The 124602-nt window shown below is 38.1% G+C and overlaps 4 protein-coding genes and 1 long non-coding RNA gene across 7 annotated transcripts; all 5 read right to left on the bottom strand.

The window, feature by feature from the left end:
- Nucleotides 1-3129: 3129 nt before the first annotated feature.
- On the bottom strand, nt 3130-61801 carry LOC121656683 (protein MTSS 1-like). 2 transcript variants are annotated; one of them, XM_042011802.1, is made up of 15 exons: nt 61377-61801; nt 50677-50738; nt 47347-47420; nt 19023-19107; nt 17877-17968; nt 17643-17717; nt 17388-17399; nt 13010-13167; nt 12797-12904; nt 11341-11438; nt 10104-10323; nt 7213-7473; nt 6470-6637; nt 6193-6349; nt 3130-5555 (listed from the first exon to the last, which is right to left on the bottom strand). In XM_042011802.1, exons 1-15 carry the CDS (start codon nt 61446-61448, stop codon nt 4915-4917), a joined length of 2283 nt encoding a protein of 760 aa, XP_041867736.1. In that variant the 5' UTR covers nt 61449-61801; the 3' UTR covers nt 3130-4914. The 2 variants fall into 2 exon arrangements, with proteins under 2 accessions (XP_041867736.1, XP_041867737.1); XM_042011803.1 differs by lacking the exon at nt 7213-7473.
- A 9773-nt stretch (nt 61802-71574) lies between these two features.
- LOC121656375 lies at nt 71575-72966 on the bottom strand. The gene is made up of 3 exons (XM_042011424.1): nt 72895-72966; nt 71748-72802; nt 71575-71622 (listed from the first exon to the last, which is right to left on the bottom strand). Exons 1-2 carry the CDS (start codon nt 72964-72966, stop codon nt 71750-71752), a joined length of 1125 nt encoding a protein of 374 aa, XP_041867358.1. The 3' UTR covers nt 71575-71622; nt 71748-71749.
- Nucleotides 72967-72983: 17 nt separating this feature from the next.
- On the bottom strand, nt 72984-73340 carry LOC121656723. Its single transcript, XR_006013441.1, has 3 exons — nt 73249-73340; nt 73133-73173; nt 72984-73056 (listed from the first exon to the last, which is right to left on the bottom strand). It is a non-coding gene; the product is annotated as an uncharacterized LOC121656723 (long non-coding RNA).
- A 1211-nt stretch (nt 73341-74551) lies between these two features.
- On the bottom strand, nt 74552-81053 carry LOC121656688 (secretagogin-like). Its single transcript, XM_042011809.1, has 11 exons — nt 80838-81053; nt 80075-80145; nt 79517-79612; nt 79073-79162; nt 78612-78668; nt 78167-78244; nt 78026-78081; nt 76757-76802; nt 76605-76664; nt 76279-76347; nt 74552-75310 (listed from the first exon to the last, which is right to left on the bottom strand). Exons 1-11 carry the CDS (start codon nt 80893-80895, stop codon nt 75185-75187), a joined length of 807 nt encoding a protein of 268 aa, XP_041867743.1. The 5' UTR covers nt 80896-81053; the 3' UTR covers nt 74552-75184.
- A 58-nt stretch (nt 81054-81111) lies between these two features.
- LOC121656679 (F-actin-uncapping protein LRRC16A) lies at nt 81112-117893 on the bottom strand. Of its 2 annotated transcripts, XM_042011796.1 has the most exons (38): nt 117449-117893; nt 112871-112968; nt 108300-108350; nt 98150-98209; nt 97623-97744; nt 97124-97221; nt 96953-97023; nt 96376-96449; nt 96105-96180; nt 95661-95749; nt 95412-95506; nt 94977-95063; nt 94767-94870; nt 94033-94110; nt 93825-93901; nt 93624-93728; nt 93361-93430; nt 93142-93223; nt 92943-93042; nt 92779-92833; nt 92435-92607; nt 91770-91838; nt 91600-91693; nt 91409-91507; nt 91163-91291; nt 90880-91002; nt 90594-90769; nt 89091-89178; nt 88841-89002; nt 88621-88687; nt 87607-87857; nt 87315-87430; nt 86532-87060; nt 86212-86254; nt 85911-86090; nt 85647-85766; nt 84570-84725; nt 81112-83226 (listed from the first exon to the last, which is right to left on the bottom strand). In XM_042011796.1, the coding sequence occupies exons 1-38, from the start codon at nt 117486-117488 to the stop codon at nt 83102-83104; spliced, it is 4332 nt and encodes a 1443-aa protein (XP_041867730.1). In that variant the 5' UTR covers nt 117489-117893; the 3' UTR covers nt 81112-83101. The 2 variants fall into 2 exon arrangements, with proteins under 2 accessions (XP_041867730.1, XP_041867731.1); XM_042011797.1 differs by lacking the exons at nt 98150-98209; nt 108300-108350; nt 112871-112968; nt 117449-117893 and having other exon boundaries at nt 97124-97225; nt 97623-97679.
- Nucleotides 117894-124602: the final 6709 nt, after the last annotated feature.

Here is a 124602-nt window from a genome sequence, read left to right as displayed (position 1 = left end):
AAGTAGATTCGTATATATATTTATAAATCAGAAATTAAGTTTAGGGTTTTTTTTTTCCCCCCACATGGGGAATTATTGTTTCTGTTTGTATGTGTAACGCTGACTGGTTTGAGATGACGACGAGCTCACTTGCATACAAAAACTGCATCTGTCAGGATTTGTAGCATTTTAATTAGACTACAGTCAGAGTAGTTCAATCCTGCCTTTTATAGTACTGCTGAAGCAATTAATTTTGGAATTTAAAAACATAACCTGAATTCATTATTTTATGTTGTAAGTAGTTCTTAAATGACATTTTAAAATGAAAGTGTTTTGTTTTTTCTTCTACTTTTTTCATACTGCTGTTAGCTTTTGTTTGCGTTCTAAAGCAATACTGAGACTAAAAATAATAAAGCCTTACAATAGCCAAAATAAAAAAGAAAAGTCATCAAGCAGGAGGAAGAAAATTAAAAGCAGCATCTGTCTAAATTCCCGAACACCAGCTCTTCATTCTTTCACTTCTGGATGTTTCTCTCCAAGTTAGGTCAATAAGATTTAAGATTAAAAGCTGCAAAAAATCCACAAGCGTTGTATTGTCAGACACACCCAGTGTGACTAAGATACCCTTCATTAGACAGTTTTGGACTGGTCAACTACAAGATCACCAGACAAGTGTCTTAAGATCCGTATGCAGGACTCTTCTACCACGTTTCACCTTTAAATGCCATCATTTAGTAAATGGAAAACTGTAGGGATGCACCAGTACCTGTTTTGGCTGATACCGATGTGAGTGCTAATAAATCTCATTGCAGTTCTCTGGTGAGAAGCGTGGACCAGAATGTCAGATGTGACGCTTATTGTATGGGTCATTCTGCAGCCATCCTGTAAATATATGGCTTGACAACTGTCAGAATCCTCAAATATACGGAGGGTAAAGTGGTTTTTGGTGGGCGTTGTTCACAGCCAGCACAAGGCACCTATATGCCCAAAATCAGCTTCTCTCCCTGAGATAATGCCAAATTCAGATCTTAAAAATAGCACCAGTAAGGCCATTTAAAACGCACTTTGTCCCGCTTCTGTTTCTTATGCCTCCACCTCTAACCTGTAAGTCTAAGATCAAGTTCTTACTATTTAGTGTGTTTGTGTGCGAGAGGAAGTGGTTGCAATAAGAGACCATTTGAGACAAATTGGTAGCATTTATCTGGGAAGTAGACACAGGAAAACATCAGAGGAGCACCTAAAGTAATAATATACAAAAATTAAGTCAGGTCATTATTTAGCATATACTGTAAAAAATTTGGCAACTTGTTTCAAACTAAAGACCAAACGTTAAAGGGTAAGGAGACACTGACAGCTCATTGACAGAAATAGCTTCTAAACACAGAGTACAGGACAAGTGATTCGTTTTTCTTATCCAACTTGAATAAATATCTCAGATTACATATAATCAGAAATAACTGACTCAATTGAGCAGATTATTTTAATCAGAAATAGATGTAACGCCTAATACTCACTTGTCTAATTCTCAGTGTGTTAGCCTCACTCACAAAATGCACAGTTAGTCGTCACAGGCTCAAAAACATTCAGCTTCATACGCTTGGTATCGCATCAGCTGCGCAACAGTTTGAAAACCTGCAGTGGAAAATGAACACAGATGTAAAAGAGACAGGCTTCAGTCATCATACAGGGTGTCAAACTGCAGTCACATAAAGTGTGAAACATCTGTGATCCCCGCAGGGAATCTGATTACATGATCTAAAATGTCTTCTGGTCCTTTAGAGTCAGACCATCTTGGGACATTTGTTCCAGTTGGGGGACAAAAAAAAAACATGCATATTGTATGTATATATGTGTTTTTATTCATATATATATATGTAGGTATTGTATGCTCTGACAGAAAATTTAGAAATGTAAAAGCAACAACTTTATAATCTTAAACAGAATAAATTATTGTGAGAAAACACAACGGTATAATTCGGTCGCACGGGGAAGGTGGTGTGTATTTCAGCTTGTTAATTACTTGCTAATATAGACTAACTCATAAGGTTATTTAAGTTATATTGAAGATGCTCAAACTACATTTGTGTGTATTTGTTGCAGTTAATGTTAGTATGCAGCAGCATCTGATTATAATTGTTCACTGTAACTGCTCGGTCCCAGATATCAACCTCCTGTAGTGCCATTATGGAGATCCATGTAAAAGATACTCGGACAGGATTCACACACATGAATCCTTAACCCTTTACCAGACAAAGAACCATATTTGGTCATTGCATTGGACGTAAAAAAAAAAAAAATACCTCTGCATGTTACGCCATGAAATCAACCAAGTAACAGAGTTTTAAAGTCTTGATATATCCTCAAGTATCACAATAACACTCTTATCTTTGGTTCAAATTTTAAATTCCCAAGTATTTCAGTGAGTGTCTGATGAAGGGTGAACAGTCTACAGCTGGAATCTCGTGATATTTCACTATCAAAACAAAAAAAATTACCAGCAATAAAATTCTCAATGGTAAAGCCTGATAAATCAATTGTACTCAAATCTATACTAAAAACTCAAGTTAAAAATATGTTTTAAAGCTGAGATGAAGCTAAAAATAAGTTAAAAAGTGCCATTTGTTTTTTTGTTAACTCATATTTCTGAAAATAAGTCAAACATTTCCTGATATTAAAAAAATAAAACAAACACCATGTTTTATTTACTAAAGGACCTTCGGCCATTCACTTTCCAAAAAAGGATAAACTATTATGGACTCCATCTAATTATACTTCGCAATAACATTTAGCAAGTATGTCGAACTTATGTGGTCATTATGTTTTTTTCCCCTGAAATTTATTTTTGATATGCGTTTCACTGTAATTGTGGAAACTTTTTTTACGCCATATTGCCTCCTGCTGATTCATTCATAATTTACTTTTCACCAGCAGTAGCCTTACCATGATGCTTTTAAAAGGCCAACTACTGTAGATACATATGCAGGCTGAAATACAGTCAAACAGTGGATGTATAGCATTGGAATGGTATTGGAAAATCTTTTAGACCTATTGTTCTTAGCTAATGAGACATGGATCTCCAACATGGGTACTTGAGGATACACTGCACCAAAATCCTCTTTTTTTTTAATTGGGCAGTTCAAATAAAGCAAGATAAACTCCACATCAGATTCTTTACACTTCTTTTCCTCTGCACGTTATTGTACTTTTGTGGCTTCTGTATTTTAATCCCAGTTGTGATTGAGAGTGACTTGGATAAGTTATTAGAGCTTATTATTGGAGCTTATTTTAACTTGGACTTGTCAGTCATTTTTTAAATATAATTCTCCAGTTCTCTTGACATGTTGCGACCAACAAATGGCCCTTGACTAAATCTTTCAATTCTTTAAATTCTCAAAGAACTCTTATATTGTAGTGAATAATCTATCATTTAACTGAGTGATTTGCATGTCCATTCAGCAAGTGAGTTACTCAGGGCACCATTCAGCTATTAATACTGATTTTAACTAAACAGATTGCAGATAAAAATAAATATTGTTGAGTGTATTTTGATTGAATGTCATTAGAAAAAATTTACAACTATGTTCCGTATAACCAGATTATATTACATGGACCAGATACTTTGATCCAAACTTACATTTTGTGTTTAAACTCTGGTTACTGTAGCAGACTGTTCCAAAACTAAGCACTGACTCAGTGGTAGCTTGACTAAAATAAAGTTCACAACTGTTTACTTCAGTGTCAGCTAAATCAGCACACAGGCTTGACTACAACACACCGACACACTAATCCACAACTCCATTTACTACAGATGGTAGTAACACGGTAACTGTAGTAACAGCCTCATCTAGTGCTATGGGCTTAAACTGTATGCTAACACATACTGCACAGTTGCTTCTTTTTAAACTTTGCTCTAAAATTATACTTAATAGTCACAATTGGGTTTTTTCAAAGTGCTTGACAGAAATTAATGCTAAAAAAATCCCATAATCAAACCTAAATTTTATATATATATTAAAAAAATCCTAACAATATCTTTAAATTTCCAGTTTACAGAATCGTTGACATGATTGTACAGCTCAACAACCACCAGCTGGGTATTGCAGGCTTTATTTGCTTGTGGATTTCATTTAAAAGACTAAAATGATTGTTTATACAGGGGAAAACTAAAAACATGCAGTTCTATCTATTTTCTGAATACAAAAAACAAAAAAAACATGATTATTCTCTCCTATATGCTGCTCTACATATATAAATATTTTCTCTCAAAAACATTTATTACATTAAAAGAAGAAATAATTGTAGTTGGATTAACATGTTACATCCTGCACATGATTTATGACACATTAAGTGAAAATGGGAGACTATGTGGATGTAAATTGAGTGTATGGCAAATCTACAAACATGAACAAAAAATAAAAAATGATTTGATCTTACTCACTCCTTCCACTTAACTGTAATCTATAGTCAATTCTATTAAAGCCTTCGTTTCTACTAGTCTGACCTCCACCCCCACTGAGCCCACTTAGTCAATAATATCTTTCCCTTTCTTTTACAAACGGAAGTTTCCCAGAAGAAATGAACTTGGGTCAGTGCTCCCTGTAGTAAGCTCATACAGGATTTTTTTCTTTTGCCTTTATATTAGTTTAGATTTCCAGATTGTGTACATGTGATATGTAACATCCAAAGCCAACTTTATTTGCACCTAAATGAAATGCTTTATCATTAAATGATAATCAAAAGGTCACAAACTGATCCTGGATTAGTCTCTGGGCAACTTCCACCTATTTTGGCACTCTTCAAAGCCGTAACTCCTGTCCACATTTCTTTTCTCAGCAGTAACCATTTTGTGTCCTTTCAGCTAAATATTCAGTTGGGGACAAAAAAAGAAGTGGGACAAAAAAAGAAGTGGGTGAAGTCAAACCAACCCTGGTGGTATCAGTGAACGATCGGTGCTGATCGGTCATTGGTCATCGTCTTCTTGAGCTTGACGCCTCGACGAATAGCCACCAGAAAGTCCTCTACCTCGCTATATTCTGTCTCCTCCAGAAGCTCAGGGAGAGGTCGACGCTCCCATTCTGACATCCGACCGCTCGGCTGTGGAGGCGGTGTCGGAGGATCGGACCCTTCATCTAGATGCTGGGTCTCCCAGGCGACAGACTTTGGGGAAAAAGGCCCACTGCTGCCAGGAGACAAAGGGGATGTTGAGGGGCTAAGAGGGGTCCGTAGTACGTTACCATCATCTGCTCTGCTGGGGAAGCCAGGATAGTCAGGCACAGTGGGGGTCTTGACTGGGATCATGGGGGGTTTGATGGGGATGGGGCCTAAGCTGAGACCCCCAGAGGGTCGCCTTAAATTTGGTTTGGAGGATGGTGTTCGTCGAATAGTAGCAACGCCCGGGGTGATGATGGCGTTAGAGGGCAGGCCAGTAGTGGAAGTGGGACGTTTAGACTGAAACATGCGGCGATAGGACTGACTGTCACTGTTCCTCTGGATGGTGGAGGACTTATCAAAGTCTGCCTGCTGCTGGTGCTCTCCCTCCTGATCTGCACCCACGGAGTAGTAGTCGCAGTCTGACACTGTGGAGAACAAAAATTCCGATTAAAACAACACATCCACACAGAATTAGAATTAACCTGATTTCACTGACGCATTAGATTTAATAACACATCGAAGGTACCAAGATATTTTATAAAATTGAAGTAATCCCCAAAGAAGGGCTCTACATTTTCTTCTGAATATCCACTGTGGTATTTTCTTTACCTTCATCCTGGAAGTTTGCTTCCTATTAGGACAACTACCATTTCTACTGTGGTGGTAGAAATAGTTTTTTTTTTTTCTTTATTTAGTTTCATTTTACAGCCAGGTCGATGGCTCAGTGTACCAACTCTACAAAAGTTGTACCTTGAAATCTCATTACACAGAATTAATTTTACCTCAGCTGCATGTTGAAACATTTCTAATGTGAATTTTTTTACTCACTCCAGTGTTTTTTTTAGGTTTGAGTAAAATGCCTTATAACAAAAAGTAGCTTTAGGTAAGTTTTTATTCCCTTTTGTCTGTTGCTTTGGTTGCCTCTTGATGATTTCTAGAGCCAGCTGTTGCGACAGATGATGAGGATATGCTTCTCTGCAAATGGTGTCTGTGTGATTCAGCAGATGCATTTCCATGATTTAGTTTTCAAATGAATTTGCTTGTAAATAAGTGCGTGTTCACCTTGTGAGGAGATGGTATCCTCTGAGCAGCAGGGTGTGTTAGTCTGGCTGCTGTAGCCGCTGGAGCCCTGCAGCGAGTCCCTGCAGGAGCCATGGATGTCCAGCTTGAGACCTCTGGCCAGTGCTCTGGCCAGCTCCTCATGGGTTTCCTTGTCCACCTGGTAGTATCAGCACACAGACATATTTGTGTTTGGGATTTTGCAGCCATCAAGTAAACTAACTGCCATTCATCAGATTACTTTTGCTGGTCAATGTGAGATGCTTTGACAGCATCTTACCTTAGGAGATATCATAGAGGTGTGTCCTTTGACCCCCTGTAGGTCCTCCTCTGGTGTGGTGCCACCAGTGCCCTGGTGGCTGCTGGGATCGGTAATCTCTTTCTTGTCCTTGCTCCTCCTCAGTGTGTTGATTATGGGCTGGTCATACGGGCCGGGTTTAGCCCAGTCCTACAGCGGAAGACATCACCCAAAACAACAAACCGTGCTATTTAAACTCATGTTTGTGTTTTTGCAATATTCAAACAGAAGAACTGTAAATTTAAACATTTAATAAAGAAAACAATGAAATACAAAATTTATGTATCAAGAAGCTTTAAAAAGGCGCAACTGCACAGATTAATGTGAATTTTGCAGAGAAGAAAAAAAAGCCAAAATCCAGCTATTTTTAATAAACCCAATCAGCAGCAGGAAATGAGCATATTTTTGTTCTCATCTTGAGGCTGTAGCCTGAAAAGATTTGTAAAGCTTCCATGGCAATTAACTAAGACAAAACATTAATCCAAAGTAGAATCTTAATTTTCTCCTGCATGGCTTGTGAATAAATAACCTTGATGCCAAAGATCACACACCTCTCAAAACCTGATTTTTTAAAAGGCTGCAGCTCTAATCTGAACCACAGCCAAAGGAGCGAAAGTGCTGCAAGAACAAGTCGCATGACATCAAATCAAAACAAAGGAGCAAAGATAAAAGGAGGATCATTTGAAAGAAAAGTGGAAGACATCAGGGAGAAATGTAGATCAAACCTTCCAGGATGGGACTCTGGATGATGGGATCATTCCGAGCCCCGAAGGGCTGAGAAGCGGGAACTCTCCTGATTGGCCAAAGTCTGACCGAGACCACGGCCATGTGGGGGAAACGGACGAATAGGAGGGCGAGGAGATGGGAGAGGTGGCGGTGGAGGAAGATGAGTAGGTGAAGTATGAAGGGTGGAGGTGGGTGTCCTGGGCTTGAAGCACTACTCCGTGCAGAAAGAGGGCACCGTGATGGTCAAAGCCGTTTGACAACTGAAGGTGAGCGAATGAAGCAGAAAAACAAGTGGAAAAATTAAAGATGATTTATGACCTGATGTGAAAACAAGACGCAGGTAGATGGAGTGCTACATGTAGCAGGAGTCTTCATCTCCAGTAGCTGCATTAGCTCAAATTTGTTAAGATTTACAACTTAATAAATCTACAAATCTCAGCATAATTCATATATTAACTTTGATGATTTGAAGCTCCATGTAGCACAAAGTGTGATGATGATTCGGCTGGCCCAAAAACCTAATATTTGTGTTTTAGTATGCGTTTGTTCACCTGTTGTACACCAGAGATGGGCTCAGGGTGAGAGGGTGAGGAAGATGAGGAAGCCTCCTCATTGACAAACAGGACAAAGCAGAGAAGCACCACTGCAGCAGAGCCATGCAGAGCAAACAGAGAACATCACGAAAACAAAGAGCCAAGGAAACAAGACATTTCAGTGAAGGCTAGTGATCACAAAGCCAAAGAATCAGTGCAACAAAGAAATATAAAGACAGCATTTAAATGAAACTGAAGCTGATTCAGCAGATTGCAAAGCTGGGTTTGATTAATGGACGGCATCAACAACATCACTGTCTCTTTAGAAGTAAGAAAACAAAATTACTGTAGCTAAATGTTAATGTTATAGTAAAAAAAAAAAAAACATTCTCTATATTTTAATATGTTTTGGCATATTTCATGACTTTAAAAAGGTATATCAATGATGGACTTAAGCTCCCTCTTTTGGTTTAAATTAAGATTCAAGGACTATGGCTAAAGACAGTCATGAAAAGGGTTCTAATTAACTTCCACCAAGGAGCCAAATGGGGGTTAAAATTTATTTTGGCTGGTATAAATGAAAACGTATAGGCCAGTTAGGCAGGTGATGAATGACTAAATAATTTCAGTTATTTGTCCTGGCAGTGCTGTCACTACATTTCCCATGAGCACCCTACTGCATCATTCATCTCTTGTTTGTCTGAACAAAGTGCAGCTAAATGAGAAGCGAAATTTAAGCAACGTAAATTACGTGTAGAATGAAAATAACTTTTATATTTTCTACCAGAAGGTATAAAGTTACAAAGATGTAAACTGGACTATTTTAAAAAAATTAATTTGTCCCTATTTTATATCAAATTTCACATAATTTTTAAAAGTCTGGACACATGGATTGTGCATTCTCTCTTTTAGGGGGTCATGCATTTTGTGTGATGTTCCAATTTTATCCCAGTCGGTATGGTGCAATATATTTCTGATTTCTGCTGTGTGGCTGATGCTTGTATGTAGATTTACAGGGTTTATAATTGTGTGGTATGATCCTGTATTCAAAGCAGCTGATTTATCAGCACTTGCGTCCAAGACAAACTGCCCTTTGGGACAATAAAGTATTGAATTGTAAAACAAATGGGGCAGTGGTTGGATAATTTTAAAGAGCGGGGCAAGTTGGAAGGGATGAAAAAGGGTAGGGAAGAATGTCGAGGACGAAAGAGCAGGTGAGAGAAAGAAAGAGAGCATTTAATACGAAATGGCTTTCGTGTCATGAGTCGCTGGTGCTGAACCAAGAAAATAATTGTAATGTTTTATAAAAACTGCAACATCTACACAGAAGCAGGGAAAAAATAAAACCATTTTCCTGAAAGGGAAAAATAATTGCAGGATGGTTTAAGACAGATTTGTCTAGTAACTTTAGGATAATACCAACTTCTCTGGCTGGTGATGAAAAAGTTCATTTAGAGCCCTGTTCATGAAGGTAAAAATAAGAAATTACAACTTATCCATATAAAGTGAAGTTGAATTGTAGAGCTGCAACATTTTTTTATTAAATGACCTAAGTTTTGCTTTCAACTCTTTCATTATGAAAATGGGCTGTTTTTTTCTTTACCTTATTTCCAAACAGTGAACCCTTGTATAAAGTTAAATAATCTTCCAGTAAATGCACGAGTTCAACCTTTATTGCCTTTAGAAAAGAGCTAAAAAATGTCTCAAAACCAACCAAATGTGTCAACATAGGTGAAGTTAAATGTATATAATGTATTGTACGTCTGTTGTCGTGTATGTATTTTTTTTCACTTTTTATTTGTAGTTTTTCACATTTCAAAATAGAACAATCGATGAGACAAGAGTAGTAATATAAAGGTACAGAATGAAGGTCCTAATAATGAAAGTAAATGTGTAAATTAGTGAAGAAAAAAATGCACATATAAATATACACATGCATACACATACACATGTATGTATGCATGTGTGTGTGTATTGTAAATGCTATTTGTTACTGTTTTTAAATGTTTGAGGACTATGGCTGGAAAGTAGCTTCTAGCTAAATCTGCCATATTTACACAATGTCATGAAAATGTACAAATTTCTTTTAGATGTTTAAATGAAAATGAATCAATACATTTATAGTTGCAGTTCTGTTTTCCTTGTGTCCCCGCTTTGCCCATGAACCACAGCTTAGGAAACCATCTGACTGCTTCTGACTCAGCAAACACACACAGATGAGCTGTTGCTTAAAGCTAATGAACACACAGCATTATAGCAACAAGGGAGCACCCACAGACCTCACACTGAGACAGGGAAACACTTAAAAATTAGGCAGACGGTTTACTGTCAGTAACTAAACATTCAACTTCAGTTACCTGCAAGTTTTCCGGGGGCATTGGTGAGGGGGATTTGGACTGGAAGGCGTCCTGTGAAATGAAGCCAGAATCATGGGAGGAGACTGACGAAAGGCGAGCAGGTGTCTGCTGGGGCAGCACTGAAGAGGACGAGGAGGAGGCCCGGTAACGGAAATGGGAGGGGGAGTGGCAGTGTGATCCGCTGGAGCGAGAGTCGCTGCTGTTCACACTGTTCAGACTGCTGTAGAACAGATGAGAGAACGGGATGGATAAACCTCTATGGCATAAAAACTCTACAGAGAAGTAGGGTTAGACTAAAGACTAAAGTTTCATAGTTTCAGCTTAAATTTATCTGATGTTAAATATGTAAAACTGAAAGTTTCAGACCAATATGAGAGAAAATTTGAAGGTCAGCACAAGTAGTCATCTATGCAGAGAATAAAAGACACACATCAGTTTTATTCAGGAACTATTTTAGTTTAATACTTTTAGAAGCAGCCACCATGTCTTCCAAGTCTGTAACCCAAGCAGATCCATACCAAGTGATGCCAGACCACAATGAACTTTGCAAGAATCTTTTTGTGTGATCTGGGTAAACACACCGACCCTTTCTTTGCGTTCTTACATCAAGACTAAATAGATTTTAGCACTCAGAGACTTGAAGTTGAAATGCAGTCTGATGGAAAGTAGTGCAAGGAAAATATGATTATAACGCCTGGTATGCTTGTTTTTTAACTGAACTGATGCTTGACAGAACTAAGATTCCCTGTTAGTTGTAAACCACCAGGGGGCAGCAGAAAACGGCTGATTTGCTGAGTCTGCTGCAGCCAATATTACATTTACATGATTTATAAACTGTCAAAATAGAAAAGTCAGTGACCTGAGTGGACAACAGGTGTGATTATGTCCCCCAGTTAAAAAAAATAAATAAAAAATTATATGTTTTCAAAACAATTTCCTGACCAGACTGTGATATTCCATAAACTTCAATAAAAATTATTTTGTATATAAATACAGACAAAAAAAATGACAAATTCAGAAGAAATTCAAAGGGATGCAGAATGATTTAAATGAAGAAATGGACCGGATAGAAAAAAATATAAATAAAAAAAAAAAAAGATATGTAAAAGCAAAATTATCATAATTGGATTAAATAAAATTATTCTGAGAAACTTTTAGAAAACCAAATTTGGGTGCTTTTTACGCATTCATGCTCAGGCCGTTTCATAATCTGCAAGCTGAAGCCGCTGGAACCAACCTGCACATGCTGGACTTCCTGGATACTGTAGTGCTGGGTGACGAGGGCGGAGTCTGGTATGACCAGGTGCACTCTGAGCCCTTCAGGTCTACAATAACCTGCAGAGAAATAAACACAGAGTAGTCTATAGCAAAAAAAAAAGGACAAGGCAAGAGTTCTGTCTGCAGGCAAGAGTAAAAATCTCATTTACAGGTGTGGTAACTTAAGCTGTGAGATCAGCAGGTTGTCCTGGAGTTTTGTGGTGGAGCGGGCTGAGCCTGCGGGTGATGTTCTTAATTTACCAGTTTATCATTATGAACATTTTTTTCGCTCTCAGGTGCTCAGATAGTGTAGATATTTGATCGAGATGCATCCTAGAAACCGTTTAAGAGCTGCGAAGGAGATCAGGGTTTCTCTGCTACTTCATGCAAGGAAATTTAAAACCAGTTTTACACTTAAACTAAATAAAGAGACTAAAACTAGTTGGGGATTTTACATGAAGGAATTATAAATAAAGTATACAAACTTACAGGTCATTTAAATAAAGAAAAAGGATGAGTAAGCTGACATCTACACTTTAATTTTTTTTTTTTTAACACTGCCTGGTGTTACTGAAATATGGAAAGTAAAATACTCAGCAAATGACATACAAATGTCCAATATTTCCCACATTTCCTAAGTTAATGCTTTTAAAAAGTGATGGTTGCACTTGTGGAGATTTGTTTTAATAGACCGAAAGAAAGGGAGAAAAACTAGATGAGTACAACCTGAACCACTAAACGATATTTATCCTTAGCAGGCAGAAATTGTGTCAGAACGGGTAAAAGAAGGACCATCTGCTTGTTGGCTTGCATATCTGTAAAGCGAAGCAGATTGGGCTGCTTGTCGGAGGCAAAAATTCAATTTTTTTTGTCAGTCAATGAACAATCTTTCAGAGCCAAAATAGGACCTTCCAGCTGGATTCGTTCTTTAAAGAGTCCAGAACTGAAACATCTCACATAAAAACCTTCTTTTTGTAGAAGTTAAAACCAGAAAACGAATTATTATAACATCATCTGCCAGTAGATAAATTGATAAATTCATTTTGTCTTGCACATAGGTATCAGATACATTTTTATAAGTTGATGTATTCAGAACAAAGTTTGTTAAATCCTCTTCATGAAACTTGAGAGAAAAGTGAACAAGTCTGCCAAAAAAACAGAGTCCTGATTTGCATCTTGCCCAGAAGATTAGCTGCCAGAGTTTTTGCTGTGGAATGAAGTGGCTCTTTAATGTCTGACCTCCTCATAGTCATGCAAACAGGAAGTCTCTGGTAGGTTGGCCTGGTTAAAGGAGCTCTGGGAATCGCTGCACTAGTTTAACTGTATCAGAGTCAGAGCAAGTCAGAGCATTGATGTAAACTCATTTCATATCAAAAGTAATTTGGTGATGGTGTGGTGCAGTATTATAAACAATATTAACAGTCGGAAAGCTCAACCTGCTCGCTGGAGGCGGGCAGCTTGTGTGGGTCCATGGTCAGAGCCTTCAAGTCATCTGTCAGAGTCTGTAGGTGAGTTATCTCTCCCAGCATGGACATCTCCTCGTCCTGACACACACAAACATCATCAGGATTCAAAGTCTACAACACAGACAGTTTACTGAAACCTGATATTTGGTTTGGATGTGTAAACAGTCTGGATGCGGCACTGACCACAACAGGCCGCAGCATGGACACGAAGCAGCAGAAACGACTCCTCTCCTCCACCAGCGCCTTCCTCACCGCCTGCTTCTCCGTCTCCTCCAGCAGCAGGTACTTATCGCTGACGTCCTGCATGGCGCTGTCCAGCTGAGGCTGCAGATCTCCACGGCCTGAACACACAAACACACACACTCATGTTCAATTGAAGTAAGATTCAAGATTATTCTGTAGAGATGTCTAGAACCAGGTTGCAACCAGCAGTTCATGTAATAACTGATCAGTAAGCTGACTGCTTCTTTCACAAAGTACTTCAATGACGTGCATCAGTGTCCAAGACGACACTCAGATAAAAAACCCCAAAATAAATATCTTACAAAAACGCCAGAATGAAAGTTTTTTGTGATATAAACCTAAATAAGATGAAATTTATCTTTGAAATGTTAAGAATTTAAAATAAAAATAACTTCCATCTAATGGTGGCTGTTTCAATCAGATGTCAGTGTACAAACTCATTGTGCGGTATAAAAGAAATTTAACTTAGCTCATTCATCATAATTAAGATCTATAAACTCCTGTTACTATGAAAAACATAAAGGGATATTAAAAGGAGGCAGACAGCTTCAGGCAAGCCACAAACAGATTATCAGCTAACAGTAAGATCCAGTTTCACCAGCATAAAAAACAGTCTGTTCTGAGGCGGTAAGCATTAGATTGCCTGAAAACAATAGTTAGAGCCTCCCACAAACCATTGAACCACATTAAAGAGTGCAACAAGTTGAGTAACGACAATAAGTCGAGCGGTTCTGCTGGCATTTGATTAAAACACATTACTACATGGGAATTAATAAACTTATTTAACTTGTAAAATAAGCCACATCTAAAATAAAATGGCTTTTGTGAACTGAGATTTCATTAAAGGCCTCCGTTATTAGAGTTTAAATACATTTATACTGAGCATTTCCATGACTAAAGGCCATCGCTTGGATGAGGATCATGTTTAACATCCATTCACGAAGATTTAGTACAAAGATTTTTGGGATACACTCTGCTGTGATTACATCAAGTTTATTTGCATGTCCAGACCTCACTGACCCGTCTACAGAAGCCTCTGCAGACGTGCTATCAACATTTCAATCTGGGATGAGTTCATGTCCTCCACGTTGTCCTCAAAAATTCCTGCCCAACAATGACACTTGATCCACTGGTTTAAGTTTTTTTTTGTTTTGTTTTCTTTCTGCTCAGGCTGCTCTGTGATTCAGTCAGCTGTGGTATTGAGCAGACGCTAAAAAAAAAAACATTTATTTTGGGCTTGAACCGAAGCTTCCTTCTGTATCTATCCCAAGTTGTCTAGAGGGCATCCTGACCAGATCTCCGAATCATTTTAGCTGGCTCCTTTTATTGAGGAAGATTCCTGAAGATTCCTTTAGGGTTAGCCTGGACACCATTTATAGTAGGCTCATTTATTCGAAATTTATACTTGATAAAAAAAAAAAAAAAAAAAAACAAATTAGTCTCTTTTTTAATGCGTTTTCAGTAAGTCTCTGAGCTGAAAGCTACAGGCAGTGTAGAGAAGTCAGAAAGCATTAAGATGCAGACCCAAAAGAAATTCTGTTTTGTGAAACATCAGATTTAATCCACCAATTTCATTATAATCTGTCAATTGTTGCTTTTATTTATTTTTTTGCTCTTGAAGTTCTTTGGGCTTCAGTTTTTCCCCTTTTAAGATGATTGTTTAGCAATCTCATCTTCTGAATTTGAGAGACGACATAAACATGCAATTAAAGTTCTTCATCCCTCCGCTGGGACACAAGGCTGGCTTCTGTGGTTGGGCTGATAGATGGGAGACAGCTCCATCTCTTGCTGAGTCTTTCCAAACAGACGCTTCAGTGATAAAGAGAGGAATACTGGTTTCTAGAGCCGGGAATGTAATTCCTGGTTTCCCACAGAATTCAAGCAACATGATGCCTGTTTTGTTAGTGTAACTTTCCCTTTATTTTTCTCCCCATTTCTTTTCTTTAACATCACATTTGCTCTTTATGGACTAAAGCAAAAGATAAAGACACATTATTCAGAAATCTAAGCTACTCATGGCGGCATCTGTGGAGATGGTCTTGCAGGATCAATGTTTTTTACACAAAAAAACACCACACTACTTTAGACCCTCTGTAGTGTCTTTTTTTTAAAATTGTATCAACAATTTAACACATCTCGAATGCAGAAAGCCAACTTCATAATGGCATATTTTTCAGGTAGGTGGGATAGTTCCTCAATCCTTCTATCATATTAACTTGATCTCCTCGATTTCTTCCCTCCCTGTCCCAACTCCTTCTCTTTCCATTATTTTCCCTCTTGAACCCTCTGTCATTTTCTCTTATGACTTTCAAACCCATGCAAACGGAGTTTCCTCTCATTTATAAATAACAATCTGGAAGGACCTGGAAACCGAAGCAACTCGACCACATCTGAGGTTCCTCTCAGGTCAAACCAAAGCCCTGTTTACTTTGCTCTTCAGGCTCAATTCAAAGCTGGAAGCCACAGAGTCCTTTTGTTGACAGCAACAAAAAGCTTTTGACTCCAGTCTTAATAAGATCCATATTAGTCATGATTCACACTGGAAGTATTTTGTTTTTGGTCTTTGTTTTAAATTCTGGAAGATTAAGAGGGGTATCCCTGCCCTGACAGCATTCGATTGTTCCACTATATTAAAACCACACATAAAACAGTATGAACCAACACTGTCTTAAGCACCAGAATGGCTGAACAATGACTGAGTAGTAGCAAAAGCTCATACGACTGAGTTCAGATATCTGGGCACAGATCCCAAAGTGGGTCTTTAAGCAACCATTAGTGATTTGTTTTTTCTGATTCAGTAGGTAACAAAAATTTGATGTTAGTGGTTGTTAACTTAGTGTCTAGGAAGCCAAGCAAGGTTTAGTCAAACATGACATTCATCCTATAATTCTACAGCAAACCTAGGGAGACATCATGGTTTCCTAGACACCAACATAGCAGCCACACTCAGGGTGGACTGGAGGTACCTTAGGGGGAATGGTTCTGCTGTCTATGGTGGAGTCTGGAGGAAGCATTTGAAATAAAGTTAAGTATAAGAAGCTGGTAAGCAATGCTACAGTGCAACAGTTGGGGATCCCATCCTCTTCATTTGAGTCACCTGATTGATTGTGTCTAATGTCAAAAGACCTGAAATACCCAATGAACATCAAGTTACTTTACTATGTGTCTCAGCTGCACCATAAGGTCTGGGTCAAAACTATCAGATACACGAGGAAGACATAGATTTCTGTGAAGCTGTGGGGTTATCAGACAGGAATGAAAGGTAGAGCAACGCATCAGCTACACAGTAGTGATCCAAGATGCCAAACAAACCTAAGGACATAGTGTACATTGCAAAGAGAAAGATCTCTAGCACACAGCCTTGTAGAGCCCCTGTGGAAAACGTGATGGGGTGCAGACATTTGGTATTGCTGGGACACTTTGAAAGACCACCCAGCTAAGCAGGATCCAAACCAAGAATATGCTTTGTCTGAGGTGATCATCTCAGAGAGTAGCCAGGTCAAAAGCTGAGGAGAGATCTTGGAAGATGAAAAGGAAGGATTAAGCTGGATCTGCCGCTGTCTGTAGAGCTTCTGTCACAGAGATCGGAGACAGAGTGTCCATTGAATTTCTTTGGCGTGTCAACTCTAAAAGCAAGACTGATGGTTGGGCAGGGTGTCTGAGAACCATTTGAAAACCGCCTTAAGGAATGGAAAAAGAAACTATCAGAAATAAGCAAATGTTTCTGAAGGCCTTTTGTGAAAAGGAGTTGCATCTAAATGCAATAGAAACAAATCCATCGCAAATCACTTGCTGGTGTGTCAGTGTGTTCAGACGTATGATATCCTGCCCTACCATGTTTTGTTGTGATTGGTGTCACATTGTGTTCCATGGCTTGTTTTATTGAACAAGCCATGGAATGTTTTCTTTGAAGACTCCAGTTTGGTGTGATTGGTGTTTGTTGTGTTCAAGCTCTGAGTTTTGTGAGTCACACAAAAACATCTAAAGAGCATGAGAACATTTCTTAGCTGACCAAAATGAGCTGGATGGGATCTTTAAAAACAAATGTTCGACAGAGCTGTGTTTCAGGATTTAGTGTGTTATTCTGTTGATACATTTACAATTTTCTCACATTCTCTTGTTTTATTATTTGCTAAATGAGCCAGTTAGAAATCCTGGTTGTGTAATTGGCATTTTAAAAACACCAGCAGGCCAAAGACGAGGGATCTTACTGAAGCAGGGACATTAAAGATGAAGTGATATCACGGAAAACATCAATGATCTGAGCTGTCCCAAAGTTTTTCTTTAATTAGATGTGTGGGTTTCGAGTGAAACTTACCAAAAACATCAGCTGACCAAAGAGGAGCATGATGGGACACCATAAGGAGAGAAGGAACCAAGAAAGGAGAGAAGAATATTAGCTTTTATATAATCATATTTCCTCACCTTTAACTGTGTCATTTAATTGTATTTTACCATGAAAACCCCTAAATCCTTGTTTGGTAGCAACAGATAGCTGCCACTCAGCAGCACTGCATTAATTACCAGAACGTAACTACAGTACATTAACAAACAAAGCGTAGAGAAAATAAACCTTTCTTGGCTTTTTTCTGCAGCTTCAGAGTATCTGATGATCTCTTTTTGATCTCCTGACGGGCTTTCTTATACTCTGCGGAGGAACACACAGATATACACAGCTACATAAATACAGAAGCAGACAAATGGATTTATTTTAAACATGTAAAAATGAATATTGTCATATTTACACATGGAATGTATGCAAATCCATAAAAATTCATATTGGTGTGTGATTCTGTGTGTATGAAACCTTTGGCATGGTCTTTGTCCAGAGTGTTGGCCACTCTCTTCCACTCCTCCATCTGCTCCTGTAGAGGGTTGATCAGACAGTCCAGAAACACCCTGGAAACACAAGCATGCTGTTAAATCTGTACTTTAGGTCCCGTTTATGTAATGTTTAGTTTGGGGTTAATATGCAGTACTGTCATGAAAAGAGAATAAATCATTTTTATGTTAAAAAAAAAAAATGAAGAAGAAGAAGCTTTAACTCATTGCCTGGCACCAAACTTTTATACTGGAGGACAAGGATCCAAGCTAACAGCTAACAAAAAAAGTTTCCTCCCATCATATTTTCCTTAGCATTTTTCTTCGACCTGGTTGAGAAAAAAAGTTTTGGAGGTCCAGAAGAAGTGGTACGAGATCATTTGAAAAGATGACAGTACTGCACAGAGAATCCGACCTCATACTAAGCTGTAAATTGTTATCAATTTGTTTCAGGCTTCTATACACAAAAGCAGCCTAATAAGTTGTATTAAATATTTATTCAATATTAAGGCTGGCAAAAAAAAAGGAAATAAAAACACATGAAAGTGTTTTAGCATCGCTTTAGCTTGAAGGCTGCAACGATGTACTAAGATCACAGTCAGGAATGGACAGTATGGTGCCTATACGTCCCATCTGGCATGACGATCCCCACAGAGAAGCGGGAGGATGACACTAGGTTGAAGGTCATCTGGGACTCCTTACTTAGACGTAGGAAATTAATTTGTATATTGATGTTGATGCATCTGTGCTCACAGCCACTTTTTATCTTCCTGCTGTTACATTTCATTCAGCAACTCAGCTGTAGATCTCGTCTTCCCATTTAAACCTGACCGATCTCTTGCTTGCATACTGGGGGACTTAATAGACACATTGAGAGGAAATGAAGATGAGAAAGGAAGGAGTCTGTTCAAGCGAAGAAAATGAGACAGAGTGCAGAGGCGAGCTCTTTAAGGATGTTAGAAAGTATGGACAGAATGACAAGGTTAGTAAAAAGATGTCTTCACAGAAGGAGGGTAAGGGAGATGTGTAGTGAAAGTCATCAGGGGAATCAAACTGGGGGAAAGAGGGGAAGATGAAAGAAGAGCAGGAAAATGATGCTACACCTGTTCATCACATACACAATTCTACTCACATGGAAAACTGACGGAGTTTGGCTTCAATACTGCGATGTCTCATGCACATCCTGGTGAGGGCTGAACCGATGTCCCTGGTTCCACCTGACAAACACACAATACGTCATTCAGATCTAGAAAGTATATGAGCAGAAGTTTCGATATAATCTCTCCTCTTAAATTAAAAACACATTTACAGTATGTACACATTTACTTGTTAATACAAGCAATACACATAGAGCCATTTCCAGAATGAGTTCAGCTTTACTTTCTGACAAACATCATACAGATGAAACATGTCTTTGTTTTTAATGCATGCATAATGAACTCAAGCTTTACAAATGATGAGGCTACAACTTAAAAATATTTACAAGATTTTAGCCCTGCTTTTCACCTTGTATTCGTCAACAACCGGGTGAGTAAAACAGGTTGAATATCCCGGGTTGTTTTCTTTTTTTTTGTTGGTTTTTACTGATTAGAAGCACTATGTCTCCACAGATGGATGTAAACTTTACCATGATAAGTGTTCATTAAATTCATGGAAAACTGAATTTGAATTTCTTGATAAATTTACTCAAATTCACAAAATAATAATAATAATTTAAATTGAAATAAAACTTTCTTGATTTTGCAATATAAATAAAGTAAAACAACTTGAAACACACAAAAAATACACCAACAGGAAATAGAAAAAAAATGAAAGAAAGAAAAGGTGGTGAGGCACCAGTAAGCTGCATGTATAACCTCTACTCAGCACGGCTTTGTTGCAGCTGCAGCTCTTGCTCTGCTTGATTTAAGTATGTCTAGCATCAATGTTGCTTTAACAATTTCCTGTTTGTTTTATTAACTCAAATACACAGAAAACCTTTTATAGACGCTTCAAAATTGTGCACAATATGTAAGGAAAAGGGGAGAGTTTTCACGGCTAATGGTTCCAACACTTCTGAGAAGTTGTAACAGCTCCGTGGATTTAGTTCTTCACACTGCGTTCTACCACTCCATGTAATCCCACAATGACTCCATGATACTGGGATCAGGACTTTGTATTTGGGCCAGACCATCTGTTGCAGGACCCATTGGTCTTCTAGTGCTTGAGGGTGTTTTTTGGAGTTTTGGATGAATCAGGCACCTACTTAATTGTATTATAGGACAAATATGCATCTAACCATCTACAACACTCAGCAGTCAGAGCATAAGAAGCACTCATATATATATAGATATATAACAGCATCATTCTCAGCAGCTCTGGAGCTGTAAAAAGTTTTGCTCAAGGACACTCCAGCAGGGTGGACTGCTGCAGAACTGATTCTCAGTGCAGCAGAAGCTCCACAGGCACCTGCATGAGCCAGATGGTCATCCTCGCTCTTCCCCAGACAGGACACTCCCTCCTGGGGAAAAGTTCACCCGATCTCAGCCTGTCAACTTGGAGATCCAACAACACCACCTCCAGCATTTTAAAAACATGCTGCTTGCCGTCCTGCTTGTGAGGAACATAGATAAACACTCTTACGCTTTGGCATCACCTTCATCCACACTCCACAACTACAGAGATAAAAACACAATAAAACATTAACTATTTTTCTTTCCATCTTACATTTTAATTAGTTTTTTCTAGTTATAATCAGCATCTCACATCTTTTTTTCTCTTAATATAAATAAATGTATTCTAAAAGTTACTCTAATACACATACGTGTGTGTCGGCTGGGGTGGGTGGGGTGATGAGCACTGCAATGCACCACTGACTCCTCTCTCTCCTCTGCTTGTCCCTCTTCATCTTTCTTCCACCCTCTTCGTCTCCTCCCTGTGACACTTCTGTCACACCCAGCCTCTCTGTTTCTTTTCAGCCTTTTTAAGCAGTGACTGGGAATTATTCTGCCTCGGAGCACAAAATGACTAGAATTTAAGTATAAGGTTACTGTTGTTAACACAGCAGAGATGGTTGTTGATTCGAGAAATTTACAACCAGCTGCTGAGATTTTAAAACCGTTTACTGACTTGTCATGCACTAAGGCTGAGAGCTGCTACTGATTTATTTAATGCATCTCTTTAAGCAATACTTTATAACTTTCCTACCTTAAAACTCTTCTGATTAGTTTTAATAGCATATTGACATTCATTATGCACATTCCTGGAGCCCTCACTGTCCTGCAGCATCCTGAGGCTGAGAGTCCAGCTGGGTTCCAGCTTGGAGCATCACATGAGAGCAAAAAGTTGCTTTATACTGTAGCACTCCGCACATGCTAGCAACTGGATATCAACACATTTGCTGTTTAGAACGTGAACAATGGCTGATGCAGCAAAGAAACATGAGAGGACATTACCAGAGGAAGCGAAAGAGAAAGTGACTGAGTATGAGACATGAGTTATCATCGGACTGACTTTCACTGACTGGTGAGATCTCAGGGAAGAGGTGTAACGCAAGATGGATGCTGAGTTAGAGTTTGTTTGGGGGCATCAAAAGCAAAGAACAAAAGTGCTGCTTTAAACTTTCTTAAATTGTCTTAAATTGATTTCATTAGGTTTATTTCAGTTTCAGGTTTTTTGGGGGGTGGATGTGAAAGAAATTAACTTACGGCTTGATCTGCCACAACTATCTGTTATGATTGTGGCTTATTTTCATGTAAAATGAGCCAAAGTTAGCTAACTTGTTAGACTTTTCCACTTCCTGTTCCTTGAAAACAGCATATCACTTTTATGACAATTGAATATAAAGTTTTCTAAAAGTGTTGCTAAACACAGACAAACTCAGTTCCACAATAACAGATGAAACTGTAACCCAGGGATGCCAAACTCTGGTTCTTAGGAGCCCCTGCCCTGCAGCAACGCTCCTGATTGAAATGAATGGGTGACTGTGCAGAGCTTAACAAGCTGTTAGGTCCATTTCATTAGAATCAGGTGTGTTGGAACAGTGAAGCATCTAAAACCTGCAGGACAGTGGCCCTTGAGGACCAGAGTTTTATATCCCTGCTTTAACCTCTCACATTATTTTCCTTTCAAACCCATAGTTTAGGGTTTTAGTGGATTGTTATACATTCATGAGTTTTATCAGGCTTTTTGAACTCATTAGGAATGTGTTAAACCTTCCATGGGCCACTCAAAGTCTGTGCGTGATCAAAGATCACTGTCCAGATTTTATTCATCGATACAGGAGCATCCTATACTTTGGTTAGGGAACATAAACAAGCTTAACATTCCCACAAGCTTTTGCTGTAGTTTAGGTTCAAAATTAATTAGCAAATCCCATCATCTTAAACACAGTAAACAAACTGTAATTTCCATCAGATCTCAGCTGCCTGTGTAGCTGTAAACTCTTAATCCTCACTCTACCAGACAGATGGCATGGATTAATAAGGTAGTTTCATCTTCAGATGTTATGGCTTTCCCTGAGAAGTTGGACCCATGTTGTCCCAGAAAAAGTAAAGGGATAACTATTTTTTTTTTTTTTTTTTCTTTAAGACTTTTTGGTGCTATGTTAAGGGAGTTCATGGACATCAGGAGCTCCATCAATAATTAACCCATGTTTGTGGTCATTGTTTCAGTGCAACACTTTTAGTCCTCTCCCCTTCCCCCACATGTCCTCCTTCACATCTTTCATCATCACTCACCATCTCTCTTCAGACATCCTCTGTCAGTGCCCCCCCCCCCCCCCCATCCAACATTTCCTACATTAAAGATTAGCTTCACCCTGCACCTCATCCTTTTCCTGCCAACTCTCACCCTCAAACAAGGTGTTATCTCTTTTCTTCTCACCTCGTCTCCTCCTATCAGCCCATCAGTAAGTTGGGCAGTGGCAGCGAACTGCAGACAAACTGCAGATTTCAGAAAATCATTATAATGGTTTGTGTGGTTTGATGTTTTTGATTTCATAGTGGCAAAAAACCCTACTCTGTAGGAAAGAAAGAATCACAGCTGAGGAGCTCACATCCAAATGAGTTTGGTTTGGAGGGCCTGTGTGATTCAATCATGAACAGTTAACTCGTAGAACCAAAAAAAATAAAAATAAAAATATGATGAAAATTTCACTGAGTAACCGAAGCTATTAAAATAAATTGTTTTAACAGATTTGTGTGATTCAAACTTTTGGCCTCAGAACTGGTTGGGCACATTTCCACAGAAGCTTAAAATCCACATCTCTCTACTATTTTGACCTAATTTTACTACGTATCCTGCAGCTTTCAGAGCCACAACAGTTCAAGGCTGTACCATTAATTCTATACATCAATCATCTTGTTTATCATCCACAATATTCCTATAATTCACTTTTATACCATATGGCCTGAATGTACCAAAACCTTGAGCAAAGATGTGATCCAGTTCAGCACTAAGGCAATCCCCCTGTTCCAAGAAACTCGCTGAAACTGATATTTCAGCAAATTGTCCCCTTTAATGTTTAAAATAGCTGAACTCTTCAAACACCAAACGCACTGGTGAGACAAGTAGGCTGAACTTCTGGCCTGCAGTCAGTAAATAAAGTCCTGTCAGCTGCAGCCGATCGACCCGACTGTGGTCCTCTCACGCTGGCTCTGTACGCGAGCGACTCGGCTGACCCAATTCAGTGGGACAGAGCAGCATCTCTGTCTGCAGGCGGGACGGCCCCCCGAGGCTCCACAGCCGCTCATTAACACGCAAGCCCCATTCAATCCTTTAAAAGTAACTACTGGTCAGGACGTGAGGAGTTCAAAGACCAACTAGGTGTAGAAAAAGAGAGGCAGTTTGGAGCTGAAGCAGGGAAACAAACTAAACTAGTTATATATACAAGCTAAAGAGTTTTTAAATGTTATCTGAACTTCGACATTTCAGAACATCTTAGCCTGTTAGGGAAACATTATGGGTATGTAGACCTCCGTCTAAATTTCTGAACTTAAAGATGACTGCAACCAAACTAAAATGAACTATCAAAAACAAAACAGAAATATACCAAAAACATAGAATAAGACATGGAGGATGCACATAAACTTGTGTGATGTAAACAAACATACAAAGAAGAAGATGGTAGAGAATAGAGCTGAAAAGAAGACGTTTCTGTGAATGTTTTTTGGTTTGTTTTAAAGATTTAGCTGTAAAAGTCATATCATGGTCAGCAGCGTCTGCAGACTGAATTCAACACTGTAATCTGCTGTTGTTGTAGAGCAGGGGTCGCCAGCTCCGTTTCTCATGGGCTACTGTCCTGCAGGTTTTAGATGTTTCCTACTACAACACACCTCTGCACAAGCCTGTTAATGACCCAGTGATTTGAGTCAAGTGTGTCGCATCAGGGTAGAATCCAAAACCTGCAGGACAGTAGCTCACGAGGACCGGAGTTGGAGACCCCTGTTGTCGAGTTTTCAGGCTCCCAAAACTATAAAAATGCCAAAACAATAAAAAACTTAAGCAAATATACTGAAAATTGTCTCTGTGTGGACAAGATTAAAAATATCTCAGCAGCGTTTGATGCCAGCCTGTAAAAAATAAAGTAAATCTACTGATATAAAAACATACGGAGGCTTGGTTTCCATCTCTATCTGCCAAAATAATCCAACTCTTTTTACGTCCATTTTCAACAATATGAACCCAGTTGACACAAATTCCTGAATGCCTCTTTTTTTCTCTCTTTTCAGATAATTCATGTACCATCCAAACACCCACCACTCTGTTTAATAAAACCTTTAGTTAGAACTACTAGTGATGGCCCTGTATGCTACACCTAGTTTATTCATTACAAACCACAAAATGGAAACATGTTTAAAGCACAGTTTCTTTTATGTATACATCTAAAAAAATGTGTCAGGTTTGCTTGACAACTGGATCAAAACACAGCATCTGACTCCCCTCCAATCTAACTTTTTTCCCTCTGTTCTTATTTTTACTTTACTTTGTACATCTGTGGAGCAGATTTAGCAAGAAACAGAAGTCAAAACATCTGCATCTTGTGCCTCTAATGATTTACACAATCGGTGCAACTTTAAAATCATCAATGAAAACACATTTTAATTCAGCTCATCAATACAAGCAAATGTACAAATGTTTATTTACCTAAAAAGCTGTATTGATACCATACTATGAGTTTGCATGTGTATTAATGTAGTCAAATGTTGTTAGGTATAGTAGAAAATAGATTAGTGCAGTTACTCACATTGTACAAGTACAGCTCAGAGGTACTTTCAGATAAACATTTGAAACTTCACATAAAACACACTGTTAAAGATTATCTTTCTAAATTATAAAAAATATATCTTGGAGCAGATGTTAATGAAGTGTGACTTTTAATAGTGTTTTGTAACTTTACTGAATTTAATCTCAATACTTTTGTTTATAATCTCTTCTTAACCCATTCATCTCTATATGTTCAGGAGTCTTTTGGATTTTTTTTAAAACATAAGCATCACAGGGGTTTTGGTCAATTTACAGCAGAGATGAAGCAGTTATGAACTTTCTGTGAAGTTTCTTATGTGGCAGACACAATCCAGCAGACCGTGAGTGGATGTAACCTTAATTTCAAATACGCACAAGTTTCCTGACCGGTTTTCCAGAGACGGCAGCCGTGCTGGCGAGTGGATGGTTTGGTGTGTCAGCGTGGGGTTGCAGTGAACAGTAGGTGACCTGGAATCTAAGACGGGAATTTAAACCGGTCTCCCTCCATCCGACTGGGATGTGAACTCGGCCATCACATTCCCAAAGGAGCTGCTCCACACGGAGACTGGTGGAACTGGGCTGAGGAAGTGGAGCAGCTGAAGCTGCATGCAGACACACACACTGCAGCCCAGCAGGGCAGGCAGTTAATCACCGTCCTGTACAATCAGACTATATTTCTTGTCTTTTGCTATAGGGAAGTTACAGCTAGAGTTATTTTTGAGAACTAGAGCATGAGGAAGGAAAAAGACAAGAACAGAGGACAAAAGGAAGGATCTTAGAGAGAAAGGAGGGAAGTGAACAGCATGGTTTTCCTTGTCTTACTATCTATCTGTTAGTAATGATAACAGTGTCTACCACTATGCTGACTGCTCAGTTTTTTTTCTCATGTTTGGTAATCAAGACAAGTCATTAATGTTTTTTGCATTTAAGTTTTTCTGTCACACTAAACATCTTAACAGATGTTTGATGCTAAAAATGTTTGTTGTAATCAGAGCATTTATCTGTCTGCCTTATCAAACAGTGTGTTATACGACACCATGAGAGAAATAAACATTAAATGGAAGGAAAAAATGCAATTACTTTGTCATTAGAAAGGACAGTACTCAAATAAAAATATATAAAAAATAGATTTGGGGGCCAAAAACAGAATTTTTTAATAAAATATATTTTTTTAAAGTTTAATTTCTAGAAGAAAATTAAACCTTCTCTTTTTAAACTATTTGTCCTATTAAAAAAAATAGATTTTAGTTTTATTTGAGCAATTTGTAGGATGTTATGACATCTAGTGGTGAACTTGCAGATTGCATCCAGTTGTGTATGAATATAAATTTAATATGATTCTACAACAATGAAACTACTATATTCAGGCTTGTTGCACAAATAACAGATTTTAATATTGACCCAGTTTTCACTTTGTTTTATTATGATTTCACTTCTCTTTCCAGTCTGTTTTACTTTTCTTTTACTTGCTTCTTTTTTAGGTTTAGACATGTCAGTTGTGTAGTTAGGTTTAGTTGTTAGAAACAAGTTAGGAAAAAATAGCTCATCTTAAAATAAACTCTCATGACATCTGTTACATACTGGGAATCTTTCTTTTCTCAAATATTAAAAAGGTGATGAGTACTAACGCACCAATTTGGTGAACACAAAAAGGACACCTTCACCGAAATACATAACATACATAAAAATAACACCGGGTACAGAACAAACAAATGTTCAGTTTAAGTACATCAACACTTTTACTTTGTACTAGTTTCACAATAAATCAAGATTTATAACTTACAACTTAAACATTTACAGGAAGAAAAGACGTGTTTATCATAGTGACTCTTCATTATTAATGTAATGAATCGCTGCATGATCTTAGTGGAAAGTGGAAAACTATGTCCTGCAGACCATAGAGGAGAGGGACCATCCAGCTTGTTATCAGTGGATAGTTCAAAATCCAGTATCCTGCAAATCCTGCATGGGCAACTTCCACATCTGTGAAACTCCATCAATGCTGAAAAATACATCACGGTTTTAGAGTAACATCTGCTCCCATCCAGACGTCTCTTTCAGGGAAGACTTTGCACATTTCAGCAACACAATGCTAAACCACATCCTGCATCCATCCCAACAGCATGGATTTACAGGAGAAGAGTCCGGCTGCTGAGCTGGCCTGCCTGCAGTCCAGATTTTTCACTAATATAAAACATTCATGAAAGTACCATGAAAGCAAAAAACCCAGCAACCAAGATCCAGGACTGTAGAGCAGCTAAATTCCTGTGTCAGACAAAATGTATCTCCTAAAACTCTAGCAACTTACTTCCCAGATGTTTACAGAGAGTTGCTAAAAGAAGAGGGGATAGCATTAACCAGGTTAACCCATAAAATCAAAGACCTTGATATCTAAATGACAAATTCTAATAATTTTAAACTCAACATATTCCACTTGCTACCTGTCATTGACACAGCTACAAAATAAGTTGTTTCGTCATGTAGGACAAGACACACAAGACAAAACTTATGTTTTTTGATGTCAGCAGCTGCAGAGGGCCTTGCTTAACAGCCGCCACGAGAAACCAATCAGGTGACAGCCATCATTAGAAACAGCACATAGTGTTGCCCCTTGGTTGCATCAGTCAGCATCTCCCTCTCTCCATATAGCCAAGGTCACTTTACAACTTAAACGCATCTCACATGTCAACAAGCAGCAGAAGTCTGCCGCTGCCGTCAGTCTCTTTAATGTCGAGGCACGACATACCAACTTCCAGCCAATTAGCAAAGTCTCAGAGAGGTCACATTGACCTGTGCTGGAGAGACAACAAAAGGTAAGAAACTCAAGGTCAGAATTTTCCATTGCACCACATTTAACAAGCAATGCTTCATCTTTTAGCTTTTAAAGATATAACAAGAATCTCCCGTAACTAGGCTACAGTGCATGCATGAAGGGAGAATTTGAAGGAGTAAACGGAATTCCTCGCAGCTCAGCCAGGGGTGATGAGGGTCATTCAGTCCTGGAATACCACACACCAAACCAGGGAGGGGAGCAGGCCAAGGGTGCCTGTGAGTGAAGGCCGCAGTCTTAAGATGCCTTCTGCAGGAGTGTGTGTGTATGTGTGGGTGATGGTTTACAGTAGAGTCCTGGGATTTTTTGGATGTTTGTCCTGAAAATATCCACCCTCTCCGATTACGTCCCGTCGTTGGACTGATGTATCAGTTTGCTGCTGTCGGAGTTTTACTATCATTTATCAAATGCTAAGTGTTGCTGCAACTGTCACGACACCAGCAGCAGCATTTTATGGCTACCAGTTTAAAAAGTCATCTGAGCAGGTATTTGTGAATAAGCATTTACTTTTGTACCAGTCTGATTCCCATGGATGAGCCTTACATTTTCCAACATGTCTGCTGCCTTGTTGCTGTTATAAGCAGGGGGTGGAACAGGGATGTCATGGACAGGGATAACTGTCAATCATCGGCAGTGAGGCAGCTGCTGTTCTGTCAGCTGCTCTGACCTCCGGGAGTTTCTACAGAACCTAAAGGACTTCTATTACTACAGAAAACCATGCACTCATCTTTGCTTTAAATCACTGTTATCAGAGTATTATGAGAATTCATTTGATTTTGTGAAAATAACTTAAATGTTTTGAGAGTATAATCACTTACTTGTAACATGAAATCATTCTGTGAGACATCCTTCATTAAAAGCTAAAAACACATTTTTAAATTAAGTAGTTTTTCTCTTTTACGAAGCTTTCATTACCACAAACAACCTAATTAATTAAAAAATGATGCTGTGTTGGCTACAAGACTCTCATACTAGCCAGATTATTTTTTTTCAAAGTAAACGTAAACCTCTGGGAGCCTACGGAAGTTCCTGGAAAGCCATTTGAGGAAACGGGTTTAAAGCCAAGCTGTTATTTCACAGCTGAACTCAACTTTCATGCAAATTCTGTTGAATCATGAGAGCTATTCTATTGTCATTTTGTTAGCTTGTTTTAATTAGTATTTAATACTTAATTTATTCAAACTGAAAGCCCATTAAAAGACTGATGTACATATCATACAGGACTGGAGTAAACCTCACTAATCTACACACAGATACTGTACATAGCCATGACAATAAAAAGAAGGCATTATACTGTATCTGACAGGCTCTGCTGGAAAACAGATTAATAAGCATGATATTCTCAGATAATTAGCTGTCTAGCCAGGTAGCTTTGTCAATTAGTTACTAGTGAAGAAGCACTACCGGCTAGGAAGTGGTGACTACCACACCCTCCCTCTCATCTAAATATGGTCATCTCTGCCTCTAAAAGACTTAATATAACAGCCAAATGCTAAATTAATGAATTACATGCTTTAATTAAACATAGAAACAAATACTACAGCCATTTTTACACTCGTCAAAAATAAATAAATACATAAAATTAAAAAACCAATAACACCTGCTAAGATCTGAGCATATGTCTCGAGCCTCATGTTAAATGACTCCTATAACTTGGCAAAATAATTACTGACTTCAGCTCTGATCAGTACAGCTGAGAACAAAACACAGAAACATGTTTACTAGCTCACTCTCAGTCCGTTTGAGTGGTTCTGATGTTTGGGATCCAGGGAACATGATAATGTCAGAAATCTTGGTTGGACACAGTCTGTTAGTGACAGTGTGTCTTTCCAACATGTCATACCTTCATTGGGAGGTAGTTATAGTTAGGTCTTATTAACTAGTTTTAAATTCACTGTAGCCCCTAGATTATTGGGGATAAACATTCTACCACTTTCAATGGGAAAGGATTCAATTGTTTAATTGTTTTAGTGGGTACACTGGCATTTGAAAGGTCTGTTTGAACACTATACTTTAAGAGAAAGAACTACGTAAGACTTTATAAACATATTCTAAGATGTATCTCTGTAGTTCTTGTTGGATTCATATAGTCCATTATCTTCATTGAGAGGATGACAGTATGAATATAAGACTAAATTATCTTCATAAACAATCAAGATGATTCAGAAAGATCACCTTCTTATGAGCAGACAAATGTCTCATATTCAAGCATTTAAATCTCTCACAAAAGGTTTTATTTTTTAATTATTTTTATGATTTAATGTGGCAGAAATTCAGAGTTAGCAGGATAAATTTAGTTTTAACCACTGGGTTAGCTTGTTAAAATGTCAAACCAGCCCCAGAATACACGATGATCAAAATCCAAAGATGATAAATCAGCTGTTAGAACATCCAATACCCATCATCCAGCTGCAAATCTGCATTTAATGATGCAACACAAAACCTAAAGCTAAATGTTAAGAAAGGCATTTTAACTTGACTGAAAATGTCTTCATATAAACTGTCCCAAACCTTCACATCAAGAAAAATGCTGCACATTCACAAAACAGCAACCCTTTGTCACATCCCCCTACGTGTTTTTATTAACCTTTACATACACAGCTAAATATTTATCGGCCTCAGTGGACGAATATTTGGAGATATTCATGGAAGAACATGAACACTTCAGAGATTTTTCCTCCTCTGCCAGCTGAGAAAACAGAGTGAAAACCCAACAGCTCAGCAGACGGCTAACACAGACCAACCACCCAGCCATCAGCCCTTTCACACATATTCTGCTGTTACTCCCTTTCACACACTGTTTGTAACACTGACCACACACACACGGGAGATGATTGAACATAAGATCTGGCTGATATCAAATGCCTTTTAATCCCAAGATTTTAAAACAACATCCGACACCATGGTCCCCAGCTTTGACAAATTTCAGCCAACACATACACACCCTCTATCTTTGAACCGAGACAAACACAAAGTAAAGTGAGCGTTTCATTTGTTTGACGCAAGCTGCTGCCAATCCCCTGAGCGAAACCACAGCTCCTATTTCGCTGCTAATCTGTAGTCTGAAAGAGCTGGCTAACTGACTGTGTACACTCAATGTGCTCTGAGTGCAAGTGGGCTTTTAGTGGGAGAAATGAGTGAATGCTAAAAGATGCTAATGGTGCAAAAGTTAGCCTTGGTGCAGAGTCTCTCTGATTCACTATATAGAAACAACACACTGGATTTATAATAACGTGAAGGAAAAAATGTCTGCAAACACTTGTTGAATCCTTAGATCATCTTTCTATTGCCTTAAAGTGTGCAGAATGAAATTGAACAGGCAAACAGGTTAAATAAAAACACACAGATTGTGGGATTGTCTGTGGGATGATTTAGCCATCAGACGTCCTCTTGGTGTGCAAAGCATTGTAGAGTCATGTTGATCCTTAAAAGGTGCAGGATTACGGCAGCCTATCAGATGACATGATGATGCTGCTAGTGTTAATGATGTGTTTTAATATTTTCCTGGTTTAATGCAGGTTGTTGCTCATAGTTTTATTAATCATATTACTATTATAATATCATATTTTGTTAACCTGTTGTCTAATTATTCTGGGCATGCCCGGCTCTAGCCCCGAACATTTCACATCAAGCCCCGAATGTTTTTTCATCCCAGAAGGAATAAGTTTACTTTCTCTCAGCCGCCTTATGACATTAAAGAAGATGGTAGTTTTGTAATTTCCTGGCTTATGTGAATGCAACACAGGTACAATATGACCAATCACAGAGGAATTTTATGGAAGCGGGGAATCCTCCGTGTTGGCTAACAGCCCGGCATTTTATGCCTAATCTGAACTCTGGTGTTATTTCGAGCGGCCATTATTAGTGGTCAAAAATAGACATCAGACAGTTTTTTTATTTAGAGGAGAGAGACAACTCTTCAGTTGTGGTTGCTGCCAATGGGCAGCAAGACTCTGGCCAACACACGAAACAGGTAAACCACAAATAATTTAAACCCTGTATGTCTTAAAATTAAATGAACATTAGGCAGATCATTCGTGACAGTACGTGATACTTCGAAGGTTAAGCTAGCTGTACTAAACCGTTAGCCTTGCCCTTTTCTGTTCTACACATTTGCATTAAATCCAGTGGTGAAGTCTACGTATTTCGCTGGTATACCCGCTGCTGTGACTGTGTGTGTGTGCGCGAGCGCAAACACGCGTTTGTGTTGTAGTAGTAGTTCATGATCTCACCTTTGTGTGGGTGTATACTTTATGTATTAATGAGGTTGGTGGTTCTTGTATGTGTGTGTTGCTCCAGGACAGGCGTGTTCGAGACTGGGAAGGAAAAATCAGAGTATACCACTAGTTTAAACTAAGCTATACTACTGAAAAAGTAGTAATGGTAAAGACGGAAAACAGCAATGAAAGAAGGAAAACAAATGATGAAGCCTGTAGGGAAAGAAGGAAGAGACAGATGAGATGATAGAGAGGTAGTAAATACTTCAGCATGATCTTTATTCTGAAAATTGCAAGTGACTGAAAACAGTTCAAGTTCATCCTTTTCTTGCAGAAGATGTGCACTAAAGAGCAGGTTGTGGAGATAAACAGCAGATGTCTGGAAAAATAAAAGTTTAATATTGATTTTAGAGATCTTGTTTACATAGTTACATAAGTACATATCAAAGCACATATTACAGTATTTGCTTTTAAGCAAGGTGACACAATGCTCAAGAAAGCTTAAATAAAAAGCGTTTTTTACTGTGTTGGTTTATTGAGATTTCTTTACGAGGGTGTGGGCTCAACCCCTTATGTTCCCAGGTCCAGGAAACGCCCCTGGTTTGTTCATTTAATTGTAGCTTAAAGCAACACTACGCAGCCTTCCTGGATATCAACACATTGGCTGTTTTAGACGCACCATGTCTGATTCCGAAAAAACTGGAGGACATTATCAGAGAAAGCAAATAAAAGAAAGAGAGAAAGTTACACAGCAAGTGTCAACATGGATTGACTTTTACTGTCTGGATAAAGTCGGAGAAGAGAAAGGCTGCAAGGCAGAAGCTGAATTATCTTTCATTAGGTGGTGCCAAAGTGCAAAAATCTCCCGAAGTTCAGTCGTGCAGCTTTAAAGGTGCACATGTGCTAAATTACAGTCATGTACAGCAAATGATCCTGTGTGTTCTATTAGTACTGAACTGCATGGGAGGTCTGTGTTAACAGTGGTGATTTAGTCAGTGCACACAGGTGTGTGTGGGTTCTTTGTGTGTGTGTATGTGTTCATGTTGCTACAACCTAAAGCCTGTTCAGGCAGATATCTTTCTTCTGTGATTGGCTGTAGTCTTAAGGCAGAGACACTTTGATCCTCCCATCCCTCCCTGGAGATGGGAGACACACTCACACCTCTGTCATTTTCTGCCAGCATGTAAATCATCAGTACTCTGCATGCCCTCCAGTCAGACGTCCCAGAGCGCTTAGATTGCCCGAAGTCTTCTCACCTCTCCCTGACAGGCATGTAGTTGGTGAAGAAGATGAGGGAGTTCAGGGCAGGTGGTTCAGCACAAGGTGCCAGGGGTTGTTGTTGCCAAAGCTCAAGAAGAATAATTGATGAGTTATAACGAAATGTTATGCTTTAAAAACAAGCAGCTACATGACCAGCAGTTTACTGTAAATTTAAATAATGTGGGAGAAGAGAGTGTAGTAGCCAATATAAATGCACAACAAGTCAGTGCAGTCTAACTGTCTGGCTATAATTAACTTTCTTTCACAGCAGTTACTGGATTTAGTGTTAAAATGAAAAACATTACAGGAGCTTTGTGCACATGTAAGCATAATATGTATTCACTCAGGGAGGATGAAGTGAGGGTTGTCTGAAAACGAGAGTGAAGCAGGTACATGGAGCTCATCTGTGCAGCATGACTGTGTAGCAGTGAATTATTTAACAGCCGTTCAACCTTTACAAACAGCTATGAGCGCCTGCTGGTAACCTTCACCACTTCTGTGACCAGGATCTCCATTTTTAAATTCTAAAAATAAAAAATAAAAAACATCAATTTTTCAACAGGTAACTTGTTGAAATATGATACGTTTGATGCTTACTGAGTATTATAACCCTACAGTTTTTATAGTGGAGAAGCAAATGAAGGAACACTCTTTCATTCATTTATTTCTCCACAGAGACACACCCAAGTCCAAGTCTGCAGCAGGAGCACTTAAGTATTCTTTCTGATGATCCTTCAGACAGGAGGAGACTCATTACTAATTAGAGGGAGTTTGTGCAGTGGGTGAAAAGAACACATGCAGCCTCACCTGCTGGATGCCCCTGGTTAATAATTCAAACACACCCTCTAGCTGACTCAGTCATACAGCAGGTATGACTGTATTCCCCTACAGCTGTATGTACAGACCAGTAAAGATTATTTCTTTTTTAAATCTAGGTTTGCTCATTCAGCAGGCAGCGAAGGGTACTGATATTTGTTAAGGATTTATTTTTCTTTCTAACACCAAGTTACTGTTTTCATCATGATTTTTGCTCTCGTTTGAGGCAAAGCCACGATGGGCTCAAGTGCACATGTACATCAACATCAAGAGCATTAAAAGGAGTAAGAATTTGTATTTCCGCAGGGGTTTAATTAAGTTGAGATAGAAGAAGTGAGACACCAGTTACAGCATTTGAACTAAAATGAAATTATGCACAAGACATTAATTAGAGGGTACTGATTATTAATAAGACAAAAATTAAAAAATAAATCATTTTCCCTAGGATTAGTCATTTACATTTCTTGTAAAATCCTATACAAGTGGAGGATTAGGCATCATCCCTTTCTACAAGTTCATGCACCACTCTTAACTTAATGAAAACTAAACTCCTGAGCTGTGCACGAGCAAATGATCCTCCTGAAAAGCTCTCACTGGAAAGTTTTCTTATCAAAGCACCTCCTCTGGTTGCTTGCTAAATATCACTAGTTCATTCATGTGCAGTGTGGTCATCTGTAATCATGCCTCAAACTCTATTCGTGCATGTGTGCATCACCTTATGCATGACGTCAAACAGTGCAGCTGCTGCTGTTGCCGTGGTGATACCATGCCACAATGAAGCCCTTTAAAACCGCACGCTGCTGCTCCTACAGCTGCCAGTTATTCGCTTCTCCTCTCGCATTAAAAAACATGAGATGAGCCACACCTGGGGCCCGGTTTTGTTACATCGACCTGTGATCGGATTTCACATTCAGTCATTATTTAAGCAGAAATACAAATTCAGACACTCACAGATGACCTGCTGCATGTTTAATCTCAGAGAGCTGTTTAATGCACTGAGTGTTGCTCAGAAAACCTTTAGACTCTTGAATCCACAACAGTTAACAGCAAACCAAGTTATCCCAAAGCGTTACTATTGCAGTGTTATTACTGGTCATAATTATTCATAATAAAACCAGTTTCTTGTCTTAGCCATGAATTTCATGGTTACATGTAAGTAGACTTTGATAGTTGAAGCATTGTGCTATAATATTTCTTCTGCACGTTATGGCAAGTAAACTGACATTAAGGCTTATCTCTGATTCTGATCACGCTTCAAACTTTGCGGCAGTTGTGGCATTAGACTTGGCCTCACGTCCTATAGGATTTGGTTTTCACTGCATAACATAAGCCAGCAACCTAACTGGACAAAATTTGGGTCCTGACTGGAGCTTTAGTTCTGTAATGATCTTGAAAGTGACTGTGGCCAAAAAAGGCCACATGTAGTTCAAAGGTACTCGCTTGACTTTGATCAGCTCTTTGAAAAATATGCAAATAGTGTTTGAACTACTCTGCAGTGTTTTCACTTCCAGCAACCTCTCCCTTCTGATTCTTTTTCAACAGATGAAAAGTTTGTGCACTGGATATCTGCAGAGTTACCGCAACCTTTCCTTTAAACTGAACCGCTTTCCCTAAAACTACAACCTATCCACAAGCTCAGTGTTAGTAGGTGTTTCCGTACCAGGGGTATTTCATTCTTTATGTACTAATTTTAATATTTAATGAGAATGAAAAAATGTTTCTAGAAAAAGGCTCTGCTGGATCATCATTCACATAGAACAGAACTAGTCATTTAGTGCTCTACAATTACCTCGTCTTAGGTACTCTCTACTGACATCAGATGACAAACTATCTCAAGGTAAGAAAAGATATTAAATGGATGAGAAGTAATGCAAAGTTCAATCACTTGAAGCGGGATTTTTTTCATTTTAATAACCTCACTGTCATCAGGTAGACTTATAGCAGCAGTGCCATATAAATACAGACATTACTTTTGTAAGTAGTGGCATCTCATGGCCCATATTTTTGAACATTTCACCTCAGTGCTGCAGAAATCTCAGAGTGAAAGACATATGATCTCATCTGATGTGATGGAGATTTTGGAGCTGGAAAAGAGAAACAGTTAGTTTGGTTTTATGGTAACATAAACCCCTCCAACTCAGTTCAGCTGAAGGTGCTGTCATCATCCCCTGTAATATAACTCCTGTGAGGTCTGTTGATTAAACAGGGATCCTGGTACAGCTTAGATTTTCTCTTGAGTCATTTAATAGTTTGATGCCTTAGAGGCGGTGATGAAATGAATCACTCAAACTACATGTTGGTAAAAATAACAATTACTAATAGTAATTATACTACATAATTATATTGAGATGTGACTTCACACTGCTGATAACAGGAAGGTGTAAAAAAAACTCAGCTTTTTAAGAGTACATTATGTGTTCTGCTACTTAAACATGATTTTAAAACAAAAAAAAAACAAAAAAAAAATCTGAAATTTCCTGTTACTTTAATCGGAATTTTATTGGAAAGCGCCATAAATATTGGAACAGATCATGGTCAAAAGAAATAAGTTAAATTTACCTCCATATTTCTCAATAACTACTGTGCAGGGTCTAATTTAGTTTTTTGTTGAATACATATATTAACATGCAAATAAATAAAATTAAAATTGCATAACTCAGTCATGGAAAGATTTAATCAGATTAAAAACGAAAAACAAATTGCAATGAGTAAACTTGTAAAACTTGAATTCACTGCAAAATCACCAACCTGAACTGATCTCAGCAGCATGATGATAAAGCCACTACAAACTCTTAGGTTACGTTCAGACATCTGACATTTTCTTACCATGTTATTAATTTAAGGAAAATTTGCTCTGAGGTAAAATATTGTATATGATTTTTTTTATAGTTTTCATCTGTTTTTGTACTATGTATACTTTTATATTCAAAAGTAAATGTACCTCATGTGCCTTCATGAGACAAGAACCTCAGATAACATTATTCACATTAACATTTGAGCATATGAGAACTTGACAAATAAAATATGAACTGGGTGAAAGTGCAAATTAACTCTGATGTATGCATTCATTTTTAATTTCTCAGACATTTGGGGTCTTGTACCCGATTAATTTTTAACTAAAGGGGGCTTAATTTAATCTGTGATTAGTCTGGGTGTTACGGCATGAGAAGAAATAATAAATAAATTTAATAAAGTAAATTTCCATGTCATCATCAGACAGTTATAACATCTGACTTCTACTGTTTGCTTTTAAAAACAAACTTTTTTTTTTTATAGTTTTGTTTGCAATTAATTCTACAAAAAATATAAAAAATGTAGATGACATTGTTCATATAATAGCTGCATTTATGGTGCAAATTGGACAAATTTCCTCCTTGTAAGTTATTTGAGTCTTGTTTCTGTTTAGATAAACCAAAAAGTTCCCATGGGATGTTGTGGTATTTAGATTTACAGCTAAATCTATTAACATCATCAGAATGAAAAATAGTTCAAAATAGTTAAACCACAGCAGAAGAAAGGGGAGCAAATACTGGAAAACATGAAATTGTAAACTATAACATAAATAGTGTCACAGGCCTGCAGAAATTAAAAAAAAAATATTAAAACATAATTTAATTAAGTAAGTAAGGTGTTTAACTCCAGTCACAAGCGTTCTGTTGCAGGAGATGTATAACCTGATAAACCAAAAGGAAGTGTGAAAGCAACTCAGCTGTAGTAACAAATGCTACAGAGATTTTATTTTATTTTTTTTTTAGGGGAGACTGTCAGGAAACATTGACAGACTGAAAAAACAGACGTAGTTCTAAAGATGTGTCATCATGCACATCAGTAAGAGAATAATTTATGACCAGTGAGTTCAAATTATTTTCATTTTGCTTAAAATTGGGCTTATGGCTAACGATGTTTAACATTAGATTTCTGTAACTTCTTCTCTGCAGCTCAGAATAGCCTCACACAGCTCCAACCGGAGACTTGCTTTCACAAACTTTTTTATCCGACTACATGTAAAAAAACTCATATATGCGAAATCTGTGGAGGTTCCAATTCTGCGTGTGAAATACTGAGCATGCATCGTTCTGTGTCTGAACACTGAATCTATATCTGCCCTTGAAGAAAATGTTTAAAAGAATGAAAGGTGGCATGTGTACACTGCAGATATGACATCACTCACCTGCACCTGAGATGATATCATTAAACAAGGAGATGCCAAAGAAGGCCATCTGTGAGCTGCTGAGGATTCAACCCAAGAAAAGCACACAAAACAAACCCTGCAGATACTGACTGCTGCAGCATCCACAGGGATTCACTTTGTCAAAGACCACAACACACTGTTCCAAACCAGAGCAGACACCATGACTGCTTAAAAATCTTGGCTTAAAAATGACTATATTCATATACAATTTACTACCATTTTATCTAAAAAACTCAAGTTTATGTATTTGTTTACTCATGTTGCCTAGCCTGATCATATGTTAATGTGCTTCTGAAAAGGTCAAACTGATTACTTTAGACAGCCCTGGTTGTTGTACTAAAGCAGCAGAATCAAACAAATGAAGCTGCAAACAGAAGTAAAAACTAAAATGTTTCTTTTAAAAAGAAATGGATGAATGTAGGATGAGGTTTTCGATTTTTCAGCACTAAAATGCATTTATGGTCAAACAGGTTACAACAACACAGAACTCAAACAGACAACAAAGCAAACTGCCACAGCTCTGGTGAAAACAGGATTTCACACATGTATCTTTCCACAGAAAACGGCTGCTGTTAGTTTAAGATATTACATGTTGAAACTTGAAGAAATTTCTCAGCATGTTGCTAAATTTTTCATTTTCCTTTCTGACTGATGCTAAATGCCATTTCACTGTACCAACTACGTTCAGTGAAAAAGTTGGATGAAATATGAGTGCATCTTTAGACCACGGCATTTTTCCACATATGGCCTCTTTTCTAATCACAAACAGATCCAGGCCAGATAGAGAAACAATCTTTTCAGTTTGAAGAACTTGACCAGAACATAGACTCTCAATTCAACCCCACCTAACATCAACAGGGGGAAGTGAAACTCTCACTACCAGCCAGAAGGTATCTGCCAACATCAGTGTTGGACCTCACTACTGTGGCTAAATGGGAGCAAATCCCAGCAGCCTGATTCAACATCTGGTGGAAAGACCGGAGCCAGAGGAGTGCAGGCTGTAAAAGTATCTGCTCTGAAGTGAGATCAGAGGTATTTGAAGATGACTGGTTCAGGCTCATGATGCCGTAGCGGTAACTCTAGAAGATGCTGGTACTTGTCCTCTTTGTGAGACGGATATCAGCTCAGGAGCTGCAGCTCAGAGGGACCAACAGTAGTTTTTATGATGGCCAGATTCTATCAGCTCCACATGAAGCAGCTCTGCTCACACAGCCCTGCCAAAACCACCAACATGTGCTGGGAATGTTTGAACCCAAGAACAACATCTTGCATTTAATGTCCCGTCTTGCTCTCAAGCTCCTTCAGTTTTTACAGCTGACAATGAAGCTGCTCATGGAAATTTTAACAGCACAAAAATGGAATTCGCTTTTGTTCCTTGCAGCTTTTGAGGCAAACAAAATAGGGAAAATACAAAAAAAATAGACTTGTATAAAATGACAGGATTTAAATATATGCAAGCCTAAAGGTGGCCTAAAGATTCTTTTTTTTATTTTAAATCAACAAACTTGTTTATCACCATAAAAGCAAAAATCAAAGAGACTTGTTCCCATTAGTCGAGGAGTCCTAGAGATCGTCTGCCTTACAACACAAAGAGCAACAAAAAACAGCTGCCAAAACTAACGCTTTTTTGGCCAAAACGAACAGTTTTTTGGCAGCTGATGGTCAAATTCTTGATGCTGAATTTCCCCAAAAGCATATTAAACCAGACCAGTATCATTTTCTAAAATCCTGCCTCAGGCTGAGTTGTTAGAAAAAGTTTCCTCTAATGACCTTCGGTCTGCTTAATTTCATTCCACTTCATAACCTTCTATGTATCATTCCTTAACCTCCTCTTTTTCTGTCAGCACCTCCTCTTTTCCTCTACTCTTCTTCCTGCTATGAGCTATCCCTTCCTTCGGCGCCTTTTTTTTCCTCCTCTCTTTCTTTCCCTTCCATTTCCTCCTATGAGTCATCTCCATGCCTTTTCTTCCTCTACTTAGCGCTTCTATTCATCCTTTTTTTGGTCATTTAATAATCCCTTCCTTTGTCACAAATTTAATTTTCCTCTTCGTTCTTCTGTCTCATCACATTTTTCCTCCTCTCACTTCGTGTCAGATATCCTGCCGTTTCCCTCCCCTCTTCTGTCCTTCCTCCTCTTCAGTGTGACCCAGTTACCAGGTGTTGACATACTGACGTTACATGTCAAAAGGACACTGCTCACCAGCCCCTTTAAGGACAAAAACCTCTCTAGGCAGCAGGTTGCTACAGCAACTACAGACACACACACATACACACTCACTAATATAGACAGGCACATACAGGAGGACACCCGCTGCATCTTATCTACATGTTTGTGTCTCTGAGTGTTGCACACCTGTCAGAGATGCACTTCATCCCATAACTCTGATGGAAACTAACATGCGAGTGTCATGTGTGAGTTATTGTACAAGTCACAGCTGCAGTCCCACCAGGTGGAAGGTGGGATTTGTAAATCACTTTCAATGTGTCAGAAGATTTAACAGCAAGAAGTCACATTGAGATATGAAGGTAAGAAGAGGTTGGTCTTATTTGGATATTTTGATTTGCTTTTCAAAGAAATCTTAGAAGCCAGGTCATTAAAACACAATCAAAATGTCCCTAACCACTGATTACCCAAGCATTATTATGAGCTAACAATTTCTTTCACAATACTCGAGCCAAATAAACCCAAGCTTCATTTATGCTCCATTTACGTTAGTAAGCTGGGATGTCCATTTCAAAAGTCAAACATCACTGCCCACATACTCCTCATGCATGCTTTACATCGGCATGGTTATTAGGTAAAACATCCACTAGTGCAGCCTTTCTCACAAACGCCAACGCATGTTATCTTTAGGGGGGATCGTGGCTCAGAAAGTTGACAACCACTGCCCTAGAGGGAAGTGCAGATTTCAGAGTCCAGGTTCAAGTTCTTCTTCATTCCTTTCGCCGGTTGCACATAAACTATACTGCACAACACTGACCCCATAATTTTCCAGTGGTACTGCTAGGTTTGGTTATGCATCTGCAAGCTCTGACAATAGACTGAAATATGAACTGAATGAAAGCAGATGATGGACAGTAGACTCCATCTATATGCATATCTAACAGCATATGAGTCAATATGCCATATCATACAGTACTAGTTATTATGATTGCCTCTTGTATTCTGTGTTTGTTTGAAGAGTTGTTTTTTATGTTCTCAAAAATAATTTCACCATCTGCAATATGCAGACAACCTCTAGGAAGGGAACCTATTTGGCCAGGTGCGAGGTCTGAGGATTGACTCTGTTAAAAAAAAAAAATTACATAAAAAGCTTCCAAAACAAGACGCAGCACGCTCATTTTAGGGCCCTAACATAAAATCTAGGTTACTGCTCTTGTCAAATTTTTCTACCATGGTCTCAAAATTTATCAAATGCAAACCTCATCTATTGTTGCCATGGTTATAGTCATGGTTACAAACTTCATGTTCAGCAACTCTATTGGGTCTGAGTTATTTAACGATAACAAGTCTAATATACAGAAAGTAATGTAAACAGTTAAGTTCACAGTGGAGATGGTTGTCTACGCAAATGTGAGGTTATAAAACAAGTAGTCTCTCAGCCTTGTCTCATTTCTGGCCATGCTGCAACCTCTCCTCCTTGCTTGACACACACGGAGACCATCAAAGAAGCAGTGCAATGGATGGAAAATTCAAAGGAGATGAAAGATAACCTTTTGCTAGAGATGACAACTACACATGTTGGTGCAATAAAACCCTAACAAGTATTTAACCAGTGGGTTATTATTGCACTGTGCTGCACCTCTAGTTTTAACAATTTATCACTTAATTTGGTGATGCATTTTATAAAAATCCAGCTCTCGAACGGACTAACGGTGTACCTGAAGTCATTGGTATAAAACATTTTGCATGTGTAATATTACAGATATTACCTGCTGTTGTCTTGGTTTGACCATGAGATGTGATTTTTTAAGTACAAATAAAAAAAAACAGACAGTCCTCCAAAATAAAACTAGCTCACTAATTTTAATTTAGTAAATTAAAACGATTCTGGTAGAGCCCCCTAGAGTGGCGAAGGTTAAGAGCCTCTTTCACCAACCTCCAGAGAAAACACTGAAAAATAATTCATTCTGCTAATGGACTAATCCTCCCAATAAATTAATGCAAATATCCCAACATTTATAAGGATATTATATAGCTATTATAGCTACCTATAATAAATCCAATACGCCCATTTATTTTGTTCCAGTAATCATGCATAGAATAAACAGGTACATTAGCAAAGCAAGCACTTCTGACAGACAGATGGAGGTACTGTTTCCGTTGCTCAGATTGAATTCTGCAGTGATTTCCATCCTTGTTGCCATGAGCACCGGCAGCAGTCTGGACATGACAGCCAACTGCCTCACTCCCCTCCTCCTGCATCCATCCTTTTTCACCATTCCTCTCTCCCCAATCACCATCTGCCCTCCATGTTTGCCCTCCACCTCATATTCTTCCATTTTGCTTTTAAATTTTCAAATACCCATCATCATAATTTTCCTTAATTTCAGTTTTCCTCCTCGGCAACCTTTCTTTCCTGCCTCTCACTTTTTATCTTTCCTCCATCATTCCACAGTATATCTCTCCATACCTCTAAAAATGTGACATATAACATCACATGAACAGATGGGGGTACAATATCTTGAGCTTAATAATTCAGACCTAGCTCACTAACCACCTGTGAACAAGATGAAAGCTCATCAGACAATAGTTTCATCCATGATTAAAATGTCTATTAGGCTCCATCTTATCAGCAATGTTTGCATAAATTATACGCTTATTTAAATTACCAATTAAAAATGAATAAATATTAATTGCAGTAGGGATTTCTTTCTACTCACATTAGCTTAAAATAAAGCAAAACCAAAATGCAGAGATTAAAGGTAATCCTTATGACTGACAGTAAATGCACAGACTTTGTGAGCAGCAGGGCTAAAAAAATTGGAGTTGAAATGCCAATAAACTACCAAATTACCAAGCACTGGTATATGCCATTAGCGTCTGTGCTAAAAATGGGAGCTTTATACTTACTTGCAGACACAAAGAGTGAAACAACTTAACATCGAAAAAAAAAACAAAAAACATAAAAAGATAAAAGGGATGGGGGAAAAACTTAAGAGTGCTGTTCTTTGAACAATCACACAAGGGAACGTTGTCTAGATAAAATGTAGACAGTAGGCTTTATTGGCGCATAAAGACGGGAAACAGTCGCAAAAATCTGGTAACTGGTACAGTGAATTCTTATGGCTGATGTTTAATAATAACACTGGGACACATATTGGTCAGTGCACAACATACACAAACCATTTTATTAACCATCCTGTCGTGTTTGTGCCTTAACCTGCACTTTAATGCTCCCGGTCAAATTTCACAGATTTGTTTTAACTCAAATTAAAACAAAAACCATTAATTATAATAAATTTTTTATTTAACACTTTTTAGCTATGAACAATGTCTCAAATAGTTAACATGAATAACTGCAATAAAAACTTAAACAGGCACAAAAAATATATTCTAAAATGAACATGTAATGTAAAAAATGTGTGTGCGTGTTCTTGTGTGTGTTTGTCTGCATGTGAATTAATGCACATGAGCGGCATTTGACACTCAGGTCAGAGTGGGCCTTGTAAACATAGGCACCACATTTGCAACATTTCCGGCTTGTTTGGTTGCCTCTGGGGGCACAGAGCTCACAGCGCTTCCTTTTCTGCTAGAATCAACAAACCCATGTAGACTTGAGGTCTTTCAGGTCTAATTCTCTCCAGGTGTCCCCAAACACACACTTCCCCTCCAGGTTTGTCCTCTCCAGTATAATCCCCTCAATAGACTCTGGTAAAAAGAGCTGGAAGCTGGACTAGATATCATCAACACGAGATGTTGCATACCGTGTTGGCCCTGGTGTCATCTTTATTATGTTTCCCACTCTTGCCCTACTTCCTCTGTCTAGCATTGTTTTTCTTTTTCCTGCAATTAAAATAAGATTTTCTAAACTTCTTAGAGATTTAGTTTTTATTGTGTAAATGTGAGTACAGCTTCTAGTAAACACTGTGCCTCACATAGTTGATGTGTCCCCTCTCACTGATGCTTAGTGATTGTGTTTACAACAATGTCTAACAATTAAACAAGTTTATTAAATAAGGTCATTGTGATTTATATTTATGAAAGAAGACAACAGACATACTTTATAGATATACTGGAGATGTTGTGTGAAAGACAAAGTCTGGGGTTGTAAGATGTGGCTGGCTTAACAAACCTCTAATTATCCAAACAGTTGTTAAAAGAAGCCAATAATTTAAACACACTACTCAGGTGTAACAACCACTTACACACACACAGACGCACACACACACACACACACACACAAAAGTCTGTTATAGAGCGTTTGCAACCCAGAAACCTAGAATCATCAAGACACTGACTGATTGTTTCCTCGGCTACTGTTGTCATTGTGATAGCAAGTCGCCTCGACAGGAAGTTGGCCTACATACAGTACTGTAAAACACACACACACACACACACACACACACACACACACACACACACACACACACACACACACACACACACACACACACACAGAGTAAACCTTTACAAAGTACAGAATCCTTGATAAACGGAAATTTATCAAAAAAAAAAAACAAAAAACAAACTGTAAACATCACAGCTTCCTCTCCTTCTAATCAATCCAGCGAGTGCCCTGTATCGACTGTTTCTGTCTGGTGATCAGAATGACAGCTGCCTGTGATCATTTGTCAATAACTGAAAAGTACAAATTGACAGAATGTGAAATTGCTTCACAAAACACAGCAGAGACCTTCTTATGTTTGTGTGACTGAGAAAGAATAAACACAAAGCCTCAGAAATGTTCTCATGGAGACTCTGCTGTCATTTTATTTGCATGGTTTGCATTTTTTTTTTCGTGGTCTGCTTTTCTTCAGGTGTGAAAAACGGTGGCAAAAACTAGGAGAAAGGCTTCAACATCCCCACCAAACCGTTAGGTACATACTACAAGGCTGTGGGGGATGCTACGATGATTAAAGAATAACACTCCAGATCTAGAACAAGACGTAGCGCATGCGCACATAATAACATATCTGCTTGCTCCCATTGTTGATGGTACAGCAGTGAAGCACTGTGTGCTAAAGCTGTACACAAGCCAGGACTGTGTGGAGCAGCCCATAACACAGCCGGTCACCAACGACATTATTGTTTTTGTGTTTGGCGCATGTCCATCACACTGACGTCATATCCTCCACTTGTGCGGTTACGCTGTCCTCACAATACCACAGACTAGAGGTTTCAAACCGAGCCACCTTGGTACCTGGTTTCAGACATGAAGGTTTCATGAAGGCTCATCCCTGGCTTCGTGGGGATGAAAGAATGGATTGCTAAAATACTTTTGCGGTTTCACTGCAATTTGGCGTCATGAGGACGGCCCCTTAGACGGCTACGTTTCTGACACAAATCCCTATAAGTAACACCCAGCAGATCACAGTAATAATAATGACGTCTAAGACACAGTATAGAGTTTAACACTACTTGTATGTAGATCATTTTCCAACCAAATGGTTTGCAGTTGATCCAATTCATTTAAAACAGTTTAAGCTATATGAAGCATAAAAACAAGCATCTCTTTCTAAATTATAAGGCAGACAAAACAGACACACACACATATATATATATATATATATATATATATATATATATATATATATATATATATATATATATTGTTTTCTGTATAAATATTTCAAATTTATTATAAAATAATTTCTACTGCGTGTTAGTGCTTTAAGTCAATCCAAAATATTATGACACCAAAAAATGATGATTAAAACAAACTAAAGTTTTCTTTTTTTCCCCCGAAATATCTTAAATACAGGATCTAAAAGGTTTTGTCAGACAGAAGCAAAAAGAGTTTTCACCTGAACTCATTTGTGCAAGTTTACCCACTAACATTTATGTTTATTTACTAAAACCTGACAGTGTGCCAGGTGTCAGCTGTATGCAGGCTGGCAACAAAAACACTGTGTGTGGGAGTATTTTGTCTGTTGAGGTCAGCAGAAATTCCTGTTATTCTTCTCCAGTCTAGCTCTTTTCATTCCTCCTCCTGGACATGCAGCAGATTCAACTCTGGGATTTTTTTTCTCTCCTTATCATTGAGGCTCTTAGTGGTCTTGCAGCAGCCCGCTTGTGTGTGTGTGTGTGTATATATATATATATATATATATATATATATATATATATATATATATATATATATATATATATATATATATATATATATATATATATGCACTGCATATATATAAAAATATTATATTGTATAACTTGTTTGCCTTCATGTTTTTATTTATTTTTTGCTTCATGCATATTAAAATATAACATCTTTAGTATCATATTTACTTTTCTAAATGTCTTGTCATGGTTTAAAATGTGCTAAACACATATTCCAAAAGAAAAAAAATCCCACTCACAACCTTTGTGACAGGATTTCACTTAAGTAAAGGAGATCAAATAAAAATCATCCAACTGTTATGTATTTCAGATCAATCTAACTAAAATAATCACACAGGAATCAAATGCAGCCAAGTAAACAAAAGTTAAAACCACAAAACTGAAAGTTGCACAGAAAACTAATGAGCTCGTCTCTGCTTTCAGCAAACATTTAGATCATTATTAAAAACTTTGATTTCCACTAAAAAGAGGAATAGAGGAAAAATCTTAAACACAGAGCAGACAAACTAACAACTGGTCTATTTAGACCAGTGATGCAAGGCAGTCTGGGAATGGTCTGTAAAACACTGAAGCCAGAGTGTTGGACATTAAACAGTTTTAAAAAAATTAAAACAAAAAACAGATATTGTCTCTTACCTCGGCTGTTGGTTGCCAGATCAGCCACCTTCTGAAAGGCGTCCAGGAAGGCTGCTACCGCGACAACCGTTGTCCTGCGAGACGCAACAAAAAAAGCATTATGGAAAAATCTACATAAATAAATAAAAAAAAACTATCAAGTTGGGGCTGCAAATTCTAATTTTGCATTTGAAACATTTTGCAAAAAATTTTCAAGCATCTGTTAGTCAATTCTTTAAGTTGTAAATCATCAGTTGTCTGGTAGACTTAAGATATTGATCCAAAAATGTGTCATGTTATGAAACTTGGCTGTCGGTTATGGAACTGACAGGTGTGTGAAATTTGCAGAAATGGTCTTTGTGCAGATGCAGCATGAGGAGGAAGAGAGGGAAGAGGAGAAGGAGGGATGCTGCCTGTGTTTGTAATCAACTCTGACCTCTGCTGACTTCCAGCACACTGCAGAATCTCCATCTCACTGATAATAACTTTATGGTGTCACCATTCATCTCTGCCAGCCACAGAAGGTTAATTAATTTGTGAATGTGGGTGGGAGTTACTGCAGGGGCAGGTGTCGGTGGGTGGTTAATGGCTGAAAGGTGTGAGAGTGCATGCGCATGTGGTGGCATTTCCCATGACGCAGTGAGGTTTAAGTGTATGTTTTTACAGTTTATGTGTGTGCATCTGCTAGCTGGCAACCTTCAGCTATGTTTGTCCATCTGTGTGGGACGTGGCGACAGAACAGGAGGTGAGCCTGACATTTAAACACTTAATGAAGCAGACAGATTGGATTTTCATGAGCTCAGGTTATATACACTTTCAGAACCTGATGCATTGCATCCTGGGAAGAAAAAAATAATCAGTTTGCATGTAACCATAAAGGGACAAAATGTCAAATTTTGACAATTTTTTGAGCAACATCATAAACAGCAATCTCAAGTTTATAGAGTTTTTTTAAAATCTTGTGCTCAAAGTTGGAACATGATTGTTTCCTGCAACAGCAGCTCATGTGATAGGTTTGAGAATTATGTGCTAGCAACACAAAAAGATAAAAGATGTTTTTATATGTGGGAAATGCTAAAATCAATGCATTGTAAAAAAATATGAAATTCTACAGCTTCTCACTCTCACTTTATCTATTATCTTACATAAGCGGTGCATATTTTGTCTTAGCGAAACGGCTGAAGAAAGGACAAAAAAATCAAATAGGTCATTTAATTTTCAGTATTTTTATAGATGCAACATCTTTCTGTGATTTAACTGATTATCATGTAGCAGCACCTGAGCCTTGATTTGGGTGTACTGTCAATCACCTTGCACACCGTTGGGAAGTCAAGTACACAGGACAAGGGAAGTGTGAATGATGCAGTACACGGTTTACTTGTGTGCATGAAATCACTCAATAATAATTGCCTGCAAAGATCTTTGAAAAGTCAGAAATCATGTACTGATTAAATCTGTAATACAAAAATCAATCGCTCGTTGTTTAGTGAATCCAACAGAGAACATGCTTCTCTGGAAGCATTCATTTACTGCCATACACTCTCCCACTGCTGCAGTCAAGATACAGTTTGGAGATTTTTTTTTATGAGGCTGATGGGCTCTTTTGTGAAACATACCTTTTTTTTAATTAACTTCCTTATGTGTAAAGTCTGTGTAAAGAGAAAACAAATACTTATTTTTAATTAATTAAGAATAAAATTTAAATGTGCTTGGGTTTGTATAAGGTTTTAAGATCAATCAATCAATATAACCTAAGTGTTGATTCAATTGGCAGTCCACAGGCCAGAACTGGCCCATCAGTCAATTTAAACCAGCCCACCACCCATTTACTCAGAAATTGTAAATTAATAATTTAATAGTGCATTCTAGACTATAAGCGTGCCACTTTGCAACATTTTGTTAAGTTACAGGTATGCTTCACTCATTTTGATGATAAAAAGGTTAAAAAAATGTCTGAAATAACGCTTAATCATGGGTAAATTTGATGACTGCATCTTATCATCATGCTTCTCTTAAGATTATAGTTGGTTTACAGCCAACTATGGATGAAAATCCAACATTTAATCAACATCAATAAAGACAGCTTTCAATTTAATTTCAGTGTTAGGCATCAACTTAGATTTAACACATACAAATGAGGTTTCAATCTGATTGTGCTGTCTGTTGGCATGGTTACACATGTGCATCCACAACAGCCCTTCTGATCTGAATCCTTGTGTGTTTGCTTGGAAAGTCTGCTTCATTTGGGGAGGTGTCAATGTGCAAACAATCTCTGATCCGGATCAAAGCAAACTGTGGTCCACCTACAAACGTTGGTCTTGGTCCACTTCAAGTGAACCAAATGCAGGAAGCGTATTGATCAAAATATGGTCAACTCAAGGCCACTAGGATCTGATGCAGCTCCATGTTAAGCTGTTATCTACTAGAAACCAAAGTTGTCCAGCATTAATCAAAAGATAAATGAGTTTTCTTACGTTTTATGTGTTTTGTCTTCTCTTTCAGTAATTCTTGGTGTTGTGCTGCCTCTGGGGGGGAACGCGTTATTGTAGCTGCCACACTATGTTTATATGACTAAAACTGAAAGATGGCAGAAATTTGAACTGAATCGAGTGGATTTGTAAAACCGGGGACGCTGCGGGTATGAAACCTGGATTAGGCACTGTGTAACATGAATAATTAAATCGCTCCCTTTGCAAATTGCTAATTGGAACATTTCAAATGGCAAATTTAATTTAAAATCAATTTGTTGTTCAGCCCTGCCTTCCACCCCTGTGCTTTCCACAAATGAAGGCAGCAGTTAGACGACAAACATGATAATGATAATAAATGTGATCCGCCATTTTGCTTCCACAATTACTTCCATGGAGTAAAGTCCTCCCACTTTGGTTGTGGTTGAACACAGGTCAGTTTGCAAGAAAGCACCAAGGTTCCGAGACACAACAACCAGAACACTGTCTGTCTGAAAGCACTGTATGAAAACATCTTTCTATAGTAAAGCAGACAGAAGCATAATAGCTGTTTCATACAAGCTTGATCTTGATTGGTGAAAGTCAAAACTGTAACTGGAAATTTAATGGATAAGCAGAACTTTTAAAACATTGCACTTTGTGAACATGTGAAATCATTCATTTTATTTATTCAACAGGGACACCACATATTAAGAAACAAAGATAAAAATCAGTGTAAATATGCCAGGGTTAGCCAAAAGGCTCATTTTTACCCGTAGTCCCTGGCTAGATGTTACAAGGCTACCTGGTAACTGATAAAACATTATAAAACCACACTATGAACACACACACGCACAGAATAACTAAAAGGGTAAAAAAAAAATTGAATGAATGAATGTGTTACCTAAGTTGTGACTGTAGTTTGCTGGCTTTATTGATGAAGTCGTCCCAGACGGGGTAACTGCCCTGAAAACAAAGAAAAATATATATGAATTCACATCAATTCAGCTTCTTTCCAACAGCCCATCATTTTTAGCACTGAATTTACAAATGCGGAATTATAATATATTAAAACATTTTGCTTCACTTTAAAAAATTTGACAGAAGTTTTATGACCAAAACAACAACAACAAGTTAAAATTTTTAATTTATCATTATTAATTTAGGTCAGTGTCACAAGAACAGCTCAATGCTCGGTCCATCACATTATATCCAATTTCATTATATATGTATTTTTCTGCAGCCAGTCAAAGTGGCAAACACTTTTGGTTGTCCACCTCCTCTATCGAAACCGACATTAGATATTCTTAACTACAACACAGGAAAAACTGCCTCAGATGGAAAGAAACACACATTTTAAACACTTCAGTTACACCGACAGTAAAGAGACAAATCAATAAAGCCAATCCATACACCCCACCCACTACAGCCTGTCCAGAGGAGGCCAAACCCACACGCACATGTCCACTGACTAATATGAAACAGACATGTGGACTGAGAAGCCAAACACTGCAGTGCGGTGCTGCAGAGTGTGTGTTCACAGAAGCTGCAAGGAAAGAAACATTGTGACACTGCAGGCAAACACACAAAAAACCAGGGTATCCTCTAATGTCAGCAGGAGACTCCTAATGCTGTCGTATTGGGTGGGGCTTTTTCTTTTCCTTTATCTGCAGCAAAATATCTGGGGTATCTTCATACACAGGACTTTGTGAGTAAGCATTTTAACTCAAATCTAAAATCTTAAAGTTTTCTAACTGATAATGTTGTAAAAAGGCCCAGAGTTGCCTCGTTTTTAATGGTTTTGGTTTATTAATCAACTCTCATTAGTTGCTTGCTCATCCCCATCAGAGCTTATTTAAATAAAAGCATGGTTTGTTCACATTATGTGACACAGTGATATTGTGACTTTGATACCATCGCTATAGAATAAACTGGTTCTGTACGTTTTTTTTTCCTGTCAGCTTGAGTATAGTCTTCGCCAAATTGAAAGCATCCCATAGTCTGATGTTTTGATTGTTAATGATGCAGTGTGGGATGCTGCCTCTTTCATCAACTAATGGAGAAGAGACCTGATATGTAACCCTGGCAACACACTGAATTTGTAATGGACTGCTTATGCTCGACTTGTCGGTCATTGTGCCAGCAAATAGTGACGTCAGCACAGCTTCATACACATTTATGCTGCAGGTGAGCTGCACTAGACTTATTAGAATAAAACCTCAAGCTACACTACTGCTACCATGTTTAATACATCTGAAACTGTGCCATACATAACTGCAACCCCTGCAAGTTTTCATTTTGTCATAGAAATTCATATCAAGCAAACAAAGATGAAGCATCATATTGAATGAAATGGTAGTTTGGAGCAGCTGAACATATTGATGTGGTTAAAAAGAAAACAAAAGGCAACTGTTTACTGTTAACCATTTTCCTCTTGTTCGTTTGTCTGAGCTACTGAGGGGAAATTAGCTTTGTGCTGCAGCTAATTGTTGTGGATATAACCACAGAGGAGGAAAGTTTGAACAGCTGCCTCTCATATTCCTCTGAACAGCTGATCATATGTCAAATTAACACAGTGCTGTTGTGTCCATATGTCTGTCTGTTAGTGTAATTGCTGCAGTTCACATATGTCCTGCACTGAAAGGGACACAACAGTGTTTTTAAACCAAACCTGACCATATTTCTAAATAAAAAATACAAAGGTGGGGTAACTTGCAACACCTCTTTGCAGCCACATTAATGGGAAGAAGTAAATATATAAAATGGGATCAAGTATAACCTTTTGGATTTTTATGTCGTACAGACACCTATAGAGAGAATTCTGCCCTCCAACCCTTTCCGTTTTTTTTTTATCTATTTTACCCATTTACTCATCCATTTACTTACTTTTTAATTGGACACTAGCACAGTGCACAACAGGTTACACAAATCCGAAAGTCTAATGACTGACTAAAACGACAAAATATACAAATATGCAGTGGAATGAAAAGCACAAATAAAAGCATTAAACAAAAATACTGGTTTAACTAGTGATTCTAGGTTGGCCATAGTCTCAGTGAGTGACAGCATTTGTTCAGCTTTAACACAGTAATCATTCAAATCAAACTGTTACATCATCATATTAGCTTAAAACAGCAGCATTAATGAGCAGAAGGGCCTCATTTTACACACTGTGGTCACTCCTTACAGCCAATCTGTTTAGGAAGCCCAGTTGTGCCCATTTCCTCCATAACAGCAGATTTGATGTAAAGCCCCCTTCTCTGCACTCAGTGGGCGTTGCCCGGTTTCCTCAGCGTCATCGTCAGCACAGTTCCCCTCTAACGGCGCAGCTGAGCGGGGTGTGTTCAACCTCCTATTTCTGAGATGCCCGGCGTCATTGCCTGGCTACCGTTGCTATGGTAACACCACTGCTGCAGAGGGGCTTTACACAGAGAAAGATTTGTGAGGAGAGAAGGGTCTCACGTGTGTCCAAGCACACACATCCTGTTTGTGTCATGCATTTGCTTTCTTTTTTTGTTCAGTCTCCATTTTAATATTCAGTTTTCATTTTAGTTTGTCTTTTTTTTTTTGTTTTTGCCCCATTTGGATTTTTTTCCCTTGATGGTCTGTGCTTTCCCACACACCATTATTCTATTTTTCAAATGCATTGACATTTCTTCCTCCAGCTCTTAAAAAGTCATTCATCAAGTCCTCTCTATTACACTGCACATATGTATATAAATAGCCACATCTCATTACATCCTCTCTCTTAGTCCCCTTTTCTCTAACGCACACATGCACACCAAGGCGAGGGCAGGGATGCTGAATCTATCACTCACTGAGGACATAAATTGTCACCGTGGCAACAACCGGAGGCAACAACAGCAGCCTGCTGATCTACTTGATCAGCTTGTTTGGTATCACTAGGGCTGCACAATTCAGAAAAAAATGTGAATCACAATTTTTTTGTTCAGAATTGAGATCATGATTCTCTGGCATGATTTTTTAACAAAATGTTTTTATGCACTGAACTTTAACAAAAACAAAAAACAAAAAAAAACACTGTAACAAGGTGAGGTCCAGACTGGTTCAATGTTTATTAAAAACCTTTTTAAAAATTACCTAATTGCACACATTGAACCTGGAACTAACAGAGCCTGTTAGTTGTTGCCTATAAAACAACAATAATCATTAAATAAATCAAAAAAGTCTGTTCAGATCTGTTGTATTTATTTCTTATGGCTCTAAATGCAGTTTTCCCCCAGATTAATTTCAATTGAAAACATTTTTACAGGCTTTCCTCATTAAATAAAAAAAATCATCAAATGCCGTTATAGCAAGAGAAGACATACAAAAAACTGCACTGATCACTTTTCTACAGGTATATATTACATATATAAATATAATACACACGCAGACACATACATATATAAATGCACTGTAGAAGATTCGGTCCGGTTATTAACATCTGTCTTTGTTTCTTGCTTTGTACGTGATTAATGTGACTGTAGAGATTTGTGGTGCTGCCTTGTGGTGCTGCAACCAGGGCAAAACACACCTTACTATGCAACTTACACTGTTTGGCATCATCTAGCTTAAATCCAACATACTTCCACACCGCTGCCGAATGCAAACATTTTTTGGATACGAATTTAGTTCGAGTGAGAGGGTGACTCGCCACTACCGTTTGGGTTTTCGTCGCTATGCATTTGAACCTCCTTCCCACAGACTTTCCTCCGCTATCACTCTCACTCACGCTTTCCAATCACTCGACTGCAGGCGTCTTCCTCCACTGAATCATGTGTTGTAATGGCGCTTTACCATTGGTTGAGGGAGGAGGCAATGGCTGTGCTGCGTCTGGGGATGCTTGAAAAAATCCGGGAGGAAATTAGGAGAGTTTGTGATACAGCTCGAGATATAAAATGCTTTAGATTTGCTGTGCATAGAAATGAGATCACATGTATGTGTGAATCGAGATTGCGATTTTTTTTAAACGATTTATCGTGCAGCCCTAGGTATCACATCACATCAAATCTCCCAAAATGTTACTTTTTGTTCTTTATTTTAACTTGTTTCCAGGAGTCTTAAAAAGCAAAAATCAGAAATGACTGAATTTATGCAGCAGTTGAAGCCTTGATGACCACCTTGCTATCCTCATTTGTACATAAACTAGTGACAATGATTGGGCACCATGTTGGTGAGAATGTTTGGATTTGTCAGATGAAGGACAAAAACAGGAAGATGACTCAGTAAATGTGGTGGCACTGACGTAATAGAAAAAGAAATCCTGAAATCTTACATTTATTGTCTTTCTAGCACAACTGTCTATTAACAATTGTTTTATATTTACTTATTTTCATTCATATGTGATGTTTTGGAAACAAAGAATACATAGCTTGTGTAGATGAGCATCCCACTTAAATAACAAGCCCAGTAACAAGAAGTCAGTACTGGATTTCTCTTTAAATCCCTACATCTCAATCTTTTATCAGATAACAGAATCATCTGAGCTGCAGCAACAAATAGATTAAAAGATTCAAAATAGGCAAGGAGTCAATGCAAACACCACAAAAATAAACTAAACAAGTGACCGATTTGGCTGGGGTACCAAAGTCAATACAGCAGCTCTGACCGTGTGGTTTCCATGACGATCCTGATGTTGTTGGCCCCATTTCAGCAGCAGCCCATTCAAAAGGAGACCAGGATAATTTTAGCTCCAAGGCCATTAAGACTTCAAGATAACACACATTTACTATTCAGTATATGCGTTTAATGCCATTAACTTAAACTACGAATACACAAACATAAACACTTTCACACACAAAGAAGAATCACAGTAAAACCTTAAACTGTGATTTGATGTTTGGATGCAATACATGTTATTTTAGGGGTATAGGAAGTGAAAGTTTTGGTACCACACTCTTGTGTTCTAGTATTGCACATGTCTGGAAAAGTGTCCCTCAACTTAGATACATAACTTTTTTAATGCAGGAGTAACAAAACCTTTGTATCAAAAGACATTTTATTCACACTAAATTACAGATATATTCATTTTTAGTTCAACTATCCCAAATTTATTTGCAGTGGAGATAACAAATCTCAGTCTAAGGAGTCAAAAACAGCAGCACAAACCCTTTCAAACATGTTGAATATTGCAGAAAGTTAGGGTCTACATCCACTTTACATCATTTCTTTTTAAACTGTCTGTCAGACTTAAGTGATTTGAAAATATTTTGGACCATAAATAATATTAAGATATTACCCTACAGTCTTCCATACAATTGACATAACCATGAGGAGTGCATGTACTATTAGCAACATTACTCCTGCATTAAGAAATATACTCAAATGTCAAACTTTAGCTTCTGAAAAAATAAAGTGCACCCAGCTCTGCAGCTCTTTAGCTTCTTGTAGCTCATAGTTTTAAAGGCAGATGCAGAGCTCAGTGTAAAGCCACCCACAGTATAAGATGATGAACCAGTTTCTCCTCCAGGGAAAAACATGCAGATCGGTTCCACTTAAATGGATCAACAGTAATGTGTCTGCTTCAATTTAACCAGCACAGTGATGTGTGGATGATTAACTGCACTCTGCCAAACACAGTCACTTTTCTACAGAACATAAACCCATTTAGATGTGCATAAACTGAGCCAGTTAGTCTCCAACCTGCAGAGGAAACGTATATTTTGAAGTGAGAAAACAAGTGAAGCGAAAAGAGGCAACGCTTAATATCTCATGCACTCGATTTAATCAAAATCAGGGTAGGAGGTCAGTCTCATAGGAGAGCAGGTATATGATGCTTTAAACAGAGGAAAAAAAATATATATAGGCTGATGGACTACAATATCTTTTATAGCACTTCTGGGGACTGTAAACATCTTATATTACTGCTTATCTAAGTGGTCTATTAATTAAATGAGAGCATGCTGTAGGGCCAAAAACCCACTTTCATTAATAATAATAATAATAATAATAATAATAATAATAATTACTGTTTAGTTTAAAAGGATCAATAATTGTTCCACCCTTTAAAATTTCTGTCTTCAGATGACTTGTCCAACCAACTGAACACAAACATTTAATTTACTGTCATTAAAAACAAAACAAACAAAAAAAAAAAAAAATTCACATTTGAAGAAAGTTGCAAGCAATTATTTTCATTTCCTTAAAACACTGACATTGCAAATGATAAGTGCACTAACTAGAATTATGCTTACAAAAAGCCACATTCTGCACTAAATGGTAGCCAGAAATCCACCTTTTGTAGAGATGGAGTGAAAGTGTGTTCTGCGGCCACTGTGAAAGATTTCTTTTTAGTTGTCTCAGTGGTGTTTCCATTATTTTGAATTTGCATAAGAAAGATGTGAATTATAAAAGGTGAACTGAAAACAATAGTGTCCACTAATATAAGATTAAAATGACGAGTCATCAGCTCAATATGTGGACATTATGAGCAAATAACCAGCCAAGTTCCTGCAGTACATCATATAATCAACTTGAATGTGGACTTTGACAAGGCATTTTCTTTTATTTTGCACAATAACTTGCACTGGCAGGCATTTACTCCCCAGCACATAAAATACCACAATCAGCTATTAGCTGTTTTTTAACCACGCTTTTACTTTAAATCTTTACTGGCCTATTTTCCTGCTGTACTTGAAAAAAAATGAATGGAAAATACTCATCTTCAGAGGAAATGATCAAAGTTTTTATAAGAAATTTATTCTAAAAAATAAATTAATAACAATTTTAAGAAGAGGCTTAGTTTTCCTTTAATTAAACAAAAGTGTGCCAGAATCAGTGACAAAAGGAGGCAACACAAACATATTGCAGAAGCATCTAAGAGACAATTAGTAGCAGCCGCATCCTCCACAGTGACACAGCAACCTTCTCCACCTACACATTAACACCAGTGGGTGGAACTCTGCATCCGACTGTCTGGCGGTCTAAAACATCAGACGCTTTCATGTTAGCCCTAACTTTATTCTAGACGAATCTGTCTGTAATTCTTAATTAAAACGGGAGCTCAGTGATGTGTTTTATAATTTAACAACAATCAGAACATACCTGCTTCTACCACCTGTACTGTAACTATGTCTTTCAGGTTGTAAAAGATGGTAAACGGATCAAAGACCCACATGTGGCCTGTCACATGGGTCTGTATTTTATCATCAGTTAATTTCAGAAATCTTGGACAAAATTACAGAGTATTATGAGCACATGGAGGAGGGCTTCACCTCACTAAGAGCAGCAGAGATCAGAGGTTAGCATGAGCAATGGAAGCAAATATGTCTGCTGTGATGTTAAATCCATAAAAGATGAGCTGAGTTCAGCTGAAAAATCAAACTGGACACATGAATTCTAAACAAAACTACTGGAAAGTATTATCAATCAGGTTAGTCTGTCAATATAACTAAAAATTACACTGATAGATCATTTAATTAGGCACACTATTCAACTGGTTGTTAATACAAATATCTAATCAGTCATTCACACAGACATGATCAAGACGACTTGCTGAAGTTAAAAATCGAGCATCATAACTGGGTTTAAGGGGGATTTAAGTGACATTGAACACTGCATGGTTGTTGGTGCCAGATGAGCTTGTCTGAGTATTTCAGAAACGGACACAAACATTTCTGAACACCATCTTTTAATGCACAAACCATCAAACTTTGAAGCAGATGCTAGATCAAAAGCAGGAGACCACACCAGTCGTCTCTCCTGTCAGCCAACAAAAAGAACCTAAATTCACACAAGCCTGTAAAAAAAATGGAAAATAGAAGATTGGAAAAATTTCAGATGGTGGAGTCAGAATTTGCCAAAACACGATGAAAGCAGGGATTCATCCTGCCTTGGATCCACAGCTCAGGCTGGTGGTGGTGTAATGGTGTGGGGGATATTTCCTTGACACACTTTGGGCCCTTTAGCATCAACTGAGCATCATTCTACCCCCACAGCCTACCCGAGCATTGCTTCTGATCATGTCCATCCCTTTATCCCACAGTGTAGCATCTTCTGATGGCTACTTCCAGGATAACGCCCCATGTCTCAAAGCTCAGATCATCTCCAACTGCTTTCTTGAACATGACAATGAGTTCACTGTATCCCAATAGCCTCTAGCCACAAGATCTCCGTACCTTTGGGATGTGGAACGGGAGATTCTCATCATGGATGTGCACCTGACAAATCTGTTTCAACTGTGTGATGCTGTCAGGTCAATATGGAGAAAAATCTGAGGAGTGTTTCCAACACTTTGATGAATCTGTGCCACCAAGATTTAAGGCAAAAAGTAAGGCATACTTAATAAAGTGGCAGGTGAGTGTGAAGAGGCATCCCCCAAACACTATCACTATCCTTATAACAATTTCTCAGGAACAATACTGGAACAAACCTGTGATGGATAGATTATCCTTTAGGTGATCAATGGAAATTTTCCAGGTACCACAACAATGTGAGGTGTTTAAATAATATGCAGAATAGAAATACAGAGCAGATGGTTGTACATCACAAAAACTATCGTCAAGGCTTTTTTAGCTAGAGGAAATTCTACTTGAGAACAAAGAAAATAGGAGCACTGAAGATGAGGATATGGATATGGAGGTGAAGAAACAAGATAACCTGAAGAGTAAAAAGGAAATTAAATTAAAGATGAGGAAAGAGTAAAACAAGGAAATGACAATGGGAGTGGTCAGCAGAGACAGAAATGTGAGGAAGAGAAAACAAAGATAAATTTAAAGAAAGCAAAAATAAGAAACAAGTCAGAGGAAAGATAGAAAAAAAAGAAGAAATGGATACCTCACAGACCTCCAACACCTACACCTGTTAGAAAACCACCTGTCTGTTATTATGTCACCATGGAAACAGGTGTGTGGTTGCATGGCACCCCTTACCTCAGAACAAACACTTTTGTTTTTAACTTTGTAAGAAGCTGGAGTCACACGAGGTCTGAACATTAAACGCTCCTCTCCTCGGAGCCAAACTGAATCCTGAACTCTCACCTGCTCGTCACAAACTTTATAGTCAAAACACACTTTCAAGGTTTGATGCTTTTCTCCATGTAAACCCTTTTTAGATCCTTGATATTGAAGCAGATCATCAGTGAGTCATAAAAACATCAAAACCAACACATGAAAACTACAATGCAGGACAACAGTCTTTTCTTCTGATGATTGTTGGATGACAACTCTTCTAAGTCTGTGTTGATGTGCATCAATGACCTTGCACAAGTTTTAAGATTATGTAAAGAGACCAGTCCATATTTCACAAGTACATGTCGATTCTGAAGGATCCAGCCTCTGATTCGCTCTCATACACCACTTGGCTTGTGCAAATACTGATTCATATTAATATATCAAAAGGCTAACTATGCTTTACTAATGCAGCCTGTTACTACGGTCAAATCACCAACAGAAACCACCATGAACAGACCATTAACAAGCCTCTTGTTTTGGCAACATAAGTTAATTCTTAACGGTTTACATCACTTCAACAAGCGCCAGCTTATTAGCCAAGAAAACAGCTGTTTTCTTTTACTCTCACACAGGTTTATACCAATTTCTCACCTACAGCTGTTCATTGATGGCTGTTATTCAGGCTTTTTAGTTCGTTTATAACAGTGAACATCACATCAAACTACATGTTCACCTCATTTGTTGGTCTGTATTTAAGACATTGCAAATGGCAGCAGAGTACAAAGCTGATGGACATGCAAAAGGTATTTTTCAGAAAGAAAATGTGCAGAAATGTGGCCCTTAAACACCAGAAACCAATATGTTCCATTTATAGTATCTAAATTGTTGCTTCTGTTGTTCTCTAAAGTAAACAAATGTTTGACCAAATGGAAAATGGTGATCACAATTAATCAAAGCATTAAGTAGGGATAGTCTCCTTCCTTGTTTAACCTAATTTAAAACTGACATATTCAGCAAAAGGAGCAATTAGCTTAACTTAAGGAAGTCTAATATGTTTGGAAAGAAAAATGTATCACTAATTAGCCTGTTTTAAAAATAGCTGCTGATTAATTTTTCATGTGTTCAACTGATTCATCTCCATGTTCCTTATGATCTTTCTACTCCTGAAGAATCCCACTTGCATGGTTATTTGAGTGCAAGACATTTGGCTAAACAATCATTTATATGCACACAAGATCTTGTTCTCGTGTATCTTTTCAAAACTCCTTTTCAAAGTCCATCCTGCATCAAAAACAGTCTTTTTCTCTCTCTCTCAGGGCTGACACTGATCAGATTGCACTTAATTGCGTTTTTATCTCCTGCAGGGTCACAGCAACTGTCTTTTACCTATACACTGACTAGTGAGCTGTCACTGTGTTTGGTTAATATGATGAGGATGGTTTGACTTGACATTGTAAGGAGGAGAAGATCCAGCCCTTCAGATCCCGAACCACACACAACCCACTCCTCCCCCTCCAGGATAATTAGCTAATTAATTATGTGGCTTGCAAACCTCCATTAAAGCGACAGGCGGATTTATTGCGTGTCTTCCTGGTTTTTGTGCACCAGTGTTTGAAGGATCAGTTGTTGGCGACTTGCCTTTAATATTTCATGAGTTAAACAGAGATTTAAATCACAAATCAGGTGGAGTAACAATGTTCCTTCATGTTACCTTCATGTCTCCAATGACAGTCTGGAAAAGCCCCCCCAGTGCGCTGCACTCCCTCTCCATCACCGTCTCCATCTTCAGCTGTGCGAACGGAAATTGCAAACGCTCTCACTCGAAGCTTTTGTAGTCCATAAATGAAAATCGGAAGGAAACAAACAAATTGCAGAGAAGTAGTGTTTGGCTGTTGATGAGAGGGCTCAGATTTGCGCTGCAGGGTTCCCCCGGCTGTTGGAGAGCAAAACGCGGACGGAAGGCGCAACAGAGCCGGTTAGTTTCCACTCAGAGCCGCTAAATCCCATGTCTGCACAAGGAGAGGCATGTTGGAGCGGAAAGGAGAGTGACAGCAAATATCTGCACGACGCTGCCGGAGAGGCTCAACTTTCCACACCGAGCTGCGCCTCTGGCACCACTGAAGGGGACCCGGTACGGGAGCGTGTCTCTGGGAGCGGGAGCGCGCGTTGCCGTGGCCACGCCTTCAAAAGTGGAAGGTTTTTTTTTTTTTTGTTTGTTCTTCTTCTTCTTAATGGAAAAACACGAGGGTAGTCTAAATGATGGTAATGAGAAATTATAGAAGACAACAAAAATGAATTAAAGCATAATCCATTTGTCCAAATACAGCGTAAAAAAAAGTATCTTAAAAAAAAATTGTAATGAAAAATTATTTAGCTAAAGCCTAAATATTCCATTTAGCTACATTATATATCTATACATCGTAGATTTTACGTACATTTACTAATGTAGTATAAGCCAGCTTTTGTCAGGATTGTTTTATTATTGAAAAGTGAGTTTATTGATTATCTACTTTAAATTACTTTTCAACATTAATTTTTATTTAAACCTATATTATTTAACTGTTTTATTCAAGATGTTTTGCTTGGTTTTGGGTTTTTGCTGCTGCTGTGCAAAGAACTTTCTTTGTTTAGAAAAATAGTAGCTATATCAATAAAGTTATTATTAAAAAAAAAATAAAGATCCAACATACATAAATCTATTGACTAAAGATCCTAAATGTTTCCTGAACTACAGCAGTTGGAACTCTGAGACCCCTGATGGGTAAACGCTGATGTTTAAAATTACATTGCCACCTAGTGAGCATTCAACAGAACTACAGTCAAAGGATTTAAACAAAAAGGTTTTGAGGATGGATAAAAAGAAACAAACACACCCACACCCACCCGCCCACACACACACATATATATGTGTCTATATATACATATATATATATATATATATATATATATATATATATATATATATATATATATATATATATATATATATATATATATATATATATATATATGTATATGTGTGTATATACCAATCCTCATAAACCTGTAGTGTTTAGTTTTAAGCATTTTAACACCTTTAAACATTTTAAACAAATTACTACGATATTGTGGTCACACATTTTCTTACAACTACAAAACACATTAAAACAATACGAAAGTTGTAAAATAAAAAAAGTTCAACATTTTTGAAAAACGAAAACTGCCACAATAAATTTCATGAAAACAGTATTAAATAATTAGTTAAATGATTAACTGATTTATTTGGAAATAAACTGGAAATAAACAGGTATAAAAGATAAATAAATTTATTAATAACTACTTAAATGTATAATTTGTTTATTAATACTGGAAATAAAATCATACATCAAATTAAATATATTACTGACTAATTTATGTCAGTTAATAAAGATTTATAATTATTCAGTTCATAATTTGTTTAATAATTTTTTAAACATATGTAATTATTTTACTATTTATTTATTTTATATTTCCTGGGCTGCAGTGTATCATGAATTAATTTACAATTTAACTGACATTTGATTGGTTATTCTGCCCCATAAGTCACTACAAATCGGTCCCAGATGAAAGATCCCTGCAGAGCCAGTCGAAGTACTCCAACACATCAGCCAGCTGTATTTACATATTTTTATGGCTATATTAGTAGCTTTAACTTCAGACTAAAATAATCACAGCCATGATTAACACGCTCAATGTTAGCCACTACTAGTTTCCTGCTAGCACTAGTTCACAAATCACAGAATGGTTTAGGCCCAGAATACATCTGTGATATGTTCAGAGAATATATGCTCAAGATACGTTATTATCATTACACACACGTACAATTAAATTAAGGTCACGACACGAGTCATGATACAGACTCATTAAAAAAAAGAGAATAAATAACTAAAACCACGTGCATTACTCAGGCAAAAACATCCATGTTCAGAGAATATAAACCTAGGAGAGCTCTTAGATCCAAGCAAGTCCAGACCAGAGTCCAGACTAAACATGGAGAAGCAGCATTTAGCTGTTATGCTGTAAACAAGTGGAACAAACTGCCAGTGGAGATCAAATTAAAATCCAGGTTAAAAATATTTCTTTTCTCATGTGCCTATGCATGAAATCTACTACTAATCTATCTTTTAACTTATGTAGACATTTGCTTGTTTTTAATCATGTTATTTGGGTTATTCTGTATGGTTTAATTATGATTTTTGCACACCCTTTTAATTATACCTTAATATGATTTGAAATGTTTCACTGTTTGCATTTCTCTTTGTGTTATATATATTTATATTTTGTATCTCAGCACTGGGCCCTTAGGCCATTTTTTTCTCTAGCCTCATGTTATTCCCCTCATGTTATCTTTTCCATCTATATCTAATACTAATATAGGTGCGCCGCGCTGTGGCTGCCGCCTCAGTCTGCCTGATCCTGTTTGTGCTTACATGTTGTTGCTGTCTACTCTTGGACAGGTTGTACTGGAAGTCATTTCGTTGTACCTGTGTCCTGCACTTGTATAATGACAAACAAAGACTCTTGAACTCTTGAACTCAATGTACAGCAAATTAAATAACTTTTATATATGAAATGTGCTATAAAACGGTTTAAGATAAATTTGTCCATGCATTTATCTTTAGTAGACTAAACTATTGTAACTGCACTCCCTAAAAAGTCCATCAGGCAGCTGCAGTTGGTCCAGAACGCTGCTGCTTGAGTCCTCACTAAGACCAAGAAAGCAGATTATATAATCCAGTCCTCAGATCTTTACACGCACTTCCTGTCTGTCAAAGAACTGACTTCAAAATCCTGCTGTTAGTTTACAAAACACTGATTGTTTTAGTACCAAAATACATTCAGGATCTTCTGGTTTGTTTGAACCAACCAGATCCCTCAGGTCATCAGGGTCAGGTCTACTTTCTGTTCCCAGAGTCAGAACTAAACATGGAGAGGCAGCGTTCAGCTTTTCCTCATATGTGGAAGAAACTCCCAGAAAACTGCAGGTCTGCTGAATCTCTCAGTAGTTTTAAATCAGGGTTAAAAACTTTTTTTTTTTTACTGCCATTATTTATCAAAGCAACTTTTAATTCTTCACACTGTATTTCTTGCATTTTATCTTATGTTACTTAAACTTTTGGTCTTTTCTAAAAATTTCTTTTTAAAGATTGTTTCAAAGAACATTTTAATGCTTCTTCTGACCCCTGCTGTAATGCTTTTAATATTCTATGTAAAACACAAAACGTGTTTCGTACATGAAATATGGTGTGAATATGTGTAAAGCTTTGCCTCATAAATGTGAACTTACTTTTTTATAAATATTTAATTAAATGGAGAAAAAAAATACTTTACACAACATAAAATCATATTATTAATCATAAATGTAATAATTTGTGCATTTATTTCAAATTTGAAGGAATCGGAACGCTGTATACCTCAACAAGTTGAGCGATCGCACCATGTACGGAGGCTACACCCCCTCGGAGCAGCTGGCCCAGGTTTGAGTCCTGGTCTTGGACCCTTTACTTTATATCATTACCCGCTCTCGCTGACCCCCTTTCCTGTTAAGCTACTGTTGAATAATGGCCACTAGGGCCCAAAAAACATTTTTAAAAAATGTAATGAATTAAGGAGGCATTTAATGAATCATTAAATGCTTTATTTACATATTTTATTGTGGTACTTATCTACCTCCATACATATTAATCAAATAAGTTTTCATTATGTCTTAAACAAAGGAAAACTGTTTTATTTTAATAAAAGTTACTTTATCTTTATAACTAAAAATGCTGGACTGCAGTGATGTCACTTAATATTTGAGTGTGCAGCACTTGATGGCAGGAACTCCAGTCATGTCAAAACACACACCCAGGAACTTACTTCAGTGTCACAAAGTTTGCTGTTGAGCTGAACTGTTGGCTTTGTACCAGTTCCGGTTGCTGGTGACTCTCCATTTTATTTGTAAAGCAGTGATGGGCAGGTTGAGATGATCCTGGGTGTGAGCAACCATTACAGTCTACCAGTTAAGGTAAAATGACAACTGGCCTTTCACACAAGTAATGAAGTTCCTCAGGACAATGTAGGTCTTCCCGTGTTCTCAACCAATCTGCTTTCTAAACTTTGTGGTGGCACAGTTGCAACATAGTCCTGTCCCGCCTTGTCAATGTCCCAGGAAGCAATCACATTGTTTGGCTCATTTTTCCTCCAATAGGTGACATCAGGTTTGACTCTGCTTCCACCGCTCCATAAGTATACAGTCTCTTTAACCATATCCTGCAACCCAATCCATGCTGATTGGAGGTTTACTTGAAGATATTTCTTAAAAAAAAAAAACTGAAAAGTCATTGTTGTGAAAAAAGCTTGGTCTTCTGCATTCAGTAAAACAGCCAAGTCACCCTGCATGCTGTGACAGTCCCTGCAAGCATCTTCCCAGCTTTTTGCTTTTTGTTGCAGGATGAAGCAGTGTGAAGTGTGCTCGACCCAGCCCAGCAGACAGCACGAGCACTGCAGTGTGTCCTTGTTACAGAGACTCCAGACAAAAAAGCTGGTTGGAGAACAAGACTAAATGCTGTTGTTGGTTTATTGCCACCAATGAGGCATAGGTTTGCCTTTCATTGTTTAACAGCAGGTGCAATCCTTCAATTTCTGCAGAAGCAACTGTGAAGTGATGCAGGGATTTATTTAAAAGCACAATCAGTTGCTGCTTCTTCTCTTGTACAAGCTTGTAGCTGTCCACTGTTCTCTACTTGCAACTGTGTTTTTTCTTGCAGTGTGCTGTTGAAGCGCTCACTCAGCAGGACATCTTCATTTGACAACAGGGTGACGTCGTAGATTGTGGTGTTTAAAAGCAAGTTCAGCTGGAAGTTCTCATTTCTGATTATGGTAAAGTTTTTATAGCTAGAGTTTAAAAGTTGCTCCATCTTATCATTGTTGTTCCTTATAGACAACATTTCCTCTGTGATTTGATGAAATTCTGAGGCTTTGGTTTTCTATCACAGCAGGTACCAAAACAGAGAGGATGCTGATTACACCAGAAAAAGTAAACCTAATGACATGCTCAGAATCCATGTTTCTCCTTCTGTTTCATTCTGACTCATTGAGTCTTCATCGTTTAAACTAAGAGGACAAAGACGAAAAGGAAAACAAAAACGAGATAGATATTATTTCACATCTTAATCACATTACTGTTACTTTAACTGTGACTTTTCTTTTCTGAACCTTTTTATTTCCATCATAAGACTCAGTAGAAAATAAGTATTTCATCTTTAATCACACGTTCAGGACCTGATGACTGCACCCATCTTCAAATATTTCACTTTCACCACCAGGTAAATATAACTTAATATAAAAAAAAGACCTAACGTTACACTGTGTCATTTCTTATCTAACAAAAAGTTTGTGAAAAATTAAATCCATCCTTTTTTCCACACAAATTCAGAAGGAGAGTTGCTGTCATGTGCTACTAATAAAATGCCCTTAATTGACTGATCATCAGCAGGCGTGAGCACCTTTATAAAGGCTGATATTTTGGCAGTGTGATGGCTAAAGCATTCAGATGTGTTAACCCTTTAACACCATGAGTATTATATTTGATACATGCTGTTGTATTGCATTGTTGTATTATTTTAAAAAAAGATAAAAACTCCAAATTCTGTTGTATAGATGATCTTGTGGTTGTTTTGTGCGTTGTGACATCTTATGGCGCCACATTAATCAGACATCCTGCGTTAATGAAAGCTATGATTCATCTGACAAAAACTGATTTTAATAACTGAAAATCCACATTGGAATTTAAAATGCAAATCTTGTTATAATAAGTAATCAACAGCTGGTTAAGAAACAGTTTCAAACTAGCGCACCCTGAAGAAAGTGGGAACTTTATCTAGGATTCTGTTGGCTGGGGGATGTTTGACAAACAGCTCATTCAGCAACCCAAGAGAGAGGAAAATATATCCAAGAGCCGAAGTTTTGAGAGAACAGAGAATGTGTCTGAGTGTGAGGAAAAAAGATTTGAACCTGCAACACTAAACTTGAGAAGAGGAGCAGAGTTTTGAAAGGAAGAACGATACATTTAAGAGCAAGAAGGGACTTTTTGAGTGTGAAAGCAGAGTTTTGAGCAAGAACAAAATGATACAAGAATGAAATGAATGAATGAATGAAAATGAAATGAAATGAAATGAAATCTTGCTCTCAAATCAAACAATTACGCTCTTGATTAAAAACAGACAAATACCCACATACCTGTGTGTGTGTGTGTCAAGGGTGGGGTCTGCATTAACTACTAAAAACAGTAAATACTAACACCTTCCTACAAATATGCACTTCTAAGGAGCTACTACACCAATCAGACTGATCATGTATGAATAATTAAAGCCAAGTTCTATTTCTAACCACATATTTCCCTCACCGTGAGGACCCTGGTCGGGCTTGCACTGCATTGCTTGAATCTCACTGTCAAGGAGTATGTGGAGAGGTTAGAGGTAAGCCCACAATTTTTAATGTCAGCTTTCCTTTTAGCTTTCTTTAGCCTTCCACCACTCCCTCTGCTTATGTCTTTGAGCTTTATTACTCATTGATTTATCTCCTTTCCATCGCTCAAGCTCTTTCCTGACGTATTCTTTCCTTCTCTCTGAACCTGCTTTTCTTCTCGCCCTGTACTCTCTTTGTCTCTCTTCATTTGATTTAGCCATCTGATATTTGAAAATAATGAAAATTAAATAAAATTTAGAGAAAGGGGGCTGGCTGGTGTAAGAACAGTCCAAACTCCAATCCTGTAAAAGTGTTCTTTGTTACATGGTTGAATGTTTCGGGGTAAAATATCTGGCTAAAAGTCAGAAGCCAGAAGTCCACAATAGCCAGGGTATGGAGCAGCATATGGCATGACGAAACAAGAAACTGATATATTTTTTCATGAAAATTGTTTGCTTTTACCCAAACAATAGTAAATATTATTTATGCATGTAACAGTGTTGAAAGGTTGCTTCACTATGTCACTTTGATGATAAAAACAATTAAATATAAGAAAGTATGCAAACACCTCTTTTCACATTTTCAGTGTGAAAGGAAAAAGATTTAAATGGTGTAACTTCCAAGATGCTGAGGAAATTGGACTTAACCATTATGCTGTTCCTGGACATGATTAAATAGTGTGCCATTTTATAAATCATATATATATATATATATACCTCTTGTATTTCTCATAGTTTCTGGTTTCTCTGCTTTTCTTCCTCTCTCTTCTTCTCTGTCTTCATTTGCGCTGCTAACCAGAACCAAGAATAAGTATGAAACACAAATTCATAATCATATAAATTTATTTATTTATGTCATCATTACCCCAGTTCAATGATGGTTTGCTGTAAATGTAGTCAAGCAACCTGAAGGTTTTCTTAGTAATAATAAAAATACAGGCTTCTGTTCTCCTTTTAAGTGGCGATAAGACAAACTCTCTAAAGAAAATAAAATTGCTGCTGTCTATGAAACACACTGATTATTCTAAAAGCCTGATGTGTTTACTGTTTAACATTTGGCATTAAGTTAATTCTGTCAATCCAAATATAAAGTAAACCATAAAAGACATAAATGGCAAATGTACATTCACATTCATATCTACATGCATTTTATAAAATCTTTTATAAACTATTCAAAATGGTCAAACTAAAAACCCATTTTAAAGATTTTTAGTGTTCGTAATGGAAAACTACTTTTTATAAAAATAACCCCAGGCATTGAATAGTTTAAAGATATAGTTTAAAGATCCTTGTGTCGTTTGCGGCCACAGACTTACTAGACGTGGTTAAAGCACAGCCAGTTTCAAATGTCTTGATATTTCCCCAAAGAATGCAGTTTGTCTTTGTATAACTAGTTGCCATGCCAACAAGAAACGCCCTGAAATTTCGTTGCAAAATTATGAGAAACTTAAGTTTAGTTAAAAAATAATTTGTCACCAATGAGTACTAAATGGTTGCGGTATGAACAATCCACTGATGTTCAATACAAAACAAAAAAATAAAATTAGCTCAATATTTCAATGAGCCTTTCCCCTAATCCATTCAGTTTGTAGAAGTTTTTGTAGGAGTTTTTTTTGCCAGTCTTTAGTTCCCATTTCTTTGTATTTTCCTTCCAATGCACCGTAATACTAAATTCTTTGTCCCATTGTGCACAAACGTGGACATTTACACTGCCATCTAGTGGTGTCAAAAGAGAACATTTTATACTTTCATCCTACATTTTAGGTCATGGGACATCAGTCAAACACAAACACTGTAAGCCATCTTCAATAATACAAGCACCAGAAACACAAGCAGTAATTTTTTTGTTGTTTCGTCTATTTTGTCATCTTTTCTGAGGCATCTGGTCTTCTAAAAGGAAAAATGTCTGACAATCTGAAAACGCAAAGTTTATTTACACATAAAAACAGCATTTAGTGACTTGACTGATGAAGATACACTGTGTACAGTACATTAACATTTCTTATTCAGACAAACCCCTTAGTCTCATTTAACTTTATTAAATTATTAATTTATTAAAGTTATATATTGTAATATTAAAGTTTAAGGATGTTTAGGGGCTTCTCTGTATTATGCAGAAAACAGCTTGAAATAAATAAATTTATATACATAGGGAGCGAGAAGTATCTTTTTCCTTCTTGAGCAGAGTGAATACTTTTAATCATGTGATGAAAGATTTAAGTTCTCTGCACAAATATCAGTGGATTATCTTATTCTGATTTGTGAAATGTATTAATCCTATTATCCTTTATAACCTATGATAACAAAAATATAAGAATGCCTCCAAATGTATTCTTTGTAACACATTTGTCTTTGAACCACTAAGCCATTTTACTTTTTCTCTACCTTCATGCAAGTTGGACATCCAATGGAAAACTTTGCAAAGAGGATTTAAAAAAAAAAAAAAAAAAAAAAAAAAAAAAAAAAAAAAAAAAAAAAAAAAAAAAGACCTAAAAACAGCAAATGACAGAGGAAATGCAAAATTAAAAATCACAAGGAATGAAAATGTAAACGTGATAAGACAAATAACTCAGAATGCAAAAGGATCACAGTTCAGTGTTCTTAGTGATGTGAAACCCTTGAAACCCTGTCAAATTTGGGACCTAAAATAATTTATATTTTAAGTAAAAACCAGCTATGCTCTAACGACAGGGGAAACCAGATGTTTGGCCCCAAACCTGCATTGAGGGCTGTACATGGATATTCATGGCCAACCAGTTTGGAGAAAGATCAGATGGTGAAGCTGGCAGCATTTCAGAGCTGTCATTTTAACCACAGAGCTTCAAAGCTTAATGACAGGGAGCAAGAACACAGTAGCCAGTGCCAAAAACAGGACTGTCATCATCCCCAAAGATACAATGAACTAATAGCAGCTATCAGGGGGATGCGGGGGAGGGGAAAGATAGGCAGATGGGCGTTAGATGCGTCTCCAGCATTAAAGTAAAAAAAAAAAGATATTGAATATGAACCTTGCATTTCTTATAAGTGCTTAAAATACAGGTCAATAGGATGTTTTAGACCAGAGGGTAGCGCTCAGGCAATGTGACGCTAACCTGTAACCATGTCCAAAATATTGAGCTGCATTTATTTTGCAATGTTTGCTTTCCTCAGACGCATTAGTTGAGATCTTGCATCATTTAAAATTGCAATTTTGCAAAACTGCAATCTGTATCCAACAGATTAAGACAACCCTGCTCCTAGTTTGACATTTGGCCATTCATTTCCCTGGATACGTAACGTTAAAGCTAAAATGACTCCATAGCAATGCTACCCATCAAGCTTTCTGCTTGAAATTGTACACACACACACACAACTTCCCCCTCCCAACAATGGTGGTTTTACGCAACCAAATATTTGTAAATTTTAAATTTGAGTTCCCATATACACAGCTCGAGTAAGAGTGAATGCAGTTGTTTATTGAATTAAGATGGCCAGCAACAGAAGGTCAAGAACCTGAAAAGAGAAACATTTTAGGGTTCTAATGCACACAAAACATTTGATTAAAAAGACATCTTGCATTCACATTTGCATAGAGAGAGAGGGGAAAAAAAAAAAAAAAAAAAGTTTAAGCCACTTACAGTTAAAGTGCCAGAGGTTGACGATTTCTGTTGTGCATGGACCTCAGCTGCGGCCGCTGGCCTTCATAGTTGTAGAGTGATGCTACAGGAACTGGTTTAGAATTCTGTGTCTCAACATTCAGCCGTCTGCTTGACCGAGGGGCATCATCCCGCACACCGCCTTTCACCTGTTGTACTATAGTTTTCAGGGAGCCTGGTTGCTTCTGGTATGGTTTTGGTAGGGTATTCACCTGAGTAGCACTGAGCTGCTTCTTGGCACTGAATGGTGCAGGAAGATCCCACATACCAGCATTGGTCTGGAGGATGTGAACATCTGAGGTGGCTGGCTGTGGTTTGGCAGGCAAGCTTGGCTGCCACTGTACCGGATTAGCCTGTTGGCCAGACTGCTGCCTTATGGTGCTATATCCAGATGCAACTGGTCTAGGACCAGTCTGTTTGTTCAAGTTGTGAGAACTCTGTGTAGAGCCAAGAGGAGCATCCCACTTAATATGGGGATTAGAGCCTGGCCCTTCATGAGATGGCTTGGATGAGGAATACATCCCTGGAACACGGTTTAAGCCATTACCTGACCTAACTCCATCTCCACTATGCGGTGAGGGAAGATTCCACATACCAGCTTTGGTCTGGGGGATGTGACCACTGGAGGAAGCTGGCTGCTGTACCGGATTAGCCTGTTGGCCAGACTGCTGTCTTATGGTGCTATATCCAGCAGCAACTGGTCTAGGACCAGTCATTTGTTTGTTCAAGTTGTGAGAACTCTGTGTAGAGCCAAGGGGAGCATCCCACTTAATATGGGGATTAGAGCCTGGCCCTTCATGGGATGGCTTGGATGAGTAATACATCCCTGGTACACGGTATAAGCCATTACCTGACTTAACCCCATCTCCACCATGCGGCGAGGGAAGATTCAACGTACCATACTGGAAAGCGGAGGAAGGTCCTGGCTGCTGCTGGGATGGCTCGACTGTGTCAATGATCTCAATTGCTCCACTTGAGACAACGCCTGACCCAAAGTTGTGTCCTTCATGTGATGCTTGGCCGTACTGGACAGTTGGCTGCTTCAAGGTTTCTCTGGGTTTTGAGACAGCTGAGGCAGGCTTGTAATTAGAAACACTTCCTTGGTGACTGTAACCGTCTACTCGCCTACCATAAGCTCCACTTGGGCCTTGGGAAGGTCCAGAGTTTTCAGATAAACCACTTTGTTTATTAAAACCCTCATAACTGGAAGCCGGTTTGTAGCTGCGTGGAGAAGCCTGTACTTGTTCCACGTAAGGTTGAACATTTCTACCACTGTACCTGTAGAAATTTGCTGGAGAGGATAGGGTTAAACATGGTCAGTTTTCAGCAGAGAAAATGCAGTTCATTTTAAAATCATTAGTTCTTACCCAATGCATAGTGTCCAAAGACTGTAAAGAGCAACAGCACCCTAGAAATAACATGAGAATATTAAACAACAGTAACAATCTTACCAGAAAAAAAAAGAAAAAAGAAAAAAAAATACCTCATAGAAAATCCAAAACCCATTCCTGAAATCTGCAACCAGACAATGGAGAGTAGTTGCTGTTAGTAATCGACTACCAAATCAAAGAATCCCAGTTTCTGACGCATACCTGCTGCAAACCACAGTGGTCCCTTATAAAGTGAATAGACCAAAATTAACCAATCACACTGCTTGTTGCCCACACTGACGAAGCAAAAGCCAAAACGTAATTAGAACCAGCTTGCAGTAATCATCAGGGTCAAGCAGGTGTTTCCACTTCAGCTAATAAGCAACATAGGAAGCTCCACTTAAACTGAGAACAACATAATTTGCTTCTCTAGGTGCTTTTGGAGGGGCTTTATGGCATCCTTGACAGATTTCATTTCACTGGCCAATAATGAACCCAAAAATAACCTCAGCATCAATAATGTGCAAAGATAAAATTATTTTATTAAAGCTGTTGGCACAAAATGTTCCAACATATTATGACTCAGCCATTTTTTCTTCCTAAACTTGAGCAGTCACTTCAAATCAGAGAGTATTACATTACCAGAGTAATTGTAGGTTTGTTGTTTGCGCTGGAAAATTGAGAATTCCATTTTTAAAGCCAGTATTATAGGCACTACCAAATCATAGCACATACTAGAGCACATGATCAACTGATGCTCATGTTTTAGAATTGTCTATGATGAATTGTCTATGAACTGTTAAAATGATCAGACAGTACGCATGTAGTTTACAGACTGTTGAAGTAGTTAATTGTAGTGCAATCATAGCAGCACCTGAGGCCACTGGATCCCCTCACAGATGAAAAAATGTTTTTGGCCACTAATGGCCACAATCCAAGCTGTACTTGGCATTTGAAGGGATTTTCATGCCCATCTTTACTGTATGTCAGTAATTATTACACACTGTGACTTTAAGGGAATTCTGGAGAGGAGGCATTGCCCACGTAAATAAATAAATAAATAAATAAATAAATAAATGGCGGCGCTCAAGTATGATCAGGTATGATCTGCCAAAAAAACTTTGGGTTGGATCTGCCCTCAATTTAAAAGCCTGTTTGGAATAAATGACATTATGCTTGTGGATAATGTCACATACAAATATAATTAACTGTGCAAAGCAGGTTTTTTTTCTCTTTTTCTAAGTAATATATTTAATTTACTACTTAATTGATTATTTAAATGACTATGTGAGAAAAATATGGATATAATACAAAATGAGCAAATTAAAAAGATTCAACCTGATGTTTAAGATGTTAGAGATCCTATAAGAAAAAGAGTGAAATGATGGCACATTATGCAGATGATCAATATACAAATAAACGTAGACGAGAAGAAACAAATCCTGTGGTCTCAGACTTGTGTCCATCTGGGTTCTCTTTAGTTTTTAGAGTCAGGTGGTGTTGGGCTCACAATATTCGGTCACTACAGACAGACTGATTTTCTTAATATTCGAACTGTGTGAGTGGTTTGTGTGTTTAGATGAAAACACTGAATATAAAAACTGTAATTTGTCAAAGAAGAAAGAACCAGATGAAAAATTTTTCATAGATGTTATCACCATTATTTCTTTTACTATATGTCAATTATGCCATTCAAACAATGTTTCAGGTTGTATATTACCATATTACAAAGATGCAGTGTTCAATATAATCATGATAAACACACACACATATCAACATTTACACAACATACATGCATAACATAACATAGCACACTCCTTGTCCTGATGCTACGACTTCTAATGCAGAAAATATGAACAATTACGTGAAGTTGTTGTCATTTCAAAAGAAAGGAAATAAATAATAAACCAAAGCAGTTTCATATCCAAACTAGGATGGAAGAAAAACCAAATTCTATAAAGTAAGGAGAAAAACAGAAAAACAACAACCACCGACACCAAGAAAGAAAAAGAAAAAGTAAAAGCCTTTTCTGAATGTTGTTGTGGTGTGTTAGCATAGTTTGAGGCCAAGGCAGAGAGCCAGCTCATTCTTCTGGATCTTTCCATCTCTGTTGATGTCACAGTGGCCCATCAGGGCGTTCCTGAACTTGTCCAGTTCTGTACCACTGATACTGGGCTGTATGAGGGAGATATAAGATTGATATTATCAGCAAAGAGAAAAGAGGTCATATTAATTCGTTGTAGATCAAAATGGCAGTTTTTTATCTTTGGTCTCTAAATCATCCATCTCTTCATCCATCTATCCTAGGAGCTGGAGCCTTTTCTAGCAAACACAGGGTGAGAAATGAAGTACACATTTACAGGTCACCAGTCCATAATTAATGGCAAATATGACAGGATACCACTGGAGTCAAATGGACTCAAAAGCATCAGGTTTATTTCAAATATGCCCTCTATTGAAAATGTTGGAAATCTACACAACAAAGATGACCTTTCCATTCAAATCTTTTCAGTCTCCAACCACCAGTTACTGTATCGTCGACCAGTTAGCCTTCTTGATTATCATTTAAACTAATTAAAAATAAGGACATTGTGAAAAAGTTAATTATTTCCCCTTAAGCCCAAGTTAGTATCAAAGTTAATGAAAAAAATATTACTTTAATTTACATCATATACACACATATGCATATCATCAGCATATTGTTGAAGCTGTATTTAGTGAGCATGTTAAGATACCAACATCACATTTTAAATCAAAACACATCTATGCATAAAGCTACAAAGATAAGTAGAGTGGTTTGAACTACTCAGTTTTTGTTAAATTTTTTGGTCAAATGCTAACAAGCTAAATGCTAATGGTAACTAAATGATAAATCTTGTAATTATAGAAAGAAAGTTTGTATGCAGTTTTAGATTAAAGAAGTACAGTAGCTTTTATTGTGAGCTGCCTGTTACAGTGATAAGCCTGTTTTAATAAAGAAAACACTAAAGAACAAATATCATCCAGTGACACTGACAAATGAAAATATAATAATAAAAAGACATCACGTACCTGTTGCTCAAATATCTGACTACGCTATGTCATACTCATTTGGTTATGCTGCAACATCATGATGTATGATAAGATTTTTTTTTTTTTTTTACCTTCACCAGCTCCATCATATCCTTGACAAACCCATCCACCTCAGGACCTTCCAAGGCACCAGTTTTGCTCTTTGGACACACATAGTGATACATGTTTTTTAGTTTCAGCTAATAGACTGAATTTCTGAATGTAATTGGTAAATCTTTCTATTTGCCATAATAACATAAAAGCAACATTTCTTAATGCTTTTTGTGTACATCATGGATGTAATTATTTACATTTAAAAACAAAAGCGAAGCTCTCAAAATAGGCACAGAATCTAATAAAACGATAAGACAGAGCAGAACAAAACAAAAATTATGAAAACACAAAAATCTGGACTCACAACATCATAGTGAGCAAATATCTTCTCAAAGTCTCTCTTTCTATCCTCCTGACTGCAAGCCTGAAAGCAGATTGAGATAAATCCTTAAAACATTTATTTGAAAACAATCTAAATTTGAAAGCAATAAACAAAATGATTTTTTTTAAACTTACATCCATTTTAAATTTCAGTAAGAAGTTTTCTTTCAGTGACAAAATTCTGCAGAAAAAAATGGAAAACAAAGACCTGTGATGAGTTTATTTTCATGCACATCACATTGTTGTTAGTGGTCTGTTGCTGTTTGAACAGTAGCAATTATTAGAAATTAGTAATTTCTACTAATATAGTTTATTTTGATTGTTGGTTTTTACTTTATTGTTGATAAATAAGAATTGTTTACTAAAACAGGTCAAATACACAACCACAAGGAGATGCAAAATGATCACAAACGAGTAAGCTAAAAAAAGTCAAACACATTCTATCAGTGGTTCCCAACCTGGGGCACTTGGTCACCAAGTGGGCCACCCAAAGAGAAAAGGGGGTCCTCGAGGACTTGACTGTTCAGAGCTGGTGTGATTTAAATTAAGGCCATGTCCACACAGTGACGGGTTGCTGTGTATTCGGCTCAGTTGTTTTTGTTTTTAATCATTTGGGTGTTTCATGCACATGGACCGCGTGATTTAGGAACCCCAAAACACAAATTTTGCACTATTTTCATTGATGGTGAGAGTATTACGTCTCAAAAATGCCACAGTGCAGATGATTTGTCATTATTTTGAAAAAGAAAAAAAAAAGTAAGGCTATATGTTGATAAATAAGGTTTGGTTGGTGGTGAAAAGCTGGGATGGGGGGGGTCCACAGCTTTTTGGAAGTTCTATGAAGGAGGTCCTCAGGGAAAATAGGTTGGGAACAACTAATCTATATTATAAGTCTTTGGAAGTGATGCCATAATTTCCTTCTATTAACGTTTACAGTTTGTGCATCAGTGAGGCCTTTCCTCATCTCTTAGTCTCTCCCACCTGAGACCTGAGAAAGGAGAAAATCAACAACCATAAAATCCTTATTTCAGTTATATTTTCAGTCAGCATGACTTATGTTGACAAATATAAACACAATTTTGTTAAGCTAACACTTAACCTGTAAGATGAGAAAAAAATACGTTTGTGAAAATGTATTTTAAATGCCATCTACAATGTGGGATAAATGTGTGATGAGATGACAAATCCCAAAAATGTCTTTTGCAATGGATACTCTGGTATCATTGCTCCTTCAATGAGCCTCCTCTTTCCCTTTCTCCTCTAGATTTTTTTGGGAATTACAATATCCTTCAAAACGTTTGACTGAGAGTGATTTCCAGGTTGGCACCAGCTAAAGAAATTAAATGAACCTCTGGTCTCCGGTCTAATGTCTGCCCTCTCGATCACTTCACACAGTGCCAGTACCTGGCCAGGTCGTTTAAATCAAGTCTGCCATCCTTGTTTTTGTCAAAGATCTTCATCTGCAGGGAAAGAACATTCAGGCTGAAGACAGCAATGAGTAATATTATCCATTAGCATCACAGTTTCAACACAACTACAAGTTACCATGGTGCCGGTGTACTCTTCCAGTTTTTCAGGGGTGATGGACTTCCTGTGTTGAAGGAACAGATCCTGAAGGAAACCCTGACAGAAGATACAGCAAAGATGCTTTAAAACTGCTGGAAGAACTCAAAGTTGGTTTTCAGTAGTAAACCATTAATATTAGTTTTGTTTGCATTGAGATATATTATTCTAAAAGTAGGAAGCATTTAAACTAGTTTACAATGAATTGATTTTATCTGAAAATGTTCTGTCACTTGTTTTGCATGCAAACATTTACTCAAATAAGTAGATTATTATTTCTTCTGCAAACAACATAATTATAAACAATTCATGTTTGGTTTGACTTTCATTTGCAAAATAATACTTAATAGTATCTATTAATCATTTTTCTTTTTTAAAAAATTCTTTATTGGGTAATTTGTGTTAAAAAAATAAGTTGAGTGGAAACCTTGAGCTCATTGGCTGAGATGTAGCCGCTGCTGTCTGCATCATAGTTTCTCCAGATCTGCAAAAACAAAGAAACAAAACAAAACAAAACAAATAACAAAAAAAATTGAAACCAAAATTCAATATGTGAATTTGAAAAATACCATAAACATTACATGATTTATCTTTGTCAGGAAGTTGGTATTAAAACATGTCATGTAGTGTCAAACTTTAAATATTAACAAAGTTTTTCAAAGTTTGGATGCCAGAAACGTGCAGAATCATCCTCTGGAGACAATGAATGCTAACGTCAGTCTGCACCTGATAAGCACCCTACAATGTTGTGAACATGACGTGTGCTGAGCAAAGTGTTGCAGGTTTTTTTGCATTTTGAAGGACATTAGGTGATGAAGTAATTCTTTTCTTTTCTATACTTGATTATCAAACTTTCACCTTGTTTGTTTACTTGAGTTTGACCCTCACCCTCATAAACTCCACACTGTTGTCCAGCGGTGTCTCTCTGCGGAACAAAAGCAGGAAGTTTTCCTCCTCAGGAAGCATCATGGTGGCCAGCTGGAACAAGATGATGTTCAGTTTTTACAATTTTCTTTTATGATAATTCACTTCTTTTTTTTTTTTTGTCAACTCAGATGAGCCATTTAAATATTAAAACATACTATATTGATCATTTTAAACTTCATTTTATGCTTTTTTAGTTACACATGCAATAACTAAATATTGATTCTGTTTAAGCATATTGTTGATTTACGACATCAGTTTATCAACTCATCACCATTTCAAGAATTCTGATCCATCATGATAATCGGAGTCTCTCGAATGCGAAGCAGATGTATGTGTGCAGTGTCTTTATCATATAACTACACACCACCAACGGCTCTTAGTTTTAATAAAAGGATGCAGTCGTACCTCTTGAATCTGCAGGCATCTTTCAGCTGCAGTGTCACAATCAGACACAAATCTTTCTTTTAGTTCTCTGATTTTGTCCTCAGTTATCTCCTCTTTCTGAAAATAGAAAAACATCCCATGTTTATCTAAACCGAAGATTTATTTTTTAAGTAATAATAAAAGGACAATATAAGCTTAAGAAACAAAAAGAAAAGAAAACAAAACAAAACTGTGGTGTTGTTGCTGGTAATACATTCCAAGAGACAACATAAATATCTAAATAAAATGAAATAGTTTTTGGTTTTCTTCACAAGCATTGCTTCTGTATCAGTAAACAATAAAATGAAATAGTAAAAAAATAAACAACTCCCCTCCCAAAACAACAACAAAAAACACCATTAAATGTTATTTCGTGTTTGTCTTTTAATGAGGAATTGCAACATGTCGGATTGTTGTATGATAAAAAAAACATAGGATCTAACATGGGCACTGAGACAAATTTATTTAGAAAAATTGCAAACATGAGTTGTTGTGAAGCAACAAAGAATTTGAGGAACTAAAATGAAACACTGGTTTTACCTTCATCCCAAGTTTTTGTAACATGTGCTTAAAGAAGGCGTCCAGCTCCTTTCCTTCAATGAAGCCATTATCTGTAACACACAAATAAAACGGAGATAAAATTTATGCCTCCTCTCAGGTTTGTCTTTATGTGGCTCACCAGTTTTAGAATTAGACTTACTACTATTTTTATTAAAACCCAAAAAAAAAAAACCAAAAAACAATACTTGGGAAGTTTAACCTGTATTTTCTATGCCGTTTTATGTGAGAGGAAGATAAAAAAAAATTAAATCTGATTATTTTCTGTTACTATAGAGACAGAAGAATTGCTGCTTTCAAATACAATCTTTAATTTTAATCTTTAAAATTCCTAAAAGACATCATGTAAAATCATGTCAGGTGTAATTTCATACAGAAAACCATCTGAAAGATGATCCGAGGTAAATTGCCATCCCATTATTAATGACTTCCATTTTATGTGGGAAACTCCTGTTTTCTGATTTTTATTTTATAGTCTTGTTTAAGCTTTTATTATAAACTGGAATTATTTTTTTTTTTTCCATTTGGAAACAGAAATTTGTTAACCTCACATGCTATAAAATTAATTTCAACAATAAGTTACATTAGGTTACACAAAGTCCAAAAGAATCAATTAAACTTTTTTCTGAAGTTGCTAGTTCACATATTTTGATAGTAGAAATAAAAAATCTAGTTTGTACTGAATGTGCAAAATTTTATTACTGCCCAACATGAACAAGAGTCATCAAAAATGTACTTTTTGTACCGTTTTTGTCGAAATGTTGCCAGATCTGTAAGAATCCTGCAGAGTCCAGTCGGTCCATGGTGCTAGAGACCAGTCCAAACAGAGAGCTTGGTACAAAACAACAGTAAAGGAAAAAGATGATGGGTGATCCACTGAAGTAAAATCTACTCAATGTTTGACCTCAAGCGTCTCCTGAAATCAGTAAAATGAGTCTGCAAGGAGACTCAGCCTCTTGCATGTGAGGGGAGGAGCAGAGAGAAAAACGAATGCAGACGGGTGTGGAGAGAGAGCTGTGTGACCATTAACTGAGTTTATTTGTATAAACATACACACAGAAAAATATTTGTATGCTTCAGGTCACATTTTCAGTCTTATTGCTCCAATGACAAACAATTAAACATATATAGAAGTGAAATGTATAAAGCTGATTAAAAAATAGTGATAATATTTTCCCAGTAAAATAAAAACCATCACCAATTATTTGAAAGGAAAAATTATCCATAATATTCAGCATGCCTCAACTCAATAAATCACATCTTCTGCTCATAATAAAATATAAACCCCGACGTTTCTGCACTTAACAGATAAAAAAATCCCATTCAAATTTATAAACAGAACCTTAAACAAATGTTAGTACATATTTACACTGATATATATAATACATTGGTAAGTGCAGTAGTACATGATTAACAGATATCAGTATTTAACCATGCATGTTACAGTGAAGATGCGGCAGCAGTGTGGAACTGATTTAGATGCTCCTTTTAAAATCTTTAATATTAATATATCGGCTCGATGTCATTGTTTTCACAGAATATTTGCAACTTGATGTAAGCAGAAAAGTAAAGAAACTGACGAGTTCAATGCTCACAGCGACAAAAATAAAACAAAAGAGATAAAGTATTGACTGAAATATATGATTGTTTAAATGGACATTTTAGGAGTTCAAAAACAAATTTATTACAGTAAATAACATTTTAGCAGAAGCATTTTAGCTGCAGAACATGAGATTAAAAACAGAACATTAACACTGCATTCAGCAGTTCTGGGCAACAGGACAAGCTTTGACTGAAATGAGGAAAATCTTTGTCTCCATGGTTGGACTTCAGTGTTTATGGAGTCAGTATTTACTAAACTCATCCCTGCTGCTCAGAGTGTGAGCTGACTTTGAGCCTCATTCATTTTTTTCCTGTGGTGTGATTTAAATTCAGACAGCTCATTCGTTAAAATCTGACAAGTCTTTGCAGGTGGAGTAAACAGTTTAATTTATATTTTAAGATTTTAATATAATTAGCAACAATCTTGATAATCTTGAATAATGAAAAATAAGACTGTTTCTGTTTTTTATGTATTTATTTTTCTTTTTGCAGTGTTCTGTCTATATGCTAACTAATAAACTGGATCAGTGTCCTGCTCTGAGGCCGCCACACAGAAGGGACTGGACATTTTTACAGTGATGGGCATAAAATATTTGAACATGAACCTGGTTAAACTCTGGCAAGAGCTTGCAACATCAGCATTAAATCTTTTTGCCAATGCTAGTAAAAGCTAAAGGCAATATTATGAATTACTGTGTTAAAACTGAATATAACCTTAAACAGATTTTGACTAGTGAGGTTAGCATTTTTAGCTAGCACTTAAAGCCATTAAGAATCAATGATTTATACATTGGTTCTGTGAAGCCATGCCTGAAATCAGGTTTTAGACATTTGCTGCTCATCTTCTGATTAGTTTCAGATCATCTCCGCAACCAGCTGCTAATAGTTTTTTCTTATATATCTGTTTCAAGATAATAAGTTAATTCTCAGATGTCCTGCTGGTATAGATCGCTGAAGCACCAGCTACAGCTCACCTGAAGGGCAGATATAACACAAGACAGCTTCAATCAAGACCCTGTTATGTTACAGAAAAAAACTCAAGACAGACTCATTCTTCTCAGTGCTTTGGACTAAGTGAGCTTTTTCATGGCTGGACATGTTTATATAACATGCATAGATTGTCTCTGCACCAGATAAACCCATCTGGTCTGCTCTTTATGGTTCTATTAGAGCTGTGGACAAAGAGTAACGAAGCTGTTTTAGCATCCATTTACATGGGCCAACCTCTCTACTCATAAAAACATGACAAAAATATGCTTTTGTGTACATTTAGCAAACATGTCTGAAATGTGACAAGAAAAAAAAAATTAAATGATCCATGTTACATCAACTTTGCTTATATGTGACATGGGTGTAGAAGGGAGAGTCAAGCAGGGTTTAAAACAAATGATGAAGCTCTTCCTGAAATCACATTGAAGGAGTTTCATCACCAGACTCGTCTGATTTGTTGTCAGACTTGATGTCAGCAGGTAAAGTTGGACTCTCTTCTACAGCTGAACTGTGATCAGTTTCTGCCTGAGATGGAGGCCTCACTGCAAAACAGAGGCAAAGAAAACCGATATGAGAAAGTTGCTACTGACAGACAGTGATTTAATACTAACGCATATCTGATATTTGAGTAAGAACTTGGGGTACATCAGATTTATAGCAGAAAATTTAACAATCCCAGAAAATGATGCTCCTCCTGTTACATCGATATTACCTCAGTCTCAAAACGAAGAAGGATAAAAAAAAAAAAGTATTTGTGCTTTAAAATGTGCATTTATTGGAGTCCTGAAACGTTCCAGAAACTGGAGTGATGGCATGGGAGAACGCTGTCTGTCCCAGAGGTTCCCAGAGCCTTTGCTGCCACTGTGCATGTGAGTATATGAATGCACTGTTTGCTGCTTTCTGCTCACTTCCTGCTATTAATATGTAAATCAATACAATAAGAAGCTTCATCTTCTGTTCTTAACAAGTAAAGAAAATAATGATTTTCACAACCTAATGTTTGCAATATGTGCCATTTTCATTGCACTCTACATGGCAGTTGTCCTGCATGACTTCGCCCACGTTTCCAGCTCAGAGAGCTCATCCTCAACACTAAATCTGCTGCTGTGATGTGCTTGTGTGAACAGCAACTGTGGAAAAAGTCTGAACCAGATTGTTTGGACATGTTCCTCAAAATCTCTGCTGTTCCTGCATGAAAATGGCTTTCAAAGGTGGTTATGTAGCTAAATTGTTACATATAGTTACTATTATCTTTTTTTTTTTTTTTTTACTAATCATTTTTATGTTTGTGCACTGAATATTTTTATTATCTTAAGAATTCTTACATATTTTTTTTCTTTAGATCTCCTAAACGTTGATGTGGTTTAGGGGAAAGGATGATTCCAAAATACAAAAAGAACACAAACTGGAGATGAATAATCCTTACTCACCAAGAAATAAGCTAACAAAATGGACTACTTCTAGCTGGCGATACGTAATAAATGCAGTATCTGTATCCAGGTTCACCTAAAAGCAAACAGTGTATATTATTTCTTTCTATTTATATTTTTATATGAATATTTAGTTAAAAAGACAGAAGTCAAAAGTTTGAGTTTATGTTTGTGCAGTATAGAATAAGGGGTGACATGCGTGTTATGTGTGTGTGAATGAGTGCATGTGTGTGAGAGAGCGATGGATCATGATCAGGTGTGCGTTTTTACTTACTAATAATCTGTGTATGTTAAGTACTTGAGTGTGTGAAGATTTGTGTTTTTAATATGCAAAAATGGTTTTTATTATGTAAAGCCCTTTGTGTTGTATGAAAAGTTCTTTATGAATAAAATTTGATTTGATATGATATACATAACTAGAGAAAAATAATAAAGGATAAACTGTAGCATCGAACCATAGGCAGGGAGAGATTTGGTGCGCTCGTGGTCCTTCTCTCTGCCACTTGGAGGACTGGATGACCTTTTCAGAGATGACCACTGTCTACTGCCGATGCTGGGCTCGGTACCTGCGATGGGTTGGTCAAAGGTGTCGCCTTCGAATGGAAACTCAACTGCAGGAAGAAGAGATGATAGCTCAGACAAATCAGACAACACATTCACTTATTTTAAGCTCACAGCTGGTGCCCTGGATTAATTACTTGAAGGTGTTTAGATACAAACGAATAAAAGGCAAGTAAAAACAATCAACTCTTAACGGATGGATGATAAAAAAAAAAAAAAAATCCTATTCCTGTAGCTCATCTCCATGGTTATTATAATGATAGTTCTCTTCTTTTTGTTTTAACCAGAGTTAACATGAAAAACTAAGATCCATTCGAAATCACATGCCCACATTTTATGCTAGACGATACTTAAGGTTAAACTTAATTTAACACCTCTGTTTTCATAGATCATGCAGAGCAATGCTTAATGAATTGTTATCTAACACCCCCGATATCTGAAACTCACTCCATTATAGTGTCTGTGTAAAATGTGCAATAAAGACTCCTTAAAATAAGCAATTTTCCTTTTCTTCTTGTCTCTGTGATTTTAAAAACACATCTTTTTGCACAGTAATTAAAAAAGTCAACTCGCCTTTCTGATTATAGAGAAGAAACCCAGAGGAGTTCCTCTAACAGTTAATTAGCCTAGCAGAACAGCAAACTACAACATCACACACACATTTGGACAGATCAAGTACAGACTGGGATTGAATGCATCTGCTCTGCGTGTCACAGACCTTTGCTTCACATGTTGTGTGCATGGCGTGTGGAGGCGTCAAGTGTGGCCTTGAAAGCCTTCATTAAACATCTGATCACCTGTTAAATTGACTGTTAGGCTTTCAGCTATCCTTCAGCTAACCCAAACGGAAATACCACAACAACAGCGGCTGCCTACTTCCTCTGATGTTTGTGGTGTCTGACAGTTTAACAGTCTAAGAGTTCTTTTAGTGAAATCAAGAGTGATATTAATGGTTAAATGGAGATAATAACCATCCAGTGGAGACAGGGATCCAACAGGGCTGTGGCCTGTACTCTCTCTGTCCTGCTCTGATGGCGCCCTCATCAGACGAAGAGCAGGAAGTGGTGCCTTGGGAGTCCCTGCAGATATATCTGAGATAGAAATAAATACAGATTCAACAACTGATTGGTTCACAAATTCACATAAAAAAAGCTGATTATCTCCAAAATGATGATGCGTGCATGAACACACCTTTCTGTTTACCATCCCACATTTAACAGCAAACGAAACTGTACCTTTTATATCCTTGTTCTTTTCTAGGACACAGGTGCTGCTTGGTTTAGGATTGATTGGACTGAGGGGCCCACATGTTGAGGATACTGGGGAGGGTTTAGCGGCCTGGGGTGAGGGTGGTTTGAGGCTGATGCTTGGTGGTTTGAACCTGGCAGTCGGCTCTGGTCTGGAGTCTTCTGTGTCTGCTTGGACAGAATGGACATTTGACTTAGTTGCAGGAAAGTGAAAATCATGACAGGAAGTTACCAACCTGAAAATGATTGACTAATGAAGTTTTACCAAGTCTACATCAAACACACTCACCTTTGTCAGCATCCACCTTGTCCACGACAGGTGATGGCTCAGGCTGGAAGAAGAGTCAGAGTTTTTATTCTAACACAAATCAATGAGCGAACACCCACTGAGAACAACAACAGGAACATTTGTGCTTCTTAACAGCTCTTCCATAGTTGTTATATTTTAGGTTTATTGCTGATATGACACTGGTTGTTTATGAAAAAAATATGCATGATATTTTGCTCATTAACAAAATATACTGATTTTAATTCATGATGGCTACAAACACATCTAGGAAAGAATTAAATACTGCATCACTAGTAGTATACCACTTGAACTCCACCCACCTTCTTTTCAGCCATTTTCTCCTGTTTGGCCTTTTTCTCTTGCCTGGCCTTCATCTCAGCCAGCAGGTCTTTTCCCATCACAGGGATCCCAAAGTGGTGATGTATGTGGGGGTTCTCCTTTTTCTCTGTGTTTTTTGTTTTCTCCATATTTTCCACATTCTTCTTCTCTCCCTTGTCCTCAAGTGGTTTACTGGCAATTGGAGACGTCGCCATCTCAAAATCTGTGTGGTTTGAGGATTGTGGTCTTTGCTCTTGTTGAGGCTCGGCTACAGTAACAGGATTTTTCACAGGTGGCGTGGGGAATGTTGGTGTGGTCTCCTCTAACAATGAACTGACAGGGGAAGTGGGTGCAGTGGTGGTGAAAGAGGAGGAGGCTGGTTGAGGTGGTTTGATAGAGGGGCTTCCGTGGCTCTTCTCTGAACGGGATGTTCGGGATTTGATGAGGTTAAAGAAGCCACTCTTTCTGGATTCACGTTTTTTATCTGCAGCTTCTGGCGTGTTGGTGGATGAACCTCTTACAGAGGGAAGTCTGAAGAAGATCAAAAATGAAAAAGAGAGAAAAAAAATTTGTTTCTTAGAATGAAAAGCTGGATGACTCAGAGGTTCTAACACTGTTGGCATTTGGTTCTTCTATATGCCGATGATACTCCACTGTCCACTGACGATGCTTTACAGAACTTACAACACAAGTGGTATCAAAAGTGATAAAAGAAAAATTGATGAGAATGTAACGACATGTGTATTTATGCCACTGAAGAAAAAAAGTTTTGGAAAGATACTTACTTAAAGCTGAGCCTGATAACTTTCTTGGAGAAGAAATCATCCACACCCTCGTCCAGCTTTTCTATTACGCTGTTCTGTTCTGCTTCCTGTGGCAGTGAGCTGCTGGTGATCTCACGCTGAAACAAAGGCAACATGAATGAAGTGAAATACAAGGATTTGAGGTACTGAATTAGTGAATTATTGCTGGAGTCTATCCCAGAAATGATATCAAATGACATTCCACTGACATTACAATAAAATAGAAAATGCTCTGGTTGTACAAGTCAGGAAATTCTTCTTGTTGGAAACCTACTGGTGATCTGCTGGGTTTCATCCTCCCTCTAGGCTTTGGCCGGAGTTTGGTGTGGTTCTCCAGTGTCTTTAACTCCACAGGTGGCAGTTCCACCAAACTGTCAGACATTGCATCAGGTGAAGTAGGAGGAGGGGGTAGGTCTCCATAGTAGGCTGACATTCTGTCTGATGTTTGTGAAGGAGAAGGAAGAGGAGGATCCTCAACATGGATTGGAACCCCTTCCAAAGCTTTGTCCAGGTCAAACTCCATCTCTGGCAAACAGAAGGCAAAAAAAAGGAAGACCACATTAAATTTCTGGTACAGACTAGGATTTCTTTCTTTAATTTTTGAAGTACAACAATCGCCTTAATGGAGAATACAGTATCTGAGCATTCTTCACTGATTACATGATAAGCTATGGCAAGATAATTATTATTTGAGGTCCATTTGCAAAGTTAGTTATTTTGTCCTTTCTTTATACAAAAAAATGTATGTTGTAATTACATCTCTTTTTAATTACTGAAATACCTTACACTCGGACCTTGCACTGACTTAAGTAACTTATCTGTGCATGGTCCATATGGCAGTTGCAAGGATGTCCAGTAGTAAACAAAACAAAACAAACAAACAATAAAAAAAAACAAACAAGCACATCAGTGCTTGCCTCTCTGCACTGCCACCCAGTTGACTTAGAGTAATATTTAAAACCTTGTTGATTACTTTTAATGCAGTGAATGAACAGGCTCCATCTTATGTGTCTTCACTTACACTTGGTTCCCAGAGGTCTAGATGCAAACAATAAAATAAATAAATAGGTCTTGAATGTGTTTTCATAAATAGAATAAAGACTTAACATATCAGACACTGTTTCAGTTAATCTACTAACAGTCCATATTAATGCACGCATCAAGTTATTAAATTGTCTCTCCTCTTCTTTTTCTGCAAAACCCCCACACACCGGAGATCCAGCACGGTGCTGGAATACGTTAACCCCTGGGAAATGCAAAATATAGACGATTTTTTTGTGTCACTCACCAAATGCCACAGAGATAGGACGAAGCATTCTCACCAAAATACTCTTTCGCTTCGATTTAGGAGTCATCTAATGAGCAAAAGCAGATATTGATACTACAGATTGGTACAGATTTTACATCAGTAAATGTTATGAAGCATCTAACGTGATCATAATGATTCAGTATGAAAAGCACACTGTGCTGCCATTTCTTTTAATTTTTTTAGATGTATGTGTCCTGACCATGCATGAGTCTATGTCCTCCAGCCCATGTTTCTGGTCCCAGTTCAGTTTTTGATCCTGGTCATAATCCTCTGGCTGAAGAACTGTCTCATCCAGGACCTCTGCCTCCATCTGGGGCTCCTGATGCACCAGAGGTTGGTTCTTTCTGATCAGATGGTCGGCCTGAAGACAGACAGAGGGAGCAGAGAGGGGTGAAAAGATAGAATAATGGACAATAAAGAGGACACAAACAAACAGAAAGGCCACCAACCAGAGTGTGTTGGGATCTGGATAGAGACTCCAGGATATCATCCACGATGCGATCAGACAGAAACGATGCCACGCTGAGTTTCACTTCGCTGTTTTATACAAAAATATCAAGACAGGAAGAATTAAAATAAAATTTAAATCTGAACAAGATGGTATGCTACAAAAGCTCCAAATGTAGGACTTGACCTGAACAGAACCAAATCTTGGATCTGGGTCCTGAATCAACTGTCTATGTAAAAACAAAGGTCTGTTATGTAAAAGCCACCAACTTTACCAAAATGCTATTCTGTATGGTGGCAGCATATCACACACAGACATAATACGTCTGCCTACAGGGATACAGTCCAAAAACTGACTGTGCGCTGCCTTGACAACAGCCTGGCACTCAGTAGTCTCCAAAACCAAAGAACAGACCTCAGGAGAAAAAGACAAAACACACTCCTCTACAAAGCAAAAGGAGACATGGCAGAAACAACCTGTAATTGCAAATTCCCAGGAATTTAAATCTCTCAGGACTCACATGGACTCAGCATTTCTACTGATTAAAACAAACCTGTCTCAACATCTGATGTTTAGTAAAAGGAATCTTCTCTTATGAAATCCTGAGGTGGTTTACAAGCCATGGTTGAAAATACAGCTTTGCAGAAAGATATAAAAACAACACAAAATATCATCAGCTCACAGCTGCCGTCTCATATTCTTTTATCTTTCTTCATCTTATCATTTTATGTTGCTGTTGTTTGTTAATGCACTTATGACTGTACTTTTTATTCCTCTTGAACTCCTGAGAATCAGTGCAGTAAAGTAAGGCTGTAATTACATTTTTGTTGTAATTGCAATGAGAATAAACTAATTTGTTCATGTTAAAGTTTCTTTTGTGTGCTATAATAATTAGAGTTGCAAGAAGTTAAACTGCACTTAAACTGCAGTCATGGACTAAAATTCCAGTCATGGCCTTTTCTGATAGTTGTTAAACAGATGCAAGAACCCACAACACAATAACCAGACACCATGGGAAGTGGATTATGAATCAGGATTTGGGGCCTAGAAACTTCAGGTGGTTTACTTTGCTACAGTAACTTAAACTGCAAAGCTAACCTGTTCTATTACTATTTATCTATGAGAGATGAGATTAAGATGTTTAAAATACCTGAACATCATTTCAATTTTCTGGGGATTTTAAAGACCACAGTACACAGATACCAACAATGTCTCCTTTTTCTCCTGTTTTCCGTCAATTGTTAAAGACCATCAACCCATTTAGCTTTCTCTGAAAACACTCAGTGATGTGGTTATCTAAAGCCATTTCTCACACATGTGTCAAATTCCTGAAAATGTCCAGATATGTTCCAGAGGAACAGCATGTACAGTAAGAGCCCAAATTCCATGACATTCACTCCACAGTTTCCCACACCACAGAGTGAGATGAGTCCAGAGTGAGGACAGACTACGGATTAAGCCTTAACTAAGCTAACTATGCTAACACACATGCAGCAGATCAGACCTGATCCTATTGATGATGTCGACCCCAGATTGCTCCAGCAGAGTTGTGGTGATGAAGCTACGAGGAATAGTCATCCTCCCTGCACTGGCCTTCATCAGCTCCTGACGAAGGCTGCTCCTCTTCATCACATGAGGACACAGACCCTCAGCAGCATCCACCATGGACACCAGCAATGTCTGGAGAGCATGAGTTAGTATAGTTTAAACCTTGCACTTGAATTAATACAGCTTAGATGAAACCTGTGTCCTGCAGTAGACTGCATGTTACTGTTAGATGAGTTCAGTACCTGCAGCTGCTCGTCCATCACTCTCGACAATTCTCCAGCCATGGACTCCAGTTTATCCTGAATTGCTTCAATGCATGCACCTTTGGGCCCCCCACTCCTCAGGTGGTACAGGTTGGGAAGCAGCTGGAAAAAAAAAGGTACAGAAAAATGATGGAAGGCAATCAATTTAAGGAGCAGCTGGAAATCCCTACCATGAATTAAAGGAAGACATCTAATACTTATAGTTTAATTTGGAAATTTATAGGTTAAAGGCTTTAATTGGTCATGATCTGTCAGTTCTTACTCTTTTAGAGTTTCTAGCGTCCTTCATGAGCTTCTCTGCCACCTTCATGTCCTCTTGAACAGAGTTGGTCTCTGAGAACCTCAGAGAGTTCAGGTGATCCTGCACCCTCACGCACATCATGTCAATCATCTGCATTAGTAGGAGGTTACAGAACAGCCGCATGTTAATTAAATGTAGTTAGAAGTGATTTAAATCATTAAATCATAGGAATGCTAAACGAGTGTATGTGTGTGCTGCAGTGCCTGCCTGTTGTGTGGTAGTGGTGACTATGCCCTGCTGCAGCCTGTACGCCTGCTCTTGCAGGTATTTACGGGTCTCGTGGTTTCTCAGCAGGTACTGTTCCATCTACGAGATATAACATGAAACATGTTTACCTTTCAGAAATGTGACACAGGGGGAGACATTTTACAAAACAACCAAATTTTAAAGCAAAGGACCTTCAGTAAGGCATCTTCAGTCTTCTCTGGATTTGCCTTGAGCGCCTGAGCAGCATCCATGATGGGAACTGGCATGAAACGAATGGTGTAGTTCCTGATGGAGACAGATCACAGGCTTACAGCATGCAGGAACCCCTTCTTGGACTGCTGGAGCCCAGCTTTAAACTTACTTCTCCAAGGCAGCTGCTACATCCTGTAGACCCTGAGGGCTGATGTTATTTCGATCCCACAATAACGTCCTGCAAATGTAGACAAACCAAAAAGATCGGCACAACAAAGAGAGTGATTTGTTTGTGTATGTGAAGTAATTTCTGATAAATAAAATGTTAATTAGATGTAAATATTATCTCCCATACGCACGAAACAAAAAGCAGAAAAATCTCCTCCTGGTAGTTTTACAACTCAATTATATATCTGGCAAAAATACAAGATTTCTTTTGTTTGTGGGAAAACAGCCAAATGTGGTGGAATCCAGTAAAAAGTCAAATATCACTACTTTACTTCCAAATGAAATGCTGACACTAAACAATGAATTACTTTAAACTGTAATGACAGAGAGATTGAAAGATGACAAAAAAATTTGACTAAAAGAAGACATATTACAAAGATTCAAGCCATTAAACAGCCAAAACGCTGTTACCAAATAAAAGTTGAGGAAACTCTTCCTCCACATCTCTTTCTAAACATCAGCCATTGAGCTTTTTATTAAGAGAAAGAAGGAATCACTAAAAGTTTAATCCTTTTGTTTTTCATGTTTGAGATCCACTTTATTGACCCCTAAAGTTTACCTTCATGATTAAATCAGTTGAACTCATAAAACTGCTTCCTTGCTCACCTGAGCTTAGTGTTAATCTGCAGGGCTTTGGCCAGCATCTTGGCCCCCATGTCTCCCATGGAGTTGCCGCTGATGTCCAGTTTGGTCAAAGAGGTATTGCTGCCCAGAGCGTTGAGGACGATGGAGAGGTCGGTCTTCAGCTTGGAGTCAGCCAGGGATAAGGATGTCAATGGCTGTAAAGAGCGGAGTCATTGAACAGACAAGTTGTCGTCTGATTATGTTCTCCTGAATACTCTGAATTATTTTACAGATAGTATGATAAAATAAAAGATGAAAGCTGTTCAGATGAGATGAAAATAAATTTTGACAAGATGTTTCATAGATTCTGAAAATGCTTCACTCACTGAATCCTCTTCTTGAATCATATACACCAAGTTGTTCAGGACATGAGCCACATTCCTGTGAAAGACGAGGGCATTTCAGTTTTATTAAAAGATCAACTGTACAACAACAATAACAAAACACTGGATTATCTTAAAACAATGTTGGTTGTCTGTTGTTCACCAACTTAGATTTTATGTTGTTGAAGTTTTTGCCCAGTGAAAGATGTCTGATGGAGCGGTTCTTGGCCAGCCAGACAAGAAGGGTGGTGAGGTCCATGTCCAAACCTAAGTGGACAGCAAGAGAGAGACAATTGATTAATGATCACCATATAAGTAACATATTACCTGCTAGAAAAAACAAAATAGAAAGTAAAACATCCTCACTGTTGTCTGAAATATCCAGGCTAGAAATGTTGGGGATCTCAGCGATGCAACCCTCCAGAATCTGGGATCCTCCTGAACGCAGCTGAGAGAAAAGACATTAACATCCTCCCAATCATACAACTTTATATTGATTGATATTAATACCTTTGTATGAATTAATACAATCCAATAGAGTGCAAACTGTATGTTGAAGAGTGTTCACATTTGGGATGGTTTTACCTCACAGCAGCTGAGATCTAGAGATACATCACTCAGGTTCGGGTTGCAGCCGAGGCCCAGCAACAGTGCCCTGCAGACAGGAAATCACTGTGATGACACTTTCTTATAATAGATTAGTTGGAAGGCCTCTTACTTATTAGTGTAAACATTTTTGTTGCTGTACAATCTAAATACTAAGGAAGTGACGCTAGATATTTTAAATGCTTTTTATTGAAACACAACTGAACTTGAAACAGTTTTAAGTGTTGTTGAATTTTTCTTACTTCAAAGCCTCCAGAGGGAGCCTGGTTCCTGACAGACTGACAGACGTCAGAGCCTGAGCACAGCTGAAAAACTGCTTGAAGGATGGAGGGATTTCCTTACACTTTCTGTGTGAGTGAGAGAAGTGGAGAAGTGTTAATATCAAAATGTAATGCAGAAATAGAGTTCATGACTTAATTGAATGATTGAGTTTAACAACTCACCTTTGAGAAAAGACTGTTCTTGACATGTTGAGGACAGAAAGATGCTTCAAAGATCCTCTGAGCAGAGATGCACACACCTTAAAAACAATCAAAATAATTCAAATACAGTAAGCAGATTTAAACCAGACGAGTGAAGTCATAATACAACATGACTGCACAAAAGTACAAAGTATATTTATAGATATATGTTTCTTCTTTTTTTTTTTACCAGCTCCAGCGAACAGTCACTGTTAGACAGATCCAGAGTTTCCAGGCAGTTGGCATGACTCAAGAAGCTGTGCAGATTCTGCGAAGAACAAAACCAATAAGAAACAGTGACACTGATAAAATCCTCAAATCCACAAACTGCTCAGGAGTATATTGATGGCTGAGACAGCGGCTCATTTATAGGTACATTTTTTTCAAACGTCACTGCCCCCATACTTCCATGCATCCTTTATTTTGGGATGGTAGTCAGACAATACATCCACCAGAGGGCAGTGTAGAGTTAAGAGTTCATTAATGAGTTTCAACATCAGTTGTAGACAATAGCAAACATGGTGATGGTAGAGGAGATCATGATAATTATATATTTCAGAAAGAGACATAAAAAGAGGCAGCGCAGTAGACTGCGGTGGCCATTAAATACAACACAGCTTCTTCTTCTTTGTTCCTTTTGCTGTTTGCACATCAGCTTTACTGAACAACATTGCCCCCACGGTTCCGGTGGTACAGCTCCAATTGCTGCATCTGGGTACGCATCTGCAAGTTCTCTGAAAATGGACCAAATTACCCACAAAAAGGATGCAGAAGACTGACGGAAAGCTTTGTATAGTTTTAGTTTAGAGCATAAATGGGTCTTTAGTCCAGTGTCTTCAGCAAAACCTTCAAAAAAATTTATGATCATAGACATTTATTTTGTTTATTTTGTTGTTTCTTTTTCTAGAGTATGGAGGTACATACTGGTAGGTCATCCCCTCTGAGGGAGTTTCCAGACAGGTCAAGGTGTATGAGGGTGGAAGCGACAACAGGGTTGGCACAGAGAGCCTGACAGAGACTGTTTACACCTGCAATAAATGAGAAATATGCTTGCTGGATAAAACAATACATGGTAGTAAGAAATTATCACAGTTTTTTTTTTTTATGTTTTGTTTGCTTTTTCTGTATGCTCACCTTTGGGGGACATGGAAGTCCTGGAGAGGTTTAAGTGCTTTAGGCCCATAGGCAGTTTGGCGAGTTGGGCGCTCAGAGTAGAAGCACCTTAAAGCAAATCAGATCCAGCAAATTCATTTTCTGAGCTTCAGAAAGGGGAGTGACTATCAGAGGACTCCACCTGACAATCAGCTACAAGAAGTTTTTGATATTCAAGAAATTATTAAAGATTATCAAAGTGTGGTCGATCAACTGTTGAACATTTTGAGAATTGAAATTATGCCCAACATTATCGTAAAAGTGAAGATTAATTTAAATCTACATACTATAAAAGAAGCAATAAAACATATTTTACTCTTGTTGTCATCTCAGGAAGAGTACACAGACAGGACACATTGACATCCTTTGTGTGTATGCCAAACCCAGCATAATTTGTGTGTGTGTGGGTGTTTTAACCTTTATCTTCCAGTGGATTGTTGCTCAGGTTGAGTGTGTGGAGTGTAGAGGAAGGGTTGTGTGAGAGAGCGCTGGCCAGTTTCTGAGCAAAATCACTAAAGAAGAGAAAACAGGCAAAAACAAAAGGTCAGGAACATGTTTAACAATTGTATTGTGGACAAACTAAATAAATCCTCACCCTTTCATGAGCAACAATTAGCTTTAAATGGACTATGATTTCTGCACATACTGAAAACACAAAGACTTTACCTTTTAAGCCCGGCGTTGTCGAGCACCAGCTCTTCTAGTCGACTGGATCGAGTCACAACCCTGCAAATCTGGTCACACACATCTGCAGACTGAAAGGCAGAAAGATATTAGAAATATGTCTTCTTACTGGTTCAAATCTTAATGTTCACAGTTATTTATTTGTCTAACTTACGCTATCTTGCAATAATTTTATCTTAAGTTATTTTAATCATTGTGTGCAGTTATTTATCTTTATTTTACTGAGAGTTTTCTTTAAGCTCTCCACTGCAGTATGCCTGTCAGATCATTCACAATAGTCATCACATGTCGTACTACTTGCCCATTAGGGACAAATAAAGTGTTTTTGTTATACATGTTAGATGTAAATTTGGCCATAAAGTGCAGCCCCATTAAAACAGGGCCAGAACAAAAGAAACTGGGTGAAACTGAACTGCAGGATTTTACCAGTTTGTAGTCTTTGGTTGAGAGTTTGGTGAACCACTGGTTGTATTCCAGAGCTGCGACAATTGCCATCAGATCCCTAAAAATGACCAATGCAGCCACTTTATTCAATAGGGAAACAGAGATTGTTAAACTGGTACAGGACAAGCTGTTTTGAAGCCGATTTGAAGACTCATGACACAACTGGTCTGCACTGGTAATTTTTTTTTTGTAAATTCATAGTTAAAGTCGTACTATACATGAAAAAACTTGAAGAGTTTTTAAGCATGTATACCTGTTCTCCAGGTGAGCAAAGTCTTGTAAGTTGAGTTCTCTAGTGTCCTGAGTGAGATAGATTGTGTCTACGTCCTGGAGAAAGAGACAACAATAACAGGAGATGAAAAAAAGAATAAAGAAAAGAAGAAATAGCGTCATGATAGTGTGTTGAAAGTTCAACAAAGCTAGAGGAAAAAAGCAAAGACAGACAATAGAAACACAAATGATGGGAATCAGATGCAGCTCCAGCACATGTGTTAGAGTTATTGCTTCAACATGAACTGCACATGAAAAATGAATATGGAAAAAATGCTAAAGCAGCAAAAAAAAGAAGATAAAAGTCAAAGAAAAGGAAATACAACTATGCAGCAGTGGCTCAATGAGGAATAGACAGAAAAGAAATGGAACAAAAAAGAGGAAGCAGAGGAATACAGGGGCACCAAACAAAGAGAAAAACTGTGAAAGAGGGAACAAAAGGAGTATGAAGTTGTCCATTAAGCATAAGAAATGGCAGAAAAGAGATGTGGAAAACATATAAAAAAAGACTGATTTAAGAAAAAAGCCACAGCAAAATGATTTAAGTCTTTGGTACTAACCCATTGGACCTCCTCTCTGTATGGTAGCCCCAAGTTATCACATACACACCGGTACTGATGGGAAAAGCCACCTGCAAAAAGGCGCAACAGCAATGTGTCAGTATTTAAATGCATTTATCAAATCTTTCTAGACTTATTTAGTCTTTATTCTTAACTTTAAGGTTTATTTACCGCAGGGTCCCAGATCAGATGAGCCCTGATCGTCCCACTTGGCTTGCAGGGATGCTGTCCTCTCTGGAGGCTTCAAATTCAACTTCCTCATCATCTTCCTTCCTTACAGAGAGATGGAAGAGAGAGAAAAAACCAAAACAACAGGAGAACAGGAAATAGCAATGACTAAACCTGAGAAGACATCAATAAATCTCACACAAAATAATTCCTGCGACACACAGAACTGTAAGACCAAAAAGTCAGTTCTCACTAATCTTAACACTAAATTTCAATGAAATCCCTTACTGGCTTAACATAAAAAGATAACCTGAGACTAACACTGTAACTTACTCATCTTTAATCGAATAACAAACTTTTAAAAAAATCTGATAAGCATCAAAAAGCTTTTTTTTTCCTTTTAAAAGTCTTATTAAACATTGATTCTTTGCAACCTTCTAGAAGCTACTGATTCTCCTTGGCTGTGTCCTCTCAGTCTAACTGGAGGCTGTGTGGTACATACACAGGTGTGCCAGCTGGACAGATCCGGTGGAGACAGATGCCAATGTGAGCAATCGCCTCATCTACTTCCTCCACTGAGCCCAGCTGAAGGCTCCATGGCCCGCGCTCATGCTCCAATACTAGCTGCAGGGGGCGACATACACAAAGAGACTTGATATGCATCACCAAAATCAAAACTCCTGGTTTCTTTTGAACACATGCTGAGAAGGTGAATTAGGATGATTCAATATGAAACTTAAAGATGAACAGACTGTGGAAGAAAACATCTTATGAGTTACAGCCTTGGTACAAGTGAGACCCACTATGAAAGAATGCTGTGCATTTTTAGTGTTTGCATGTTTGAAGTGTGCATTTTTGTGTGAACCAAACATGTAATTTCTAACTGATCATCTACCCCCAGTAGCTAAAATATAATATAAAATATGAGTGTGTGTACATTTTATGCTACCCAGGTGTTTTTGAGTGTCTTTGTGCCATAAATTTTAGCAAATAATGAAATGTCAAACTGCTATTTGCTTTTGTTTGTACCTGAGTGGGCTTGTTGCTGCTGATTCCTTGAATGTCCAGATAGTTGAAAGACTGTTCAACCTAAAGTAAGTAAGAAAAGACATAACCATTTCAAGTCAGTCTTGCACTGTGGCATCTACTCATAGGACCATGAAAAGTTTTGAGAAAAGAGAAAGAGCAGCCTGACAATTTTTTTTTTTTTTTTCAACAAAATCAAAAAGAACAAGTCATGTCCTACAAGATCAGGAGGGCACATAAATAGACAGGTTTTCACAGGAAACATTGCAGACTGTATATGCATATCTCTAATTAACTGGAACACCACATTTTATTGCACAGATCGAGAAGACTTTTGTGACTCTCAGGTACTGGTTTTATTCCTATCTCACAGATCGACAGATACATGCTCCACGGGAATCCATGAAATAAAATGTGGGGTTCCCCATGGATCAATTTTAGGCCCAATATTTTTTAATCTGTACATTGCCACTTGGGGATGTCATCAGGAGGCACGGCATTGATTTTCACAGCTATGCTGATGATACACAGCTTTACAGTTAACAAACAGAATGAAAAACGTATTAATCAAAACAAAAAAATTATAATAATTTTTAAAGTGTTTACTTGATCATGAATAATCTCATGGTGAGCTATGAATATTATAAAAATGACTTTATATACAAAGAGATCATCAATTACTCCTGAACTTGGACAGCTCCTGCAGTCTGGTCCCATGAGCGCTTCAAGGTGCACATCCTTGTCGTGGTTAAAAGGGAAAGTGGTACACTGTAGAATAAAATTTCATTACATAGCCTACCGTACCTTCTACAGTTTCTAAAGCATATTTCCACCTGCTTTGGTATCACTTTAAGGTACAGTTCACCCATGGAGAGAGTAGTGCATCTGATGAATCCTCCAGGTTAGTCTGATAGATGTTATTAACCTGGAAATAACCTTGATTTCTTTATTAAGTAATTATTGTAATAAAAAGACACTGTTCTGGTAAATTTTAATAGTTAAAGACCACATTCAGCATGTTGATCTGGAAGTCACAGGTAACTTGGACATTTATGGAGTGCTATTCTTGTGGTTGAGGGAACAGATCTGTGCAGGATGTGCAGTCTTTTGCATCAATGCTGTCAGGAAGACCAAATCCGTCTTGACTGAAGCTTGTTCTTGAATGAATGAAATGGATAAAAATAAAATGGTAAATGGTCCGTATTTATATAGCACTTTACTGTACCTGGAACGAAACCAAAGAGCTTTACATTATACATCACATTCACCCATTCACCCACATTCACACACTGATGGCGGAAGCTGCCATGCAAGGCGCTCAACCACAACCCATCAGGACCAATTAGGGGCTCGGTGTCTTGCCCAAGGACACCTCGACATAAACTCGACTTGGCCGAGGATCGAACCGGCAACCCTCGGGTTACAAGACGACCGCTCTACCTTGCTGAGCCACGCCGCCCCATAGTTTAATTTTCCCTTGAGGGAAATTATAACATTTAGATTTGCATATTGGTATTTAGCCTAAATAGCAAAAGGCTTTATACTTCAGTTTTTTAAAACATCTAACAAAAACACTACTGTAGTTTTTTATTATCATGTTTTTATGAACAGCGCAGCACAATTTTGTTGTTTGTGTTTCCAACTTCCCAGCTATAAAACTGGGAAAGTCATTTCCTGTTTTAACACAACAATAATCCTGTCCATAGAGTTTGGTGTGGAGGAACCCGAACAGACTGCACAGAAACCTGAGCTCAGCCTCATCCAACAGCTCTGGGATGAGTTGGATTGTTGACGGCAGGCTAGACGTCATCATCCTCCTTTAGTTTTGGACCTCAGTGATGCCTTGAGTCTGAAGGAGAGCAACATCTGGTGCAAAGACTGTGATAGTTGCAGATAAGTGTTTCTTTGATATGAGCTTTTGAACCACATATGGCTGAAATGTTGAAGGTGTATCAAACAGCACCTGGCACTTACACAAGACTTTGCTGAATAAGCTCAGGATGGCTGGTCAAGTTCCAACCTGCTCTGGAGAGCAGACAGCTTACCATTTCTTTCTTCATATCGTTTGTTTTAAAAGACTTAATGAATGAGATCTGGTTAACAATTGTCAGGTGAGGAGTTTCTTAAATGTTCCGCTGTGGTAGGAGGTGGAGCGTGAATAATTTCCACTATATCAAACCGAAACAAAAAGCTGGACACACTAGGGACTTGAGTAAAGACTTGAAAAAAAGGAATGTGAAAATAAATAAGCTCCAAATAAGTCTGTAGAACAAACGTCTGGAGCAGAGTCATACACTCACACACATTTTCCTTTGAATCCCTCTGAGAGAGAAAGTAAAAATAATTGTGTGGTCTTAACTGCCAAAGAGAGCAAGTGTGAGAGAGGAAAATTGAGAAAACAGTAGAGAGAAAAACAGAAAGCTGGAATAAACTATGAAAGAGAAAGAGAAAATAAGAGTAAAAAAGAGAATAAATATAAAATCTAATAATAAGGCAAAATTTAGAGAAAGTGACAACTAAGTGGGATATAGGGATATGAAATTGTGTTCCTTTTTTAAAATAAAAAGTAAAGGAAGAGAAATGAGAAGGAATGAGAATGAAACAGAAAAAAAGAGAGGGGCATAAAGAAGCAGTGCCCCCTCCTTCGCCCTCCTTGCCAGCTGTTAAATTCTTCCATTGTCTTCTTTTTTTCCCTCCTTCTGCTGCCTCTCTCTGCTGGGACAGTACACACTGAGGAACAAACCACCCTCTGTTTCACTCTCACAGAGTAAGAAAAACCACTGGCCCACTCTGGAACAACAGTTCAGGGGTCAGCTGGCTGAGCTGAAGATCTCTGCTTGCAGATTCTCTTAAGTGGATTATGCAAGTCTTATTTTCACTTGTTACTGCTTTGTTTGTAAATCATCCATCATACAAAATATCCTGCAAGATGCTCCTTGATGTTTTTAAAGGTTAAGCAGCATTTGCAGAATCTATTAAAAGATCTAAATATACAGTAATTTGTGATTTGGTGTGTGTTGAGATTTGATTTAAAAAGGGAAATTAAGACAACTAAATTTTCCTTCTACAAATTAACTGTGGAAATGCATATAAAATGATTAGCCACAAAGAAAATAAACAATCATTAAAACAAGTGGCTAGGGTGAGAAGCTTGGTGATCCGGGAGGGGCTCAGAGTAGAGCCGCTTCTCCTCCACATCGAGAGGAGCCAGATGAGGTGGCTCGGGCATCTGGTTAGGATGCCTCCTGGACGCCACCCTGGTGAGGTGTTCTGGGCACGTCCCACCGGAAAGAGGCCCCGGGGCAGACCCAGGACACGCTGGACAGACTACATCTCTCGGTTGGCCTGGGAACGCCTCGGGATCCCTTCGGATGAGCTGGTGAATGTGGCCGGGGGAGAGGGAAGTCTGGGTTTCCCTGCTTAGGCAGCTGCCCCAGCGACCCGATTCCGGATAAGCGGAAGAAAATGGATGGATGAATGGAAAAACAAGTGGCACGTGAACATTGCTGCAGGCTAAGCACACACCACCACATGACAACTGTCACACAGCAAAAACTGTGTACAAGCAGTTTGGAGGGTCTTAAATTGAAAGTGTTGACTTAACTTTCAAACTCCCCCGATCCTAATCTGACCAAGTATCCACAAGATGTGCCAGAGCAAGCCAATCCATTGAAACTCCACCCCGGAGCCCTCAGAACCCAAAGGATCTACTGCCAACAACTCGGCCCCTAGTGATCCCACGCCCAGTGATTCCACGCCCAGTGATCTCATGCCCAGTGGTCCCATGTCCATTCTTTGAGGGGTCAGAGCCGGTTTGCCTGAACAAGGGTGACATATGCAGCACTTGACAGGTGGTTTTTATGTTATGGCTGATTGGTGCCCCAGCCCTAATTTAATTGGGAAATCTCACTCAAACTGAGGATCTAAGACTGAAGTGTTTATAGTGAAAAGAAACATCACAAAGCTTTAAATCTGCAAACCAGAACCAGATGGTTCTTTAAATGATTTGTTATTCCAAAAATGTTTTTCTAAAAAGTTAATTGACTAAAATAATAGTTTTATCTTTCTTTTCATTAATATAGCATGATGCTTATTCAATAAATGATGGCTACTTTATGACTCAGTAATAAAGTAGTTATTGTGAGACGGAGAAAAGCAAAAATTGTGGTGGCAAAAAAATTAATAAGGAATCCACAAAGCAATAGGAGACGTCACAAAAGCATTATCAACTTGTAAAATGTTATATTTAAACTTTTTCCAAGTTGCCACCAACACAAAGTGCAACACTGACAACAAAATGGAAATGTGTGAAGTGAATAATTAAAACTATTCAGGAAGTAACATAGCAGTGAAAGGATTGCTTTTTATTCCAGTGGATTTGGATGTGGACATAAGCAGCTATTTGTTATTCTGTCATTAATTAATGCTTAGACATTGATGCTCTGTAAGGGCTTTGTACGGATGTACACACTTCCTGGTGGTATTTTGTAAAAAGTATCATTTGGACTTACTTTAATTTATGGGACTTTTCTTATAACTTTTCAATAACTTATCTCTGGCGCTGACGGAAGTCGGCGGCCTCGCCAGTAGCTCCGTCTTCTTTCTCCTTATTTAAGTGTTTTTTGCACTTTTCTACCCTTTCCTTTTCTTTCTACACGAGTCTGCTGTGTATTTATATTATATCCTAAGGATATGGAGTATTTGGAGAGGCAAAGTTGTAGTAGAATCCTTGTTTATTCTAAGGAGAAGCTACTCGAACTATGGACAATAGGGCGAGCCGGCATTGTTCACCCCATACCTGCAGAGCTGCGCCGCCCGTATCGCGGCTGCCGAGCTGGAGCGAAGCTAAAGGCCAAGCTACAGGCAAAGCGGTGGAAATACAAGCCCGCAGTTCCTTCGATAGTTATGGGGAACGTAAACTCTGTGTCAAACAAGATCGACGAGCTGGCCGCCCTCGTTAAGACCCAGAGGACCTACAGAGAGTGCAGTGTAGTGTGTTTCTCTGAAACATGGCTGAGCAGCAGCACGCCCGATACCACCGTGGAACTACCTGGATTTTACCTGGTGAGAGCGGACCGGGACTGTAAGCTCAGTGGCAAGAGGAAAGGAGGAGGACTCGCACTGTATGTGAACAACAGATGGTGCCACCCTGGGCATGTTACGGTGAAGGAGACTGTCTGCAACCAGGACACGGAGCTTTTAGCGGTGAGTCTCCGACCATACTACATGCCACGGGAGTTCTCCCACACCATCGCCATTGTTGTTTACGTTCCTCCACGGGCACACGCTGACACCGCGTGTGACGTCATTCAATCCGTCGTTGCCAGGCTGCAAACACAACATCCAGACGCGTTCGTCCTAATATCTGGGGACTTTAACCATGTCACACTGGACAATACATTGCAGGACTTTTATCAGTTTGTAAACTGCCCCACCAGGCAGAACCGGACAATAGACCTCCTGTATGCAAACACTAAGGATGCATACACCGCCATACCCCTCCCCCCACTGGGAAAGTCCGACCACAACTTGGTCTATCTCCAGTCTCAGTACAAGCCAAAAGTACAGAGGCAGCCTACAACCACCCGCTCCTTCAGGAAGTGGACCCCTGAGGCAGAGGAGGCTCTGAGGGACTGTTTCAACTCCACAGATTGGAATGTACTCATTGAGCCACACAGTGAGGACATTGAGGGGGTTACTCACTGTTTCACAGACTATGTGAACTTCTGCAGGGATACTGTTCTCCCTATTAAGACTGTGCGCTGTTTCCCCAACAACAAGCCCTGGATTACCAGCGACATCAAGGAGGTCCTCAACAGAAAGAAGAGGGCGTTCAAAGATGGAAACAGGGAGGAGATGAAGCAGGTACAGAGGGAGCTCAAGATTCGCCTGCGGGAGGCCAAGGAGTCCTACAGCAGGAAGGTGGAGCAGAAGCTGCAGCAGAACAACATGAGGGAGGTCTGGGAAGGGATGAAGACCATCACAGGCTGCAAGAAGAACCGCAGCACAGCAGAAGGGGACACAGAGAGAGCAAACCAGTTCAACCAGTTCTTCAACAACGCCCCCTCTCTCCCAACCCGCCCACCACCCATCATCATCAGCCAGCAGGAGGACACAGGCAGCGCCACAGCACCCATCACCATCACGGGTCAGCAAGTCAGCAGAGAGATGAAGCGGCTTCGCCCTGGTAAGGCAGCAGGTCCGGACAAGGTGTGCCCGAGATTACTCAAGGCCTGTGCTGCTGAGCTGGGGGATCCCCTCCAGCGGGTCTTCAACATGAGCATCAGTCTGGGGAAAGTTCCAACCCTGTGGAAGACATCCTGTCTCGTCCCAGTCCCCAAGAAGCCACACGCGAGTCAACCAGAAGACTTCAGGCCGGTGGCTCTAACATCACATGTGATGAAGACCCTGGAACGGCTGATGCTCCACCACCTCAGACCCCAGGTTCAACACGCCCAGGACCCCCTGCAGTTTGCCTACCAGGCAAAGGTGGGGGTGGATGACGCCATCCTGTACCTCCTTCACCGGGCACACACTCACTTGGACAGTGGCAGCGGCGCTGTGAGGGTCATGTTCTTCGACTTCTCCAGCGCCTTCAACACCATCCAGCCCACTCTTCTGAGAGACAAGCTGCATAACATGGGAGCGGACTCACATCTGGTCTCCTGGATTGTGGACTACCTCTCAGAGAGACCACAGTACGTTAGGCTGGGTGGCTGCACATCTGACACTGTGGTCAGCAGCACCGGAGCACCACAGGGCACTGTGCTCTCCCCTGTCCTGTTCACAATCTACACATCAGACTTCCAGTATGAGTCTGAGCTCTGCCACATGCAGAAGTACTCAGACGACACTGCCATAGTTGGATGTATTAAGGATGGACAGGAGGAGGAGTACAGGAGTTTGGTGGAAGACTTTGTTGGCTGGTGCAGGGCGAACCACCTGAAGCTGAACACTTCCAAAACCAAGGAGCTGGTGGTGGACTTCAGGAGGAACAGATCAGACCTGACGCCCGTCTCCATAGAGGGTGTGGAGGTGGAGTCGGTCAGTTCATATAAGTATCTGGGACTGCAGCTTGATGACAGACTGGACTGGTCAGAGACCATCAACGCCATCCACAAGAAAGGACAGAGCCGTCTGTACTTTCTAAGGAGGCTGAGGTCCTTCAACATCTGCAAGAAACTGCTGCTGATGTTCTACCAGACTGTGGTGGCCAGTGTCCTTTTCTATGCTGTGGTGTGTTGGGGAGGCAGCATAAAGAAAAGGGACGCAGCACGGCTGGATAGAGTGATCCGAAGGGCAGGATCTGTGGTGGGCACAGAGCTGGACTCTTTGGTCTCAGTGGCAGAAAAAAGGACCTTGGACAAGATCCTGACCATCCTGGACTCCTCCTCTCACCCTCTGCATAGAACTCTGAGCAGGCAGAGGAGTGTGTTCAGCCCCAGACTACTGTCCCTGACCTGCTCCACCAACAGACTCAAAAACTCTTTCGTACCCCGGGCCATCCGGCTGTACAACATCTCGCTGAGGGCGCAGGGGTCACAACCACAACCATAGTCTGAATAGTTTTTATGGACATGTGCCTTTTTCTCATTTGGAAGCACATTTGCTCTTATCCCATTCTGTTAACACTGTCTCAGCAGTTTTTGCACATCCTGCACTTTTTCACTCATGCACCTTGTTTGGCTACCACCGTCAACATATGTACATACTTGATCACCTGTACAGTATATATGTACATAGACCATAATAATGGTCTTCTTTATCTACCGTTGCCTCTATTTAATTTTAAATTAGTCTAGTTATGCTTAAGTACTAACCCCTAATGTCAAGTACTAACCTTTAATGTATGTATATGCTACTGGATGCTTGAATTTCCCTCGGGATCAATAAAGTATCTATCTATCTATCTATCTATCTATCTATCTATCTATCTATCTATCTATCTATCTATCTATCTATCTTATGAAAGTCTTTGAAAACTCATCAGCCAGGATTTGTTTCGAGTTGTGGATCCACAGTCATTTTTCACAGCCACTTAATGGCAACAGAATCTCCTAAACCAAGTGTCTCGCATCCACAGAGTGTTTTAGTTCAACATCCAGATTCCCTCTGCATCAGACTTTCCCACTTATTTATAAGTCGTCTGGTTTGACTCACACACTGTAAGTAACAAACCCTGGAAAGATACCAGTGTGTCATTAAAATAGTGGCTGAGAAAAAGGAAATGGCATCAGTAATTTGAGAGCTGCGTTTATCCAGCGCTTGACTTCTCTTGTAATTTCTGCAAAAACTGCTTATCAAGCTTAAATCGAGCAAGTTTAAAAGTTCGGGCTTCAGCTGAAACGTGTGTTAGAACAGGAACTCATTTTCAAAGGTGATCATAACTACTTTTACCTGAAGTTTGTTTTTCTGTAAATGGGTTAAAAATCTTAAAAATACTAAAACAACATTCTGTCTTTTGTACTGTTTCAGTTTTATGGCAGTTACGATTCTCTTTGATTTTTCTAGGAAAAAAACTACTTTACTTTAACTTTTAACTCATTCCACTGTTTTTTCTCTGTATCTGCCTCTAGCCCTCTGGCTTGGACTTTTCTTCCTGTCACTGTTTTCCTTTCCCACAGGCTGTGCTCTTACAGCTGCACTGTGGGTAAAACTATCAAATATCTCCATGTGGCGGGACCTGTTCTCATCCGGGTAGAGAGACATAGTGACTGAGTTAGAGAGCTAGCATAAAGGGGAAACACATGCAACAATTTTAGGACATCCAGGGAGCAGAGAAGAAGTAAATATAGAAATCTGAACATAGTACTAATGTGTGTTTATTCAGTTTGGTATGAAGGACAAAAATAGAGATTAGTGAAAAGTGTTATAAACAGGAAGCAGGTTAGAAGGGTCTCTCTATTGGCACAAGTTTATATCCATAAAGAGACTAATAATTAAAGATGAATGTATCTTACTCTAACTCAACTGTTGCCCAGACTTGCATTGAGTCACATGTTGCTTCATGAGGAACACAAAGTAGTCCCACAGACACCACATTTCTACACCTAATATTCTGTGGCAAACGTGAGTCAATCTGTTGCTGAAAATACTCCAAGAAAAATGCATTTCTTCTTCCTGTTTGGGAAGTTAAAGATAAAACAACCACATCTTAATTTCTGTTCTTGAGAGAGAAACTATAGAGAATATAAAGTATAAAAAATATAAAATGCAATCTTTAGATGCCATTTTATAATCTTGTTTGCCCTGAGATCCTCTAGACTGAATTCTGACTTCACGATAATGTATCTGTACTCAAACAGAAGGATCAGCCTCAAAACTAATTGTTTCAAGATTAAAATGATTCTTCCTTATCAATTTAACTACTTTTAAATCCCATTTCATACCACTTACAAGAAAATATAGATGGAAATATTATAATTCCTTTAATAAATGAGCCCCTCCTTTCCCCCTACAAAAAAACATACACGACTGCAAATCCGGCTTATTACTTAGCATTGCATGAAATTTCATCTCCTCCCTTCTTCACCAGATTCGACAGATTTCAGCCAAACTAAGCAAAAACTGCCCAAACAACAATGTCAGCATGCAGGGGAAATGTGAGCACAGTCTTTTCAAGATGGTGCTCCTGTCCCAGCATGCAACCTGATAGGACACAACTTTCACATCATTAGAGACTCGTGAGGTGGTAAAGATGATCGAGAGAACATCAGCGGGTTTGGACTTCAGCTGAATAGACTGGGTAAAGAAGTCTGAGAGCACAGAGAAATAAACTAACCCATTCTTGGTAAGAAATATACAAAATTCCCTCTCTCTACAGTTTAACAGATAATTTGGAGATAAAATGTTATCAGTACAGTACAGTGTTCTAATTTTTGATGAATTATAAACTACTGTGAGTCTAAAGTCATCTTAGCTGGCCTGCAAGTCTGCCCTTAAGCAAACAGATCCTAAAAAGCAGATTTTTGGAAGGTTTAAGATGTTGTAATTTAGCGTGTCAACATAAAATCAGCAATTCGGTACCAAAAAAAGAATAAATATAAATAGATAAATAAATAAAGCAGCAAATAAAAGTCAGAGGAAACAACATTTAACAGCAGAGAATGAATGAAATTCATGTTTCATAACACACACATTTAGGTTTACTCACCTTAGAAGGGACCCGTGCTGTCAACAGATAGGCCCGGTGTGATGCCAAAGCCTGTCGACATGGAGACAGAGACATTGTTAAAATGGAAAGTCTAAATCACAGGACTGAATATTACTGAATTATTTTGATAATGATCCCACAATAAAAAGATATAAGAATTTATTAAAATAGATCAAACAAAATTTGCATTCTCATCTTGGAGGATAGTTTGCTCCAAGACTGTGAAGATAATGGATTGCCCCTGGTTGCAGAATCTCATCTTGACATATCTCTGAATCGAGACTGTCTCTAATGATGGCAAACCTTGTTTCTCCAATGAGGGAGAGGGTGCCCCACACCATCATACTGCCTCCACCAAAAGTTGCTACCCTGCTGAACAGCTTTAATCACACTACGACTCTATGATCCAATTACTGTAGGCAGAATCTGGACGGACTGCTGAACATACCATTCCTCCACATGTTCTGGTTCCAGTGCATGAAGCATGAACTAGCTCAAACAGGTCTGACTGTAAAGAGCAGCTGTGAATGAGCTGTGCTAAGTTTATGTCTTAGTCAATAAAAACATTCAACACTGAGTTAAAAGTTTTTATTCTCACAGTATTACACACCAATTTATGTCTTTTATTGCTTAACAGATCAGACAATAAATAAATAAATGAATGAATGAAAGAACCATTCCATTTAAAGATAAAAGAAATAATAAAAACTAGTTAATTTTGAGACTATGTGTGTGGATCAGTCCCTCCGAGCCTCACATCCCAACAGCTTTGCCTATTTTCTCTTGCAAAGAAGCTAGAAGGAGTGATGGCCTCTTGTGTGAGTTTTTCTCTAAGAGGGTTAATAATATATATTATCCTCCACCATGTGTTGAACCTTTGTTCTAGCAGAGAGTGAGTGCACATTATGTCTGCTCAAAAGCTGACAAAAATTAGTAACTTATTCTCACCCCAAGTGTCTGAGATGTTTGCAGAATTACAGCTGAAATGTTGAAAGTTAAAAGGTCCTCATCACATTTTTTTTCCTGCAAAGATGTTAAAAGCAAGAGGGGGAGGGGGCTGAAGGGAAAGTGCACTGAGGCTGAGCCAGCTGTGGTATGTGCAGCAACCAATTGTTTAGCTGAGCAAAGTCTCTCCAGGTCAAGTCTGCTTAAGGCCAGTTACAGCAGACAAGATATGAAGTCTCAGATTCATGGCAATATCAGAAAACTGGCTATGATATTGGCTCGCCTGAGGGTGAGAATTATGGAGACAGACAGACAGTACGACATTCAAACAACCTGTTCTAGTTTAAAACGTCTGGAAACATCCTGTTTCAGGTGCTTGGCAGACGTGAGCAGGGCAGATTCATGTGAGTGAGTCTACGTAGGCAAACTGGGCTCAAGGGCACCACTAGCAGTTTCTATTGTAAACAGCTCAGATTTTTTAAAAACAGATTTTGGACATAGAGAATGTAATGTGTCTGGAAACCGCATTTATAAAGGAGTTTATAAATAATTTATAAATAAATACTTTTAACAGAAATCAGTTTTGGTAATTGTTTAATTTTCTAGATACATTTTTTAAAAATGTACAAATTTTGACTGCTGGTTGAAAAAAAGAGCATATATACTTGTACATACACTCACTGGCCACTTTCTTACTTTTAAATAGATCCAATATTGCTCGATAACACCAAAAGCAATAGCCAATCACATGGCAGCTTCCCAGATGGTCTGATCTGATTTCAGAGACTGTGGATCTACTGGGACTTTCACTCACAGCCGTCTCTAGGGTTTACAGAGAATCAACCAACTTGAGCCAAATTATCAAGATTGCAATCATTGAAAAACTTTTATTTCTCCTCAATGTGCTTTACAAAATAGTTTTTCATTAAATGTTTATTTACACAATGGAAAACTAATCCGTCTGACATAATTCTGAAAGATTTTGTGTAACTTTGCTCATTTAAAGAAATGATTGCATGGGTTTCTTATGAAATACAAATGTATGAAATACAGCCCTGGAATGCAGTGCACATCCCTGTGTGTGCTTGTGTGTGTGTTTGAGTCCCGACACTGTGTAGCCGTCAGTGGGCTGCATTAGTCAAGTCTTGACAGGAGTTGCAGAACTGTGGTATGTGGATAAAGGGAAGATATTGTATGAGTTAAACTTATGGAATTTTAAGAGATGTGTGTTACTGTACTTTTCTGACTGAGATCAAAAAGCTTAATCCAGAAGGTGTCTTTTTTATTCCTTATATCTACTTTTTTTCCAATTTCACTCACCCACATCTGAGATATAATTCCACATACCTGTAGTCACATGAAACCACATACCCTGCAACAATAACACCCACGCTCCTCAGCAAGAGAGTCTGTAATGTGCTCTGCTTTTACCTATTCATACAGTCTAAAAAGCATCCTCAAAATCCAGATAAGCAGTCCACATTTGACCTCAGACCATTTCAAGTCTTGCTGAATATATCGGTAAATGTTCCATTATAACCCCCAAAACAAAAGAGAAAAAAAAGAACAAAAGGAAAGGACTGACAGCCGGTGGATGCTGGGAGGTTACCAGATTCCTTGTAATCACCTCGGTCTACAAACTGTTCTGTTTTTGGTCTGAAGCTGTTATCCATGGCTTGGAATTGGCTGTTTTAATCAAAGCAAGGGAAAACACACACACACACACACACACACACACACACACACACAAAAAAAAAAAAAACTGTTTTGGGAGGGTCCTTTCCTATTTGAACATTACAATGTACCCCCAGCTACAGAGAACTTGGCATGAACCTGAACTATGACAATGACTTAGACCCCAATTCACCAGGTTTATCTTACAATTAGCCACATCATATAATGTGTTGTTTGTTATTTGAGCCACTTATCAAAAGAGTGAATGTTTCAACATGAGTCACTGCTTCTGAAGTACAGAGCTGAGACGGTTCTGCATCCATTTTACCAGTTAACTTGTAAGACAGGTAAAGACCTGGAGAGAAAAGGAAGTATTAACATCATGACTCACAACAGCAGCTTCTTTCAGACTGAGCTACCGTAGCTGCAGTCATTTAAACTATTTAACAACCACATGCAGCCTCAATGTGGCACAACCAAAGCTCCCAACTCCTAAACCACAAATTAAACATTAGAACCAAGACCAGTACAAAGTGGCATCTCTGAATAGGGCTGTCTTCAAAAGGAGTAATGAACTGTGTTTTGACTGGTCCCCAGTCCCCGGGGACTGAAAGTACCAGTTACTCTTGTGGCCTTGAGAACAAGATCAAACTGCTCGCTTCTCGGGGAGAATGTGACAAGCTGTACTGATGCAACTTAAATTCCTAAATGATAGAACAAAAACCACTAAATCTATATGATAAAAGAAAGATTTTCCTCTTTGCTGCAAGTCTGAAGGGCAGCACTGATCTATAAGAAATCATGGAAGCACCACAAAAAACAAACAATTATTTAAAATGTGCAACTATAAAGGCAAATAATTCAAGTAATAAATAAGTGTGTACATAATTATACATAAATAAAAAGATTAATACATAAGAAAACATAAGGACTAAGACATTTTCACATTTGATTATTTATTAATTTTTGTCTTAAATGAATATTTTATTAATTTATTAATTTTTCTTTTTTTATTATTTAGTTCATCCCTTTATTTTTTTTAGTGTTTTCTATTTTAATTTTTTCTCACTTTATTTCTGCTTTGTTGAGGTTTTTATCTCCAGCTTTTGCGCTGAGCCAGTAAGATGTGAACGTGAGCATTGTTTCCTCCTTATTAGCCACATTTGTTATGAGAAGAATACTTAACTTATTTCATCATCATCATCCACCTAAATTTGTTTATGACGACATTTGAGGCAGGAAATGAACAACATTATTTCTAGTCCACACAACCTGAATTTGAAGCTTGTTCTGACTTTTTCTAGCATGTTTATCATCTAAGAACTAATTCTGTGACTCAAACAGGACTGTAAGCTGCATCCTACAAAAATTCTGAACAAACTTTTAATTCAGGTCCTGTAGATGCAAAACACATGAGGATTTAGTCACTACTGCCCAAACTCACACAAATGCTAAATATTGCATGATAAATATTTACAGGGGAGAAACAAACTTCTCATTTTATTCACTGTATTGTAGATGTACTCAAACATTCCCATTACACATCCCCTCTGCGTTAATTTATATTTACCATGTAGAATATTACTAACTCTTTTCATTACAAAGTACACACTTAAGATGGAAGATAATAAATTATTGTCATGGTAATAAACTTCAGGCTATCAAAGCCTTGCCTTAGAAAAATAAACGGCTGTGACGTGTCTTAGTGTCTGCACTTCCTGGTTCATATTTAACTGCACCTTCTCACTATTCCTGTAGCAACATGCCCACATCAACACAACTTCACTGGATGGTTTTGCATTAGGAACAACACTTTGCCAATCATGCAGAACATTTTACAATCATTTATCAATACAATAAATAAGATAAAAATAAATAATTTAGGAAAACATGGATCTAAGTGGATTCACATTACAGTATCTAGATAAGAAATCTGAATGAGTCTCTCTTACCAGTACTCTGTTCTCCACTTTGTCACCTTTGACCTCCAGCTGGACTTTGCGCCTCAGGGTCAGTTTCACGCTCCGACCCACCGCCTCCCGCACACTCTCTAGATCACAGAGCAAAGAAAAGGATGAACAACATAGAGCAATTAACACAGCAGCAGCTGGAGGGCTCACATTACAACTTATTATTACACAATAGACACAGGGCTTCAGATGGAAGGATTGATTGCCTGTAGCAGCATTGTACTCTTGTTCAGGATTCAGCTAGCTGTGCCACAAACAGAAGTGGCCACTACATGTCATGTGATAACTAAGGGAGTGAATTTAAGTGGAAGTGAATGTGGCCCAATCTCAGTTCCCTCCCACCAGGCTTTAATCTCTCAATTTTTGCTAGGGTGAGGTGCACCTTTTCTCATGGTTAACAAGTCAAAGTAGATGTGCACTTCAGCGGGGGTGTTGGGGGCCATTCAGATAGATAAATGATCATTGTAACGTAAGCCCCAAAAGTAAAAGGGGCATCTGCTGTACCTTCTAGAGTGCAAAATACAGGGAGGAGGCCCAAGTAGAGATAGACTGTGATTCGGCCTTTGTCTTTCTCTAACTCTTTAAACAGGCTCATGATTGGTAAGTTCATTCATTTTACATACTGTAAACCACCTATAGGCCAGTATTTACAATTTTATATATGAAAGTATATTAATCTTTTGTGACAAAGTCTAATTTATGACATACTGTGATGGAGCTCAGTGAATGTTAGTCCACTCCTTTTTGTTCCTCAGTGATAAAATAGAAAAAAAAAATACAAGTTAGTCCAGCGTTTCTCAATCCAGGTCCTCAGGACCCCGTGCCCTACTCGTCTCAGATGCGATCCTACTCTAACACACCTGATTCAGATTAATGAATTTCCTAATGAAGTTCTTTGCAAGCCTGTTAACAAGCCATTCGTTTCATTCAGGTGTGTTAAAGTAGAGTTACCTCTACAACGTGCAGGGCAGGTGGCCCTGAGGACCAGGATTCAGAAACACTGAGTTAGTTCAAATCAGCACTTTAAAAAAATAACTATTGTTACTTTTCTGTTAAAACTGTAAGTATCTGAAGCTTCTGAAATGTCTCTTTATAGAAAATGTGCATCACACCTGTTCGTAGAGTGAAACTAGACTGTACTGTTGTCAGAAGGCAGTACTTCAGGCTACATTGCGCAATGCCGTAATCAATATAGGTACATAAAATTATTGTCAAAGAAACCTTGCGAGACAAGGCGAAAAAGAACAAATCTTGTACCTGGTGCTGTCTTAACCAGAGTTTAAAAGAAAGACCGCAAACTTCTTTTTCTATGATTGTTGGTTGCATGTTAAAAATTAACATTTTAGATATTTATTTTATTGTCTGCTTCATGTAACCCTACATAAATGTGCTGATTGTAATTAGTTTTAATATCACACTGATAAAACCAGTTATTAACTTTATATTGCAGCATTTAAATGTATAGCGAGAACTATAAACTATTAATGACAGTATATCTTACATTTTACAACCTTTTCTATTGATGGAAAATATATGCAAAAATTAAAGCAAATCATTTAGTTTTTCTGTAAAAGGCCCCAGAGGCATGATAAACCTTTATTTCTTTAGTGGTGGGAAAATCTGGGGGAAGGATGGAAAAAGAGGGGGAGGGTGAAGAAGTAGGAGTTGTTAAGATTAAGCAACATACAGAAAGAACAGAAGGAAGAATGCGTAAGGTGGCAGAGGAGATCAAAAGAAAAACATGGTAATAAAGAAGAGGTGAAATGCAGGTGAGAAAAGTGCATGAGAATATGCACAGCAAAAAAAGACAGAACAAATGAGCAGGAGAGAGATGGCCTGCCTTCATGACATCATGCTGCTCCCCTCCTGTCTGCACCCAGACACATGATGAGGTCATGAGAAGGACCAAAACATTACAGCATGAGGCAGCGTAAGGGCTGATCAGAAACACATGGGCTTCTCTCTGCATCCAACTCACTCATACGAGAACCAAGCATTTCCTGATTAGTTTATAGTAAGAACCTGTGACAAGTAAAAACTGAAACACTGAGCCCTCACAGCTTATAATCTGCTCATGAAGACTCAGCTTAAAATATCTGATTTAATGAAACCTCCCTAGCTTCTGAAACTATTTAAAACATGGCTCCAAGACCCCACAATTCCATCAATTAGATCAGTCACGACATTAAAAGCACAAACAGGTGCAGTAAACTGTTCATCACAATGCAATTTTCTACTGGGAATCACTGACTTGTGGCCCTTATGTTGATGTTACATTGACATATGTTACCCCAACATCATAGATTACATACCTATAGATGGCAGAACTCTACCACAAGGCAAGAATAGCTTGAGTTTTGCCAATTATTTTTATTCAAAAGTCAGAAAGAGTCCTACCCAAAGAAGCCTCACACCAGAACTGACAGGAAACAAATTATCCTACCAACAGTGCCAGGAAATACGGGTCAGATTAAAGGATTCAGTGGTCATGCACCAACAATTTAGGAGTCTTTCTACAAAACAAGGAGAGTCTACACAAAACCAACCAGTTGGTTAGATGTTGGAGATGGTCAGCTTAAAGATGCAGTGTGTAATCAAAGGTCAATGACAGAAAAATGTGATTATATAATTGCAAACAGTTTCTATTGGTGTCTAATTTAATAAACTAAATAATACTTTTTATACTCTTAGACTGAGCCATTTATATCTACTTGCTGTGGGCCAATATATATGGCAGCGGCCTGTTTGTGCCACCATTTTTACTAAGGTGTCTCTAAATTAAGGGTGTCGAAAGTCGGTCCTCGAGGGCCGCGTCCTGCAGATTTTCAATGTTTCCTGCTTCAACACACCTGACTCAGATGAAATAGATCCAACAGCCTGGATCTATTTAATTTGAGTCAGACCGACTTTGGGCGCCCCTGGTCTGACTCATTCTGCTGGACTCAGGGCTGGTGGCTAGGGGTAAACACCTGCTTGCATGACCAAACGAGTGACTAAAAGCCCCAGCTAGCCCACTGTTTACTTCTCAAGAAAGCTTGCACTAAGTTCTCACATTATCAGTTCAGGGCTCACAATTGTGCACGTAAAATTGGAGTGGTGCACCAGCAGCCACTTCATAGCACAGATCACAGCAAGCCCACCACAGGAACAACCATCCAAACACCCAGAAGAAGGCAGAAGAAGGACTCAGCCAGAGCACACAGCCATGAAGCACAACTCTCCAGGGGCCAGGGGCAACAGTGTATGTCTTTAAATATAAAAAATAATCACAAGGGCAAAAAAATGGTTTTTTTACCTGATTAGGATTATAATACAAAAGATTAATCTAAACCTATTAATGACAAACAAAAATTAAAAAAGAATTCTTTGTTATACCTTCATATTTGATAATATAATACTCTCTTTTCATTAGTCTAAGAATCAGGGCAGACCTGTCAACCTTTATTTTTAGTTCTTAAACTGCTGAAGATGAGCTGCATCAGGTCACTCTGTCCTATAAAAACCAGAAGCAGGGCTGACAACAAAAAGCCCCATTCATCACTCAGTGGCATACTGTGTGAGACTGGGCTGCAGACAACGTAACAGAGAGCACGGGGTTATGAGCCAGCTTCATCAAGCAGCAATGACTTTAATTTAATCATTAATGACAGTTTTGGATATACAGAAACGTGCCTAGATCCTGTTATTTTTCATCTTTTGCTGCTAACTTTAAGACACCTACTTAAAGGAGTTATGACCTACTGTCGTTTGTATCTTTAATTTAAACTCCATACAACAAAACACTGTTCCAAAAATAGCAGATACAAACAGCTTTAGTCCAATATGAGTCTCCAAAGGTCAGTTAAACTCCAGCTTATCAGCACAGGATTTTAACAACCTTTGCAGCACCAGTAATACATTTAATGTTAAAGTCAACAGTTTAGGCTACTTTCTCCTGCAAAATTGCAGATTTGCTGTTCTTTTTGACGCTCAGTGATCCAGGCAGTCTGTGTTGATAATATCTCACAATCCAAAGGAATTTCGCAGGACACACCCCTCTCCCAAAGCCCTCTATCCCCCACTTCAGATAAGGAAGTGGCAGAGTAGAAACTCAGGTAGCCAACCAAACCCTTAGGGCATAAAAATAACTTTTCCGTATACATGCAGCCACAGAGCAGAAAATATGTACAAAAAATAAAAAATGAAAGAAAGAAAAAAGTGAGTGTTCCTTCCGAAAGTCAGCTATTGAGGCAGTGAGTGCTGTGATTCATTTATAAAGCTTCAGCTTCTCAACAGGCTACATATAAACTATTTAGATATTTTAAGGCAATATTTAGCGACTAAATAGTGAGTGGTTGCAATTCAGTAATATTTCAAAGCAAAAATACGCCCCATTAAAACGTTTAAATTCTCTTAAAGTTGCGTTAATGACTTGTGGCATTTTTGATCGTCTAAATGTACCATAACCTGGTACAGTCTTAGCTGACTACTGAGATCACTTTTTAACTTAAAGTCTCTAGGTTAACAAAGCAACAAGTACTTCGCTGACGAGGGCAGTGAAACGCTACGTCTTTAACTTACCTAACAGTTCGTTGGAAATGTCCGTCTTTTCCTCCGACATTTCGTCTGCCGAGGTAAACACCGAGGTGGAGTCCGGTGGCGAGGACAACAGAAACGGGTAAACACGCAAGGAAAAGCTGGAGACGGACCTTCAACTCGAGAGTGGAAGTGGCAGAAAAAAATACGGTAAAGGTGTAGTCCCGTCTTCTTTGGTTACCTGTCGACACCCTGCTTACCTACCTAACTGTAACTGTCCGCTTTCCATCCCTGCATGCCTACACAGACACACAGACACGCACTGGCAACACAACACAATCATGCACGTTTTTTCTGCATTATAGAGCTTGGAAGAGATAAGAAATGGCTAAAGAAAAACTTTCTTTGAAAGTGGCTTCAGTATTAAACTTGTATTCAAAAGTGAGGACAGTCGGTGCGACTATGATAACAAATCACGCAAATAAATTTCTTCACTCGCGCACACAGTGATCCCTCCTTTCCTTTCCTTTCCTTTCCTTTCCATGCAGGCTTGTGCTTCCAAAAGTAGTAGAACAGCGACACCTGGTGGCGTGATGTATGCATCACAACCTAGTACTTATTCCTTTTTGCCTTCTTCTTTTTTGTACATCTTTAGACAATATTCTGTCCATGTATGTGTTGGTGTTTTTTTTCGTGGTTATTCTGAGTACCTTTGCGGCTGTTTGCTTGGTGAAGTTCTTTTTCTAGTGAGGTGAATATAAATCTGAATCTGCTCTCATACTGACCGCTACACACACTGAATCTAAATCACATCATGGCTGTTATAAGAATAGCGCTATCACTTTAAGAGATAGTATGTTTATGGTGTGAGAGGTGGAGCAACGAAGGAGATGCAGCGTCGGGGGTAATGCATTAGGAGAAAGATAAAAGAAAGTGTTTGAATGAGTTTTTCTTTTCTTTTTTTTTGTCACAACTGTTTTGAGAGGGACTGTACAGTCTCTGGACCAGATCTGAGCAATAAATGCCACAGCTGCTCGGAGCAACTTGTGCAGCCTGCTCCAGGCACAAGTTGAGTCCGGTGTCTGTTTTCCACTGTTGGATGAAGTGAAGGGGGTTAACTCCGAAGCTGCGGTGAGGTGTTTTTCTTCTTCTTCTTCTTAATGCTCTCTATGTGCAGCTGTTGTTAATTTGAATTTTATTTCTTACTTATTTTTTCTTTCAAAAATATTTGACATATGTGAGTGTACTTCCACAGAAAACTGTCAGAAGAGGAAGTTAGACTTTGTGTGTGTAACTGATTCCGTCACTAGAGGGAGCCATAACTGCTCCTTTAAAACTGGCAATAAAACCTACTGGCTGGTGTCGTGCAGAAAAAAGCACCCCTGCCGTGAAAAGCATATATATATATATACACTACCGTTCAAAAGTTTGGGGTCACTTCCCTATTGAATCCCATGACAAAGTGACCCCAAACTTTTGAACGGTAGTATATATATATATATATATATATATATATATATATATATATATATATATATATATATATATATATATATATATATATAAAAATAAATTTATTTATTTTTCTTTTTATCAGCAGGTTAGTTCATGCTTTTGGTAAGGCTCATTGAGAGGGGGTGCTTTTCACGGCAGGGGTGCTTTTTTCGGCATAACACCGGCCAAACCTCTGTCATTCTGTCAGAATGATGGACGAACGGGATGTGTAGTGAGGGATGCAATTGTTAGAAATTTGTTTTTGACAGGTTCTTTACTGATTATGCAGTGATGAATAACAGGACAACTGAATATTTTATTTTGTTTATTGTGTGATGAAATCGTGATCTTGTATTTAAATGAAATGACTTTAAAAAAAAAAAAAAAAAAATTATATGCATTGCCTCTAGCACTACATGACAGCACCTGGGTCCAACTGGACTCAAAGCGGTCTGACTATCACTTAATTATGACGTCCCATCCTGTTTGAATTCATGCTTGTGTTGTCCTTACTCTCAAATGTAAGTCGCTGTGGATAAAAGCGTCTGCTAAATGACTGTAGAATAGAATAGTAGAATTGAATAGAATATTTGTGTGTGTTATTGGATTTGTTTGGGGGTTTATTTCATGTGGACATGATAATGTCATGTTTTTATTTTTACTTTTTTTTATTGTTTTATTTTACTACTCTGGAAGACTTAATAGAAGCCTGTCCCTATGTTAAATACTTTATCAGGTGTAAAATACAAAAATAAGCATATTTACCGAATAAAGAGTTCTATTATTTGATCAGCTGTTAGGTTGTACCGCAGTTTCATTCTGAAACCTGCCTTGTAATCCTGCCCTCTGTTGGGATCAGGATAATCCTGTTTTTTTTTTGTTTTTTTTTAGACCAAAGTTATCCGGATTCTACTCAAAAGTTGTGATTAACCCAAACTAAGGGTTGTATCTGGATAACAGCCAGGACTGGATTACGTTATCCAAGTGGATTTCCGGATTTCCGTTTTGAACAACGGATTTTCATGATTCACCAACACACTTTATTCAACTGAAAAGGCTCCAACAGTTTTTTGTAAAGCTGCACAATGACCCATATAAGTCAGGTGTTAAAGCAAGGGAACTTGTAAAACCTGTAGGACAGAGGCTCCTGAGGGCTGAAGTCTAATAATAGTAGTAATAATAATAGTAATAGTTTTCAACATTGTGCAGTCTATTAATAATGATTATTATTTCAGTCAGAGGGGGCAGGGCTACTTTGAAAACAAAGGTTCATGGGACAAGCAGATTCAGCTGAAATTTAACCTTTTGTGATTCCTGTGCTGTAAATGTGAGTTATGTGCTTTACTTCCTGTGTTTTGTTTACAGTTAGACAATGTTGGAAAGTTGTGCTCTGTTTGAATTTTAGAGTTGGTACCATGGGTGAGACAGACAGAACAGGAAAGAAACCCACCACCACTGCAACCAGTATTAATAAAAGGTGTACAATAAAGTTCAATGCAATTCTAAAGTAAATTTTAGATCAATCAAAAATTAAATTTGGAACAAGTGGAGTCTTTTAAGTTGACTTTCCATGAAACTGAGTCAGTATGATTTAGTCTTTATTTTAAGACCTAAATAATTTGGATAAATCTTGAGTTATTTTAAACAACTAGATGGTATAAACATTTATTAAGTGAACTAATGGGTTTGAGTAAAGTCTAATGGTTGATACAACTTGACATGTTTAGTTTCAGCATTTGTAAAAACAAAAGCAGTTTAAGACTACGAGTTACCACCCAAATTTCTAGTAAACTCAACTAATCCGGGATTAGAGTGACGTGTACTTTAATCATCTGAGGCAAAAGTAGGACAAATGAGCTTAATGTGCATCTAGAAACACAAGACTGGTGTGTTCAGTTTAATATTCTCTTATACTCTCAGCTGTCACTGAACAGTGTCTCTCAGCTTGAATGCACAGGTATTCTAAACACCACACACATTTATACTCACCAGACACTTTATTAGGTACACCTTGCTTGTACCAGGTTGTACAAATTTTCTTCTTAAGAAATATCTTAATTCTTTGTAACATAAATTCAACAAGGTGTTGGAAACATTCCTCAGAGATTATGCTCCATGTTGACATGACAGCATCGCTCAGCCGCACATCCACGATGAGAATCTCTTGTTCCACCACATCCCAAAGCTGCTCTATTGGATTTTTGGTGACTCTGGAGGCCATTGGAGTACAGGGAACTCATTGGCATGATTAAGCATCCAGTTTGAGGTGATTTGAACTTTGTGACATGGTGCATTATCCACCATGCTGGAAGTAGCCATTAGAAGGTGCTACACCGGATAGACATGGTCAGCAACAATACTCAGGTAGGCTGTGGAATTAAAACATTAATAAATATGAAAATGAATGAGTTGAATATGAATCTCATTCAATCCTAGATATGACTTTTATTACAAAAGCAATGGATGATGCTGTCAACATCTCTCACTTTTAGATCCTGAGAGACAGACATGCAACACCAGGTTATTCTCCTCAGTCCCAACAGCTAGGAATCATATAAAATATCCTTTTCATAGCAGGAAATTTAAAAAGGTTTTTGGTTTTGGAGATATGAAGAGTTTGATTTGGACAGTTTTTAGCTCCACTTTAGGATAGTCAGCACCCAAGGTGCAATTCACATATGGCCATTTTTTTCCAGCCTTTTTCACAAAAAGCTTGCACGATGGACATTGTAAAAGACTTTGTGGTAGTCGATAAACTCCAAAAGAAGGCAGCATGTCCCTGCTTTGAGAAGTGTTGTGATTGGTTCCAAATGAGGGGTCTCTGATTCCCAAAGAGGTTTTGACTGTACAGAGCCTGTGTGATAGTTACAATTAAAGTCCTGTTCACACAGAGACAAGCTGAGATGTATCCATTTAAATTTTTAATCATTTGGACATTTTATTAAAATGGAACCAGTGTTTTGGTCCTAAAGTGAATGTAGGCCATGAGAAACTGCAATTATTTGAAAATGTATATCCTTAGTGAAAAATACGCTACTTAGTAAGTTGCATCTTGTGCATTAAGTTTGAAAACTTAAGGGGGTCCTCCAAGAAGATAGGTTGGGAATCACTGGCAAATATAGTGCACCAGTGATAATCAGCACATGGTGGCTGTGGTCTGAATACTGGAAGGGTGGCTCATGAAGATTTCAAGTCAAAAATATTTGAGCTTACCATGCAGAATATCACAGTTCCAAAGGAAGTGGTCAGGAAGTGACTGAATTATGTAAGCCCACAAGGGAAAATTTCTTAAGACTATTCATGAAGTAATTTCATTTTCCATTTTTAGTCAGTGCTGATGAAATATGATGTATGACTAAAAGACAAATAATAATTCACACTCACCCCTAGGGTCAATTTAAAGTCACCAATTAATCTAACATGCATGCTTTTCTGTACTTTGGGAGAAAATGTTTAAAAAAAACAAACACTGAACCTTCTTGTCCAAAGGAAAAGAAAGAATTGTAAAAAAATATTTTCTTTATTTTTTTTCTTTGTGCAAATATTAAAGGGTTAAAAATGAGAAGATGAAAAAGCAGAAAAAGAATTAAAATGAACTGTGTATATAAAAAGATTCCATCTGGGGAAAGGGACCTTGAATCCTAAAGTTAAAAGCCTAAACCTCACATATCAATAGAACTGTATGAATAAGTGAAAAGTTCTGGTTAGTTTTCTTCATTCTGCAAAACACACAGCATGCTGCATACTGTTTTTTTAACATTAAGCTTAAAACTTACCTATATGAGAGTTTATGCTTGCCTTACCAGTTGTTTTGTACCTATACTTTCTTTAATATATTCTTAAATTCTTAATTCTCTTATTTGCATCCTCACCCTTGATTTCTTTTGTATTCAGGTTCTATATCTTTTTTGCATATTGCTTTTATATTTTATGTATATTTTTTCATCTGTTCTATAAAGCACTTTGAGTTGCATTTGTGCTTGAAAAGTGCTATGTAACAGTAATCTATCCCAGGCTGAGAATTTTCCTGCAGGTCTCTCAAGCTGTAATGACTATGGTGGAGGCACTGGTGTGCATGAATGCCTAAAACAAGTGTGTTTATGAGTAGCATTTCATTTCCCATGACTTTTAAATTCAACAAGGCTGTTTTTAACTGATAACCATAACGCAAGTGCACGTCTTTCTCACACCACTGAAGAACTTGTTCTGTCTACCAGGTCATGGTAATTTTTAGAGCTTGAATAAAGGTTAAAAAAAAGACAGTTATTCTGAAACAATCTGTCATCTGCAAGACTAGTTCAGCAACTTTACGTTCTTGTTGATCAAGAATGTATAAACTTTGTGCACACATCGCCCTGGTGCACATTACAGCAAAAGCCACAGAACTTGTAATCATTTCTGCTCCAATCACAGTTATAAATATTATACATACAGTTATTGCAGCAGTATTAGAACAGTTACAGACATGCTAAGCTAATGCTTTGTAGCAACAAACATGACAGAAACTGACAGAAAGTGATGTACCACAGCAAATGGAGGTTTTGGAAGACAGCGATAAAAGAGTGACAGAAGTGTGAGGCCAGCATGCAGAACCTGATGGTGTACAAAAGGAGAATGGTCAGAGGACAGTACCTAAAACAGAAGTTAGACCTCTGCATGTTCATACTGTGTTCTGACTTGTGTTTTACATTAGATTTTGTCACACATCTTTTTCATAGCTTATTTTAAGCGTATGGCTTGTTTTTGGATGTGGTCAAGACGAGTATTTCTACTTATTTTGCTAAAGTTACCCCTTTAGTGTGACGTTATTTGGAAGACTGAAGTGTTTGCCACTGGGCCATTGTTGAGGCAAAAAAAGTTCCTCTGTCAAGGATGAGGAGTCTAGTTCTAAAGTGAAAAATGATTACAAGTTTATTGAACACAGAATTAAAGTACAAAGAATAGAATTGCAATTCGAGAGACTGTTCAGAGGTCTGACAGCACAGAGATCTGAAGAGAATCTGATAAGAAACACACGGGCATCATCTTTTAAGCAGAATGATCACGTTACAGTACATCATATATCTTGTAGGATAAAAACAAAGAGATTGTCTGTTCCTCACACAAGATTAGACACTTCAGCAAACCTCCTGAGCTTTTGCATTTATTGAGTACATAAACAACCCCACTGACATTAAGGCAGGATGCCCTGCTGAGTCATCCTGAAGGTATCTGGCTGGTATCAGATAAGTCACACGGGTCAGTGTGAACTGCTCTAAGGAAATGCATCAACTTTAAGATAGCAACAGGCTACTCAGCATTAATCTCTGTTACCAAGAAATTAAATAATCTGTTTACCTTGAGAGTGATCAGTATAACACAATATTAAAGGGAATATATGAAATTTCCACAACACCAAGCCAATGATCACATCAAGTTGGACATGAACTAAAAACTTTTTTTTCCTATTTTTTGTTCTTACTTTGAAAACTGAATACTGCATATGTGTGTCTGTTTTGGTATTTTGATGTAATTCTATGATGCCTCCAATTTAACTGAATCCACTAGTGTTGTAGTTTAACATCTTTGGATAAAACATGGTGACTTACTGAATCTGATGTCTTATCAGAACATTGTAGATCTTCAAATCTTCACTACAGGAGCAAAACACACCTGTCTCCACCAACCTTGTGCTTAGATCTCATGTCACTTGCTGACTTTAAATT

Source organism: Melanotaenia boesemani, chromosome 17 (genome assembly GCF_017639745.1).
Source record: "Melanotaenia boesemani isolate fMelBoe1 chromosome 17, fMelBoe1.pri, whole genome shotgun sequence".
Taxonomy (NCBI): domain Eukaryota; kingdom Metazoa; phylum Chordata; class Actinopteri; order Atheriniformes; family Melanotaeniidae; genus Melanotaenia; species Melanotaenia boesemani.
This window is presented reverse-complemented; position numbering and strand designations above follow the sequence as displayed.

Excerpts from the sequence above, each read along its gene's own strand:
- LOC121656375 (XM_042011424.1), bottom strand. The coding sequence starts at position 72,966 with ATGAGGGTTTTAATAAACAAAGTGGTTTATCTGAAAACTCTGGACCTT. Across the intron at positions 72,803-72,894 it reads AGGCCCAAGTGGAGCTTATG|CCAACTGTCCAGTACGGCCA; the intron begins GTAGGCGAGTAG and ends ACCTTGAAGCAG.
- LOC121656688 (XM_042011809.1), bottom strand. The coding sequence starts at position 80,895 with ATGGACCGACTGGACTCTGCAGGATTCTTACAGATCTGGCAACATTTC. Across the intron at positions 80,146-80,837 it reads GCAACATTTCGACAAAAACG|ATAATGGCTTCATTGAAGGA; the intron begins GTACAAAAAGTA and ends TGTGTGTTACAG. Across the intron at positions 75,311-76,278 it reads ATATGATGGAGCTGGTGAAG|CCCAGTATCAGTGGTACAGA; the intron begins GTAAAAAAAAAA and ends TCCCTCATACAG.
- LOC121656683 (XM_042011802.1), bottom strand. The coding sequence starts at position 61,448 with ATGGAGACGGTGATGGAGAGGGAGTGCAGCGCACTGGGGGGGCTTTTC. Across the intron at positions 12,905-13,009 it reads CCATGCTGCGGCCTGTTGTG|GACGAGGAGATGTCCATGCT; the intron begins GTCAGTGCCGCA and ends TGTGTGTGTCAG. Across the intron at positions 6,350-6,469 it reads CCTCTATGATATCTCCTAAG|GTGGACAAGGAAACCCATGA; the intron begins GTAAGATGCTGT and ends TGATACTACCAG.
- LOC121656679 (XM_042011796.1), bottom strand. The coding sequence starts at position 117,488 with ATGTCGGAGGAAAAGACGGACATTTCCAACGAACTGTTAG. Across the intron at positions 93,431-93,623 it reads CTCCCTCTGGAGGCTTTGAA|GGCACTGTTGCTGGGCCTCG; the intron begins GTAAGAAAAATT and ends TCCTGTCTGCAG. Across the intron at positions 90,770-90,879 it reads TGATGGACGAGCAGCTGCAG|ACATTGCTGGTGTCCATGGT; the intron begins GTACTGAACTCA and ends CATGCTCTCCAG.